At 41.1% G+C, this 144,179-nt stretch overlaps 1 protein-coding gene across 2 annotated transcripts; it reads right to left on the bottom strand.

Annotated features, from left to right (window-relative positions):
• Positions 1 to 29,633: 29,633 nt before the first annotated feature.
• On the bottom strand, positions 29,634 to 99,733 carry LOC126248577 (uncharacterized). Of its 2 annotated transcripts, none has more exons than XM_049949682.1 (4): positions 99,544 to 99,733; positions 85,357 to 85,469; positions 49,608 to 49,749; positions 29,634 to 30,381 (listed from the first exon to the last, which is right to left on the bottom strand). In XM_049949682.1, the coding sequence occupies exons 1-4, from the start codon at positions 99,672 to 99,674 to the stop codon at positions 29,925 to 29,927; spliced, it is 843 nt and encodes a 280-aa protein (XP_049805639.1). In that variant the 5' UTR covers positions 99,675 to 99,733; the 3' UTR covers positions 29,634 to 29,924. The 2 variants fall into 2 exon arrangements, with proteins under 2 accessions (XP_049805639.1, XP_049805640.1); XM_049949683.1 differs by lacking the exon at positions 29,634 to 30,381 and adding an exon at positions 37,037 to 37,198.
• Between the last annotated feature and the right edge of the window lie 44,446 nt (positions 99,734 to 144,179).

Below are 144,179 nucleotides of genomic sequence, written 5' to 3'. Positions count from 1 at the left end.
TTTTGTAGAATTTTGTTGTTTTGTACATAGTTAAGTACAGTTTAGGGCAATAACAAAATAGTGTGTAAGCTTTCGCAACTCTCCATTTTGAACTTTTGTGTAATTGGGAGTTTTCATGCTTTTCCATTTTTTCAGACAAATGTACAAGATCCCAAACAGATGTATTAGTTCGCGAATACATTTCCAGGCTGAAAATCAGATAGTCTTATGCTGCTACCGCACAACAACTTGTGCTAACTCTACACTTCCTTGTCAAATGTTTGCTTGTAGTCACACTTATTTGATTTTGTCAGTCTCTCAATCAAAGGATCTGTTCTCAAAGGCCATAGATCCTTTGTGGCTAACTTCTCCTAGTAATTTGCTTTTCTGTTCCCAGAATGAGATTTTCACTATGCAGTAGAGTGTGTGCTGATATGAAACTTCCTAGCAGATTAAAGCTGTGTGCCAGATTGAGACTCAAACTCAGGACCTTTGCCTTTCACAGGCATGTGCTCTACTTACTGAGCTACCCAAGTATGACTCACGACCTGTTCTCACAGCTTTACTTTTCTGTTAGCACTTAAAATATATTCAACATGGTTCGTGTTTACAGTGTACATGAAAGCCGATTCCCACACAGTAAACAACTCCAAACATAAAGTGCCATATGTGGAAATGATTAAACTCAGTAGTAGTGCCTACCAACATGGTCACTTGACTAGAATACAAATGAGGCACTGAGATCTGTAAGGGCATAAAGCACACTCCTGCCGAACCCACATATAAGTGATTATCAGAGTAACCATTGATACAGCTTTTTGTGGATTTTTATGTGTACAATATGGGCCTATAACACAGATAAACCTGACACTCTATACGATCAACAGATTTCAGAAGCATGAATAAATGCTACAATCTCACAATCAACAGTGATGACACTACTTAACCTAAATTATCCTAAGGACAAATACACACACCCACGCCCAAGGGAGGACTCGAACCTACGGCGGGACCAGCCGCACAGTCCATGACTGCAGTGCCTTAGACCGCTCGGATAATCCCGTGCTGCGAGATGGACAGAAGAGGGGCAGAAAGGGATGGATAAAGAGAGAAGGCGGAAGGAGGGGAGGAACACAGAGGGGACAACAGGAGATGGACATAGAGAGAAGGGAGACAAGGGGATGAACAGACAGAGGGGGGAGGAGATGGTTATAGAGAGGAGTGGGAAGGAGATGAACAGGTAATGAGTTAGGATGACATGGACAGGGAGAGAAGATGTCGCCATGGAGAGTAGGTGGAGGAGAAGGACAAAGAAGGTGGAAGGAGGGCATGAAAAGACAGACGGAGTCAGGCGGAGGAGATGGACAGATAGAGGTGGGAGGATGATGATGTGCACTGGGAGACAGGGTAGAAAGAGGTGGGCACAGTGAGGGGGGAGGAGGAGATGGGTGCAGAATATGTGTTGAATGCATCCACATGCGAATCCACAGGGAAAAGGAAAATATATAAATAGAGCAGCATGTATCTACACTCCTGGAAATTGAAATAAGAACACCGTGAATTCATTGTCCCAGGAAGGGGAAACTTTATTGACACATTCCTGGGGTCAGATACATCACATGATCACACTGACAGAACCACAGGCACATAGACACAGGCAACAGAGCATGCACAATGTCGGCACTAGTACAGTGTATATCCACCTTTCGCAGCAATGCAGGCTGCTATTCTCCCATGGAGACGATCGTAGAGATGCTGGATGTAGTCCTGTGGAACGGCTTGCCATGCCATTTCCACCTGGCGCCTCAGTTGGACCAGCGTTCGTGCTGGACGTGCAGACCGCGTGAGACGACGCTTCATCCAGTCCCAAACATGCTCAATGGGGGACAGATCCGGAGATCTTGCTGGCCAGGGTAGTTGACTTACACCTTCTAGAGCACGTTGGGTGGCACGGGATACATGCGGACGTGCATTGTCCTGTTGGAACAGCAAGTTCCCTTGCCGGTCTAGGAGTGGTAGAACGATGGGTTCGATGACGGTTTGGATGTACCGTGCACTATTCAGTGTCCCCTCGACGATCACCAGTGGTGTACGGCCAGTGTAGGAGATCGCTCCCCACACCATGATGCCGGGTGTTGGCCCTGTGTGCCTCGGTCGTATGCAGTCCTGATTGTGGCGCTCACCTGCAAGGCAGAAGCGACTCTCATCGCTGAAGACGACACGTCTCCATTCGTCCCTCCATTCACGCCTGTCGCGACACCACTGGAGGCGGGCTGCACGATGTTGGGGCGTGAGCGGAAGACGGCCTAACGGTGTGCGGGACCGTAGCCCAGCTTCATGGAGACGGTTGCGAATGGTCCTCGCCGATACCCCAGGAGCAACAGTGTCCCTAATTTGCTGGGAAGTGGCGGTGCGGTCCCCTACGGCACTGCGTAGGATCCTACGGTCTTGGCGTGCATCCGTGCGTCGCTGCGGTCCGGTCCCAGGTCGACGGGCACGTGCACCTTCCGCCGACCACTGGCGACAACATCGATGTACTGTGGAGACCTCACGCCCCACGTGTTGAGCAATTCGGCGGTACGTCCACCCGGCCTCCCGCATGCCCACTATACGCCCTCGCTCAAAGTCCGTCAACTGCACATACGGTTCACGTCCACGCTGTCGCGGCATGCTACCAGTGTTAAAGACTGCGATGGAGCTCCGTATGCCACGGCAAACTGGCTGACACTGACGGCGGCGGTGCACAAATGCTGCGCAGCTAGCGCCATTCGACGGCCAACACCGCGGTTCCTGGTGTGTCCGCTGTGCCGTGCGTGTGATCATTGCTTGTACAGCCCTCTCGCAGTGTCCGGAGCAAGTATGGTGGGTCTGACACGCCGGTGTCAATGTGTTCTTTTTTCCATTTCCAGGAGTGTATGTTAGTATGTTAGTATCTCTGGGATTTCCTCCCAAACCTATGGCCCAACCAAATTTGGCACACAAACAGCAAATTTAATTAATACCAGCACTGGGGTTTATAGCCTCATAGTTCCAACAGGAGTACAGGTATGGACAAAAAACAGTTTTCTCAGTTGCTGCTTATAAAGCTGTCCTGCACAACAAGTGTTTTGTGAGGGAATAGTATTAGCCCACCTTATCGACCTGCTTTGCAGGGGAGCTTATGTGGCAGGGGCTTACAAAACATGCATGTCTGTACTTCAGTGACCAATAATTGAGGATGGGGTATATTACCAAATTATACGTTTAGCTCCAACAGGAGTACAGGTATGGACAAAGAATGGTTTTCTCAGCTGCTGATTATAAAGCTGTCCTGCACAACAGGCATTTTGGGAGGGGATAGTATCAGCCCACCTTACCGACTTGCTTTGCAGGGAAGCTTACGTGGCAGGGGCTTACAAAATACGCATGTCTGTACTCCAATGAGCAATAATTGAGGATGGGGTATGTTACCAAATTATACCTTTATCTGTCACAAATTTAGTACACAACAAAACATCATTACATCCTCATTCATTTACATAAGAAGAGCTGAAACGTATGATAGGCAGTGAAAACAAAGTGGATCAATAATTCAGCCTGTCATTCTGGGTGCTTTTCGTTGGATTTAGAGAGGTTCAGTAATGTGTTCGCCCTTGGTAAGCATCTGTTACCACCTGACACCTACGTGGCAAGCACCACGTACGTCTGTGGGAGTCAGCCTGTGGTATCTGTTCCCATTCTTCAAAGGGAGTGCAGCAGGGTTCTTGGGAAGTGTAGTGAAACAGGGCGCCTATGAACACATCCATCAAGCATGTTCCACACACGCTCAGTGTGGTGTAGCTTAGAGCTGCCCATTTCATTACTTCAATGTCCTGGTGTCACAAGACATCCCTAGTGTCACCAGCCACATGGGACCTGGCATTATCATGCAGGAGAGGGAATTCGGGGCCTCCACTGGATGCAGCAATCACCACAAGGTCCAACAGGATCTGTTCATTGTACTGCATGGCAGTAAGGCGACCTTGGACAATGACTAGATCCCTTCGACTGTCAACACTCATGCCTCCCTACACCTTCACAGAACATTGGCTGAATCTGTCAATTTCCCGGGAAATATTTGGCATCTGCACACCCGAACACAGCTATCACCTTGAATCAGAGGGAATCTGGAGTCATCTGTGAGTAACATGTTTCGCCAGTGACAAAGCTGCCACTTGACATAGGAATGGCGGAAGTCAAGGCAAACTGTGAGATGATGTCATATCAAGCAGGGTACTTGAACAGCATGTCTGGTCCATAAAGTCCTCTCCTGTATCATGCTCCTTCCAGTCTAATTGGATGCAACGGCTCCGGTGGCCCTTCTGACATCGTCCTGTAGTGCTCTGGTGGTAGCCGTACAATGCCACAATGCATAAATGGCCAGATATCTATCTTCACATGGGACTGTAATTTGTAGTGACCTTGTCCAACTTGTCCTTGTGTACTGACCTTTCTCCCTGTAGCACGTCCACAACTTATCATTGACAGACGGAGAGACATTGGCATCTGCAGCAACATGATGGAAATTCCATCCTTCTTGAATTAGACTGCTCTTGCAATTTGCACTGCAGTAGGAGCTCTTGCAATTTGCACTGCACTAGGATGTTGCATTGCATGTACTTGGTTGAATAGAACTTCCACATATGACAACGACAACTGTCATCTGTGTACCTCACTAGTGAACTTTGGGACCCAAGTAATCCCTTCCATCTGAGGGTCAGCTGATGCTGTAGTGTATAACACTGCTTTTTTTTTCCAGTCTACTGACTGGTTTGATGCACTTGCAACCTACGTCCTCAATTATTTGCTTGACGTATTCCAATCTCTGTCTTCCTCTACAGTTTTTGCCTTCTACAGCTCCCTCTAGTAGCATGGAAGTCATTCCCTCATGTCTTAGCAGATGTCCTATCATCCTGTCCCTTCTCCTTATCAGTGTTTTCCACATATTCCTTTCCTCTCCGATTCTGCGTAGAACCTCCTCATTCCTTACCTTATCAGTCCACCTAATTTTCAACATTCGTCTATAGCACCACATCTCAAATGCTTCGATTCTCTTCTGTTCCGGTTTTCCCACAGTCCATGTTTCACTACCATACAATGCTGTACTCCAGACGTACATCCTCAGAAATTTCTTCCTCAAATTAAAGCCGGTATTTGATATTAGTAGACTTCTCTTGGCCAGAAATGCCTTTTTCGCCATAGCGAGTCTGCTTTTGATGTCCTCCTTGCTCCGTCCATCATTGGTTATTTTACTGCCTAGTTATCAGAATTCCTTAACTTCATTGACTTCATGACCATCAATTCTGATGTTAAGTTTCTCGCTGTTCTCATTTCTACTACTTCTCATTACCTTCGTCTTTCTCCGATTTACTCTCAAACCATACTGTGTACTCATTAGACTGTTCATTCCGTTCAGCAGATCATTTAATTCTTCTTCACTTTCACTCAGGATAGCAATGTCATCAGCGAATCATATCATTGATATCCTTTCACCTTTTATTTTAATTCCACTCCTGAACCTTTCTTTTAATTCAATCATTGCTTCCTCGATGTACAGATTGAAGAGTAGGGGCGAAAGGCTACAGCCTTGTCTTACACCCTTCTTAATACGAGCACTTCGTTCTTGATCATCCACTCTTATTATTCCCTCTTGGTTGTTGTACATATTGTATATGACCCTTCTCTCCCTATAGCTTACCCCTACTTTTTTCAGAATCTCGAACAGCTTGCACCATTTTATATTGTCGAACGCTTTTTCCAGGTCGACAAATCGTATGAAAGTGTCTTGATTTTTCTTTAGCCTTGCTTCCATTATTAGCCGTAACGTCAGAATTGCCTCTCTCGTCCCTTTACTTTTCCTAAAGCCAAACTGATCGTCACCTAGTGCATCCTCAATTTTCTTTTCCATTCTTCTGTATATTATTCTTGTAAGCAGCTTCGATGCATGACCTGTTAAGCTGATTGTGCGATAATTCTCGCACTTGTCAGCTCTTGCCGTCTTCGGAATTGTGTGGATGATGCTTTTCCGAAAGTCAGATGGTATGTCGCCAGACTCATATATTCTACACACCAACGTGAATAGTCGTTTTGTTGCCACTTCCCCCAATGATTTTAGAAATTCTGATGGAATGTTATCTATCCCTTCTGCCTTATTTGACCGTAAGTCCTCCAAAGCTCTTTTAAATTCCGATTCTAATACTGGATCCCCTATCTCTTCTAAACCGACTCCTGTTTCTTCTTCTATCACATCAGACAAATCTTCACCCTCATAGAGGCTTTCAATGTATTCTTTCCACCTATCTGCTCCCTCCTCTGCATTTAACAGTGGAATTCCCGTTGCACTCTTAATGTTACCACCGTTGCTTTTAATGTCACCAAAGGTTGTTATGACTTTCCTGTATGCTGAGTCTGTCCTTCCGACAATCATATCTTTTTCGATGTCTTCACATTTTTCCTGTGGCCATTTCGTCTTAGCTTCCCTGCACTTCCTATTTATTTCATTCCTCAGCGAATTGTATTTCTGTATTCCTGATTTTCCCGGAACATGTTTGTACTTCCTCCTTTCATCAATCAACTGAAGTATTTCTTCTGTTACCCATGGTTTCTTCGCAGCTACCTTCTTTGTACCTATGTTTTCCTCCCCAACTTCTGTGATGGCCCTTTTTAGAGATGTCCATTCCTCTTCAACTGTACTGCCTACTTCGCTATTCCTTATTGCTGTATCTATAGCGTTAGAGAACTTCAAACGTATTTCGTCACTCCTTAGTACTTCCGTATCCCACTTCTTTGCATATTGATTCTTCCTGACTAATGTCTTGAACTTCAGCCTACTCTTCATCACTACTATATTGTGATCTGAGTCTATATCTGCTACTGGGTACGCCTTACAGTCCAGTATCTGATTTCGGAATCTCTGTCTGACCATGATGTAATCTAATTGAAATCGTCCCGTATCTCCCGGCCTTTTCCAAGTATACCTCCTCCACTTGCGATTCTTGAAGAGGGTATTCGCTATTACTAGCTGAAACTTGTTACAGAACTCAATTAGTCTTTCTCCTCTTTCATTCCTTGTCCCAAGCCCATATTCTCCTGTAACCTTTTCTTCTACTCCTTCCCCTACAACTGCATTCCAGTCGCCCATGACTATTACCCTTTCAATATCCTCATACACTTTCTCTATCTGTTCATCTTCAGCTTGCGACGTCGGCATGTATACCTGAACTATTGTTGTCGGTGTTGGTCTACTGTCGATTCTGATTAGAACAACCCGGTCACTGAACTGTTCACAGTAACACACTCTCTGCCCTACCTTCCAATTCATAACGAATCCTACACCTGTTATACCATTTTCTGCTGCTGTTGATATTACCCGATACTCATCTGACCAGAAATCCTTGTCTTCCTTCCACTTCACTTCACTGACCCCTACTATATCTAGATTGAGCCTTTGCATTTCCCTTTTCAGATTTTCTAGTTTCCCTACCACGTTCAAGCTTCTGGCATTCCACGCCCCGACTCGTAGAACGTTATCCTTTCGTTGATCATTCAATCTTTTTCTCATGGTAACCTCCCCCTTGGCAGTCCCCTCCCGGAGATCCGAATGGGGGACTATTCCGGAATCTTTTGCCAATGGAGAGATCATTATGACACTTCTTGATTTACAGGCCACATGTCCTGTGGATACACGTTACATGTCTTTAATGCAGCGGTTTTCATTGCCTTCTGCATCCTCATGTCGTTGATCATTGCTGATTCTTCCGCCTTTAGGGGAAATTTCCCACCCCTAGGACAAGAGAGTGCCCTGAACCTCTATCCGCTCCTCCGCTCTCTTTGACAAGGCCATTGGCAGAATGAGGCTGACTTCTTATGCCGGAAGTCTTCGGCCGCCAGTGCTGATTATTTATCAAAATTTAGGCAGTGGCGGAGATCGAACCCGGGACCGAAGACGTTTTGATTATGAATCAAAGACGCTACCCCTAGACCACGGGTAGATATGACTTACAGATGCCAAATGACTTTAGTTGTAGCATACATTGAAACTGAAGATCTCAGGCAATGCATCAAGACAACAGATACCATGTGTACGACAACATATGTAACATACCGGACATTAATACACATGTTCCCCTAATTCTTTCGAGCAGAGTATCAAATCCTGCATCAATGTGGAATGTCAAATATTGACCAAACATGAGATATGGTGCAGAACCACTATGATGAATAACATTGTTGTAAACACTTACATAAACCTGATAAATCTGCAGTAGAAGCACACCACACTGCATGGTAGTCAAGAAGACAATTTATCTGCAGTGTCATCGTTCTGGGACCTCATTGTGCAGAACGTGATACGTATTTGTATAACAGACAAACTTATGAGTAAGGATTCAGAATTCCAACTCTGTACAGCTTGAAAATTGTGCTTTCTTCCATCAGACTGCGAAGAGCAAGACAGGAATTCCTGACAATAGACCTGCCACAGCATAGTGGTAGACTGATATAGCAAAAGATTTTGATTTAGCTTCCAGCCACAGCAACATACACCAGCATCAGTCACTCCGCTTATGTGCAGAAGGCCACATCTCAGTTTCTCAAGTGGCTCATAACATGATGCCATTATCTATCTGGAAGTAACTCAGTCATGCATAACTTCTAAATGTGGACTCCATTCTAACAGAAAATGCTAATCTATGTGGCAAACAAACTATACCACAATACAGTGTGACAGTCCATTTGCCCTCTTCATCAAATGAGCATCTCCTCCACTTTCTCATACACTCCTATGACAGAACAGGAACTATCTGTTTGGAACATGCTAATCAGTAATTCCACATCTACTGGCTGTCTCCTCCATTTGCCCCAACTCATTGCCTCCTGCAGTACTACAGGGACAACCAGTTGGAGTTCTCTAGTCAGAAACATAGCCTTGACTTAACCAGATGCACAGACTAGGTGTAACTCCATAAGAAGATCACCACAGTGTCAATAGAAGTTGCTTCTTAACAACAGTAACCACCTCAAGATGTTGAGCAGTGGTTTCAGTTAAACATTCTGGAATGTAAACAACATGATTTGACAGTAGAGCCAAGAACCATATGTTCCATACAGCAGCTATCTGCTGCTATTGCAAGTAGTATTCTAATTGCTGAGTTATCTCATTGTACCTCGTAAGTGGACATAAAGCTTCAATATGTCACTCCCTCGCTCTTCTTATGCTGCTAGCAGTAAAATACTTGAGAGAAATGACACACTGAAATATGACTGCCTGCAGCCTATTACGTGTAGCACAATTTCTCCCCTTGCAATGAAGTCAGCAATAAAATGAATCCCATCAACAGGATAAAGCTACTAGGCTGAGACTCAAACCAAAAACTACACCTTTGCTGGCAGTGTCTTATGAACTTTTCATTGCATTTGCACAATACCTCAAGTGATGTTGGGATGCCTATACTGAACATATATGCAGGATACATGCTTCGTCGAGGCGTGATTAGTTGCTCACTTACTCACCTGTGTTGCTTGGGACATAATTTTGTTGAGATATCTGACCTATACTGTTACACATCTACAAGCTGAATGGTGGATGGGTAATGTCAGATGACTGAAAAATATTCATGTACGCTATTTAATAAGTCCTGTCAAAATGTTACACTATTCTAAAGAGTCACTGTAATGACCATGTTGCAGAAAACATTCACCTGAACTAGACTCATATTTGTCTCTTTTTCCTTCAATGTGTTCCTCTTTCAACCTTGCACCTCTCTTCCCTTCACTCTTTCCATCCCATCACATCTTTGATGATCACTCCATCTCCTCTGCTCCACACAAAACAACCAATCACCCAAGCAAAGCCGCCACTGTGCCAGGTGTGTGTGTGTGTGTGTGTGTGTGTGTGTGTGTGTGTGTGGGTGTGTGTGGGCGCATGTGCATGCATGCATGCACACATACATGCGTGTGAAAAGGAAGGTAGGCTAGTGTTCAAAAAAACATTTGCAGACTGACATGGCAAATTGGGCATATAATAAGGATTAGAAATCGCATAGGAACTGGGGGGTTGCAAAGGCCAACTGGGGCTTCTAAATGGCAGTTCAGTTGTTTAGTCACATGCTACAAATGGACCCTCACTACAGGGGTGCTCTAAATTTTGTCCACATGCATCCACACACACTTGACATCAATGCAATGCTGCATTGAACGGCACACCCTCTCAAAGCTACTTAGTGTATCTTGAAGACATCCTGCTGCCACAACAATACTCCACATTAGGCCCTCTAGTGATTTAACAGGCCCTTCAGATACCCTCACAGGAAAAAAATCAATTGGGGACAGATTTCTTGATCAAGGTTGTCACACAACTGGCCCACAGCAACCAAGCCAGTCACCGGTAAAGGTTGTCTTTGGATGTGCCCTAACTTGTTTGCTGAAATGTATGAGGGCTCCGTCATGCTGAAATGAAATGCAGCAAAAAATAGGCATGCGAACATCATCAGCATGCCCAGCAGAACCTCTCACAGGAATATGAGATACATGCAACCATAAAGTTGGTTTGGGAGAATGTACAGCCCAATTAAACAGTCTCCAATGATGCCAGCCCACACAATAAGGGTAAATTTGCATTGTGAGGTATGCATATATGTAGCATATGGGTTCACACCTGCCCTCGACTGCAGGTTGTGAACATTCGTCACGCCCTCGAGTGAGAATGCAGCCTCATCGCTGAAGAGGACAGTGTGAAGCTTCAGTCTGCAGTAGATTGCTGTAGAAACTACCAATCAAATCCAATGTACTTGTTGTGGTCCCCCAGTTGAAATGCCTGGCCACATTAGAAATGAAACGTATACAGTCCTTCATCACGTACAATGCACCAGATGGAGGGTTGAGGGATATCAGTGGTGAAGACTATATCTCGTGGCACCTTGATGGCATACACTGCACCCTTTTGAAAATGCTTTCTTCTGCTGGAGCTATCTATGTCTTTCGACGGTGATCAGCATCTGGCTTGTGCACAAGGAATAAGCTGGTTTCACACAATTGGTGATGCAGGGTGGCAAATAATGTGTGGCATGGCACCTTCCTATTGGGATACTTTTCACAATACAATCACACAGCTTCTTGTACACTGCAGTTGGCTGCTCTGTAAATAAAATGCATCTCAACCATTTCACAGTATGTGCAGCTAGCCATGTTACTCCCAAAGCTACCATAATTTGAATGGCGATGGTCTCTGTGTGCTCTTCCCAAGTTTGTACAGCAACGGCCTCTCGTGCTGGTAGTGCCTTCTCAAGGCATTTGTGAAGCCCGATTCCTATGTGATTATTGATTCTTGTTGTATGCCTGATTTGCCATGTCAGTTTGTAAACATTATTTTGCATCACCCTGTATAAGCATCTGCACCTTAATCATATGGACATCACCTCATTTTTCAACTTTAACTGTAGAAGTCGTCACTCAAAACAATTTTTGCTGTTTTAAGAGCAATGACAAAACAGACTGAATTGTGAATAATGTTTTATTCATCTCATGACGTACATTTGCAATCCACTTGGTTTGCATGCAGGAGACATGTCAAAAATCCATAAAACAATTACAATGATTTTTACATTAATAAATAATAGCACTGTAATAAATAACATTACTATAAGGATATTTCTTGGAACGTGTAACACATTGTACCCAGCCCAAACTTCCAGTTTGTCCCGCATGAATTCATCCACAGAGTAATAACACTTCAGTGTGAGTACCTCATATAGCTTTCTTTTAAGTGAACCTAAATTCATCTGCATCAACTTGTTGCCTTTTAATTTATTACAAATTTTCATTCCCATGTGTTGAGGTCCCTGGGCATTCAGTCTGAGGCAGTGGGTGGGGAGAATAAAATTTTCCATCATGTGAATGGACAAAATGGTTTCCCTCAAATAATTCATGTCTGGTGTACAAAAGTATAATAATCTCATATATGTATAAGGGTGGCAGAGTTAATATTTTAAGTTTTCTAAATAATGGTTGACATGATTCTTTGTTGTGATTCTTGAGTTTCTCCCGGCGTATTTGATATTCAAAATATCCACGGGTGTGCTGCCGGTCTATAGTGTCCAACGGGCACAATATTTCGGCGATCAAACATGTCGCCATCATCAGGTGAACTGACGGACTGAGCTCCTGTGAACGTGCCGGCACGGAGATCCGTACGCTATGGCTGCTCAGAGGGAACTGGGTTCGGTCGCGGCGGCGGCAGATTTAAATACCCTCCGCCCGCGGCGCGCTCCCTCCGCCGTCCGCGCCCCGCGCCACGGTCGCGCGGTGGAACAGATTGCGACGGCGTCTGAGATGACGTCGGTGTGATGGCTCTGTCCGCCGTGGTCGTCACAACTATACGTTTGCTCGATTTACTTTTGATTAACCCAATCGCTGGGTTCCCAAGCCTTGCTAAGATTATAGCCACAGTCACGGTTTATGAGGTCGTCATTGGTGCGAATTTCGATGGCCTCTCTAACAACGCTGTCCCAGTATCTCGACGTCTGTACCAGAATCCTCGTGCGGTCATACTCCATGGCGTGATTTTCCGACAAACAATGTTCAGCGACCGCCGACTTGCTCGGATACATCAGTCGAGTGTGCCTCTGGTGTTCACGGCATCGATCCTCGACGGTACGCATCGTCTGACCAATATACGACTTGCCACATTGACACGGAATCTGGTACACGCCGGCCTTCCTCAAACCGAGGTCATCTTTGGCGCTCCCCACCAGTGCACGAGTTTTATTTGGAGGACAAAACACAGTTCCGACCCGGTGTTTCTTCAGAATGCGGGCGATTTTCCCCGAGAGTGCGCCTGTGTATGGAACAAATGCAGTGCCTACCTCCTCCCTCGTGACTTCATCCATCTCAATTGCGGAACGGTTGCACATCTATCAGGTTGAACGATTCTCTTCAGTCGTCACTGGTTACGTTCTTGCAGGATCTTTTTCCGGTCGCAGCGATGTCGGAGATTTGATTTTTTACCGGGTGCCTAATCTTCACGGTACACTGGTGAAATGGTCGAACGGGAAAATCATCACTTCAGCGTCACCTCGGAGATAACAGGTTGTGCTGCAGTGGTTGGGCGGAGAGCACGTTGAATCTGCCACTCTGAGTACCCATTTTTTCGAAATACAGTTCTCAGATGTTCCAATTCCTGGGGTAGACTCTCTGCGTCAAAGATAGTGCGCGCCCTATATACTAGAGTTTTAAGTACCCCATTCCTCTGTGAAGGGTGGTGGCAGCTGTCTGCGTGCAAATACAGATCAGTGTGCGTTGTCTTCCGATACACCCAATGACCTAGGGTGCCGTCAGCCCTTCTCTTGACCAAGACGTCAAGGAAAGGTAATTTACCCTCCGTTTCAGTCTCCATAGTGAATTTGATGTTGGGGAGTATGGAGTTTAGAGGGGTAAGGAAGTCAAGGAGTTTATCCATACCATGTGGCCAGATGACGACCGTGTCGTCCACGTAACGGAAAAAGCAAGTAGGTTTCCATACGGATGACGACAGGGCTTCCTCCTCGAAGTTCTCCATGTACAAATTCGCTACCACCGGTGAGAGTGGGCTGCCCATGGCGACTCCCTCCGTTTGTTCGTAGTATTCTCCATTAAAAAGAAAATACGTGGAAGTCAAGACATGCCTAAGAAGTTCAGTGGTCTTGACTTCCACGTATTTTCTTTTTAATGGAGAATACTACGAACAAACGGAGGGAATCGCCATGGGCAGCCCACTCTCACTGGTGGTAGCGAATTTGTACATGGAGAACTTCGAGGAGGAAGCCCTGTCGTCATCCGTATGGAAACCTACTTGCTTTTTCCGTTACGTGGACGACGCGTTCGTCATCTGGCCACATGGTATGGATAAACTCCTTGACTTCCTTACCCATCTAAACTCCATACACCCCAACATCAAATTCACTATGGAGACTGAAACGGAGGGTAAATTACCTTTCCTTGACGTCTTGGTCAAGAGAAGGGCTGACGGCACCCTAGGTCATTGGGTGTATCGGAAGACAACGCACACTGATCTGTATTTGCACGCAGACAGCTGCCACCACCCTTCACAGAGGAATGGGGTACTTCAAAACTCTAGTACATAGGGCGCGCACTATCACTGACGCAGAGAGTCTACCCCAGGAATTGGAACATCTGAGAACTGTATTTCGAAAAAAATGGGTACTCAGAGTGGCAGATTCAACGTGCTCTCCGCCCAACCACTGCAGCACAACCTGTTGAGATGGATGAAGTCACGAGGGAGGAGGTAGACACTGCATTTATTCCATACACAGGCGCACTCTCGGGGAAAATCGCCCGCATTCTGAAGAAACACCGGGTCGGAACTGTGTTTTGTCCTCCAAATAAAACTCGTGCACTGGTGGGGAGCGCCAAAGATGACCTCGGTTTGAGGAAGGCCGGCGTGTACCAGATTCCGTGTCAATGTGGCAAGTCGTATATTGGTCAGACGATGCGTACCGTCGAGGATCGATGCCGTGAACACCAGAGGCACACTCGACTGATGTATCCGAGCAAGTCGGCGGTCGCTGAACATTGTTTGTCGGAAAATCACGCTATGGAGTATGAACGCACGAGGATTCTGGTACAGACGTCGAGATACTGGGACAGCGTTGTTAGAGAGGCCATCGAAATTCGCACCAATGACGACCTCATAAACCGTGACTGTGGCTATAATCTTAGCAAGGCTTGGGAAACAGCGAATGGGTTAATCAAAAGTAAATCGAGCAAACGTATAGTTGTGACGACCACGGCGGACAGAGCCATCACACCGACGTCATCTCAGACGCCGTCGCAATCTGTTCCACCGCGCGACCGTGGCGCGGGGGGCGGACGGCGGAGGGAGCGCGCCGCGGGCGGAGGGTATTTAAATCTGCCGCCGCCGCGACCGAACCCAGTTCCCTCTGAGCAGCCATAGCGTACGGATCTCCGTGCCGGCACGTTCACAGGAGCTCAGTCCGTCAGTTCACCTGATGATGGCGACATGTATGATCGCCGAAATATTGTGCCCGTTGGACACTATAGACCGGCAGCACACCCGTGGATATTTTGATGATTCTTTGTGATTCGCAGTGCACATATTTCGTATGATTTTTTTCTGTATTTTTAGTATCTGCACTATGTTTGTCGAGTTACCCCAAAAAACAATACCATACCCAATAATGGATTCGAAGTAGCTTGTATATGCTACTTTTCATGTGTCCATGTCAGTTGCAGTTGATAATATTTGCATTGCAAATGTAAAGCTGCTCAGTTTGTTTGCCAGGTATTCAATGTGTGCCTGCCAGCTCAAATTTTTATCTAAATTTAAACCTAAGAATTTGACTGAGTCAACTTCTTCTATACCTTGATTGTTGTGTGCAATCTTAATCACCTCACATTTTGACTGTTTGGTTTTGAACTGCATCACGTGAGTCTTAGATATGTCTAGATTCAACCCATTTAGCTGAAACCAAGTTTCTAAGGTACTGAGGGTAGCGATCAGAGATTTGGGATTTTTTTCCAAGTCCTGATCTTCGACTAACACAGAATTATCATCTGCGAACAGAACTGATGGGGAGCTGATATTTAATGGTAAGTCATTAACATAAAAGAGAAATAGGACTGGGCCTAATATGGAGTTTTGTAGAACACCCTGAGATATTTTTCTCCAGTCAGAAAAATAATATGTGCCATTTGAAGAAATGATAACTCTTTGCTTTCTGTTGGATTAGTAGGATTTAAGCTATTGTAGGGCACTGCCGCTAATGGCATACTTTTCAAGTTTGTAAACAAGCAATGCATGGTTTACGGAATCAAATGCCTTTGTGAGGTCACAGAAAATTCCTGCCACCTTATTTCTCTTGTCTAATGATGTACTTAATTTCTCAATGAAACTGTTTACTGCATCGATGGTGTTTTTCCCCTGCTGAAAACCAAATTGATTGTTTAGAAGAACAGAATATTTTGCAATGAAGTTTTGGATTTGTGCAACAGCAAGTTTTTCAAATATTTTAGATAGGACTGGGAGAATTGAGATAGGATGATAATTTCCCATGATCTCTCTTGATCCCTTATTGAAGATTGTACCTCTGGGAAACAGCCCTTACCATGTTGATTTATTACCTGAGCTAGTGGGTTTGCAATTCTATTGTGTACCACTTTAATAACTTTGGTGGGTATTCCATCCAAACCTACAGATTTTTTGTTTCTTAATGTTAGAATAGCATTTTCTACATCCTCCACAGAAACTTTTGAGAATTTTGTAAAGTTTTCAGAGCTTTTGCCCAGGCCAAAGGGATTCACCTAAGGACATCACACACATCCATGCCCAAGGCAGGATTCGAACCTGTGACTGCAGCAGCCTGTGTCCTCAGTAAACCAGTGTTCATTTAAACAAACAACTTTAATATTTGCACAGTCTGACAGAATGATTTCCAATTCATCATTTTGGAGCTTTTATTGTTAGAAGCATCAGTGTTTAAGCCATTTATATTCCAGTGGATAACATACCTACTTTGACTATCACTTGCAGGCTTTAGCACATTTCTTGCCAGATGATGGGTTGGTTCTGTCTTCTTTAATGCTACACAAGTTTTTTCATCCCCATCACTACTTATAAGTTTCCCTTTTTTTTATGATCTGGCAAGTATCTATGAACATCCCAAGTGGCCTCATTTAAAATTTATTTTTGTATTCTTTCAACTAATGATGTGCAATATCCTAAAGGAAAATACCAGTGGTTTGATGGAAAGCCCTGTTTGCCAAGTGTCTACAACAAACAATAACACAATGTGATATTTAAGACTTTCCCAGTGTGGTAAACAGCACTGAGAACTCTAGCATTTCTTTGCATGCTGCTGCTAAAAATTTGAAATATTTTAGCACATTGAATGCTAATGATCTTCAGGTGATAATGTTGACTATCAAGATGAGGCCCTGAGGACAAGAAGCAGGTGTCCTATCTAAATATTACAAAATTACAGTGACACCATAAAATGCAGTGCCCAAAAACCTCAATAATGATGTGGTTTATGAATGGACACAACTGTTAGCCACTGATTACAGTGGTCATGACTGAGGAATATGAATTATTTGTATTTATTTAAATTACCTGTCTAGTTATCAGTGTTTCATTTCCTTTTACTCCAGTCCATGTTGTATCAAATAGCATGGAATGAGACACATTTCTGCAAAGAATATAAGAATTTTACAGAAAAAAGAATGGAGTCAAGTTGCCTGTATATCATACTTTTTCATTGTCACACTTCCAGAGTATGCTATTTTTAAGAGTCATAACATAACAGAGAAAACGCCCAATATGTGTCAAGAATATCTCCCAAGAAAATAACATCACACATTGCTGACTGCACAAGAAAGCAATTTTGTATGTGGTATACCACACAAATCTTCAGATAACCCATTGTTTTCAGTTCAAGGTTCATCTCAAGAATCTGTTCATGACATGCAACCAACAGATTGTTATCAACTTACCATGTTGGCCCCAATTTTGTGTGTGTGTGGGGGAGGAGAGGATAAGGGAGGGGAGGGGAGGGAGGAAGGCAGGGAGGGAGTATACCTGATACCCTGATACATGCGGTGAACCATTTCTTATAATAGAGGAAAAGAAATTGGAATTGTTTCCCATCATTGCTACTGTGGAGGAGGACAGTGATACAGTGATTTCTGGTTTTCATTATGCCTCATACTTTCTTGTTTTACTAATGCACTTCACCAATGAAAACTTTCCAACAGTAATAAACTGTGATAAAGTCTTGTTGATGATCAATGAACTACATCTTCCCATGATCCTCAGGAAGAGAATGATCTGCTTTCTCATCACTGAAAAGGAGTATATTTTGTTAAACAGAACCCAAAAACTATATCAAAATCGTATTAAAAAATAATCAATTAAAAATTGATAAATGTCCACTTCATTGATAGAAATGAAATGGCCCCCATGAAGACTATTGTGATCTGTCTTAAATTTCACAGACAACAGCAGTACAACTTCTCAAACAAAATATTTTCTTCTGTATTCTGTCTATAATCTCTGGATTGCTATATGTTTTTATGAAGCTATCGTAACATTACTTTCAAAACATTATTCTGAAACTACATATCGTTCAATCTTTTTTGTGTCCATTAAATATTTTGTAGCCAGCCATGTGTGGAATCCACCTCAAAGTTGATGCAACAGGCCCCTCGGGTGATATTGCTTCCCTAGTTTGGGATTTTATGCTGAATTGTTGTAAGAATATATTAAAATCCATAGTTAAGCTTGCACTCAGCATAAAAATGTGCACTTTTTTTAAACTTCCAAGCAGATTAAAACTGTGTGCTGGGCTGTGACTAAAATGGTACGCGTAAGGCCCATGAAAGGCATGGTTTCATGTTTGAGAGTTACAATCATACACACATTTTTAACCTGCCAGGAAGTTTCATTTGCTGAAATGTCACCATGATCATCCAGCAGAAATCAAAAAAATTTCCCTTGTCCTCCTCAATTTCTTCACATTAAGTCATGTAATTCTCCTATTCTGCATTGTTTGGTTAGTACAGAACTAAGCTAATATTCCCTTAACTTTTGCTCAACTCTTTGCCCAGTGAAGTATGGATTTTCTAGAAAGTAAAACACTGTCCATTGTACAATGATGTAATTCACCTGTATTAGCACTGACTGGCACTTGGCTGTGTATTTTGTGTTGTTCGGTTGCTGTAGATATAGTTTAGTGACTGGCTGTAGTCATCAACCAATCAGTTGGATGGATATGGTTCCAGTGGATGGACAGATATAATGTGTTGATGTGAGATAAAAACATAATTTCATCGTACAAAAGCTACTGTGCTTTTATCCTGCTGATTGACTTCCATACGTGTGTGGTGAACACAAGAACACTTGTGATCACATTTTTATTCTCTTTGATTTTTCACTGAGCCTTTGCCTTCACTAACCAAAAAGTTATTAGGTTCTCACATGATGATCTGGACTTGAATCTATACTATTTGTTCAACAGATCTTTATCAATTTCAAGAAATGGCGTTTCCATCATTCAGAGCAACTATTGATTCAAAACCAGGCCATACAGGTAAAAAACACTTAGATATTGAAATTGTATTTCCCTCAGATTACTCAAAGACAAAATCACAAAATGAAAGGCAACATTCCACAACAACGACACTATGAGTCCTACAATGTCACCACATTCTTTGCTCTTAACTTCTGGTAAGACCCGCAACTCACACACAGATTGAGTGAACACTTCCAACCACTGCTGATTCTGCCCTAAAAACCAGAAATAAAGGAACAGTGAATAATTCTAGTTGTCCACCTATACCTGATTACAGGTCATCATTTGTGATTCCATTGTGTTACAGACTCCTCTTATGTTGTCCTGAAATCCTTTGGATGCATGTATCGTCAGCAGTGGATGACCTTTGTCAAGTGACTAACATGCTTTCGAACACTACCAAGTATCAATAACTAGCTGTGCAATGTGCAGTTCATTACACAGAACACTCATTTTGATGACATCCATTTTGAGACTATTCTCTCTGGTAGTTGTAACAAGATTGGGAAATAGTTGTTTGAATGGAGACTGGTAATAACTTTTCATGTAGGGAAGGTAAGCAAAAGAAAATGTCTGTGGTAATCTATGACCCTGTTATTAAGCTGAAATGCATCACTTTGTCTTGGTTCAAAATGCACATGTAATCCAACAGAATGAAGCACTTGCCCTCAAAACCTCCTGAGCAGATGATGGAAGATTACAGAGTGTGGTAAGCATTCAAATCCTACAGAATAAATTGCCTAAAGGTATCTCAGTTAACATTAAGATAACTCTCTATCAAGTGAAGCATTTGATGAGCGATACTCTGAGCATGCAGTGACCTTTTGGATACCTGTGGCAACTGCTTGTAGGTTGGAGGTGAGAGTGATGGTGTGGGAGTGTTATGCTTCATTGATGAGTGCAACATACTTACATCCCAGACAGTTAAGTGAAGCTCCTCACTCTACACAATACATCATATTTTATTGTTGCACAAAATTGCAGTTTCTGAAGCACGTCCACAGCTTTTGGTTATAGAAGCCTAGCACCACTGATGATTTCCTGATTCTTTAGTTTCACCATACTTCAACTTTGCTGTTATTAACTGTGTTTGCTGCGTAAAAAGATGTGACTGACACTACTGAAGTCATGTTTGGTGGTGGTTTCAGATTCCCCAGCCTGTGTCTTGCAGTATGGCCTGGCCAGTTCATGGGACAGCCTGGCCCAGTCATCAAGCTACACAGTCTAGTGCAGCCTGCGGGACCAGCCCAGTCAGACTGATGCGTCCTGCCGGATTTCGCTTGCCTGACCACCTAGGTCGGTCACTTATCATGCCAGCCTGTCGCCTCTGATGCATTACACTCTACTTCTGTCTGGAATGTTCTGTGTTTAACCCTCTTCTATTATTATTTTGATTAAATATACAGGGACAGCTTGTCAGTGTTTCAATTAATGCCTTATTATGGAGCCAGTTTCTACTTTTTATCTCCACGCCGTTACGGAACCTACATACATATTTTTTATGATTATAAGAGTGTATGTGACAACAAAAACAATTAAAGAATTTTTACTCCAGATACATTCTTAATTTCCAAATAGTGCAAATCGAACATATGTTGACAGAAATAAGGGCATTGCATTCTTGTTAAGTGCAGTCGTTGACAATCACAACATAAGACTCCACTGACATCCAGTAGGAATCAAGTAATACATAGTGTCAAAGCCATATTTTCTCCTCACGAGTTTTAGGAAGTTGCAGACAATGCAATGCATGCTGCACTATAGTAGACTGGCTGAAATGTTAGATACTGTGAGCAGAGCACTGATGAGCCAGTGGATGGGTTGACTGGGTGCCACTGTCTGCGACACTGCAGGCTGCATTCACTTCACCATCCTGGCGGACCAGTCTGCGGTCCACATGGGCCAGTGAACACCACATGGGCTGCGCGAGATGTAACCAGCACCGTGCCCGACTCTAGCCACTACCCTTCGAGTGACCGACACTATACACTCTTCGATTGATGTGCTCCGGCATATTTTGGAAGCTGTCCTCAGGTCTGAACACACTGAATTAACTATGTAGGACTTAGTCATACTTTCTGAGCACCCATTTTGATATCCACGATTGCTTTATCCTTCAATTTAGCGTGAGAACTGTTTGCTGGAGTGGAAGTTTTTAGCAATTTCCCATTGAGTGAAATGGATTGAGTGGGAGAACAAAATAACATGCGAGTGGCAGAGAATAATTTAATCAGAATGCTGAAGCATAAAAAAAAGAAAAGTGTAAGAAAGGAAGGATGATCATGATTCAACTTAAGCTTAATCTTCTGTCAATGACGACATTTTCAGATGTGGTTTTAAAATAATTCAAGGTGGAGAACTAATCTGGGGATTCAGTGAAAGAGGTTCTTGAGAATCTCACTGTCTTCATGGTCATGAAGTGACACAAATAAAAAATTACACTCTTCATTAATGACAATAAATCACATAACATAAGCTGCTTCTAAGTTAGTGGTGGTAGATATATGAGTGATAGGCCTTATGGAAGAACAATCTGACACCACCATGTCTTCTCACTGCCATGATCATCTTTATAAGTGCCACAGCTCTATAATAAAGAAGCGCCTGTATGCCTAAAACTTGATACCAATAGACGTATAAAGATGTGTCTGCTCAGTGCCAGAGTATTTTTGTTTAAAGATTAGATTTAATGTCCTCTTGACACTGAGGTCATCAGCTCCACAGTACAAGTTGAGATTGGGTTAGAAAAATGGCTGTGTTCTCTTTGAAGGGACAATCTCAGCATTTGCCTCAAGCAATTTAAGGAAACCATAGCATCATCCTCACTTTGAAATGTAGGGATTTTCCCTTCATTTACAATGTGATAAGGTCAAGATCCCTGCTTATTAATATGCACATCTTCCGCTACATTTGATGCTGACCAATGAAGCAGCCACAGATTTTATTGCACTTAAGACACACAGTTGTGGCAAGCAATCAAGTCAAGGTGCTTAGTTCTGTAGAGTTTTTATGTCACCACTGGTGACTTGGTTCCTTACTATTAGTGTGACTAAGTCACATTCTCATGAACAAAAGGCAAATTATGTCCCTGGGAAACTACATCAAAGATCTAGAAAACCCCTGCACAAATTATAATCAGTGATAAAATCTAATTCATACCGAGAAGAAATTAGTAAATAGGCTTTTGGCTTAAGTTGTGAAATTAGTGTGCCTTGAAACAATAACATCACAGGGTCAACAGATTTTAATTAAAGCCACATCACTGTCAGGAGAAAAAGCTAAACATTTTGAATCAAAGAAATGAAACACATGATTTAAATTATACAGAGCATCTCAACAAGTTATGAAACCTATGAGTAAGACAACTGAAATAAAATTTTTGAAAATTAAAGCCTGTCAATGTTAGTTAATAAACACATTACTTGTACCCCTGACTGGACAATACATAAATAAGACAGATTTAAAAAAATAAAAATGCAAATTGGATTATTAATTAAATCAAATTAGAGCACTTTTTACACAAAAGAGTACAGAGATATGTGGTTGAGCTGCATCTAAGCTACATAACATGATGCAATTCTGCACCAGAAGGCATGAAACAAATACAATCTTCTTGCAACACATATTACAACTTAAACTTAAAAGGGAAGGTGGAGAGGTAATCAAAGGTGTGCTGAAGCATATTTGTGGATGAGAGAGAACATGAGGAGACAGATGCACGGAAAAGATGAAAAGCAGTCTGCAAAGAAACTCTGTTGTTGTAGTCGTCAGTGTGGAAATTGATTTAATGCAGTTCTCCAAGCTAGTCTATCCTGTGCAAACCTCTTCATCTCTGCCTAACTATAGCCTACATCTATTTGAACCTCCGTCTAGAGTTTTTAAACTCCATGCTTACCTCCATTACGAAACTGACAATACCTTAATACATTACCAAACTGACAATACCTTGAAGCCTCAGGATATGCCTTATGGACTGATCCATTCTTTTGTCAAGTTGTGGCATAAATTTCTTTTACCTCAATTCAATTTAGTACCTCCTCATTAATAATCTTTTTCAGATATGCTTTCCTTGCTATTCAGTCTGCATTGTATTTTCTCTCTACTTCTGCCATCATCAGTTATTTTACTGTTCGAAGAGTAAAACTCATCTACTACTTTAGCGGCTGATTGTATAAATGTTGCCAACTGGAGGTCAATTTTGATTTTAGTTCATAAAATGAATTCACTTCACGAATTCACTATGTTGTATGACACTAAACTTTGATCAACTACACTCATGCTCATAAATTAAGGATAATGCTGATACATGGTGAAAAAATGCTCTGGTGGGCGGTTTGCGAGTTTAACTCACCTCGGGGTATGACCACGCGGTGCACTTGACCTGTGGTCGTCACACGGTGGTGCAGGCAGCAGTCCACATACGCAGAGGTGTGTTGGTGCATGTCATAGTACGGTGCAGCGAGTAAGTGTGCAGACATTTTCAGGGGTGCTAATGGGTACGTGTGTTGAAAATGGCTGAAAGAACACATATTGATGACGTTATGAGGGGTAGAATACTAGGGCAACTGGAGGCTGGTCAAACACAGCAGGTCGTAGCACAGGTCCTCTGTGCGCCACAAAGTGTGATCTCAAGATTATGGCAACGATCCCAGCAGACAGGAAAAGTGTCCAGGCGCCACAGTATGGGATGTCCACAGTGTAAAACACCACAAGAAGACTGATATCTCACCATCATTGTCCGCAGACGGCCATGGAGTCCTGCAGATAGCCGTGCTCGGGACCTTACCGCAGCCACTGGAACAGTTGTTTCCAGACACACAGTCTACAGACGACTGAACGGACATGGTTGATTCGCCCGGAGACCTGCAAGGTGCATTCCACACACCCCTGGTCACAGGAGAGCCGTAAAGCCTGGTGTCAAGAACACAGTACATGGTCATTGGAACAGTGGTCCAGGTTATGTTCACAGATGAGTCCAGGTATAGTCTGAACAGTAATTCTCGCTGGGTTTCCATCTAGCATGAACCAGGAACCAGATACCAACCCCTTAATGTCCTTGAAAGGGACCTGTATGGAGGTTGTGGTTTGATGGCGTAGGGTGGGATTATGATTGGTGCACGTACATCCCTGCATGTCTTTGACAGAGGAACTGTAACAGGTCAGGTGTATCGGGATGTCAGTTTGCACCAGTACGTCCATCTTTTCAGGGGTGCAGTAGGTCCCACCTTCCTTCTGATGGATGATAACACACGGCCCTACCGAGCTGCCATCATGGAGGAGTATCTCGAAACAGAAGATATCAGGCAAATGGAGTGGCCCACCTGTTCTCCAGACCTAAACCCCATCAAGCATGTCTGGGACGCTCTCAGTCGACGTATAGCTGCACGTCTTCAAACCCCTACGACACTTCAGGAGCTCCGACAGGCACTGGTGCAAGAATGGGAGGCTATACCCCAGCAGCTACTCAACCACCTGATCCAGAGCACGCCAACTCGTTGTGCAGCCTGTGTACATGTCCATGGTGATTATATCCCATATTGATGTCAAGGTACATGCGCAGGAAACAGTGACGTTTTGTAGCACATGTTTTGGGGCGGTTTTCTCAACTTATCACCAATGCCGTGGACTTACAGATCTGTGTCATGTGTGTTCCCTATGTGCCTATGCTATTAGCTCCAGCTTCGTGTAGTGCCACGTTGTGTGGCACCACATTCTGCAATTATCCTTAATTTATGAGCATGAGTGTAAATGAGATTCGCTGTTGACCTAAATTAGTATGAGACTTGCTTGGTAACACTGCTGAATCAATAATGTGAAATTTTAGTTTCTCCTGCAGTATAAAATGTTCAAATAATTTACCCAAATGGAGCTGGGTGATGTCTTTGTCAATCACCAATATGTCAACAGGCGTACACCTTGTCATTTTCAAGGCACAGATGCAATGAGAGAATGCTGAGCAAGGAAATTTAAAACCTCAGAATGCAGAGTGTTGATTATCACGCTCCAAACACATATATTAGTCACACATTGTACATACATAGTATTTATTGTTAAAAGTTTTGTACTGTAATGATGGAGGAAAATAATCTGAAGAAACTTCTCAATCTTCTTCAAGAAACTTCTCTGCAACAATAAAAAATCTAAATAGTTAGATCTCTGTTAAGCAGACAAAATGACACAGAATAATTCTCAGCACTTAAGGCTCTATAACAAAGAATGCTGCCTATCACAGTGGCCCATAATGCTACGAAATAGCAAGAGCCATATTCACAGGAGATGTGGTTTCAAAACATGGTGTTATCATAATTATCTTTACAATGAATACTGCAGACATGTACACAATACAACATTCAGCAGCTGAAAATTCATGACTACTAGATGTTAGCCATTATGTGGTGTGGCAAATTTGACTATGAGCACAAACTGTATGCATCACATCATGCTTTCAGCTGTTTGCTGAGCACAATGTGGAAATAGATATTACAGATCATTGGCCATGAATTTAGGTGGCTTTTTGAGTGAATGAAAGTTTCAATAGTTTGCAGGTTTTAAAACATTTGTTATTCAGCTCTAAATAAATTACTGACACAGAGAGCAGCAAAGGTATACATATGTTTAGGTATAGCTGTTGTCATCAACCTTATGGTTGGTTTGCCAAGGACAGTGGCATACTGGGCATGTTTCTTTTGAAGGTAGTATGCCCTTACCTTCCCTAGGTCCGGATATATGGGAACCTACAGTTTAACATGGACTCTCAATCATGATGCACCTGGCTGATTTCATTTAAAATCACCCAAAATGAAGAAATCTCATTGCCATCATGTCACAGATATTTGTGAAAATTCGGTGTAAGAAACTGCATAAATAGAAAGTGATAAAATAATTTTTTTCAGTTTTTTTAGATCAAAACTGTAATCAGGGGGCCATTTTGAAATGTCTAACATTTTCACCATCTGGCATCAGTACAAAAGGTAGGTTGAAAGTTTTTAACTACTATAACTCCCTTATTTATAAATCAATTTTATTCAATTTGGTGTCATTAGAAAGATAAAAGGACCAACTATATCACTAAACTATAAAAATGCTGCAACTGTGCACACAAATATGTGCAAATATGTAATTAAAGTCATTTTTCAAAATTTTTTTTTTTTACAAACTTCATGAATTCGCCTCGTCAAAATCACAAGTTTCACCATTTTAAATTTTGTCTCAAAGAATTCCTATTGTCATACATTTCAACATTAAAAAAACCAGAAGGGTGATTGTTCTGTTTAATCATTTAAAACAGAAAGAACATAAATAATAACATACACATTTCATCTTGTGACTCTTACCTAGTTGTCACAAATGATGATCAGTTCTCATAAAACATATTCATAAAATTCTAAAAAGCATTCATTCTTTCAAACAAGTTTTCAATGGACAATATTATGTCTGATTCGAAAGTATATTAATGACCAGTACTTGTGCTTGCACTAGGAGCAGGCGAAGTCATTAAAATGTTTTCATAAGGTATCCAGCAAACATCAGTGTGAAGTGGCCATGAATAACTCGAGGAAGAGCCACTTGGACTCATGAACTTGACTTTTGCATCTCTGTGTTCTTCACTTATCTCTAGAATTTTTCCAAGCCACCACTGGTCAAATGTTTCTTCTTTAATTGTGTTAGAGGCAGTGTTTTGAATTCCAAGAGGAACTTGAATGAATTTAGTAGATGATGAAACACGCTTTATCAGCAACTTGTTTTCATTCCGTGGTTTGACAAAATGATTCACTCTTGTCCCAGGAATGGTATAACCAGTCTCATATTGTTTTTGTAACATGTTTGTGAACTTTGTTATCTCCTCTGTTGTAACATAAAAGATTTCTATTCCTGGGACATGAGTTTTGGCAAATGTAAACAGATCTTTTTTACTCAAAATGCAACTGTCATATGGACACTGTAAACTTGCTCTTGTTGCTGAACATTTAATAGTACCACCAACTCCATCACATGCATTTTTGCCATGTCTAGTGGCAAAAAATTCCAATCTGCAGTTACTCCAAGATCTTGCTTGTGATGGCACAAATTTAAAAAGTTCTTAAAGTTTTTTATATTGTGCAGAACTGCCATCACTGAAGTACATAACATGCTGGATGTGTGGTAATTGTTCCAATACATAAGTGAGAGCAGTTTTCTGGAAAACATAGAATGTGTTTGTATCATGCTGCAAACAATCACTTATACAACACAATGACATTGACTTAATGCAATCATCTGTTTTAAAGTACACCACAAAAAAAGATGAAGGGTGACTTGAATGTTCTGCCAGTGAAATCCTTGTGCAGCATCCTGAAGCAAACAGGTATAGTTCTCTGTAAAATCCACTATGATGATTCATGTAGTATCAGGGAGGGTTTCTTTGCTTGATTTGAAGTAGTGACTGTGAGACTTTGATACATAATGATGTTGTGTTAAGTTTTGAAGTTTTTGCATGAGATACCCAACAAATTCATCAGTCATCTTCATTAATGTCTCCAGTGTAGGTCGATCAGTTTGCATCCATTGTTTGAATACAACATTTTCACAATCTTGTAGGGACTCCAGCTCCATTAAAAAATTGCGTAGTTCATATTCGTCAGGACACACAGAACAAAATGGTTCTGAGCACTATGTGACTTAACTTCTGAGGTCATCAGTCACCTAGAACTTAGAACTACTTAAACCTAACTAAGCTAAGGACATCACACACATCCATGCCCGAAGCAGGATTCGAACCTGCGACCGTAGCGGTCGCTCGGTTCCAGACTGTAGCGCCTAGAACCGCACAGCCACTCCGGCCGGCTCACAGAGAACAGTGATGCAACATGCACTCCTCGTTTTCCAGACTGCACACAAGTTTCTGTAGAAGTTCAGTGTACTGTTCTTTAACATGTGCAGCATGCATTAACAGTTTTACGTTTTGGTGATACGTGCATACACATATGTTATGCATTCCCTGACTGTTTACAGTAACACATTCTTTTGACCCAAGTTAACAAAATTTAGTAAACCCAATTTTATCTTCAGGATATTTTTTCTCTGAAAGCTAAGTATACATCTTTCAGATTATGTAAAATTAGTCTTTTTGTCTTATACACTCTTTTGCCATTTTCTGAAGGGACTGACAGACAGTCTTTTTTTATTAGCAGAAATGCGACTTATATCATCTTCACAGTAAAAATTATGGACACGTTTTTCCACATCCTTACCTATTCTGTTTCCCACTTTATAACTCCCTTTTGACAAAATACCATCTTCTTTTAGCAATACCCTCGATTTCTTTACCATGAATTCGGTAGTGTTAAAAAAATTTGGATTTTTTTCTTTACTCCATGAAGCTGGTACTAAGGTAAGTATTTGTAGTTTTTCTTTAATAGAACTTCTGTTGAATTTCTCTTTAAGTTTTTGCATTAAAATATTACAGTTTGTACATTCAGCACTGCCAGTTTCTTCAGACACATTTTTCACTGGAAAATGTAGCACTTCTGATGCTGTTTGCTGTAATTTTAAAGCTAAGCGACGAGACTGGGATCGAATGTATTCTGGGCGTCTGTCTTGTGCTCTCTTGGTAACCTTAAATAGTGAAATTTCAAGTAATTCACAATTTTCATTAAGTTTTTGAAGAGCTGTAGATGGATGTGGTGTATATTCTTGATCTTTAACTTCACATTCATCCATCCCTGAAAGGTTATCCCCCATAGGAGATAAAATGTCCTTACGGCATGTTATGCACAGCTTGGTACCTAGGATAAGTCCAAGGGTTTTATATTTCTTTGCCATGGTTAAAGAAATAGGTTTCAAAGATTTCTTAGCAGTCTTTTTACTATGTTTCTTAAAAGGGTCACAGCAAATTCTTTGTCTGTCTTCAAATGTTCCCAAACAGAGCCTTTTGTGAGGAGAACAAACACTCTCAATATTTTCACAGGTGCTTCTTAGTTTCAATAATTCAATATCAGCTTGATTCATGCTTGACGTATCTATTAAATCTATCTCTTCACTGCTACTACTTTTCTTCTGACACACAACTGCTGACACAAAACCTAAAAAACACATTTGTTTTCCATTGGTTTGAAGCTTTTTCTTGTTCTCTAATTACCAGACAGAATGGCTGCTTACGTAAGAAACACAAAATCAAGACAAAAAAGTCATTCAGATATATAAAGTGCACAGACACACAAAAACCTAACACATACAGCCTGTGTTGCATATGAGTGTTGCTGCTAGACTGAATTTTTCATTGTTGTTTCATGTATTGTTGATCAGCTATTTGAAGCAATTAATTATTACAGCATTATTGAAAAAGTATAAGATCTAACAATAGGGGACAAACACCCTTTCGATTTTTTTATGTTGAAAAGTGTGTGTGCACCTGCATGTGGAGTAAATTAATTGTATTCAGTGCACAATACATCTTAAAAACAGAATGACTTTTTAGTAACATTAAAATAAATGCACACTAACACAACTATTAATATCTTCTTTCTGAAACCATAAGGTTCATAAGGATGAAAAGAACAGTAACAAGAAACAGAGGTGTTTAATATCTCAAGTAGTTATTTTATTTTGAAATCTTCATAAAAAATCTTTTATATCACAGATATCAGAAACTTTGATTTCATCATTGATTACACTATGTGATGCATGTGCAGAAAAGAGTAAGAAATTAAATATTTACACTTATTACAAAAATTATTTTACAGTGGCACTTGCCTCTTGATTAAAAACTTTAAAACTGGTGTGAATTTCATTGCCCCATCAGTTTTTTTGGAGCCCACATTGAGGGTGTACCTCTGCACAGCAGTGGTTGAGTCTTATTTTATCCAATTTTTAAAACTGGAGTGGGAGGGGTTTTACCCGTCTCTGTTTTGGAATCGGCATTGGGAACGTTTGTATCCGAGAATGTTGAGGTACCCCCCTATCTCTCCACATCATTGCTATCAAAATGTACAGACCACCAACACACTTACTTAAGAAATCCATAATTCCTAAGAAGTAAGGAGTCAGTACTTGCAAAAGAATTGTCAGCTGATGCAGGAATTTCAAAGAAAAAAATCCCAGTAGCTTCACTAAATGCAGAAGCCCTGCTAGTACAGTAATTAAAAGCACTGTTATAAAACAAACTGTTTTACTAACATTTTCTGTCGTCAACTCTGAAGTTATTCTATTTACTAGATTTTTGGCAGTTCCATAACTGAAAAAGTCAACAAGAATTGACGAGACTGATCTCAATGAGTTGTCCTCTTCCAGTTCATCTTTAGTTTCATTACCACTATGTTTGTCCTTTCTGTAAAAGAAAACAAGTTTTTATTTAAAATATCTCACTGAAATTGAAAGATCAGTTTATATTGATAGATACACTTTTTTCTGGTTCCAAGAAAATACATGATAAATATTAAAAAGTCGACCATGCAAAAGAAGTGAATATATCACAAAGCCCCTTTCCTTGCCTATGTATCACATTCTGATGTTACAGTGATAGCAATAAATTAACTGATGCTTCACCAAGTTTCACAGCGTTTATATGCAAGTTGTTGTTGCCATTTCTGTATTTGATTTCTGACATAAACTGTTTTGTGGAGCCTGCACTGAGGGTGTACCTCTGCACAGCAGTCGTTGAGTCTTATTTTGTCCAATTTTTAACACTGGAGTGAAAGGGGTTTCTGGTTGAATACGTTCTAATGAATTTTTTTAACAAATGAGAATAACAATGTCCTGCCCTAACCATTCAAAAAAAAAAATTCATGAGAGAACTTGACTCACTTTCCCTTTCTTTATAATCATCTGCAAAATGTGCTAGTCTACATACTCCTTAAGAAACATATTATATAAAAGTAAGACGCCAAAGACTCTTCATCCAAAAGAAAATGCAGCTCTTAAGTTTATGGGACAAGGAAAAGTCACAGAAGCATGTATACAGTAATCACCAAAGGCTGATGTGTCATCTCACCAAAGTAAAATTTCATGGTCTGTGGACAGTGTCTTATTTGGCTTGATACAGGTACCCCACAGCTACACTGCTGGTTTCACATTCTAATGCCTATTGTTCCAGAAACTTCTGAGCAATTTAAAATTGTCACCTTAACCAAGTCTGAAACCCAATACCTTGTCTTTCACAGGCAATCCTTTTACTGACTGAGCTATCTGGGTATGACCCACAATCTGCTCTCACAGCTTAATTTCCAACAGTACCTCTCTCCTAGTTTCCAAACTTCATGGAAGTTCTAAATACATTGCTGGACCAGCACTTCTACAAGAAAGCCTGCTGTGAAGAAATCACTTGGGGGAGAGTTTTATCTTTGATCAAACATTGCATTCCTTGCAGATTTTACAAGATACATGAAACAGAACACACACAGAATCCCTCATGCCTGAATAGGCCGAACACATTTAGGTGAGCAGTTCTCCATGATGCTGACTGATAACAAAAGTTTTACATATTTTTAACTATTTTTGCCATTTGGAGTTTCAGGTGGTTAAGATACGATCTCTGTGGTTGCTGGAGTGCACAGAGAATTTATGCTAACAGAAAACTAGAAACACTGACCAGCTCACAGGTCAGGAAACCTGGGTTCCACAATTCTGTATACGTCCATATATCACTGAGTTGCTTTAGATAATCTGCAGTGTTGTCACTGTGTGATAAAAGAAGACTTCAATATTCATAAGTCAATGATGTGGGGCAGGCAGTTTGTCACATATTCAGCAGTCAATAGGTACTGAGTAACCAGCTGAATGGTGGTCAGAACAAGGTGGTCATTTCTCCTTTCCTTAGTGTTATATGTGCAAGTTTTCCACCATTAAGTGACCTCTCTGCTTCCTAGTGCTCTAACAGTAAATGCAGCATGAGATATGCACATTGCTCAGTGAAGTCTAAATGTTCATTCTGCATTCTTCTTGCTGCAACTGATCCAATATTTAGGGTCCTCTCAACCACTACAAATGTTGAAACTTCCTGCCAGATTAAAACTTAGGCTTTATACACGAACAAGGAAAAAAAAATTCCCAGATTTTTCCTGGTTAAAGATACACTTCCTCCCGGGTAAAAATACACTTTTTTGTGTTATGTGACAGTATACTTTCTGTCAGGACTGTAAAACTTATCAATTCTTTGAATGCTCATGGTTTTATGCCGCAGTGTAGAATTTCCCAGCACTATAGAAAACAAAACTCATGGTAAAAAACACGATTTGGGAAGATCTTTGATGTACAGTAACATGTACACTGCACATTTTCGTATTATTTAAATCTGAATTCCACTAAACACCGCACGTTACTTTCCGAAGCATCGAAATCCAGATAATGATGTTCCTTTGTAAGCCAGTCATAGCTCATCTCACGTGATCTTGCCAGACGATGATAGCGGATACAGTTCCAGACTGAAGCGCCTAGAACTGCTCAGCCACAATGGCTGGCAAATGAGAGTCAAATGCTCTGTGATTTAAGAAATTTATAATACATTCTTGCAGATAGTTCGTCTTGCGTAAAAGGAAATTTACTTTGATAGTAACGCTTTTCAAACCACCATTCGCAATATTTTCCCCGCGACCTGTTAGAAACAGGTTTGTTCCAGCAGTTGCCAGAGTGCCAGATAGGTGTCACTGGGCTTGCGCAGCCTAATTCATTGGGAATCTGGACATACGAATGTGCAGTTTAAGCCAGATCATGCATTTTAGTTTGGTTCACAAAATTCTGATGCTTTTGGAGTAGCCTCTGATGTCTTATTTCTTTTATGACATAATCGAAGATCTTTTAATGTTTTACACATACGAACGAACATACGGGCTTCCTACGTCATCGTAGCTGCGCAAGCCCGTATGTTCGTTCATATGTGTAAAACATTAAAAGATCTTAGATTATGTCATAAAAGAAATAAGACATCAGAGGCTACTCCAAAAGCATCAGAATTTTGTGAACCAAACTAAAATGCATGATCTGGCTTAAACTGCACATTCGTATGTCCAGATTCCCAATGAATTAGGCCTCGACAATATAGCAGGCTTTTCAGTGTGCTTTCCGGGATGTAAATTTTCTTGGAGCACCGGTATTGTATTATCTCATGTTTGGTTCTTTATTATGGCATAACGCCATACGTACTAGAAGCTGAAAACGTACACTTGAAATACTGCGAACAGTTGAATCTAGCCAATAGTGTCGAATTAAACACTTCGTTTCAAATAAATTGACTGCCTCAGCGGAAATGATTAATAAAAGCAAAATTTCTGTAGCAAACCGACAAAAAAACTTCACTGTACAGCAAGGTGATTAATGCTAACAAAACATATTAGCCTTCAGTAATTATGTGAATGTATTTTAATTCACTTGATAGCTACTGGCCACAGAAATCCGTTCTGTTTTTATTTGGCTTCAGAGCAGTAAACAAAGAGGAAACAGCAACATTACTTAATGTAAACATGGGTCAGGTAAAGACTACCCACCTCCCCACTACAACTCAGATTGCTCTGCGCAAAAGCCCCGGATTTACGATATTTCCGAACCGGAGCAATACTACACAGTGCCCCCAGCCCCTCCCGCGAGCGTTTGAGATAGGACTTTTCAAAAATATGTTCATTTTGCAGCACACATCTTTCTGAAGTGTCTGATACATAAAACATACATGTTCGAGGACATGTTACTTTGTCTTAGGTGTGCAAAAGTGCAGCGCCGAGCCCCTTCTATTGCATCTCACTGAATTTCGTTCCGTGGAATTCAAACGTGTATATTTTGTAATGGATGCCATCAAACTATATTCAGGACAGGTTTTACATCCTACCCCTCTTTTTTAAAAAAAAAAAAACTCACAATTAATAAATTAATACTGGATGAGATGATTTGTAACCAGGAGAACAATAATTTCCACTCTTTAATCATCTAGTGGTGCAGTTCTTCTTGTTTCCGTGCATGCAACGAAAATGGGATGAGAAGTTTCGCCTAATGCAAGCCACCTTCCTTTTTTCTGTTTTATTTCACCCATACATGTTTCAGCACATTTGTGATATCGTCAGTGGGTTTAATTTTTATTTTTAACTTACATGATGTTATTGTCCATTTATTTTAGTAACTATTCTGCTACACAATATACAACTTGTAATAGTTTTGAAGTTGTGGTGCGTTCTCCTGTGTCGTTGGCGAAGTAAATAGACTTACTTCGTGACATATGGTTGCTTAGCACTGCACTTTTTCGATTTCTCAAAACATAAGCAGAGTTTTCGCTGCCATTACGACGTGTGGTCACTTGGCACTGGACAAATCGAAAAAGTGCAGTGCCAAGCGACCACAGGTCACGAAGTAAGCCTATCTACAGCAATGTATTTAGAAGAACTACCAAGAAGTTTGGAAACTAGGAGAGAGGTACTGTTGGTAATTAAGCTGTCAGAGCAGATCTTGGGTCATGCCCAGATAGCTCACTCAGTAAAAGGATTGCCTGTGAAAGACAAGGTATTGGGTTTCAGACTTGGTTCAGGTGACAATTTTAAATTGCTCAGAAGTTTCTGGAACAATAGGCATTAGAATGTGAAACCAGCGGTGTAGCTGTGGGGTACCTGTATCAAGCCAAATAAGACGCTGTCCACAGACCGTGAAATTTTACTTTGGTGAGATGACACATCAGCCTTTGGTGTTTACTGTACACGCGCTTCTGTGACTTTTTCTTGTCCCATCAACTTAAGAGCTGCATTTTATTTTGGATGAACAGTCTTTGGCATCTTACTTTTATATAATATGTTTCTTAAGAAGTGTGTAGACTAGCACATTTTGCAGATGATTATAAAGAAAGGGAAAGTGAATCAAGTTCTCTCATGAAGTTTTTTTGAATGGTTAGGGCAGGAGATTGTTATTCTCATTTGTTAAAACAAATTCATTAGAACTTATTCAAACAGAAACCCCTCCCACTCCAGTGTAGAGTAACAAAATGCAAAAGCTTCTGCGAGTGTATTTATCAACTGTCATTTTCGTATTTGCAGTCATGTATTGGATTTTGCATATTTGAAACTTATGGTTATTGTGTAAGTATTATGCAGTAGAGTCACAAGTAGCAAAAAGTCTAACATTTACGACACTGTGTGCACTGTTGTGGCTGATTTCTCCAACTGTCTCAGTCAGCAATACTATTTACGTTTGATTATCCTGGTATTGATGGATCATCCAACATAGACTTTGCCTCATGTACATGGTACACAGTATATTCCCGACATTGCAAGTGGGTTCCTTTTGTCCTTCGCCGGGTCTAAGACACTTTTTGATCTCTTTTGTCCATTTCTAAATAGCTTTTACAGCATGTCTCCACAACGTACAGCTAATTCTGTATGTCACCCTTGGGATGTAAGGCAAAAAGGCCATACCAGACAATAATTCTTCTGATGTCTCACTTTGCTGAGTGTTAGGTCTGTGACATTTTTTATGCAACTGGTACAACATCCATTGCACCTCCGAACATCTTCCAGTCGTTGCATATCATGTTTGAGGTGCTGCACCTCACCTCGCCTTGTGAGCAGTACTAGCATTTTAATCATTCCCCTTTCTGGCTTGGGTGATGATTTAAGAGTTTGAGAAGCTATCGGTTTGTGTGTGTAGGATTCTGATACATGCTGTAACTCAGTTGCTGGTTACAAGACATGGTGAGAACCTGGAGGGACCTGTAAACCATGTAATTAGCTTACTGAGATTTTTAATTCTGTAAGTAGTTATGTCTTATAAAATTTGCTCCACCACTGCTCAAAACATTAGTGAACACACACACAGTAGGAGTCAAGAAAGAAAGTGATTCACTTCAACATACGTCATGCGCTTTTCTGAAAATCTCTCTACATATTACTCAAATTAGTGGCAGGACTACTGGTCTTGTGGGTACACAGCTATAGATACCAAATCAACAGTAAAGTGAATGCATTATTGTAGTAAAGATACATACAGAGCCCATACCATCACTAAGCCTAAGTTTGTATGCTTGTGTCCATAGATGGAGATGATATTAAAATACCCTATTACGAAATGAAAGTACTATTTCTGATAGTTAATAGACAGGAAAATTTAATTCTGATGGGGGATTGGAATTCGATGGTAGGAAAAGGAAGAGTACAAAAAATAGTAGGAGAATGGGAACTGGTGGAAAGGGATGAAATGATATGCAGCCTGGGAGAATTTTGCACAGAAAACAATTTAATCACTGCAAATACTTGCTTCAAGAAAGAGAAAAACAACTAGAGACACTAGAAGTTTTCAGATAGCTTATATAATGATAAGACAGAAATTTTAAAACAGATTTTAAAATGTAAAACATTTCTGAGGCCACATATGGACTCTGACAATAATTTGTTAGTTGTGGGCTGCAGATTAAAACTGAAGAAGTTGTAGACTAGTCGGAAACTGAGGAAATGGGACCTGGATAAAGTAGAGGAAGTTGAGAGTTTCGAAAAGAACATTACACAACAATTAACTGTAAGAGGAAAAAAGAACACAACACAATATGAATGGGTTGCTTTGAGATGTGAAATAGTGAAGGCAGCAGAGGATAAAATAAGCAAAAACATCAGCCCCCAGCTGAAATTCTTGGAGAACATTCACTATATTGAATTTAGTACAGAAAGTTCTAGCAGAATGTAAATAATTTAGGAGTAGAGGTAACAAATCACCGAATAATAGAGGCACCAAGTTGTTGACAGGCACACAATAAGATGAAAACTTTGCTGGGTTTCAGAATAATCCTTTTTTGAGCTAGAGTGAACACACACACACACACACACACACACACACAAAATCTGGACCCACAGCCAAGACATCATATGCTTACTCTTCCGCACAGCCTCAACATCATCTCTTCCATTTGTTTCACATGGTCCTTCCTAGATGTTGACCTTAACATATCTGATGGCTCCATCTACACTTCTGCCTATATCATGCTCTCCACACAAAAAAATTAAAAAAAAAATATCACTCACAAATAGTTGGGTCACGTGTAGATGGTGCTTCTGCAGTGACGAGAACTTCCTTGCCGCATGCCGAAGGGCTTCACAGACAGGCACTGGTCCCCAACCATAGTCAACAAACAGATTTCCTGCTTCTTATCTTCACACACTCCTAATCCTCCCACCGCACCCAAGCACCAGCTGCAAAGGAGCATCCCCTTCATCAGCCAATATTATCCCTGGATTGGAACAACTGGACCGTATCTTTCACCAAGCCTTCGATTATCTATCATAGTGCCCAGAAACGAGGGGCATCCTACCTACCTCTCCTAAAATGGTATGGTATTTTGCTGCCCACCCAACCTATACAATGCTCTGGTCCATCCCTATGTCACATCCACTCTCAAACCCTTGCCAAGACCCTGGTGGAAGCCCTATTGAATTCACCCAACCAGCACAGCCTACTCCAGTCCCATCACTGGCTTATCCTAACCCATCAGAGGCAGAGCCACCTGTGAAAGCAGCCATGTCTCTCCCAACTCTTCTGCACAACATTTTATGTGGGCATGACCACCATCCAACTGTCCACTCAAATGAATGGTCACAATCAAAATATGGCCAACAGCAAAGTTTTCCACCCAGTCCTGGAACATGCTGCTGAGCACAGCATGTTCATTTTCAGTGACTACTTCACAAGCTGTGCCACACCATCTGCCCCCCCCCCCCCCCCCCTACAGTGCCAGCATTTCTGAATTATGTGGATCCTTCATTCCCATTATCCTCCTAGCCTCAATCTCTGGTAACCCTCAGTACCCACACTATCTTCCCCACAGCCTCTCCCTCTGTTCTGTTACCCCCTCCCAATGGATGGGGAAAAAAGGAAAGTTAAAGAGACCTCTAGTGGAAAGAGAAGCAACTGTGTGAATATCAAGAGCATGAAGGCAAGCCAGTACTAAACAAGAAAGAGAAGTTTGAAATGTGGAAGGAATAATAGGGGATCTATACAAGGGAGACAAAAATGAAGACTACATTACAGAAATAGAAGAGGAAGTAGCTGAAGTTGACTTTGGAGATAAAATAATGTCAGAAGAATTTGACAGAGCACCAAAAGACCTCAGTTGAAACAAGGCCCCTGGACTACATGATAATACCTCAGAATTATTGAGGTCCTTGGGAGGGCCAGCCATTACAAAACTATTCCATCTGGTAAGCAAGATATATGAGTTACAAAATACCCTCAGACTTCAACAAGAATGTAATACTTCATATTACAAAGAAGGCAGGTACTGAGACATTTTTTGCTGTGATTACTTGGAGTATAATATGTCTGTGTTGTGTGGGGTGCAGAGGTGTTGATGCCATTCCACCATTGTTGAGGAATTCTTTCACAGGCAGAAATTAAGTCTGGGCTATGATCTAATGTAGTGGTAGTCTGACATTATGAATCAGCGGGGTATGAATAGTCTCTGCAAATTCTAGAACTGTCTGCCCATCCTTGCCATTGCATTCCAACTCGAGACTTTTCATATGAATATTGTGGTAGCCTAGAGGCATCGTCCATATTACAACGTCAGGGGTTAAATTAACAACACCCTATGCAAATGCTGCATAGAATCTCAGTACGACACTCAGTTTGGTGAACTTGTTGTCATTTTTGGTTCTCCCTGTCTTAAGCATGCTGCACATTAAAAACATCTTCGAGATAGATTAGATTAGATTCAGTTTTTGTTTCACAGACCCAAAAAATGAGATCACTTATTGTGACTGTTCTGACCAAGTGCTGTCAAATCTGAAATCTAATAGACATTTTTACTTAAGCTGGCTTAACAGTCTCTGTTAAGATATTCATCAATAGAGTAGGAGGAGTTGCCTATCAAAAAGTCTTTTGAACTCTGTTTAAACCATGCTTTAGCTGAAAACAAGTTTTTAATGGTTGCTGGCAATTTATTGAAAATGCATGTTCCTCAATATTGGACCCCTTTTTGGACAAATGTAAGTGATTTTAGGTCGTTATGTAGATTGTTCTTATTGCTAGTATTGATACTATATATTGAGCTATTGGTTGCAAATAGAGATTTCTTATTTGCAATAAATTTCATTCAGGAATAAATATACTGAGAAGCTGTGGTTAGAATACAAAGTTCCTTGAACAGGTTCCTACATGATGTTGTTGAATTTGCATGCTAAATACTTTTGCTTGGTTTGATGAGTTACCCCAGAATATGATCCCGTATGACATAATAGAATGAAAGTAAGTTTTTTTTATATATTTATATCTTCTATATCTGACATCATTCTCACTGCAAATACAGACTTGTTTATGCACTTAAGCAATTCTGTGGTATGCCTGAATTTAATATCGAGTTTTAATCCCAGAAATTTAACTCCGTCAACCTCTTCGATATGCATGTCTTCATATGTTATACCCATGCTGGAAGGAAATCTCTTACAGGTTCTGAACTGCATATAGTGGGTCTTCTCATAGTTTAATGACAGTGAATTAGCTTTAAACCGTTTATTAATGTCGGTGAAAATTTGATTAGCAGCTATTTCTAATCTGTACTTGACTTGCTACTTATTGCAATGTTTGTATCATCTGCAAACAAAACAAACTTAGCATCTGGCAGTGTAACAATAGAGACGTAATTAATGTACACAAGAAGGAGCAATGGGCTCAAGATGGAACCTTAAGGAACACCACATTTAATTAATTCCCAATCAGATGAAGACTGACTGCTTACTGCACAGGTATTTCGCAATGACACCCTTTGTTTCCTGTTACATAGATAAGACTCGAACCATTTCGCATCATTGCCGGTGACACCATAATATTCTAATTTACTTAAGAGAATGCTGTGGTTCACACAGTCAAAGGCTTTTGACAGGTCACAGAAAATGTCAATAGCCTCTAATTTATCAGCTAATGAATTAAGTACATTCTCACTGTAAGTGTAAATAGCTTTCTCTATTTCAGAACCCTTAAGAAATCCAAACTGTGAGTTGGACAATATATTATTTCCAGTCAGATGCTTAAGGAGTAGTTTGAACACAACCTTTTCAAATATTTTGTTCACTGATAGAGCTTTTCAATAAATCCACATTAAAATCACCAGCAACCACTATTTCCTTGTTTTTTTTTTTACTGAGAGATGAGACAACAGGGCTTCCAGATTTTTTTATGAAGAGGTTAAAATTTCCTGAATGTGATCTGTATATACCTACTATTATAAAGGACTTATTATGAATACTACATCTGTTGCATTAGCTTCTAAGTGCCGCTCTGAGCAAAATTTATTAATATAAATATTCTTGAAATCAAAACAGTTTCTGTCTGCCAAATGTGGCAAATCCTCCTTCCTCTGTATTTTCTCTACAGAAGTAAGAAGCTAACTTGGATTCTGTAACATTTAACATATCTATACCAGTGGTCACATGATGTTCAGAGAGTCAGATTAATATCAACTGGTTTGCTCAACTCTAATTCTTCAACACATATAAGCAACTCATTAAGCTTAAGCCTTCATCCTCGAATATTCTGATGCAATAAGGATAACTGATTTTGTGCACTGGCTGAATTACAACTCAATGAACATAATTTTCCTGTCATGTTTTGAGAATCTCTAATTTCCATCAGGGGCTGTCTGCATGAATTGTATACATTAAAATTTGCTTTCTGGCTGCCTGTTTCATCAATGTGAATATCATTTTCAGCCTGTCTCTGAACATCATTTGTTTCTGTCCTCCCTAACCTAAGAAAACTGCCCTTCTGTCATTTGTAACCACTGGTACTTTACCTCTTGTGACAGTTTTTCCTTCCCTTTCCTCTTGAGGTGAGGGCCATGCATAGTATAGTCCCACATGCTGACAGAGTCAACAGGAACCACAATGATATGAGACCCCATACCTGATCCAAGCAGCTGTTCCACCTCTAAATTAACTCTCCTAACAGGAGAGTTTAAATAAGGCTGGTCATGGTGCCTTAGAACAGACATGAGCTCAACATCAGTATGTCTCACTGCTGAAGCTATCTTTACCAGGTCACTCTCAATTGAATAATTAGGGTTCCTATCTATGCTGTTGCCCGCCCCACCCACTATTACCAAGTTGTCTTCCTTTTCAAAGTCTTTGCAAAGTGAACCTACATCTTCTATCATCTGACCCAGACTTGCACTAGGTTTAAAAAAACTTGTGACCTGGTAACCTGACCCTAGATCAGCCTGCAACAGTTGGCCCACACCTCTACCATGTGAACTACCTAACAACAAAACTTACTTTCTTCTTCTTCTTCTTCTTCTTCTTCTTCTTCTTCTTCACAACTTTTTCTGATTTCTCACTTTTCAAACACTTTTTGAAAGTTTGTTGTATCCTGTCTACCCCCACATCTATTGGTGGCACAACAGTTTCCAACAGTGACAACAGATCAAACCCATTTTCCACATTCACAACAACACTGTCTGAGAAAGTCCTATTCCTTGTTACTTCCTATGTCTCTTTTCCCTTCTCCCCCTTAACCTTTCCAGATCTTGTTTCACTTTATCTAGTTCTGCCTGAAGGGCAGAAATCTTTTCCTCCTGTTCCACTACCTTCCTATCTCTACAGCATATCCTACACAACCCACATGAAAGAAACTGCAACAACCCTAACACCAAACCCTGGAACTAACAATCCTACGGCACATCATACACTTCTCACTCATGGCAAAGAAATTTTAGCTTTAGTCTAAGTTAAAACAAGAATAACTTCCTAGGCTACTCAATTAATATATTAAATTTCTTAGCAAGTTTAGGCTGAAAGTTGGGATACTAATTCAAAACTTCTGGAGAAGGATATGAAAGGAAAGCAGTCACTAAGAAGGGAGTGAGACATGGTTGAAGATTATCCCCCATGTGATTCAATGTTTATTTTAAGCAAGATGTGATGAAAGCCAATAACAAATTTGGAAAGGTTAAAGTTGGAGGACAAGAAATAAAAACTCTGAGGTATTCCAATGACACTGTAACTCGGTCAGTAGTGGAAAAAGACTTGGAAGATCAACTAAACGTAATGGACAATGCCTCAAAAAGAGGTTGAAAGAAGAACACAAGCAAAAAATAACAAGGGTAATGGAATGTACTCAAATTAAAGCAGGGAATTAGATTACAAAATGAGACACTAGAAGAAATAGATGTATTTTGCTATCTAGGCAACAAAATAAGTGACAATGGCCAAAGTAGAGAGGATATAAAATGCAAACTGGCAATAGCAAACAATCAGTTTCTGTAAAAGAGAAATTTGTTAACATCAAAGTAAAAATTCGAATGCTAGGAAGTCTTTACTGAAGATATTTTTCTGGATCCCTTGTATGGAAGTGAAACATGGAAAATACACAGTTCAGACAAGAAAAGACTAGAAGCTTTGGAAATATGGTGCTACAGAAGAATGCAGAAGATAAGAATGGTGTATTAGATGACTAACAAGGAGGTACTGGATCGAATTTGGGGGAAAAGAAATTTATGGCACAAATTCCATTTACTTATCTTGGTTCATGGATGACATATTTTACTGCGTACATGAAATGTATTTACAGTTTTGAATATGGACAACAATGAAAATTTGTGTTGGACTGGGACTCTAAGGCTTATCGTGAGTGGTCGCCTTACCATTTGGCTATCTGAGCATGACTCATAGCCAGACCCAAATTTCAATATGTCATCAACAATGTATTTACAACCTGCATTCCTACATCCATTATGCATATTCCCATACAGGGGAGGCATTTTACTTGAAAGTCATTTGCCCGGTGTCAGCACATAAATATGATATTGCATCATAAATTGGAATAACACAGGTACTACAATATCATATTTTACTGTGATCTGGCTTCAATATCACTATGTTCCAGTCAGCACACAAGACAAAAATTGGCCACCTGAAGATGGAGTGGCAAGTGATGCAATGACATACAGAGGAAAGATGTAGTAATTCAGAGGGATGGGGGAGGTTTGTAGCACTGTAGTAGTTGATGTATGTGACATTGCTTAGTATGGCCCATAGCTGCTTCAAGTGTTGTTAAGATAATTAAACCAATGCAGAGCTTCACAAACCCTTAAAATCCAGGTCTTTCTGACCCCCACCCCCTTCCCCTCTTCCATCATATAAATGCATGTTAAGTGCCAGCAGCAACACATTCATATTTTGAACTGTGAGCCACTCATTTTCCAACAGCACATTGTTTTTCTCCTAAGCAGTTTGGCAACAATGTGCACGGTAGAGGAGGGGAATAGGATGGGATGGCAACATATCAGGCCATATTATCTCTGTAAGATTTGGAGTCAGCATGCTCATTTAAGTTAATTTGCGACACATCCCTGCAGAGCATACCAAACAATAATATCATTTTATTCCATCACCTTTCTGGCATGCATGCAGGACAGAAGTATGTCTTCTGATATTTTGGTTGTTAATTGTACAGCCATCTTCAAGGTGAGTGCTCAAGCGTGTCTATTTACATGCTGAAATGCTAGAACCTCTCAATACAATGACATACTGTGCAGTAAAATGCACACTGTCACAGATAAAACTATGCATGGGTCACAGATAAGACCATTGGAACAACACATACAGTTTAGTAAGCACCTAGTCAATAAATCCACAGTGCTTACAAATTATATGATTAATTATTAAATTGGTGTCAGGTGCCAAACGTCACGCAGTGAAGATTCAGAACAATAATTCTTCTGATGTTGTGAACATGGAGTGAGTGATCCTCCTCATGTCAAACTAATACATCCAAAAATGGTAGACAGCCATTCCTCTCCCATTCCACAATAAACTTTATTTTTCATCAGCTGAATAAATACACTCAAGAGTCCCCATAAATTTATCCTCATTTTGAGGTCCAAACTAGGACATGTGTCATCACCATACCTCTGGCACACAGCCCTTTTAAAAACTATAGATAAGTGCTTTTTCTTCAAAATCCTCCATAAATAAATCAACCATCAGGTGTGAGAGAGTATGGTGACAATGATCACATGTACCCATAAAAGGTCTCAACAATAGGGCTAACTATTTAGCCATTCAATAAGCAGGTGCTCCTGTCTTACCCACTATCGGACTCAAAGTCAATACTTTTAGAATCTGCTACAAGTGTGGTTTATGATTTCCAGTTTCCTCTGAATCAGTGTTTTGTTTCTGTGTAACTTTGTGGACCTTGGGAAGGCCATATAATCCAGGAGGTACTGAGCTGTGCCCCTTCAGTATGTTGGTAGCCTCCTTGGGTACAAAGCTGCAGTTCAGGAGCAAAGCAGTTTTTCTTTGAACATGGGCAGTGTTGTCCTTGTTGATATTATGATATGTTGACTCATCGAGTAGGTTGTCCACTTTCTCTTTGTAAACACCAAAGCCACATCATTACCTTTATCTGCAGGAAGATCCACCATCTGAGAATAATTTCAGAGATTACAGAGTGTAGCTCTCTCAGACAAGGATATGTTGCTTTTTTGCGGCTGGGATCTTATTAGTGCTTGGCATGCATCATGGTGCATTTCCTCAGCAGCATCACCAGCAGTTTTTTGACAGATTCTTTCATTCTCTGATAAAATATGTCAATGGTGTGTGTTTCAGTGTAGGAGGAAAATTCAAACACTTCCTAAAACAACTTCCATCACATTGTCTGGATTGTTATTTGTTAAATTAAAAACAGAACATTTAAAAGAAGTTTGTTGATGTGGCAGAATAACGAAGTAGTATGCCATCAGCCCACTCCCAGGAATTAGGAGGGAGACTAGTTGCTTATCTTGAGATGTAAGTGATGCAACTCTCCTGTGATCAAATCCAACTTTTAATGAGTATACCCAGTTCCCTCTTTAAACAGTGTCTAGCTTGCTTTATGAGTAATCTTATTCGCAGAAGCAGTCACCATGAAATGTACCATTTTACCAAATTCAAAATAGTTGTTTCACTGATTGTTCCACAGTGGCACGAAATTATGGTGACTGAGGTCAGGCAAGACCTGTTGCAATTATTACACCATGAGCCAACTGTACAAACATCTCTGACTGGAAATCAATTGCCGGCCGCGGTGGTCTAGCGGTTCTGGCGCTGCAGTCCGGAACCGCGGGACTGCTACGGTCGCAGGTTCGAATCCTGCCTCGGGCATGGGTGTGTGTGATGTCCTTAGGTTAGTTAGGTTTAAGTAGTTCTAAGTTCTAGGGGACTTATGACCTAAGATGTTGAGTCCCATAGTGCTCAGAGCCATTTGAACCATTTTGAAATCAATTTTGACCTCATTTCAGAACATGAACCCAGTTAACAAATTCATTATGTTGTGTAACATCGAACTAGGAAAAACTGAATTAAGTACACTGCTGACCTGAAACAGCACAAGACATGCTTGGCAATACCCTTGAATACCTATCAACATGATTATAATGCTTCAACTGCAGTTGTAAATCATGCATTGTAGAAATACATTATTCATTATGATTTTGTGTTGTAACGATGAAGGAAAATGAGTGGAAGAAATTTCTCAAACTGCTTCAAGAAACTTCTTCAAGACCAAAATCATTGAAATTGCCGGATATCTGTAAATTAAACAAAACAAAATAATAATAATTTTCAGCACTTAATGCTCTTGAACAGAGAATGCTGTTCACCACAATGGCCCAGAACGTTAGGAAAACAGCATATGGTGTATTCAGGTGGTGCGGTTTCAAAACACAGTGCAGTCATAATTATCTTTATAATTAACATCATCAAAAATACATCATTCTGCAGCTGATAATTACATCCACCTGGCATTGGCCTGTAGGTGCCACAGCTAATTTGACTGCGAATGCAAATGGTAAAAGGCAGTTGTTTTGCATCATGGTTTAAGAAGTTTGCTGAACACAATAAAAACAAACATAGTACACATCAAAACTTCCTGGATTAAACCTGTGTGTGGAACTGGGACATGAACCTGGGAGCTTTGCCTTTCATAGGCAAGTGCTCCACCAACTGAACTACCCCAGTAGGACTTATGACTTGTCCTCACAGCTTTACTTTATTTATTTACACGTCAAGTTCTGTAGGACCAAATAAAGGAGCAATTTTAAAGGTCATGGAATGTGTCAGTACATGAAATTACAACAAAAAGTAATAATAGATAAAAATAAAATGTTTATGTACCCAAAAAAGTCACTCCATATGTTTCCAGAATGAAATTTTCACTCTGCAGCGGAGTGCTGCAGAGTGAAAATTTCATTCTGGAAACATCCCCCAGGCTGTGGCTAAGCCATGTCTCCGCAATATCCTTTCTTTCAGGAGTGCTAGTTCTGCAAGGTTCGCAGGAGAGCTTCTGTAAAATTTGGAAGGTAGTAGACGAGATACTGGCAGAAGTAAAGCTGTGAGTACTGGGCGTGAGTCGTGCTTCGGTAGCTCTGATGGTAGAGCACTTGCCCGCGAAAGGCAAAGGTCCCGAGTTCGAATCTCGGTCGGGCACACAGTTTTAATCTGCCAGGAAGTTTCACTCCATATGGTTAAATAAATGAAATCAACAATATAACAAACATCAGCTTAATTTTTCAAGGAATTACTCAACAGAATAGAAGGAATGGCCCATGAAGAAACTCTTAAGTTTCAATTTGAAAGTGCGTGGATTACTGCTAAGATTTTTGAATTCTTGTGGTAGCTTATTGAAAATGGATGCAGCAGTTTCCTTTCTGCACAAGAGTTAAGGAAGTCTGATCCAAATGCAGGTTGGATTTCTGCCGAGTATTAACTGAGTGAAAGCTGCTTATTCTTGCGAATAAGCTGATATTATTAACAGAATTGACAGTAAAGAATATATATATTGAGAGGAAAAATTTGCACCCGTGGTCTAGGGGAAGCATCTTTGATTCATAATCAAAAATCTTTGGTTATGGGTTCGAATCCCGCCAATGCTTAAATTTTGATTAATAATCAGCACTGGCGGCCAAAGACTTCCAGCGTAAAAAGTCACATTCATTCTGCCAACAGCCTTGTCAAAGAGGGTGCAAGAGTGGACAGAGGTTCAGGGCACTGTCTTGTCCTAGGCATGGGGAACTGCCCCTAAAGGTGGAAGAATCAGCAATGATCAATGGCATGAGGATGCAGAAGGCAATAGAAACCACTGCATTAAAGACATGTAACGTGTATCCACAGGACATGTGGCCTGTAAATCAAGAAGTATCATCATGATCTCTCCATTGGCAAAAGATTCTGGAATAGTCCCCAGTGTGTGAAGGGGAATGAAAATCTAATAGTCATGGGGGACTGGAATGCAGCTGTAAGGAGAGGAGTAGAAGAAAAGGTTACGGGAGAATATGGGCTTGGGACAAGGAATGAGAGAGGAGAAAGACTAATTGAGTTCTGCAACAAGTTTCAGCTAGTAATAGCAAATGTTCTGTTCAAGAATCACAAGAGGAGGAGATATACTTGGAAAAGACTGGGTGATACGGGAAGATTTCAGTTAGATTACATCATGGTCAGACAGAGATTCTGAAATCATATACTGGAAAGGGACTGCCATAGGGGGAGGTTACCACGAGAAAAAGATTGAATAATCAACAAAAGGATAACATTCTATAAGTCGGGGCATGGAATGTCAGAAGCTTAAATGTTGTAGGGAAACTAGAAAATCTGAAAAGGGAAATGCAAAGGCTCAAGATGAGTATAGGGTAATATCAACAGCAGCAGAACATGGTATAACGGGAGTAGGATTCATTATGAATAGGAACGTAGAGCAGAGAGTGTGTTACTGTGAACAGTTCAGTGACAGGGTTGTTCTTATCAGAGTCGACAGCAAACCAACACCAACAACAATAGTTGAGGTATACATGCCGACATCGCAAGCTGAAGATGAAGAGATAGAGAAAGTGTATGAGGATATTCAAAGGGTAATACAGTGTGTGAAGGGGAATGAAAATCTAATAGTCATGGGGGACTGGAATGCAGCTGTAAGGAGAGGAGTAGAAGAAAAGGTTACAGGAGAATATGGGCTTGGGACAAGGAATGAGAGAGGAGAAAGACTAATTGAGTTCTGCAACAAGTTTCAGCTAGTAATAGCAAATGTTCTGTTCAAAAATCACAAGAGGAGAAGGTATACTTGGAAAAGACTGGGTGATACGGGAAGATTTCAGTTAGATTACATCATGGTCAGACAGAGATTCCGAAATCATATACTGGATTGTAAGGTATACCCAGAAGCAGTTATAGACTCAGATCACAATATAGTAGTGATGAAGAGTAGGCTGAAGTTCAGACATTAGTCAGGAAGAATCAATACACAAAGAAGTGGGATACGGAAGTACTAAGGAATGACGAGATATAGCTGAAGTTCTCTAAGGCTATAGATACAGCAATAAGGAATAGCTCAGTAGGCAGTACAGTTAAAGAGGAATGGACATTTCTAAAAAGGGCCATCACAGAAGCTGGGAAGGAAAACATAGGTACAAAAAAGGTACCTGCGAAGAAACCAAGGGTAACAGAAGAAATACTTCAATTGGCTGATGAAAGGAGGAAGTACAAATATGTTCTGGGAAACTCAGGAATACAGAAATACTAGTCGCTGATGAATGAAATAAATAGCAAGTGCAGGGAAGTTAAGATGAAATGCTCACAGGAAAAATATGAAGACATCAAAAAAGAAATGATTGTCGGAAGGACAGACTGAGCATACAGGAAAGTCAAAACAACCTTCGGTGACATTAAAAGAAAGGGCGATAACATTAAGAGTGCAATGAGAATTCCACTGTTAAATGCAGAGGAGAGAGTGGATAGGTGGAAAGAATACATTGAAAGCCTCTATGAGGGGGAAAATTTATTTGATGTGATCAAAGAGGAAACAGGAGTTGATTTAGAAAAGATACGGGATCCAGTATTAGAATCAGAATTTAAAAGAGCTTTGGAGGACTTAAGATCAAATAAGACAGAAGGGATAGATAACATTCCATCAGAATTTCTAAAATCATTGGGGGAAGTGGCAACAAAACGACTATTCACACTGGTGTGTAGAATATATGAGTCTGGCAACATACCATCTGACTTTCGGAAAAGCATTATCCACACAATTCCGAAGACGGCAAGAGCTGACAAGTGTGAGAATTATCACACAATCAGCTTCACAGCTCATTCATCCAAGTTGCTTACAAGAATAATATACAAAAGAAGGGAAAAGAAAGTTGAGGATGCACTAGATGACGATCAGTTTGGCATTAGGAAAGGTAAAGGCGCAAGAGAGGCAATTCTGACGTTGCGATTAAGCAATTCTGACGTTGCGATTAATAATAATGGAAGCAAGACTAAACAAAAATCAAGACATGTTCATAGGATCTGTCGACCTGGAAAATTAAAGGAACAATTTCCCTACCTATCTGGATGTTGAAATCAAAAGATGCCCAGCCACAGTTACTAAGTTAGTTGTTACAAGTTAAGCTGACATTGTTAGACATCGCATGAACCTTAAAGATTAAAAACACGACTTTTTTCATTATCTTACAGGGTCATTCAGAGAGAGCTGGTCAAATACTTTATATTAAGCTCTGATAAATTATATTAACATTAAAAATATAAATATAAAATTCAGTATTTCTTAAATTAATGAGAGAAGTTCAAATAACAATCTTACCTGACACGTTTCAAGCTAATAACAACTTCACAACTCTGGGAGATTTTGATATTCTTTATCTGGAACCAGTACTTTCCAAATGGCATTTCATGTAGTTTCACCCACACAGCATAACCATTTGGTGCACCAATCACATCTGGGCCTTTACACAATGAAAACAGGATCACTAACTAACAATCTTATGATTACAGATGCAAAATATTGAGATATTACATAATACCTACATTCCTACTATGAAACCCCCCCCACAACTCCTCACTGACCAATCCCTTTAAATTTAAACAGTAAGTTTCAAAAGGAGGAAAGAAGATTAAGGTTTATTATTCCACTGATGACAATGTCACTAGATATACAATCTGATGTTTTCCTGGTATATTTTTAACTTGTAGAATTCTTGGGTGTCTGCCCAGGTCACAATGTCAGTTCTCCACAATATTTTGGCAAATCACACCACCTGAACACTACTACTAGGTTCAGTAAAGGATAATCTAGGCCTTCACAAACCAGGGTCTATCAAACCCCTACTAATGTGGCAAAGTGTACATTGGGGAAACCGTGCAGACAGTAGAAGAGAGGTGCTGTGAACATAGGCACCATTCTGAATTACAGCAGACCACCATATCAGCGATGGATGACCATCGTATAGAAACTGTCCATACTATAGATTACAACAAAACAAAGATATTTAGGCAATACTCCTCTTACTGGGATTGCATGATTAGAGAGGCCACTAAAATTAGGGTCCAAGGTGGTCTAATTAACAGAGACAGTGGCCTACAATGAAATCAAGCACAGAACGCTGCACTGAGCTGAGAAAACCAAAAGTGTTCCCATACAGTGACGTTTGCATCAGCTGATGATAGCACAGTTTGGAGACCAAAGTTTGCTGCCAGGCGTCACCACTGCCACAAGCACCATCACACCAGATGCAGGAACTGCGATGGGAGCATAGTGATGGAGGAGTAACAGTCAACATATATAGGACACTGACAAGAGCTGAGAATCTGTCATCAGGAACCACCTGCAGATGACAAGAGACTGTTTGCTGAAATATCATGGAGAACTTGCGACATTACCCATGCAGACATTTGAGAATTATACAATCTCACTAGTGATGGAGCACAGGTACGAATAAGACAAAGATGTGGAAAGAAATTGGTTCTGTGTGTGTGTGTGTGTGTGTGTGTGTGTGTGGTTTTTTTCCACAGGGGGAACCAACCGGGAATTCAGATTAATTTATTTAGAAAAGCCACAGTAATTAAATCTGAATGGCCACATGAAGTTTTGAATGATTCTACATCTACATCGAACCACCTTCACAATTCTCTATTATTCCTATCTCGTATATTGCGCGGAAAGAATGAACACCTATATCTTTCCGTACGAGCTCAGATTTCCCTTATTTTATCGTGGTGGTCATTCTGCCCTATGTAGGTCGGTGTCAACAAAATATTCTCGCATTTGGAGGAGAAAGTTGGTGATTGAAATTTCGTGAGAAGATTCCGTCGCAACAAAATACGCCTTTCTTTTAATGATTTCCAGCCCAAATCCTGTATCATTTCTGTGACACTCTCTCCCATATTTCGCAATAATACAAAACGTGCTGCCTTTCTTTGAACTTTTTTGATGTACTCCGTCAGTCCTACCTAGTAAGGACCCCACACCGCGCAGCAGTATTCTAAAAGAGGACAGGTCTCCTTAGTAGGTCTGTTACATTTTCTAAGTGTTCTGCCAATAAAATGCAGCCTTTGGTTAGCCTTCCCCACAGCATTTTCTGTGTGTTCTTTCCAATTTAAGTTGTTCATAACTGTAATACCTAGGTATTTTGTTGAATTTACGGCTTTTAGATTAGACTGATTTATCGTGTAACCAAAGTTTAACGAGTTCCTTTTAGTACTCATGTGGATGACCTCACACTTTTCGTTATTTAGGGTCAACTGCCACTTTTTGCACCATTCAGATATTTTTTCTAAATCGGTTTGCAGTTTGTTTTGATCTTCTGATGACTTTATTAGTCGATAAACGACAGCGTCATCTGCAAACAACCGAAGGCGGCTGCTCAGATTGTCTCCCAAATCGATTATATAGATAAGGAACAGCAAAGGGCCTATAATACTACCTTGGGGAACACCTGAAATCACTTCTGTTTTACTCGATGACTCTCCGTCAATTACTAGGACCTGCGACCTCTCTGACAGGAAATCGCAAATCCAGTCACATAACTGAGACAATATTCCATAAGCACGCAATTTTACTACAAGCCGCTTGTGTGGTACAGTGTCAAAAGCCTTCCAGAAATCCAGGAATACAGAATTGATCTGAAATCCCTTTCAATAGCACTCAGCACTTCATGTGAATAAAGAGCTAGTTGTGTTTCACAGGAATGATGTTTTCTAAACCCATGTTGACTGTGTGTCAATAGACCATTTCCTTCGAGGTAATTCATAATGTTCGAACACAATATATGTTCTAAAATCCTGCTGCATATCGACGTTAACGATATGGGCCTGTAATTTAGTGGATTACTCCTACTACCTTTCTTGAATATTAGTGTGACCTGTGCAACTTTCCAGTCTTTTGGTACGGATCTTTCGTCGAGTGAAGGGTTGTGTATGATTGTTAAGTATGGAGCTAATTCATCAGCATACTCCGAAAGGAACCTAACTGGTATACAGTATGGACTTTTATTAAGTGATTTACGTTGCTTCACTACTCCGAGGATATTTACTTCTATGTTACTCATGTTGGCAGCTGTTCTCGATTCGAATTCTGGAATATTTACTTCGTCGTCTTTTCTGAAGTCATTTCAGAAGGCTGTGTTTAGTAAATCTGCTTTGGCAGCACTGTCTTCGATAGTATCTCCATGGTTATCATGCAGAGAAGGCATGATTGTTTCATGCCGCTAACATACTTCACATACGACCAGAATCTCTTTGGATTTTCTGACAGGTTTTGAGACAAAGTTTCATTGTGGAAACTGTTATAGGCATCTAGCATTGAACTCCGCACTAAGTTTTGAACTTCTGTTAAGGATCACCAATCTTGGGGATTTTGCGTCTGTTTAAATTTGGCATGTTTGTTTCGTCGTTTCTGCAACAGTGTTCTAACACATTTTGTGTACCAAGGAGGATAAGCTCCATCGTTTGTTAGCTTATTTGGTATAAACCTCTCAATTGCTGATGATACTATTTCTTTGAATTTAAGCCACATCTGGTCTACACTTATATTATTAATTTGGAATGAGTGGAGACTGTCTCTCAGAAAGGCGTCAAGTGAATTTTTATTTGCTTTTTTGAATAGGTATATTTTTCACTTATTTTTTGAGGATTTGGGGATTACAATATTCAATCTCGCTACAACAACCCTGTGTTCAGTAATCCTTATATCGGTTTTGATGCTGGTTATTAACTCAGGATTATTTGTTGCTAAGAGGTCAAGTGTGTTTTCACAATTGTTTACTATTCGCGTGCGCTCATGAACTGAACTAACTGCTCGAGATAATTTTCAGAGAATGTGTTTAGCACAACTTCGGATGATATTTTATGCGTACCTCTGGAATTAAACATGTATTTTCACCAACATATCAAGGGTAAATTAAAGTCACCACCAACTATTATCGTATGAGTCGGGTACGTGTTTGAAATCAAACTCAAGTTTTCTTTAAACCTTTCAGCAACTGTATCATCTGAACTGGGAGGTTGGTAAAAGGATCCTATTATTATTTCACTCTGGTTGCCGACAATGACCTCTGCCCATACTAACTCACAGGAAGTATCTAATTCAATTTCGCGACCAGTTAAACTACTTCTAACAGCAACAAACACGCAACTGCCAACCGTGTTTAGCCTATCTTTCTGGAACACCGGTAGGTTCTTCGCAATAATTTCGGCTGAGCTTATATCCGGCTTTAGCCAGCTTTCAGTGCCTATAACGATTTGAGCATCAGTGCTTTCTATTAGCGCTTGGAGCTCTGGTACTTTCCCAACACAGCTATGACAATTTACAACTGTTATACCAGTGGTTCCTGTATCTATGTTCTTCCTGTGTTCAGCCTGCACCCTTTGTGACTGAAGCCCATCTTGTGTTTTCCCGAGACCCTCTAACCTAAAAAACTGCCCAGTCCAAGCCACACAGCCCCTGCTACCCGTGTAGCTGCCTCCTGCATATAGTGGACACCTGACCTATCCAGCAGAACTCGAAACCCAACTACCCTTTGGCGCAAGTCGAGGAATCTGCAGCCTACACGGTCGCAGAACTGTCTGAGCCTCTGATTCAGACCCTCCACTTGGCTCTGTACCAGAGGCCCGCAATCAATCCTGTCGACTATGCTGCAAATGGTCAGCTCTGCTTTCATCTTGCAAGCAAGACTGGCAGCCTTTACCACTTCTGTTAGCTGCTCGAAACCATAGAGAATCTATTCTGATCCAAAGCGACACACATCATTGGTACCGATGTGGGCAACCACCTGCAGTTGGCTGCACCCTGTGCTCTTCATGGCATCCAGGAGGACCCTTTCCACATCTCTAATGACTCCACCTGGTATGCACATGGAGTGCACATTGGTTTTCTTACCCCCCTTGTCAGCCAAGTCCCTAAGGTGCCCCATAACGTGCCTAACGTTGGAGCTCCCAACTACCAATAGTCCCACTCTCTGTGATTGCCCAAATCTTGCAGGCTGAGTGTTTTCCTCTGAAACAGGACAGGTGACGGCATCCGGCTCAGCGACCGTGTCAGCCACAGACAGCACCTGGAACCTGTTTGTCAGACAAACCGGGGAGGACTTATGTGCGGCCGCCTGGGAAGTCTTTTGCCGCCTGCTTCGCCCTGGGGCAACCTCACACTCGACCACAGGTGAGGGGTCAGCCTCAGCGTGAGCAGTAACTGGGTTGGCCACCGGTGAGGACCGATCGGAGGACTCTGACGCACTGGACATCTGTTGGATCCCCACGGGTGGCCCACAACAGTGGTGCCCATCCACTGAAGCCTCAAGCTGTGTAACCAAAGCCACCGAAGCCATCGCAGCCTGAAGCTGAGAGCGAAGTGTCACCAATTTGGCTCACATCTGCACACAACAATCGCAGTCCCTGTCCACACCAAAGACCGTGGAAAACTAAACTATGCAGATAAACGGACTATTGGCACGTGCTGCGCAACTCTAATGTAGACCCTGACGAAAACACACAAACTGTGTCTAGTAATACGCAGATATTCAAGAACCTAAGTACCAAAGCACTCAGATGAAAATAAATAATGTGCCCCTGATAAGGAACTTGTAATATATCACAAAATCAGTTTACTTTCTGATGCAAACGAAAACGTGACTGTGGCTATTAGATTTTAAATTTACACACAGAAACTCAAGAAACTAAACTATTAAAGCACACAGATGATATAATAAAATTTGCTCCTGGTTAGGAACTCATAAATGTCACAAAAGCGATTTACTTATCTGTTGCTGCGTCTGTCGCGGTCGGCTACTACTGCCTGACTGACTGAATGCTGAATGCAAGTTCAACAGCTTAACCACAGTGTGCTCTTGCTATGTCACTATACTCCCTCTGCGCCATAATAAGGAGAAAAAAAAAAAAAAAACACACACACACACACACACACACACACACACACAAAATTTTTGTAAGTGAAACATGCATACGAACAAATCTGAGGAATGAGTAGTTAAATACACATTTGTCTAGTAGTTAGCTGTAAAGGAAAGTGGAAGGATTTGTCGGATTTCAATACGGTGCATTATGTGGATGCAAGTACAGCTGGCACCTTCCTCTGATAAAGATCTGTAAGTAACTCTGTTAAAAGTGGAAACTGTCAAAACATGCTGTTTTAGTGGTGTAAACTGGAGCTACGGTGTTCATCTTGGGCGCACTAGTATAAAGCGTGTCACCATGTCCAGTCATGGGAAGCAGACAAAACAGGATTGATATCAGTAAATTGTAAGTAGTTGTGGTAGCAAGAGATGGGAAAGGTCACCTTGTGCACGACTCAAGACCTCATTCAGCACCCCCTACTCTACACCTGCATCCACACCCACACTCCACAAGCCACCATACAGTGCATGCTAGAGGGAACCTTCTACCACTGCTAGTCATACCACTTGCAAATGGAGTGAGGAAAAAATGACTCTCTATATCAGGGTTGGTCACGGCGTGCAAAACTTCACATGTGCACAATGTGTTGAACGTGTGTGGCTCGAGGCCTGGACTGTCTTGGCACATCTCGGCTTTGCTCAGTCCTTCTCAGAACTACTCGGTGCAGTGCAAAATTTCATTTAGCAGCGTGATCCGACATTGTTTCTGTGGTGTCACTGCCAGACACCACACTTGCTAGGTGGTAGCTTAAATCGGCCGCGGTCCATTAGTACATGTCGGACCCGCGTGTCGCCACTGTGTGATCGCAGACCGAGCGCCACCACACGGCAGGTCTCGAGAGACGTACGAGAACTCGCCCCAGTTGTACGACGACGTTGCTAGTGACTATACGGACGAAGCCATTTCTCTCATTTGCCGAGAGACAGTTAGAATAGCCTTCAGCTAAGTTAATGGCTACGACTTAGCAAGGCGCCATTAGCCTTAAATAGCTTGTATATAAAGAGTCACTTGTATCGCCACAATCTCCAGATGTCTCATCAAGAACGATGTATACAAGGATGTATTAAAAGTTAAGTATATTCCAAAGATACGTATTTTCTTTATCACATTCATTAAGTCTCCTGTTTCAGACCTCACTCCATCCTTCGTGAGTTAGCGCGTGCATCTTGGCCGCTTCTTTCAATTAGTGTGCGTAGTGTTGGCAAGTCTGCCGACACTACAATTTTGGCGACGAGCGTAAAAACGGTCTTCGTTCTTCTTGCTTTGCTTACATTACTTGTGTCATGGCTTCGCCAGATGTACTGTCCGAATTTTATCGCTTGCAGAATCAGCAGATGCAGGCGTTATTGGATGCCCTTGGACAGCTCGTCCAGGGTCAACGTGCGCTGCAACACGATGCGGCCGCTGCCGCTTCATCGCTACCGCAGCCACAACACGCCGTTGCACCATCCTTGCGTAATTTTGATTCAACGCAAGAAACGTGGCCAGAATGGTCACGCCAGTTTGGATTCCACCTAGCCGCCTACAGAATTCAAGGTAATGAGCGGCAGCCGTTTTTGCTTTCTTGTGTCGGTGTGTCCACCTACCGTGTGATAGTGAAATTGTTTCCCCGACGCGACATAGCAACTCTGTCCTACGACGAAATTTTGTCTGCTTTAGATGCCTATTTCAAAGAAACAGTTAATGTAGTTGCCAAAAGGTATACGTTCTTTCGTATCAAACGTACGGCCGGTCAGACTAATAGGGAGTGGGTTGCAACATTGCAAGGACTTACTAGGGATTGTGATTTTGCATGTGAATGTGGACTTCCGTATTCAGATACTATGGTGCATGATGCAATTGCACAGAACGTTTCTGATGTTCGCATACGGGAACAGATTTTGAAACTAGTAAATCCCTCCCTTCAACAAGTGATAGACATATTGGATAGGCAAGACACACTTGACTTTGCTCAGGAATCATTTGAAACTTCGCCAGCAGTGTGTCGCATTGACCGGCCCGCCGGGCGCGCAGCACGGGACGTTAAACGGCCCTAGCGCACGTCCGAGCAGCTGCAGCCTAGCTCGCAAACACGTGTGCCACGTAAGCAGGGCAATGCCGTGCTCAAATCATGCCCGCGGTGTGCAACTAGACATTCGCGTGACAATTGCCCGTCACGCCAAGCTATTTGCTTTTACTGTCATAAGAAAGGACATGTTCAAAGTGTTTGCCAGAAAAAGCTAAGATCAGACAATCAAAACCATTCCAGGCCCTTTGCTTCGCGCCGGACTCGAACCAGGGACAATCAGGCTCGTGGACCTTCGCCCAGGGACATTCATGTCATTAATTCCACCCCGTCCAGTGCCACTTTATCTAACAGTGACTGTGTTCGTCCCCCAAAAAGTGTGCGTCGACGTCGCCGGAACTCCCGTAAAGTCGCAAGTGCTTCTGTACCTGTATCAGTTCAAATTGCACGTGAAAGTCGCTCTTGTCGTCAGCAGGACAATAAACTTTTTGTAGACTTAGACTTTGGAGGCAAAGTCATACCATTCCAGCTCGATACCGGAGCTGCAGTTTCATTGCTCAATCAAGACACGTACAAACAGCTGGGCAAGCCTCCGTTGCGTGCCGCAAATGTTCAGCTCAATAGTTATAGGACAGCAGATACCTGTGTTAGGACAGTGCAGCCTTCTTGCCACATACAAGGGACAAACAAAACTTGTGTCATTTTACGTTCTTCGTTCTTCTACTGCAGTGAACTTGTTTGGTTTAGATTTATTTCAGTTGTTTAACTTGTCTATAATCAATCAGGTCCTATCAGTGAATCAGACTGTGCCTTCCGCCAGTGTTTCTCGTCTTTGTGAAGAATTTGCAGACATTTTTGCACCGGGCCTTGGTTGCGCTAAGAACTATGAAGCACATTTGGAACTCAAAGTGGATGCGCAACCGAAATTTTTCAGAGCGCGCAATGTTCCCCACGCATTGCGTGATGAGGTCGCAAGAACATTGCACGATTTAGAATCTCAAGGTGAAATTGAACGTGTGCAGGCTTCTCTCTGGGCCTCACCCTTAGTAATTTTGCCAAAACCTTCCGGAAAATTGAGACTTTGCGTGGACTTCAAGGCAACTGTGAATCCACAACTTGTGACTGCAACTTTTCCTTTGCCCCGCCGGGAAGATCTTTTTGATAAACTGTGCCCGGGTAAATACTTTTCGAAATTGGACCTAGCAGATGCGTACTTGCAAATACCAGTGGACGACGAATCCCAGCGCGTCTTGGTGGTTAACACGCATCTTGGATTGTACCGATTCAAAAGACTGCCATTCGGGTGTGCATCCGCCCCTGCATTGTTTCAGCAATATTTACAAACTGTTTGTGCATCGGTACCTACTGCTGCGAACTATCTGGACGATATTGTGATCTCCGGAAAGACAGAAGCCGAACATTTAGCCAACCTACGAACGTTATTTCAGGTCTTGCGACAAAATGGTCTTCGCTTGAGGAAGGACAAATGTGTGTTTTTTGCTCGTGACTTACCATATCTGGGCCATGTCATAAATGCACAAGGCATACATCCGAGTCCAGAGCACCTCCGTGCCATACAGGAGTTACCTTCGCCACGGAACTTGAAACAGCTCCAGAGTGTGTTGGGAAAAATTAACTACTATGCCAGGTTTGTGCCACGCGCTTCTTCCATTTCAGCTCCGCTTCATCGCTTACGCCGTAAAGGTGTTCCGTTCGTCTGGACGACGGAATGCAAACGCGCCTTTCGCCGGTTGAAATCAGCGTTGCTTTCAAATACTTGCCTTACGCCCTTCGATCCCCAGAAACCCCTTTTGTTGATGGTCGATGCATCGGAATTCGGGATCGGTGCTGTGCTTGCGCACAAAGATGGATCGCATGATCGTCCTATTGCCTTTGCTTCAAAATTGCTCTCGTCTGCGCAACGCAATTATTCCCAGATAGAGAAAGAAGCTTTAGCTCTTGTGTTTGGTACTAAGTTCCATGATTTCTTGTATGGTCGTCACTTTACCATCATCACAGACCACGAACCTTTGACATCGCTTTTTCATCCGAACAAGCCTGTACCTCCACGTACAGCGCAGAAATTCATTCGCTGGTCTCTTTTCCTCTCGCAGTACCGCTACGATATCTTGTATCGGTCCACTGCTAAGCACGGAAATGCTGATGCGTTGTCCCGTTTGCCTGTTGCTGAGGATAAAGCATTCGATTCTTCCGAACTTGCTTGCATGTTCATTGATTCGGAAACCGATGACGTGGTCGAATCGTTTCCGATTGATTTTCGTCGTGTCGCTACAGCCACAGTTGCTGACCCTGTCCTTCCTACTGTTTTGCGTTTTGTTGCTACGCAATGGCCCTTGTCAAAGTCACGGATCGAGGATCCGCTGGTTCGCCGATTTTTTGCTCACAAGGAGAGGCTTTTTGTACGACGTGGTGTTTTGTTGTTGCGTTCTGATAATGATCAATCCAGAGTCGTGGTCCCACGTTCGTTACAGTCCTCTGTCTTACGGCTTCTTCACCAAGGACATTGGGGTATAGTGCGTACAAAACAACTTGCTCGTCAGCACTGTACTTGGTTCGGAATCGATGCTGCGATTGCGAATATGTGCTCTTCTTGCGTGGCGTGTGCCGAACAACAATCCGCCCCGCCGCGGAAATTCTTTGCATGGCCGACAGCCACTTCCCCTTGGCAACGCTTGCACATCGATTTTGCTGGTCCATTCTGGAATGCTCAATGGTTGGTTGTGGTGGATTCCTTCAGTAATTTTCCTTTTGTTGTCCGGATGTCTTCCACGACGTCATCTGCCACCATCCAAGCGTTGTCCGCTATTTTTTGCATTGAAGGTCTTCCCCAGACTATTGTTTCCGACAATGGCCCACAATTCATGTCCGCAGAATTTCAGTCATTCTGCAAGGCCAATGGTATTCAACATCTGACATCCGCGCCGTTTTCGCCTCAGTCAAACGGTGCCGCTGAACGGTTGGTCCGGACTTTCAAGTCACAGATGTTGAAGTTGAAAGGGTCGCATTCTAGGGAGGACGCATTGTTGCTCTTTTTGTCTTCGTATCACTCTCAGCCCCGCGATGGTCGCTCGCTGGGTGAGTTGCTCCATGGTCGTCCTCATCGAACCTTGATGTCTTTGCTGCATCCGCCGCATCAGGTTCCAGTGCAGCGGCAGACTACTGCTTTTGCTCCTGGCGTCGTTGTTTTCTATCGCAACTATCGCGGTTCACGGCGTTGGCTCGCAGGGCGCATTCTTCGCTTTCTCGGCCGCGCGATGTATTTGGTTTTGGGACCTGTGGTGAGGTGCGTCGGCATCTCAATCAGCTGCGCCACTGTCGTCGCCTGGGTTCTGCCGCTCCCCGTCTGCTTTCAGCGACGGTGCCGTCCGGTCAGCGCCCTGGGGACCCATCTACTGGCTCGCCTCATCCCCAGGTGTTACCGATGCTGCCTTCCATTTTGCCTCATGGCGACGCGCCGCCGCCGCCGCCGCCGCCGCCGCCGCCGCCTGTGCTCCCGCCGGCGCCGCCCGCAGTGGACGCGTCGCTGCAGCCACCTGGCGCCTCCCTGGGTCACGCGCCGCCGCTCGCTTCCCGTGACCGGCTGTCCTCCACCATGGAACTCTTGCCCGCTCCGGACCAGATGTCGTCTTCGCCCGTCGGGTGCCCCGACCACATGGAGGTCGACCCTTCGGCCCCTCCTGTCTCTCTACGGGCGCATACACCGCACGTTGACGTGCACCCTGGACTAGGTTTTCAGGCGTTTCCTAGCTCCCCTCGGACCGAATGGCCGGGTGCGGGTGGCACAGCCTCGCCTGTTGTTAGGCTCCCCACCTCATCGCATACGTCAACATGGGGTCCTCCCCACGGCGGGCGGAAGCCTTATCACACGACCGTTCGCCGATTTGCGGGGGAGGAATGTGGTGTCACTGCCAGACACCACATTTGCTAGGTGGTAGCTTAAATCGGCCGCGGTCCATTAGTACATGTCGGACCCGCGTGTCGCCACTGTGTGATCGCAGACCGAGCGCCACCACACGGCAGGTCTCGAGAGACGTACGAGAACTCGCCCCAGTTGTACGACGACGTTGCTAGCGACTATACGGATGAAGCCATTTCTCTCATTTGCCGAGAGACAGTTAGAATAGCCTTCAGCTAAGTTAATGGCTACGACTTAGCAAGGCGCCATTAGCCTTAAATAGCTTGTATATAAAGAGTCACTTGTATCGCCACAATCTCCAGATGTCTCATCAAGAACGATGTATACAAGGATGTATTAAAAGTTAAGTATATTCCAAAGATACGTATTTTCTTTATTACATTCATTAAGTCTCCTGTTTCAGACCTCACTCCATCCTTCGTGAGTTAGCGCGTGCATCTTGGCCGCCTCTTTCAATTAGTGTGCGTAGTGTTGGCAAGTCTGCCGACACTACAGTTTCTTCTTTCATTTACTTTCGTGGTGTCTACACTGTACATCCTTCACTATTTATTGGTGATATATGGGAAGTCCACAGCTTCAGTGGTTGTTTGCACAAAAAAAGAGGCAGTCTAGTAATTTGTTGTCCAACTTTTAAAAAATGAGTGGGAATCACAGAACAGAAGGATGAGAATTACACAGTCACATAATCAAACGATACCTCAAATTTGCTATGGAATGGCATTACAACACCATGCAGAAATAATTTAAGAATCTAGCTGATGACGAACTAGCAAAAATTAGAACAATTGACAGACCATTCGTACAGGATTCATTTTTTTGTACATCAAAAAGCGCTTTGTGCTAAATTAGTAGCCATTGAGCACCTAACAAAAATGCTGGTATGAATAGTAAGTTTTCTGAAGTCACGCGCATTATTACATTGGCAGTTGCAACAATTTTTTATGGAACTGGACGAAGACTATGTAGACAGTATGCATTGGTGCAAAGAATATTGGTTAAGAAAGAGTACATACTTCGAATGCATTTCTGATTTAAGGCCTACCATTGTTGAGTTTCCAAAGGGCAAAAGGAAACCAGGAACAAAAATTGGAACATCCAAAATGGATTGCAGACCTCTCACTGTAAATAGATTTGACTGCAGTCTACCCACAGTAAGACGTCACAAAGTGAGAAACGACTTATTTCTGATTTGGTGGAGATGCATTTAAAAAGAAAACTGTATTATGAAAGGGGCAAATTCTAACCAAAAAAATCATCCAAATCCCCATGCTCACTGCCTTTAAAGAAAACATGAAGATCAAAGAATTCATCACAGCATTCAGCTGACTTTTCCATCGATCTGCCGAGATCTTGAGGTGGTGTCAGGTAATGTGCCGGATATATCACCATCATTCTTGCATGATATTTCGACAACATGCCTCATTACCCTCAGCATGTGCTACCTGAGACTGCTCATTGAATAAAATGTAAAATGTTGCCAGTTTTGTTTTATTACAGTATACAGATAATGCTTTGTCTTTGCAGAGTCCAAAAAATGATACTTTGGCCTGAATTTCACAATCTGAAAATATTCTGTCATGGACTGAAAAAGGTTTCAAAACCCAGGGATGCCACCCTTCTCACTTGAACGAATTATTTTTTGAGCTTCTCATTTGTGCCTAAAATGTCCAGTAAAGATTTTTTCTACTTGTGGTTTCCAATAAAGCTGTGATTTCAGTCTCTAGATTCCGACCTACAACCTGATGATATTTTTCATCCTTGGCATGCCACATACTCTTTCTTCCTTTTTTCTTTGACTAAACTTATCAGTTCCTCATGGTTCATGTTTGATGCACAAGAATGTTAGCCGATTCCACTGAACAAAACAAACTGATCTGAATTTCATCAATTGTTCTCAGACATATGTATGTCTGGGTAACAAGATAAGCTACATTGTCACAATACACCTACTGGCATACTGATTTGAAAACATCAGCTGTCTTCAGCCGATGTCAGTCATCGGCCGAATCCACTGATGAGAGAGCCACTGTGATTGCAGCCGAGAGAGAGAGAGAGAGAGAGAAACTATGGAGCTAAATTGATTCAAATGACTTCAGACCTCCGTCAGCCTCTCAGATAACACATGTTGCTATATACCATGTGATGTGATCTTCAAAGATTTAAAATCTAAGTTCGAGTGTACAATTCCAAATGTCTAATCACCAACAAAAATGTGTTAGTACAGAGTGAACACTGATAACCCACGCACAAGGCAGAGGTGAGTTGGCAACAGTTCCTCTCCATATAAGAGCTTGAAAAATCCTGCTAGTGACAGTAGTGGGACGCATCTGAAATTGAAGCCACAACAGTCAGAGCTAGTACATTGACAAGAAAATGTTGCAGGTGTGATAAATATGTAAGGTGGAGCTGCAGAGCTTGCTGTTATGATGATGCTGAGGTTAAGACAAGAGTTATCAAATGAGCTGCTGGAGACAGACCTTACTTTTCCATCAAAATATGATGTCAACACCAGCAGTTCTACCAAGGTTTTCCTTAGCTGTATGGTGGATGTCCGAGCAGTCCCCCAAATTCTGCTAAACTTAGAGATACAGCCCCCTCCTTTCTGCCATCCTCATTTTGCATCACAGTTGCAGAGAAAAAATATAGTTGCAAACAGCTTAACTATACACCTGAAAGTGCAGTTGGAGAAGCCCTGAAGTGGGTTATTCTCCTCCTGCAACAAGTAAATGAGTAAGTATGAGGGACATTCAGTAATTAACCCTTTAACTGCTCTGGACGTGTTAACGCACGTGCATTTGTACCTGTCCCTGTGTGCTCTGAATGTGTTTACGCATGCCACTAGTCCTTCTACCTGGTACTCTGAACGTGTCCATCTGTAGACACGTTCAGAGTACCAGGTAGAAGGACTGGTGGCGTGCATAAACACGCTCAGAGCACACCAGAACAGGTACAAAGGCACACATGTTAACACATCCAGAGAAGTTAATGGGTTAGAGAGACAAATTTATTTAGGAAAAACCCATGTATTTTTACAAAATGAGTCATTTACACTTCAAACATAATCCCCATCAATATTAATATACTTGTCTGAACAATGGACTAGTTTTTTTAACCATGATGCAAGGAAATCTTTGCTTTGTTGTTTGAGCCACTTTCTCACAAATTCTTTGACCACCTTCTTGTTGCAGAACATTTTTCCACATAATGTCTCCTTGAGTGCACACACAAAAAAAATTGAAAATCTGACAGAGACGAATCTGAACTGTATGGAGGACAAGATAATGTCTCCCAACCTACTTTTTGAATGGTTTCCTGGATCAGTTAGGTGGTGTGAGGGTGAGCATTGTCACATAACTATATCATGCTATTTCTTTGAGATCCGTGACATTTTTCTCTTATTGCTGGCTTTACTTTGTTGATCACCATGTCTGATTAGTTCACACTATTTATTGTACACTAATCTTCCAAATAATCACAAAAGATGACACTTTGGGCTTCCCAAAAGATGGCCAACAAGATTTTTCCTGTTGATGCTTCCCTTCTGAATTTCATTCAGATAGTTGAGCTGGTGTGCTTCTATTTCATGCTTTGTCTTTTGGACTCTGGTTCAAAATGGTGAACCCAAGTTTCATCACAGGTTAAAATTTGTTTAGAAAAGGGGTCATCTTTCCTTTCATAGCTTTCTTTCAAATTAGCACATACTATGAGTCTTGTTTCTTGTGTTGTTGCATTAACTCTTTCACGATCCACCTTGCATTTCTTTTTCTGTACACTAATTAGCCGGAACATTATGACCACCTACCTAGTACCCAGTTTGTCCATCTCTGGCATGGATAACAGTGGTGACGCATCATAGCATGGAAGCAATGAGGCATTGGTAAGTCGCTGGAAGGAGTTGGCACCACATCTGCGCGCGCGTCCACACACACACACACACACACACACACACACACACACACACACACGTCACCTGATTCATGAAAATTACGGGGAGGGCAGTGAAGAGCTCTGACGCCACGTTCGATCACATCTCGGCAAGCACGTCAACTGGAACTCACCACTGTGTTCCTCAAACCACTCCCTCACACTCCTGGCCTTGTGACATGGCACATTATCTTGCTGAAAAATGTCACTGCTGTTGGGAAACATGATTGTCACAGAGGGGTGTACATGGTCTGCAGTGTACGATACTCCTTGGCCTTTGAAATTGTTTCATTTCTACATCAATTTTTCTCTTCAATTACTGAATTTCCCTAATAAATAAAAATAAGACGATGTTGTCTTTTTACATATCACTTCATTTTTTACTGTTCTCCCTTTGAAAAGTTCCTGTAATCTGTCTCTTTTATGATACAAAAATTATAAAAAATTCTTCCAGAAACACTCAACAAAATGTACACTTCAGTATGTAACAAATCACTGTTGTCCAGTAGTCTGAAGCTGTCCCAGTGGCATATCAAGCATGCTATTTTGGTGTTTTAAGACTTTCATAGTGCAGCTGATAGTAATATTAGAGAGCAAATAAATGAATTTTTTTTTCAGAGAGAGGAAAGAATATTCACAAAATGAAGACACTCTCATTTTCAACATCATTAAAGTCTTGTAAAAGGAATTTAAAGGAGAAAAATAGTTTCATCTTCAGAAAATCCAGGACAAAACACATACATGCACTGACAGACCTTTAATCTCCCATAGCTTTGAAACAACTAAAACCTCATTAATTGTGTGTTGTCTGGGATGCAGTTAGTACAACACAAGTTCCCTACAGTTAAACCACGTATTGTGTATGGCGGCAGAAGTCAAGCAGATGAACTACAGTCACAAAATTAATCAACCAAAAAGCTGGGTTAAACAGAAGACTAACCTTCCTGCTACTTACTTGGTAAGATATGGTACTGAATCACAAAATATCTTCACTGCACATTACAATGGTTAGTTGCTTCATCCTGCTACTTCCTCTCGTCTGGCATTAAATGGGAACATAAGATACAGTTCTTTAAATTAGTACTGAAACCCAATCTACATACACAGTTTTGTGCATAACTGTGAGGAGTTTGATTTATAGTGAATTTAACATTTGTTGTTATCACACCATCACCTGCCACAAAGGTGTTTGATTAATGATAAAAAATAAAGATAGCCTTGGTTATATTTTACATTTTAAACTTTTTATTTTGCTTTGAACACTGACATGTTTAATGTCATCAACAACTTTTATATCTATATACTGCTTCTATGTAAATAATGCACCACAACTATGGCATAATATATGGTTCTCTTTTCTAATTTTTTTGTATTTTGGCAACCTTTTTAAAAATATGTATTTATTTAAATGGGATAGCTTGTACAATGATTCAGCTGAAAATTATAGATTAATTATGTATGTGTATAAGAATGTGAGAGAAAATGAGTGAGAATTGGTCAAACAACTGAAATGTTCAGTACAGATTTTAGCATAACACAGAAAAACCTTATATCATTTCAGGTACATTCATCTCAAAACATTCTAGTACAGACACAGGTAATCACACCATTGACTGATACTTCTCTACTACTGATTACTGTAGGACTATGTTGTGCTACGTAAGTATGTAACACACACGCACACACACACACACACACACACACACACACACACACACACACACATACACAGTCAGCAACATGGTCCACAAAGACATTGAAATTTGCTGGGTTGCAAATGAAACTAGGATTTTCTAAATGATATGTGACCAAGTCTTACTTTGTTGGAGAACCACGTATGTACCATCTCAAATATAAAACCTGGCTGCTGGTTTGCTGCCGCAGAGTCTGATTCATTCACTTAAGGTGGCCAATAAAACTTGCCTCCCCTCAGAATTTGAAGCTCAGCCATGAACTATGTGGCAATATCGTAAGGTGAGGAAGTGTTTGGACAAAGTAATTCCTTCTTCTCAAGCTGCTACAGCGCTGTAACAGGTCATTGTCTAGAGGTAAATGTCGCGCAATGTATACACAATGTTGCGAGTTCAAGTCCTCAATTCCCATATTTTTAAACCGCATTTTGGTTGTGTGCTTAAGTAATTTGTCTGATGGAACTTCAAAGATAATTCACTTCACTTTATAACCCTCCAATAATAGTAAAAACTTCCAGAAATGAGTCCACGAAAGAGCTCGGGGCTGTGTCGAGATTGGAACGGTTTACACTTGAGAGTTTCCTCGTCCTACTGTGGCCACTGGTTACCAGATACAGATAACAGGCCAGCTGATGTCACACATCACATGCTGTGTGACTAAGCAAATGTGATGCATTTATCAACTGTCACTTCCTTGTTTGAAGTTCTGGTATTTATCTTACAGTTCTATATTGGATTTTGCATACTTCAAACTTTTAAACATTGTTTAAGTGTTGTAAAATAGAGACACAAGTGGAAATAGGTATAACATTTGTGTCATATTGTAAGGTTCGGGTTTAACAGAGGGGTGAAAGCAGTGAAGGGAGTTCAAAACCGCAGTATTGCGGGTGGGATGAGAGATTTTGGGAAAACAAGTTGGAAAAGGAGTTTTCTTGTTTCCAGAAAGATAGTTCCAGCATGAATGATTTTCCACATTCAGGAAGTCTCAGTAACTGACATACATGCGATAAACTGTGATCATTGAACCATAATGTGACATTTACATTCAATAGGCAAGGTTCAGAAGTTAGGTGTAGGAGTATCGCATGCTCTTATTCAAAGTAAAAGGGGGCGGGGAATGAAGGGATGAGTATTAATGTATTTTTGCCTGATCATCATCAGTTAGGTCACTGAGCATTCCTATGCAATTTTGTTACTGGTGATGAGTTGTAATGCCTTTATGATAACTTCTAAAGAAGAACTTAATGCCTGACAAAAAAAAGAGAGACATATACTGAATCAGATGGCAGTGTCAACATATATTTTCCATCTGGTGCCTCAAAAAAGGTGCTGTGCACTACGAACATCTCCCTATCATTGTGTTCTATCACAGCTGGTATTTGTTGCTGACAACTGTGACACATTTCGGTTGTAGTGTAAGAAAAATGATCAACGAAACTGCATCACATATTGCTACTACATGAAAGTGCACTCTGCTGATTTCAAAAATGAAACTATCCAGGAGTTAGTTTGGGAAGTCTCACCCCTCATGCACTTATTCCTCTTATGTTATACCCTCAAATATTTACCTTGTTCAAACAATCATCAAGAAAATTCCTTTCAGGACAAAATTGCATTTCATGCTTGTGCTGATGACATCTTTTAACTCAAAACTAGCAGGTTTCTACAGGTGTGGAATTGGCATACTGCCTCCATATTGTCAGACTGTTTTAGAAAATGTGAGACAATATACTGTTGATGATTAATTTCACTCTGATACTCATTGTTGTGTTCAATAAACTAATGGAAAACACTATTAAAATGTGTACCATACTAGTACAAATGAAATACAACTTACCACAATAAACTTGCAAAGAAAGTCTATTCTAATTAAACATAACAAGAGTGTGCCTATATCAGCATGAATTAGTAAGGTATTATTCACTTTGATCTCTGAAACAGTCTGCATTTACTTACTGTCCTGTGGCACTCTCCTGGAGTATAGCATCATAGCATTTCATAAACAAAGAAGCGGAAAGAGGTATTATCACTTGTGCAACATCGTAATTTTAAACCATTATGTTATGAGCTACTAGAAGTAGCAAGATGACTTTTGATGAAGGCGTATTCTTAAGATTTCCTTACTAATTTTTGATCTGGTTGCTTGTAACTCTGTCACAGAGTGGCTAAAAATCTGGTCTTCAGAAAGATCAGAACCATGAGCCAAAGTAGCCTTCACTTTACAGGCGACCACTCTACCTCACAGATAGCAATATGCCGTGCCAGTCATATCTCCGTTATTGCCCCAGTGGTGGCTAGGACAGGTAAATCACAACGTAAAAGATGAGATTAGTTGCAGTTTCCAGGCGGAACAACTTTCTTGGACCTTGATTCTCAAAGATGGGACTGCCAAAGGCTGGAATGTTCAAAATACATGTCAATGAGTCTTATTTGCATTTAGGTTACTAGCTCTAGAGCCTATTGCATAATTACTAATAATGTTCACATGCACTGACTGCAAATCAAACATCATAAATCAATAATTGTCATTATTATTTGAGTTTTTCTGTCTTAAGCATAGTGAAAACTAAAAAGCTCATTCACCATACACAATTTACAATTTTGGAGCATCTCCAGTGATTATGCTGTAAACATTATGAGTAGGTAACACTTCTTTTGTGTAGTTATAAATTTAGAAAATTTTTTCTTCAATGTAATTGGTATTTGTGCCAAAAGAGATGCACAAAAAAGAACACACAGTACAGAATTAATTTGAGAATAATAATATCCACAGGCAGGCTTCATAAGCTACAAATAACATTAAGTTCCAAATCGAGAAAGGCTATTGTGCAGAAAACCTACACAATGACAGAAAATAAAACCAGCAAATGTGTGTAGTTCTAGTTTGATTATAGCTTCTGACAACACAAAAAGAGAAGAAGACGTTTCAGCGTATCGAACAAAGAACTCACAACTATGGCAGTAATGTGTAGAATAAACCATCCTTAAGAAAAACTGTTATCCAGTCTATAAATACTGAAAGAATGAGAAGTGAAAAGCATCTAACTGCAAATAACATATTTTCCAAGTCACAGTTTGGATTTCTTAAGGGTTCTGATATAGAGAAAGCTATTTACACTTACAGTGAGAATGTACTTAATTCATTGGCTAATAAATTAGAGGCTATTGACATTTTCTGTGACCTGTCAAAAGCCTTTGACTGTGTGAACCACAAAATTCTTTTAAGTAAATTAGAATATTATGGTGTCACTGGCAATGTTGTGAAATGGTTTGAGTCTTATCTATGTAACAGGAAACAAAGGGTGTCATTGCGAAATACCTGTGCAGTAAGCAGTCAGTCTTCATCTGATTGGGAATTAATTAAATGTGGTGTTCCTTAAGGTTCCATCTTGAGTCTATTGCTCCTTCTTGTGTAAGTTAATTATGTCTCTACTGTTACACTGCCAGATGCTAAGTTTGTTTTGTTTGCAGATGATACAAACATTGCAATAAGTAGCAAGTCAAGTACAGATTTAGAAATAGCTGCTAATCAAATTTTCACCGACATTAATAAACGGTTTAAAGCTAATTCACTGTCATTAAACTTTGAGAAGACCCACTATATGCAGTTCAGAACCTGTAAGAGATTTCCTTCCAGCATGGGTATAACATATGAAGACATGCATATTGAAGAGGTTGACGGAGTTAAATTTCTGGGATTAAAACTCGATATTAAACTCAGGCATACCACAGAATTGCTTAAGTGCATAAACAAGTCTGTATTTGCAGTGAGAATGATGTCAGATATAGAAGATATAAATATATATAAAAAAAACTTGGATACTTTGCTTACTTTCATTCTATTATGTCATATGGGATCATCATCTGGAGTAACTCATCAAACCAAGCAAAAGTATTTAGCATGCAAATTCAACAACATCATGTAGGAACCTGTTCAAGGAACTTTGTATTCTAACCACAGCTTCTCAGTATATTTATTCCTGAATGAAATTTATTGCAAATAAGAAATCTCTATTTGCAACCAATAGCTCAATATATAGTATCAATACTAGCAATAAGAACAATCTACATAACGACCTAAAATCACTTACATTTGTCCAAAAAGGGGTCCAATATTGAGGAACATGCATTTTCAATAAATTGCCAGCAACCATTAAAAACTTGTTTTCAGCTAAAGCATGGTTTAAACAGAGTTTAAAAGAATTTTTGATAGGCAACTCCTCTTACTCTATAGATGAATATCTTAACAGAGACTGCTAAGCCAGCTTAAGTATAAATGTCTATTAGATTTCAGATTTGACAGCACTTGGTCACAACAGTCAGGATTAGGTATTTTGTGTATGATAAAGTTATTAATAGTGCATAACATTGTTTCATTCTGACAGTGTGTTAATTCTGTAAGTATTACCTGTTCCAGTTTACCGCATTGTATTCACCTGTTTCGACAATCTCCAGACAAATGATCCGGGTAGTAAGTATTATATCCAAATGTTTTATGTTCTTATGTTATACTTTCTGACATGTTCCATACCAACGAGAATCATCTCATGTTTTGGGTCTATGGAACAAAAACTGAAACTAATCTATCTTGAAGACGTGCAGTATGCTTAAGATAGGGAGAACCAAAAATGACAACAGGTTCACCAAACTGAGTGTCGTGCTGATATTCTATGCAGCATTTGCACAGAGTGTTGTTAATTTAACCCCTGACGTTGTAATATGGACAATGCCTCTAGGCTACCACAATATTCATATGAAAAGTCTCGAGTTGGAATGTAATGGCAAGGATGGGCAGACAGTTCTAGAATTTGCAGGGACTATTCATACCCCGCTGATTCATAATGTCAGACTGCCACTGCATTAGATCATAGCCCAGACTTAATTTCTGTCTGTGAAAGAATTCCTCAACAATGGTTGAATGGCATCAACACCCCTGCTCCCCACACAACACAGACCTATTATACTCCAAGTAATCACAGCAAAAAATGCCCTTTGCTTCCATCTTTCTGCCAACGACTTAATTTCTTTCACAGCAGACTGTCATTCCATTGTGGTGGCAATAAACAAAGTGGTACAGTCTAGCATGCCATCATTCAACCCACTCTCTCACCCCATCCCCAAAGCCACTGTCAATGTCTCAAACTATGACAACGAACACAGATTTACATCTACACTAGCCTCTTGGCAGTGGCTTTGCCCGCATGCTCATTACACACATACTGAAAACATTTCCTGCTTTCACCTCTCTCTGTCCATCTCCCTGTCTCTGTACATCTACTCCTACCCCCTACCTATGTCCATCTCCTCCTTCCCACTTTCTCTGACCATCACTTCCTCCCTTTCGCTGACCACTTCCCCCTCCTTATCTTGTATCTGTCCACTTCCTCCTCCTGTCTCCTCTCTCTGTCCTTCTCCTCTCTGATCTCCTCCTACTCCCCCTCCTCCCACCCCCTGACTCTGATCACCTCCCCCTTCTCAATCTCTCAGACCACCTCCTCCTCCTCAGTATCTCAGACCACCTCCCCCCCCCTCCCCCAATTAATAATTCTTTTCACCTGTGTCACTGCTCCTATGGCAGCTATAAGGTTCTAATCCATCACAGTGCTGATTCCAGATAGCAAGTGTACCAAATGTGGCTGAAATCAATCCAGTGGTTCTGGAGGAGATGCTGGACACGCATGCACACACAGAGGTGTTCAACAAATTTACAGCACACATTTCCTCCTTTGCCCCTCTCTATGTCCACCTCTTCCTCTCCCCTGCTCTTTGTGTAGGAAATGTGGTATGTACATTTATTCCAAACTGTAATTGTTAATGATTTGTGTATGATGATGATTATACCTGGGCATACAGTATTGTGTACAATACGCACAGCTGTGAGGAATGAAAGACATTTGGACCGGAATGCTATGTTGGGAGAAATAAGCGACAATTATCTATTCGTTATTACCTTGGACATTATCCAATTGTTATCACATCACAACATCAGGTGAGACGAATTTGTGAACATCTCTATGGAAATGCCTTAGTGTTGGTGATGCTATGACACAGATATCATTTTGATTTTGCAGTCAACAGCATTTCCCAGTTGAAAGCTGTATGAAGCGTTTCTAATTATGAGTAGATCTCCTTACACTGTGTCAACTATTGGGGTGCATTTTTGCCACAGTATATGTATCCATGGTACACTTAATATTTGTAGCATGTGCCTGTCCATCTCCTCCACCCCTGTCTGTCTACCCATTTCCCCCTCCATCCTCTCTCTCTCTCTCTCTCTCTCTCTCTCTCTCTCTCTCTCTCTCTCTCTCTCTCTCTCTCTCTGTCTGCACGCTCCCCCACTTATCTTTTCATGTCCTCCAACCCACTCTCTATATCCAACTCCTCCTCCATCCATCTCAGACCACCACCACCACCACCCTGTCCTTTCAAACTCATCCTTCCTTTCTTTCTGTCCTTCCTCTCCTCCCCCTTCTGTCAGCCATGCCCAGTCGCTTGCATAGGCCCTGCCATACATGCTGATACTACCCGCACATCATGTCTGTGGGGCATGGCGGCCTAGATGTCAGTGGCCTTTTCACTGGTATCTTCGTTCCTACAGGAGCTACGAGGTCTAGCCCCTTCACGTCTCCATCACATTAGTCTTGCAGGCCCACTCTCCCTCTCCCATCTCTCTCTGTGCATTTCCTTTTCCCACTCTTTCTATGTTCATCTCCTTCTCCTCACTCTCTCTGTCCATCTCATCCTCCCTGCTCTCTAGTTGTCCATACTGTCCTCCTCCCTCTCTCTCTGTCCAGCACCTCCTCCCCCTTTTTCTGTCCACCTCTTCCTCCCATCTCTCTCACTATCCACCTCCTCCCTCCACTCTTTGCCCAGCTACGCCCATCTGCACATATACCCCTGCAAGACATGCTTATACTACCAGCACAACATGCCTGTCACACAGGGCAGCCTACATGTCAAGGGTTGAAAAATGCTTTATTGCCCGCATCTCTGCTCCTATGGGAGCTAGGAGGCTCTAACTGCACAGGGATGATTCTCATGTAGCAAGCGGCAAGTGTACCAAATTTTTTAGAGTCTACAAATTCTGTAGCCGTCTGCCCATCTCTGCCATAGCATTATAATCCAATAATCCTCATATGAACATTGTGGTAGCCTAGACGCATTGTTCATATGAAAAATTCAGGACCTAAATTAACAACACACTGCACAGGTGCTGCATAGAATCTCAGCACGACACTCAGCTTGGGGAACCTGTTGTTATTTTGGGTTCTCGCTGTTTTAAGTGTACTACACATTGAAAACATCTTCAACATAGGCCCTTTTTGCTTTTACTGACAATGCATCAACAGCGGGTATCTTGCAACCAGAGCGAGTACAGTATACTTGACATTCTTTCAGTATTCATAGACTGGATGACAGTTTTGCTTAAGCATGACTTATTCTGCACATTACTGTCATTGTTTTGTGTTCCTTGTTCGAAGTTCTGATAACAACTGCTACTGCTTTTGTGTTAACGGAAGCTGGAACTGAACTTTTTCAGTAATTGTTTAGGTTCTCTGCACAGCAACCTTTCTTGATTTGGAACTTAATGTTATTCGTATCTTATGAAGCCTGCCTGTGGATACTCACTTTTACAATAAATACTGTGTTGTTCTTCTGTTCATCTGTGTGCATCTCTTTTGACGATAATGCCAATGGCAGCGAAGAAAAATATTTTCTACATCTATAACTATAAAGAAAGATGCATTGTCTACTTCTAACATTCACAGTACAACTACTGGAAAAGCTCCAAAAATGTAAATTGCCTCTGGTGAGTCAGCTTTTTAGTTTTCAGTATACTTAAGACAGAAAAACTCTAATTATTGTGACTTACTGATTTATGATGTTTAGTTTGCAGTTGATGCATAAGATTATTACTAGTAACAATGCTCTAATCCCTAAAACTAGTTACAGAAATGTGAATAAGTCTTACTGACAACCTTTGGATATTCTGGCCCTTGGCAGTCTCATCTTTGAATTGTAAGCTGCAGTCACTTTCTAGCCCATTGAACGAATACATTGACTGGTATTCTTCCTGGTGGTAGTATAACAAAATCTAGGCCACAATGTTGAATTACCCTGTTAAATTTACTTGATTCTTTGTGTAATTTCCACTGTACAATACAAGTGATTTTTACTTAAGGTGTGACCCAAGGTTATCAATTTATGGTTCTGAGTTCAAGAAACTTGTTTTTCAAGGACACTGCACCTAATCTCATCTTTTATGTTGTGATTTATCTGTCATAGCCACCACTGTGGCAATGAGGGAGATAACGACTGCCGTAGCTCTTTGCTAGCTCTTCAAAAATCAATAAGGAAATCTTAAGAAAATTTCTACATCAAAAGTCATCGAAGTCCCTTGCATATAGATGAAAAACTTATGACACTGCACAACTGATAATGCCTCTTTCTGCATTTGCCAATATAACTTCATGTATGAAATGCTATTGCACTTTTATACTAATTGAGTATGACACAGGACAGCAAGTAAATATAAGCTGTTTTCTAAGACTAAAGTAAGTAATATATTACAAACTCATGCTGATTACAGATACATCACATTTTATTACAACAGACTTTCACCACAAGGCTATCATGGTTTTATTTCATTTGTATTAGAACAGTGCATATTTTAATGTGTGTTATCCATTAGTTTATTGAACACAACAGTAAATATCAGAGAAAAATTGTTCATTAACAGATGTAGAAACCTATTGGGTCTGAGTTAAAGATGTCATCAAACCAGGTTTGAAATGCATTTTCATCTGGAAAAGAATTTTCTTGATGGTTGTTCAAAAAGGAATGGGAAAGTTTTGAGGGTATAACATAAGTAGAATAACTGCATAAGTGATAACTTCCCAAGCAAACTCCTGGATAGTTATGTTTGTGAAATCAGCAGAGTGCATTATCCCATAGCAGTGTCGTCGATCAATTTTCTTGTAGTGCAACCAAGAAGTGACTCAGCTGTCGGCAACAAATACCGCTGCAATGGACACACCCTTGGGTATGAATTCATAGTTCACAGCATTTTTTGAGCCACCAGATGCAAAATAATATGTTCATACTGCCCTTTGCTCAAATATATGTCTTCTGTTAGGGTTCAACCTGTACTTTCTTCTTAAGAGGTTAAAAATAAGACATATTAGCTCATCATATATATTGGATAGGAAAGTTCCAATAGCTAACTGATGGCATTCAAGTAAAAATGCAATAGTACTCACCACTTTGATTTTTGTTGCTTTGAATTAGAGCACACAACACTCCTACACCAGATTTCTGAACCTTGAATATTGAATACAAATGTCACAGTTCATCACACAAGAGTTATAGAGATTTCCTGAATGTGGAAAATCACTCATGCCAGAATGACCTTCCTCAAAACAAGAAAATCTATTTTCGATGTGCTCTGCCCAAGGGCACTTGCACTTGCCCCACACACAATGGAAAGGTTTCAAGCTGTGGTCTCTTCACTGTGTTCGCCATTCTATTAAATTCAAAGTTAACACTATGTCACAAATGTTAGTCATCTTTCCCCTTGTGACTATTTTGCAACACTTAAACAATTTTCATAAGTTTCAAATATGAAAAATCCAATACGTAACTACAATTACGAAAATGAGAACTGATCAATACACTCATAGCTACCTATGCTTATTGTGTTACTGCTCAGTGCTCGATCAGTTTATTGAACTTAATCCAGACAGAAAGTCAAACTAAAATAATAAACAATTTTATGCTTACCAGTGCTAGAGCAAAGACATGTCCAAAGTGTGCTGCACCATGTTCACCGTGTCGGATGACACCTGATGTTGGGTGGTCAGTGGCAGATGGCAGTTTGCTGCTGTAGAGGGAGAAAATGTTTCTGGAAGGTTTTGCTATTACTGGTTGGTTATAAAGTGAAGCAAATTATCCTTGAGGTTCCATCAGACTGACAACTTCAGCGATGATCAAGACGCAGTTTTAAAAATTGAGGAAGGAGTGGATTCAAACTTGTGACTGTGTCTACAATGTGTGTGACATTTCCTACTAGACCACGAGCTGATACAGCACTGCAACAGATTGAGAAGGAGAAAACACTTTGTTCAGATACTTATGCTTCCTATAGTTTTGCCAGATTGTGCATACAGACGGACTTCGAATTCTGTCTTAGGTGAACGATTGAGATTTAGTCTCTGTGCCAGGTGTCTGCTAGCCAGATTTCGTGTCTAAGACTGTACACAAGATGATGATGAGGTCCCTTACTCCGAGGAGCGTAGGGAATGATGCAGAAGATCTGCACCGCCGAAGGATGTGAATTCAGCCTCTATGTCTATCAGTGAGTTACTGTTACAGTATCAAAAGTAGTTTTAGTCAACATTCCCAATAGCCTTCAAACACTTAATTCAATGGTAAAATTTTAAAATTTACCATTCCAATATCATCCATAACATCCCCCATCATAGTCATAACTCAATCAATACAACATTTCAAAACATGTGAAGTACACTGCCTGACAAAATGAGTGAAGCATGCAGAAAATAGGGGTGGGGGTGACCAAATGAAACTGTCTGGTTGAAAGGGGTCTGTCATGTTATATCAGTGATTACAAATTTGAGTCAAATTTTTGAAGAACTCGTGACATGTCACCTCCTATTGCCTGGATATATGTACTATGGCTGGAAAGGGCATCAGAAAGCTATTGTATCCTCTCCTGAGGCAAGCTGGTCCGCAACTGTTGTAACTGGTCTTTGATATCCTGGATACTGGCACCAGGACAGAGTTGACATCCACGCTGGTCCCGCACATTTTCTATCAGGGACATATCTGTGAACCTTGCTGACCATGGGACCACCTCAACATCACACAGACATTTCATAGAGAGACATGTCATGTTGCTGGGTCTTGTCCTGTTGAAAAATGACACCACAATACTGTTTCGAGAGGTAACACATAAGGATGCAGGATGTCCATGATGTACCGTCGAGCCATTAGAGTTCCCTCAATCACTACCAGCCATTGCCCAATGGCTCCCAACATCACGATACCAAGAGTAACGCTACCATACCCCTCCAAAATACTGAAAGGATAAGACCTCTCCCCAAGTTGCAGTCACACTCATCAACAGTGATCACTCAGGATAGCACAGAACCACAATTCATCACTGAACACAATGTGACACCATTCGTCAACAGTCCATGCTTGCCAGTCACAGTACCACTCTAGATGAAGTCGTCTGTGTTGTTGTGTTAACAGCAGCCTACACATGGGACAATAAGTTCCTAGTCCACCTGCTGTTAGTTTCTGAATGATGGTGCAGGCAGACACAGAATGTTGCAGGGAGTCCATTACTTGTTCTCGGGTGGGTCACCAAGATGTGAAGGGGTTATGATGTGCTTGGTGCACAATATGGCGGTCCTCCCTCGTAGTGGTCAGATGTGGTTGACCATTACCTTGACAATGAGAATTCCTGCCCTCACGTTCCCACACAGTCCAACAGCAGACCACTATCATGTATGAATGCTACACAAAAATAGATACTGCATGATTCGACCAGATGGCCAGATGGATGCCCACAGTGAGGCCCCTTCAAACTTTCACAAATGCTGATAATGCTGTCTCATGAGTCCATGGCATCTCCATGTCCTTCATGGTGACCACTCAATATCTGATGCTGTTCATGCCCCTTATACACACAACAAGGCCTGGAAACAACACTAAACATGAACAAAATTATTGTGCTCTTGTGACCATTGTACCCATCACATGGAATTGCAACTCTATAAACACTTACATGCCCAATGATGGTGTCTACATCTAACTGACCATGTCTTCTGTGTGCTTTAATTTCTTTTGTCACACACTGTAACATGACACTCAGCATAGTATCACCTTCTGCCTGCAAAATCCACAAAATAATCCAAGGAGGCCTTATCTGAAACCTGATATGATGCCAATCTGCATGAACTGTGTGTTTCATGCATCTGTTGTGAGGTGACACAGTTACAGTAAATGGTGAAGGTAGCCCTTCACAAATGAATGTCCATATGCAATTCTTTGTATAGATGCTGTCAGTACACACCAAGCTCCCAGCACTACACCAATGTGAGAATGTTCAAGAAGGAGCTGCATATTCACTACAGGCCTGCGACTCAGATGTGTGTCGTATTACTGTGCCATCACATTTTCGGGTTCACTACCTGATTTAAAACTGATTTAGATTTCCCAAGTCCCGTGTTACCACACTGCACCACAGTCATGACAATACGGTCCACACAAGTAAGAATGTATATATCAATATAAAAATAATAATTCATTGAGGCGGACTGTTTGCTTCATTTACATCGTGGATTTTATTGGGTAAAAGTCTAGATTAGGGCCAGTGGTGTACTTACGTATTTTGTGCAGGAATGCTGTCAGCACTTGCCGTGAGGTATGATGGGAACAAAAGAAGGTGTGTCACCTGTTTGTGTTATGCAGCCAATGAGAGAGCAGCAGGCAGACGATGTGTTTCAAACTTCAAAGTAATACCAGAATGAGAAACATCCCCCAGGCTGTGGCTATGCCATGTCTCCACAATATCCTTTCTTTCAGGAGTGCTAGTTCCGCAAGGTTTGCAGGAGAGCTTCTGTAAAGTTTGGAAGGTAGGAGACGAGGTACTGGCGGAAGTAAAGCTGTGAGGACGGGGCGTGAGTCGTGCTTGGGTAGCTCACTTGGTAGAGCACTTGCCCACGAAAGGCAAAGGTCCCGAGTTCAAGTCTCGGTCTGGCACACAGTTTTAATCTGCCAGGAAGTTTCAAAGTAATACATTCGGAAGAAAGTGTGAAACATTGTTGTAAACCAGGATTATAAATTTAATTGCTCCTTGTTTGAGTTAAGGCTACTTAAACTGTGCTAGTATTTGCAAACCAAGGACAGAGTCAAAATCGATGGCATATTAAAAAAAACTGTGAAATACTTCTTTGCTCTGTGTTGTTAAGCAATCGATCTATGCGAGCGCACTGAGTAAATGGATCAATGTTTTTAATTAAATCATGGGAGAAGGTAGATGGATCAATGTTTTTTAATTAAATCATGGGAAAAGGCAGGTGTTGAATGTGCAACTCTATTATTAATAAAAACTCATCCACCTTCCTTATTTCATGACTGAATTAAAAAACATTGACCCATTTACTTAAACTGGCTGCTCTTGTTGCACTTACAGATGGTTCCATGCTCACAAACCTTTGACTCTTAAAGAGTCATTTCATCAACATTTAATATAGTTTCATGTCTCTGCAACTAACCCATAAAACACGTACCAACAGGCAACATCGTCATGCAGAACTAAATCACTTAAATCAGTCCACTTTATAGCACTCACTAGCACAATCACAAAATCTCTCTCTCGAAACTCAATAATACTTTGAAAAACAGCAAGACAATGAATTCAATTTCAGCACTAGAAGCACATTGCCTCTCATTGGTTATGTTCGCTACACAAAACTGACATGTTGCTAACCTATGAGCAGTAGATAAGCACTGCCGAGACTACTGTTGGCCCTGACCTAGACTTTAGCCAGTTTTACTGTAGACTTCTACTAATGTTGGTAATACATTCTGTCTCCATATGTTTGATTCACAGCTTTCCAATAATATACAATCATTTATTAAATAATTAATAACTGTTAAATTGATACAGTAGTCATGGTGGTCATATTCAGTGCACAGAGCTACTCAAAATAGGTAGTACATTTTACTCCTGAACTGACTTCTTTTTATAAGCTTCATGTAACCACATTGACAGTATTGTAATGTCTAGATATACACATTTTTCCCTAGATTTTTACTCAACTTCTTCTCCCATTCTGCTTATAATTTCCTTTAAATTTAATCTCTAGTAATTTCTCTATGGAGCTGTAATTTTATGAAATAGCATTATTTACCTATATTCTCACCACAATATTGCCTAGTTCTTCTGAATAGTAGTATTACACTGTCTTCAAAACCTGCATGCTATGACTGTTAGCAATTGGTCTGCATTTAGAACATCACAGTAAGAACTTGTTTGTAGTGCTACAGTCATAACTCTTGTTAGATAGGTACTAGTGTTCAGCTGATCCGAGGATATTAGCAAGCATATTACATAATGACAAGTATTAATCCTGATGACAATGACCTGTGTATTTTTTCATTTTATTTTATATGTCACGTTCCATAGGATCAAATTGAGGAGCAAGTCTCCATGGTAATGGACCGAGTCAGTACACGAAATTACACTGAAGAACCAAAGAAACTGATACACCTGCTTGATATCATGTAGGGCACACGAGAATGCACAAGATGTGGCATGATCTCGACTAATGTCTGAAGTAGTGCTGGATGGAACTGACACCATGAATCCTGCAGGGCTGTCCATAAATCCGTAAGAGTACGAGAGGGTGGAGATCTTTTCTGAGCAGCATGTTGCAAGGCATCCTAGATAAGCTCAATAATATTCGTGTCTGGGGAGTTTGGTGGCCAACGGAAGTGTTTAAACTCAGAAGAGTGTTCCTGGAGCCACTCTGCAGCAATTCTGGACAAGTGGAGTGTCACTATATCCTGCTTTAATTGCCCAAGGCTGTCGGAATGCACAATGGACAGGAATGGATGCAGGTGATCAGACAGGATGCTTACGTACGTGTCACCTGTCAGAGTCATATCTAGATGTGTCAAGGGTCCCATATCACTCCAACTGCACGTACTCCACACCATTACTGAGCATCCACCAGCTTGAACAGTACCCTGCTGACATGCAGGGTACATGGATTCATGAGGTTGGCTCCATACCCGTACACATCCATCCACTCGATACAATTTCAAATGAGACTTGTCCAACCAGGGAACATGTTTCAAGTCATCAACAGTCCAGTGTTGGTGCTGACGGGGTGAGATGAGGCATAAAGCTTTGTGCTGTGCAGTCATCAAGGGTACACGAGTGGGCCTTTGGTTCTGAAAGCCCATATCAATGATGTTTCATTGAATGGTTTGCACGTTGACACTTGTTGATGGCCCAGCATTGATATCTGCAGGAATCTGTGGAAGGGTTGCACTTCTGTCATGCTCAACAATTCTCTTCAGCCGTCGTTGGTCCCGCTCTTGCAGGATCTTTTTCTGGCTGCAGCAATGTTGGAGATTTGATGTTTTAACGGATTTCTGATATTCACAGTACATTCATGAAATGGTCATACGGGAAAATCCGCATTTCGTTGCTAGCTTGGGGATGCTGTGGCCCATCACTCGTGCGCTGACTGTAACACCACATTCAAACTCACTTAAATCTTGATAACCTGCCACTGTACCAGCAGTAACCAATCTAACGACTGTGCCAGACACTTGTCTTATATAGCACTGCCGACTGCAGGGCCGTATTCCGCCTGAATACACATTCCTATACCAGTTTCTTTGGTGCTTCAGTGTATAATAGAAGAGTAATAATAGATAAAATGAAATGTATATGAATCCTATGTAGACGACAAGACATAATTTTAAATCATCATAATCAATGATGTAACACAGGAATTAGCTTGATTTTTTACTTTTTCCATGAGTTCCTTGACAGAATAAAAAGACTGAACCATGAGGAAACTTCATTTTAGACCTGAAAGAGCGTGGGTTACTGCTAAGATATTTTGTGGCAGCTCACTGAAAGGGGATGCAGCAGAATAGTACACAACCTTAAGCACAGGAGTCAAGGAGGTGCATTCTGAATGCAGATTGGATTTCTACCTACCTACTATAAACTGAATGACAGCTTCTAACTCTTGGGAATAAGGTGATATTGTTAACAACAAATGACATTAAGGAAAATATGTATTTAGAGACCAATTTCAGAATTCCCAGACAACTGAACAAGGGTCGACAAGAGGTTTGCAAATTTACCCCACATATTGCTTGAACCACCTGTTTCAGGGCCAAAAATACCCCTTTTTGAATCAGAAGAGTCATCCTAAAAATAATACCATATGTCATAAGCAAATGAAAATAAGCAAAGTAGACTACTTTTTTTGTTGTACTATTACTTATTTTAAAGTACTGATCTAATGGTAAATAAAGCAGTGTTTAGTTTTTGAACGAGATCCTGAACATGGACTTTCCACTAATCATATGCCCATTCTGTGTAATCAGAATGTTAGTTTTTGTTGAATTTCATGTTAGAAACTGTAAAAATTGAGTAGTACTGTGATTTACCATCTGTTTATTTTCTACAAGCCATGAACTTGCAGAGAAAAGTGAATATAGCATTTTCAGTTGTTAAACCAAACTCTACATTTGACAGCAAATTATGTGAATTGAAATGGTCAATTACCCTTGTATATACACCCTTTTTAATGACTTTATCAAACACTGATGGCATACAAATAGGTCTAAAATTGTCTATATCATCCTTTCCCTTTTTTTGTAAAGTAGCCTCACAATTGTGTACTTTAATTGGTTAGGAAGCTGACCATTCCAAAAGGAAAAGTTATAGATATGGCGAAGTACTGGGCTAACATATGCAGAACAGTACTTAAGTACTCTGTTAGATACCCCATCATAACCATGAGAGTCCTTAGTGTTTAGCGATTTAATTATTGACTTAATCTTCCTCTTGTCAGTATCATGTAGGACTATTTCACATAAGTCTTGAAAATCTATGATAGTTATAAGATTCCCTGTAGCAACTAAGCTTCTATTTAGTTCATCTGCTATATTCAGAAAGTCATTATTAAATATTGTACATATATCCAACTTATCAATACCTGGAACATTCGTACTATGTACTGACTCCATGTTCTCAACCTGGTGTTGACGACCAACACATCCTTCACGACTGATCATATGGTTAGGATTTTATCTTGAGAATTAGCTACTCTATTTGCATACCACATACATTTTGCCTTCCTAATAACATTTTTAATCACCTTACAATACTGTTTGTAATGGACTGCTGCAGCTTGATTGTGACTCCCTCTAACAGTTAGAAATAGTATTAAGAAATATCACAAAATCATGTTTTATATTTTCAGTCATTATGTCAACATATATCTTTGGTACAGTCACTTTCAAATTCTTAATTTGTCCTGATTCCAAACCAGACTAGTGCCCAAAGAATAGAACAAACATGTGGGAGTACATATGCTGTTCCATAGTCACACATACCTATATGACATTTTCTGTGTGTTGCAGGGCCTCTATGCCCATATTACTATGCCTTAGCTTCTCACATTTAAAATATTACAAGAGCACTGGAATGTATGGTATTGTTTTAATATTGACTATGCCACTGGTAATACAACTGAATAACACTAAATCAAAAATTCAATGGAAATGTAGCCTTTTCATCCATCAGTTTTCTGTAGGATAAACCAACATTTGCCTGGCAAGATTTGGGTAAACCACAAAAATCAAAATCAGGGTGGCTGGTTAGGAATTTGAAGCACGGCTTTCCTGAAAGTGAGTCCAATTCTTTAACCCCTGAACTACTACACTTGGTCTCTCTAGCTTCTGAGGATTTGTTGCTCTCTGTGATACTAATTTTCAACTATAACAGTCTCACTATGAAGTTGCCTGCCTGATTTCAGAGTTTTGCCCGTTCTCTCAGTATATTCTAGATATACCAAATTTATTCAAACATTCCCCTCTTTCTTGCTATCACCACGAGTGTGTCAATAATGATGGTTTTGTTGACTGTCTATTTGTTAGTACAGCCCAAATTGCCATCTGAACTGCCACTGGAGATAAGCTGTCTTTGCAAAAGTGTCACCTTAATCTCAGAAACTACCTCTACACAGAGCACATAGTGGCAGTAAGAAAACGTAAACAACCAGGTCTGGTGGATGAGTGAATGGTAACAGTTGAAATTGTCTCTTCTCAACAACACAAATTACTCATTACAGGGGTGATCGATCCAATTCTATTAATTCAAGCGGTTGAGGGTGTACCATTCCACTGATTCAGGTACCTATTACAGGCAACAACCAAATGCTCTTTCCATGCCTTGTCCTAACATTGCAATCAATGACAATCCCTAAATAGAGCTCATATTTCACAATACTAATCTAATGGCAAAACTGAGCAGTCACACACTCTGGGTCCTCAATTTGCAAACTTGTCAGTATGAACATGAAGACCTGCTAGTTTGTACCATCAGGGAAGCACAGCAGGATATAGACCAAAGGAATGCTATGGGGAGAAAAAAATAAAAACTACAATAAATTATAAATTAAGACTGAGAATCATCCTCATAACAATAATATCAGCAATGGAACATCATGTCTAAACCTGAATAAAAATGAGATGATTCTATAAATTCACTTTGCAGGCTTTTCTGCTCATTCTGCAAATATCCCCATCGATTAATGTGGTGTTTCCTTCCATCCCTTCATGTTACCAGTCAATCTTCAAGTATTGTTCTCTACCATGTACAAACAGATCATGACACGAAGAGCAGCTTTAACCAGGGTAGGTATGCATATTCAGATTTTCAGTTTCCTTGTTGTTTGTCAGTATTTCACTGCCACTCTGCTGCCCCCTACCCTCCCAGAGAAAAGGAAGAAAAGTACTGTTTGCATACCTGTTATACCAATCCACGAAATACTGGTGCCACAGTATATTGCCATATGTTGTTTCACAATGTCCAGCTGTGACTTTAAATCACTTTCACCTTCGTCGATAAGAACAACATCTCTGAAGTTACAAAACAAGAAAAACGAAATTGTTAAATTAACATAGTAAATATGAAGATTAATTACTTTATAACTAATTAAGGTTAATAAATAGCTAAATAAACTTTCACAAGCCAAACTCATGCTTCTTCGTGAAGCAACTGTGATCACATGAGTCCCATTTCCGTTAAGTGTTCAGTTATTATTACACGCATTTACAAGAACAGAACCAATACATTAGTCTATCTCTCACATTGACTGGCATTTCAAGAAGACCAATCATCTAAGGCTGACAGTTATTTTAAAATAAAGCAAGTAGTATTTTGATTAGCCCATCCCAAACTAGCTGTCTACTATTCTGGAGTGTGAAAATTTTGCAATATCATTCCGATTATAGTAACAGTCAAAACTTTATTTCTTGGTCTACAGTGCAAAGTGTGTCAATTAGCACAAATACTATACACGTGAAAGTCTGATAATTCCATTATTTTGGCAGTAGCATGTAATGTAGTATTTTTAGGTATGGACTGCAACTTAGTACTTTCCTATCATTGCATAAGCTACACCTACACAATAATGCTAGAGACATAGCCAAAGTAATATGTGCACATCAAACCATTTATTCCTGTGCATAGGAAAATGAGCAACACATGTTTAGGGTCAGTCGCGAGGTGCAGCTTTGCTGGTTCCTGCAGCCCAGAATACTTCATACCTTTCTGACCTAAATTCAGGTTTCACAGACACACTATTAACATAGGGATGTGGCTTTTTTCACTATTCATAATGATTTAGAATACTAATAACTCAGTTGAGAAGTGTACACTATTTTAAGTCTACTATGGTAGAGAGTGGGGTACTGGGAATTGGTTTCAATACAGCAATTAACACACAGCTTATCCACCACAGATCAGACAGGAGGATGTCAGAATGTTTTCACTGTCACCTCAAATAAATCAAACTGTGAAACCTTTCTTCTAAGTGTATTATAATATGAGCATTATAGGTTATTCATGACATGCAGAGTTGTTTATTGCTTTTTCACTTTTCCTATAATCAGGATCACTGAGATAATGATTTAGACTTTAATCATTTTTCTCTAGCTTTTTGTCTTCACTACCCAGTCACTTTGTATTATCACACTATATTAGATACAAGTACATGCTACAAGTGTTGAAAGGCATTTGTAATTGTATTTCCATGCAACAGTTGAATACTGATGTTCCTCTCTTACTTCTTTATTGAATGTGTCACACAGAAGTGGATACCTGGTATACAGTAATACTGTAACATGATTTTAATTGTGTGTATATTTGTGTAAGGATGCAGTCTTCACTTATGTAAAGCAGAAAAGGTATTGCCGACAACTTAGTACAATTTATACTGCATATGCCTGATTATTCTGTGTTCCCATTAATTATCCAAAACCTTGGATTTTATGTAAGGCTCAACAGATTTAAAAAAAAAAAAATTTTACCTGACTTGGAATCCTCAACAGAAAATGCTAAAACTAGTTGAGTGGTACAGTCGGCTATCATAATTCTCATTCTAATTGTATCGTCACCAAGGAATGGCAATACTTTAGTTTCCCCCCTTGATATATTGGTAAATAACTCATTGGTAAATCATTTTGACTTTTACACGCTCTCTTAGACTTCATTCTCTGGTCTTTCTATTGCTCATGTGCCACATTGCAATGTTATATATCAGTAACAGGGGATACCTTTCCCTGATTAGTTGGTTTATGCTGGCTATAAGATTATACATTCCCTTTGTTTTTAACTAAGACTATTACTTCTGTACAATGATTTTATTAATGTAATTAGTGATAATATTCCTCATGAACTAATATGTCCGAAGGTGTGTGTCTTTCACAAGAGTTCTTAGAAATAAATTAAAATTACATCTCCTCCCACACAAAGTTTTATTCACTGGTCATACAAAATTCAAGAAATAAAAAGAGGGAAAAAGTGTCTTGACACATTCAACATTGTAACAAATTATCATGCATATGATCCATGGACCAAGGAAAAAAGTAACTGACTAGTCAATAAGTAGGTAGTCGTATGGTCGGCTGAGACACTGAAAAATATAATCTGGGCATCAATTTCCCTTTCTGAATCAACTTTGGTTTTCTTTTATAAATGGTTTTATAACTGACATGTCTTTTAAATAAAATTTCAGCACATATAATTTGCAACATGAATTCATCAAGGTTATGCTCCTACAAGTCATAAAAGGACTTTTGTCACATTTATTGTGATTTGGGAATGAACTGCTTCAATTCATTTGTTGGGATCATAACAATGAAATCAGAACATATTTATAAAGCTTAACAGCGTATTGATGCAAGCTTGTAAAGAGGACTTAATGAATTCTATATCTATATTATCAATTTTGGTGTCTTCTTATTTTTAGTTTTAATAACATGTGATAGTTATTTTTGTTGCTGTTGGAGTAACAATAATGGTTTCCTTTTCACTACTCATCCATAAATTTTGAAAACAACCTAACTGTGCAGATAACAAAGGTGTATTACGTGCAGAAAATCTATTGTCTCTTTCATAACTTTTTACAAATAAATAACCAATGTAAACATATTTGATGAAACAGGGAGATATTGTTTCGCCACATTCCCATACTGTTAGAACAAAATTATCAAATCAGAATTATGGTGAAATGCAAGTCATTTGCAGAAACAAAATCCTGTCCTATAACACAGAATCCACCTAGAAGAATATGTTTCATTCTTTTGAATAGTATTTAAGACTCTGTGGAATTTATTGTTAATTTAACTGTTCTCACTACATCACGCAGAAATTTGACCAAATTTCAGTGTTAGATTCAAGCCAAAAGGTAATTTTCATTCAGTAACAATTTGTGAGTTTTTATTATTGCTATTTATAGCTCGCTTGGCAGGCATAAATATTCCACTTGCTTGAGCATATCCATATGCCTCACTTTATACTATATTTTGGAGTATTCAACAGATCACATAACTGATTTGTACAACAGTACTAACATACCACCACACTCACTGGCTCCAAAAGGAATTCACTAGCCTAAAAGGTGGGTACATATACAGAATGTTGCAGACAGCCTTTAGAAACTACCTCTAGCACTTTTCAGGTATGTGCTAACATTCTACAACCTTACACTTGCAGTAATTGACACAGTTGTAATAAGGAAATATTAGAACACACAAAACTGTGCAGTTGTGGCAACATAGAGGGCTATTTATTAACCCTCTTGGACATGCAAACAGAAGACATGAATGTATCAACATGCATAAAATTGCCAACTTGTGGCAATGGTGCCTGTGGTGGGGTAGACACCAATACCACAGGCTCGTTACAAGAAATTACATAGTGGGCTAATATAAGGTGACACAGCAGCTGGCTGTATCCTAAGACATCAAATATATGTACTGACATTGTATAATTTTTGGAAACTCAACAACTTACTAAAATCATTCCAAAATATTGTGAACATTATAGAGGAACAAGAATAAAAAGTAAACTACTATACTTACAACATTAAATGTGAATCTATCATCTCTATTCTTTAGCTGTATGCTCAGGATAATGAAGGGGGGAAAGAAATAGTTAAAAAAAGAAATTAAGATATTGTTAGAGGGTAAAGACATAAATTCGAATCTGCAATAACAGAACGAGCAATTTATTAATGACAAATGTCACAACAATAAATTAAAGAAAAGAATAAAAAAGGTACATACATACAGACACTGTAATCAATACGGTTAACTTGCTTTACTGCTAGCTGTTCTCCTCCCAAAAATTTTTCATTCTTCCTGACCTAGTTGCTCTTTCTTCATCAGTTATGGTGTCTTCTTTTTGTGTGAATGATTTTGACTTACGCTTTGTGTGTTCTTCAGAATCTTCCTTTCTTTTGTTTTCAATTGGCTGAACTGTTATATTTTACTCTTCTAAATAGAACTGGACCTCTTTCATCCAGTCAGCATGGATTTAATTTTTCCAAAAGTAACTGAATAGTTGCTCCATTAGCTTGGTTTCTAAAAATCCTAATAAATGGTATACAAAGGCAACTCTCCTTTTTCGCATGTATCTCTCACTGACTCACTTTCATTGGGTTGTGTTGGGGGAGGAGACCAAACAGTGAGGTCATCAGTCTCATCGGATTAGGGAAGGATGTCGGCCGAGCCCTTTTCAAAGGAACCATCCCAGTATTTGCCTGAAGAGATTTAGGGAAATCACGGAAAACCTAAATAGGATGGCCAGATGCGGGATTGAACCGTCGTCCTCCCAAATGCGAGTCCAGTGTGCTAACCACTGCACCACGTCGCTCGGTACCTCATTTCCATGATACACCACTTCATTATACAGCAGTTTCCATTGCCCGTCTATTTGTCATTTTTTTGTTGATGACTGTTCTGTCTGCCTTCAGTAGTTTTTCTGTTGTTGATTTGGTGTCCAACTTAAATAGTGTTTTACATGCATGTGTTGGTTCAGATTTAACAATAGAGCGACAATGTTTGAATTTCATGATCACTGAGAGATTTTCTTCTAGGAGGTTGGCCAGGTGCTTTACTGTGGTTGTTTCAATTTAATTGTTCTGCTTTATATTGAGGCTTTCTTATTTGAGTTCCAAGTTATTATTTCACCAAAATATTTGAACTTCTTTACAATCTTCATTTGTTTGTTATTGTTCAGCTGCACAGCTGATGTTCCAACCTAGAAGGTTAGCATCATTTCTGCTTTTTCAAATGAAATTTGCAATCCAACTTTTATTACCATTTTTCAAGTATTTTAGTCTTAAGTTTAGTCTCTTCCACATTATCTGCAAGTAATACAAGATCATCTATAAATGCTACGCAATCAAGTTTCACATAGTTGTCAATCTTGATGTTTGGTTGGCACTTATTATTCCATTCCTGCACAACTTTCTCCAATGCAAAGTCAAACAGTAATTGTGACAGTCCATCCCCACATCAAAGACGAGTTCAGATTTTGAATGATTCTGATAATTTACCTCTAAATTAAACTTCTGATCTGGTATTCATAAGGGTGATTCTGACGAGGTTTAGGAGTTTTTGGTGTTGTTCGAATTCCTTAAGGATGTCGAGTAACAACTCGAGATGGATACTGTCATACGATTTTTTTGAAGTAAGTGAGGACTAACTCTTGTTTCAAACTCGTATGCTGTTTTATGATCCACATAAGACTGATAATCTGACTGGGACAACTTCTTCCTGGTCAAAATTCTCCCCGATATTCTCCAAATTCTCAGTCACGTTGTTCCTGAATTTTGTATATTTAATCCAAGATAAATTCTTATGGCATCAAGTAGAGGTGTACCCTGATAATTACTTGGATCTGATCACTCACCTTTTTTGAATAATGAATGGATTATTGCTGTGTACCACTTCAGGCATTTTCTCAATATTCCATGTTTCTATAATAATTTAAGTTTCGAAGGGTTTTTTTCATATGCATTCTTCCACATTTCTGCAACCAGTTGATTCTCTCCTACTGCTTTGTAGTTTTTGAGTGAACCAATTTCTCTGATCACTTTGTTGTAATCTGGTAGTACAATCTCCTCTCGCTGAGTTTTATTTTTTGGATGAGAATTAAATTCTAGGTATTCTTTTGGTTCCCCAAAGTTGAATAAGTCTTTGACAAGTAGACAACTAGAATTGTTTTGATTATTGTGTGTTATTTTCCCATTTTTATTTTTCATCATATACATGGGCGATGTTCATTTCGATTTACACTGCTTAAATGTTTCATAATTGTCCTGTTTTATGTTGATTGAATACTTGATCTATGGTTTTCAGTGGGCTAATTGTTCGAATTTATTTGGCCATTTGTCTTCTAGTATTGGTTAGTCCTACTTGTGACCTTTCAGTTTTCTTTTGTTGGTTGTTTAACAATGCCCTGTGGTTTTTTTTAGCTGCTTTGTCACAATTCCACCCGGTATGTTTCTTTCTCCTTACACTGAGAACAGTTTCAACTATTGCTTTCAGTTTATTAATCAGTATTCTCAGTCTGTCACATAGTGGTATGCTCAGTCTCTCCAAATAAGCTGTATTATTTATTAAGTAACTGGGGTGATAATTCCTGCTCCTATTGGATTGGAACAGTCTGTGTTTCATTTTTTATGTTAATTCAATTTTTATGTTGATGACACAATGATCTGGGTCAAAGTCTACCAAACAGTGGACTCTGACATTTTAAATTTCTCTGTGGTAATTTTTTCCTATGGCTACATGACCAATCTGGAAACCCTTTTATTTTATGTCAGGGCATTTTCTGATCAGTAGTTTGTGTGGTCACCCCTTAAATCTTGTGTTTTTGAAACAGTCCATGGTCAACACATAGTTAAATTATTGTCTAATGTAATTCCAAATTTTTTATAAAGGTAGCCTCACATCTTGGGTCACCTATAAATACACCTACGTGATAGTTCTTTTGTTACATTACAACACAAACATTATCTCATTTAGATTTATAATTCAGACACACTCTATGAGTCACTGCGCAACTATTCATTGAGGTAAATATGTTCTTTCAGGCATTTCCACATTACCTTCTTCACTGACTAAAGTTATATCATCAACATAGGATATTTTTTGTTTCTTCTCACTGACTTCTATATTGTTTATAATGAGACAGAATAACAGTGGACAAAGTACCTGATTGTTGAGGTACTCCACATTTAATGTCCCTGCTTTCAGATCTGTATCCATCTTTATAGTCTCATGCTGCTTTCTGTTGTAAACATTGCACCTTGAAATCTCCAAGTAAGAAAGCGAAATAATTTAAAACAAATTCTGCATTAAACATAATGCAAATTAGCAATAGCAATGTTAATCATATACTCAAGCTAAAGAGGAATTACGCGACACCATATTTTGGGGAGACTTAACTTGAAGCACGTAGATGTGGATGACAGACTCTGAAGTTTTATGGCTACTGACTGGAGTGTAGTACATACAGTATTTGTTAGCAACTAATTCTACTGAGAAAAAATTAAGTCAATGAATATTTAAGTACCATGAGAAAAAAGAACGTTCTGGGGGCAAAAAGGGCAGCTTACTCCATCACATTCTACAGTACACATACTGGATGATTCGTACACATAATGGATGATTCAATTTCTGGAGAAGATGAAGCAAATATGAATGCACAGTCTACTACTGAGATTGTTTGCTAACAAAAGACAGAACTGTGGAAATGGAAGGCCACTGACAAGGACTTGAAAGAATGGTGACTTACTAGGAAAGTAGTATTGGCAATTCTTGCAGAACATATCACTCCCTCAGAAGATTAGAAATTTTTTGCTTTGAAAAAGTTGTGGTTAAAGATTTGCAAAGAATTATTTGATTTTTATTGGCCCCACTAATCATAGTGTGATTTGTTACACATAGAGATGGGACAAGTGAAAGGAGAGCTATATACATTAAAGTTACAAACACAAATTCTTTTTTGAATTAGTTAGCAACCTAAGACACACATTGTTAAAAGTACATCATTGCTCTTATAGCATAAAAGGGCAAGCTGGAAAGTAATGCCTCTGAATTTTTTATGTGAATACTCTTAGAGGTTTTACATAAAACAGATGTTATTAACATTCTACATCTTTATTCTTCATGTCCGCATATTTAAAGCCCTCTGCTGATAGAGGGTTCCGAACTGTAGATTGCCGGTGCACGAGAAACAGTGCGCTGCAATTGAGTTTACAATTAATAGAGTACATTCATACATGGGGCACCTTCTATTTCAGTATGCCAACAACGGTCCACACATGAGCGCTGCAGCAATCTCACATCTTGGGTTTACTATCACTGATCATCCAGTTTTCATCTGTTTCCAAAACTTAAAAGAACACCTTCGAGGGCTTCACTTTGATAGGGATAAAGTGGTGCAAGCCGAGGTGGGGTTGCGGCTCTGTCAAAGTCAAACATTCTACAGTGACAGTGTCAACAAACTGGTCTCTTGGGAGAAATGCGTTCATCACCTAGGTGAATACATTGAGATATAATTATGTAGAATGTTAATAATGTTTGCTTCATTTAAGAAACTAAGAGTTTTCACATAAATTCAATGACAATACTTTTGAGAACTCTCTCATACATAAATATCGTGACTAAAGCATGTTGGCAGGATATTGAGTTTCTTAAAGAGGTGTCTGCAAGTAGAACAGAGGGACACTTGTTTCATTGTCTTAAATATTCAGTTCTGCGTAATAAACATATTTTTGTGAGAGATGCCTCAAGACATAATACAATAAGCAACAGTCGAGAAAGTACAAGACTAGAATACCCACATTTTAGTGTTCCTGTATCACAGACTTTATTGAGAATCTAAAAGTGTAGCACAAACTGCTCTGTCTGTTTATGTACCAATGGAAATACGGAAGCGTCCGATCCCGCCCGTCTGCTTTGAGCCATGACGTCACAAATATGGCGGAAACGACCATAAACCACGAGTCCAATATGGCGCATATAAAGTCGTTACGTACACATTATCAGGACGAAAATACATCGAAAAACAAACACACTTTCCACAAAAAGCCTGATGACACTAACGGGACAAGCGCGGGAAATGGGGTGTTTTTGGTTGGGGGCAAACTAAATAGAAACAAATTTAGACACCCACCCCCATACAAAATCACACAAACGCCGAAAAAACCGACATCACAAAACTCCCCGAATATCACTAAACACTACATCATCTGGAATCGGACACTTCCCTTGACCTATATAGCTGAACAGCAGCTCCCGATCCCATAAATTAGGATCAAACACTTCCCTTGGCCTGTATAGCTCAAAAACATCACCCGACACCAATACCAACATACACAGCCACACATTGGGATCGAACACTTCCCTTGACCTGCGCACTGTTAATTTTATCCGTCATATCAATTCCTGAACAAAAACAACAACCGATCACTTTTACTAAAATTACCACATGACGTACAGCGAACAACACTAAATCAACCTTCACACAAAATCGTTACCTCACTGAAACGATTTCTACAACAAACACAGCCGACACTCTAACAATTCTCGATAATGAGCAAAACAAGACTGAGCCCAATACACCACACAAACGAAAACCCTGAACATACCACCAGAGAGCACAACAAACCACAACACGACGACATCTACAAACACGCCACTCTCACAAACCAAATTCCGCGCCGTCATGACGTCACACGACAACACCCTTGCGTCACGGGGCAAAGCTGACGCGTGGGATCGGACGCTTCTGTTGACCCGTACCAATATAACACACTCCAGAGTATTGTCTATCCATAACCCAAGGTTTTGTGGTTACTGCTTGATGTATGAGCTCATTTTCAAACATGATATAATCACAATACTTCTTGTGATAGGAGGAAACTTCTGTACACAGTTTTGTCTTTGGGTAATTCCATTTCAATTCCATTTATCACTCAACATGACCCATTCAGATTTCTTTCAGGTTTGGTGCATCCAACAATCCAGAGATGAGATGGAAAACTGCCAACTTGCAGAGATTATGACAATTGTGAAGAATGTTACAGATCTGCGAAGTCTGGAAATTCTGTGACATTTACTTGTGCTTGTCTCATCATAAATGACTATAATTCTTATTGTAATCCAGATACAGCAAAGCATCACTCATAAGCTACTGAGTGGAGCTTTACTTAAATATGTAACATGGAGGGTTCCTAAGAATTTTCACATACAAGATCATTGATCTTTATGTTTGACCTTGATAAGAAATATGCTGCTATAGACATGATAAATATCAGGACCGTACAGCAAAGGCATCATGACCAAAAATTTATTTCACCTACATCACTAGGCTAACAAAAAGCAGTAAGTAGCTATGTATCTGGGTGTTCTCCAGAACAGTAGAAAATAGCAGTTACTATTATTCTGACAAATTGGTGAAAATTTCTTGCTGCGGACAGCCAATCAGGAAGCCTTTTATTCCAACCAATCACCATTAGCTTGTTTACTCAAACTACAGTGTATACGTGCTGTGAAGTAGTATTCTGCAGTAGTTTGTGAAAAATGGATTTCGATTCAAAATTGTAATCCATCTAAAGGATGTCATGCAAGAGTATAGAAGAATTTGAAGACCAGTTAATGATAAACAAGTGTCCTAGTCTGTTGCTAGGTGGAAAAATTTGTGGTAAATGTACAAAGCAAATATCACAAAATCCGTCAATAGCTGCACGTGTTGCCTCAGCTGTGCTAGGTACTTCCAGAGAATAAGTAAGTGAAGACGAAATAGCATCAGACACGGCAGCCGATACTTTAAACACCAGCCTTCAGTTTTTAGGTGGTGAATCTCCCATGGAAAAAAGGCTTCAGTGCAAGAAAAGTATGCAAAGCAAAAAATTTAAAAATGTTGCCTCACTGTTGGAGCATACTTATGTGGCACAACTGGATTAAAAAAAAGAAAAAAAAAAGAAAAAGAAAACTGAGAAACAGAACTCATAGCACAGCTGAAAGATACATTTCACAACACAGAATGTATGAGTGAGAAAATCCAAATTTTGACAGCACTTCCAAAGAGCTGGAGTGTAAGGAAAATCATGAAAGAATTTTCCACTTCAGATTAGATGGTACGAGGAGCAAAACAGTTAGCAGAACATGGTATATTAGTGACACAAAATCCAAAGCCAAGTAAGACATGTTGTGAAAACACAGTTCAATGTGTGCATGATTTTTACTGTGACCATAATGTGCTGCCAGGAAGAAATGACTGTGTGTCTGTGAAATCAAATGGAATTAGCATACATATGCAAAAGTGTCTAGGGTTGCACCATCTTAAGGAATAGTATGCCAAATGAAACTACTGGATTCTCAAAATTTTGTGAGTTGCTGCCAAAAGCACTGTGTTCTTGCCTATGCCAATGGGACTCACACTGTTTGTTTGTGTGTCTCACACCATAATTGTAACTTAATGGTAGGATAGTGTAAACTGAAAGAACTAACAAAGTCTGAAGAACACTCATTACCATCATATAAGAACTGTGTAGCATTGGTTACATGCAGTCCTGCACTCCCAGCATGTTTCTTAGGTGCATGCCCCTACTGTAAAAGTTTGACAAGACTAACTGATTATCTGTTTGAACTGTTCAGTATGAACTGCACTGGCAAGATTACATGCATGTGATGGTTATTTCATTGAGGTGTCTGCATTGAGTTTATAACAGCTCCTACCACACTCATATACCATCCAGCAGTAGTCACAGATTTTTAAAAGCACCAAAGAACAACTCAAAGTACATGAATATCTTGTTGTTTGTGATTTTGTAGAGACTTATTCCTTCAACACTCAGGATGAAGTACAGGGATAGCTCTGGAATAATTCACAGGTTACAATTCACCAGTTTGTAGCTTATTATAGAGATGCAAATGCTACTGAAATACACCATGTGTGATTGCAGAAATTTCTGATTGCCTTCAGCATGATGCACTGTGTCTGTATTCTCTCCAGGATAATTTCACCAATTTCTTAAAATGTCGCTTTCCAATTACAAAGTACATTTTCCATGTTTTGGATGGATGTGCTGCCCAATACAAAAACAGAATGAATTTCATGAATCTGTCCTACCATCAGGAAGATTTTGAACTGCATTATTTTGCTACAGCACACTGTAAAGGACCTTGCAGTGTTGTTGCAGAGGCTGTAAAGAAATAGCCTCACTTGCCAAATTCAAGCAACCTCATGAAAACCATATTTTGACCCCAATGTAGGTGTTTCAGTGGTGTAAAGAAAATATTCCTTCATATTCCTTCATGTATCTTTGACTTAACATAAGGTTCCCATCATGATTAAGATATGGCTGAGCTGAAGCAACATTTCAATAGTACAATTCCAGGCATCCATAAGCTTCACTGTGCAACTCCAGTTAACAAAGATATAGTAAAAACAGAGATGTATTCTGCATCTTTAGTGAGAAGTGAAGAGTCAACAACTGCTATGTGGAAAGAAATGCTGTTAACATACATAGATATGTTGACTGTATGTATAACAGCATTGGTGGGTTGCATATATTGAGTCAACGGAAGCATCCGGCTCCACCCTTCTGCTTTGACCTGTGACATAATTGTGGTGTTTTGTGTGACGCTACTATGGTGTGGAGTTTCTGAGATGGTTGTCCTTGTAGATGTCGTGTTGTTATATTTGCTGGTGCGATCATGTGGTGGATGTGCAGAGTTTAACATGGGATATTGGCTTCAGTTGAGTTTTGGTTGTCATCGTACTAATGTGGTTTTGAGTTTATGTAGTTGGCGCAGTAACATGAGTTGTGGAATTGTTTTCAGTGAATTATTAATGTTTCTCATTTTTTATTTATGTGGTTGGCATTTTTGTTAGGTCTGATTAGTTTGGTGTTTTTTGTGTGGAAATAAGTCTAATTTTTTTTTTCAATTTCTTATTTGTTAGGTATGGACATGACAGTGAAGTTCATGAATTTATCATTACATTCTGTGGTGGGTGATGATATGATGTCTGTCATACAGTTTCTGCAGATGTTTGGTCTTATTGCTGAATATGTTAGGTGTCACGTTTGTGGCAATAACATGAGGTTGACCAGAGTTCTAGCAGCTAAGACCAGGGATATGTATATGAATGTGTGTGTGTGTGTGTGTGTGTGTGTGTGTGTGTGTGTGTGTGTGTGTGTCACCAGCCTAGGTGGTATTGCTGGAGGCTTTTGTTGGTAAGTAATTTTGTTCTGATTTTATTCTTTAGTAACAATTGTGATGTTCTGTGTGTTGTATATTTATGGTAGTTCAGTTGTGTTTTAACTGACATAGTGAATATGGGGTATTTGGGTTTTGAGATTTTGACAGTACTCAAGAATGGCTCGCACCAACATTCAATACATTGTCTCCTTTATGGATAAGTACTCTTTTCCAAAATACTCCCAATAAAGTGGAGTCAAGCATTCACCTTCCCTACTACCAACCAGATGTGCTCGTTCCATTTCATATCAGTCTGCAACATTATGCCTAGATATTTAATTGATTGACAATGTTAAGCTGCACCCTACTAATGCTGTATTTGAATGTTACAGGGCAGTTTTTCCTACTCATCCTCATTAGCTTACATTTTTCTCGAATTAGGATTCCATCCAGACATCGTGACATAGTTGTTTTCAACTCCTTCAGTTGCTTCTCAGTGCCTATTTCTACGTCCTTCACGCAGAGAGTTAAACAATGGTGTATCTGTACGATCATCGAGCATGAATGATTCATTAAAAACATACTTGAACTTTCCTTTCGCTATCTTGTATTGTCACACCAGATTGTTCAGTGAGTGACAACAGGAGCTACGAACCGCCTGGTGATTTTGCGTAGGATCAGCATCTTCTCGTGGAGATCTCTCGCTGAAGCATAACGATGGAAATTGTTGTAGACTTCGTGCATTAATCTTTACATAGACCCAAGAATTTCTACTAATTTTTGGCTTACAGCATTTCTGCATTCTTTTTGGAACCGACAGTGCAACAATTCTGTTTCCTCAGTATTTTGCAAATTTTGGTTTACATTGCGGTGTATCTTTTCTGTCTTTAAGCCATTTAATCGTTAGCTATTTCTCGAGAGCGTCATTTACAATTAGTTTGAAGTATGACATAATTCCTCTACGACCATAAAACGAGACCTCAATGATTTCCATTCATTGTCTACGTAGGATACTAACAACTGCTTATCTACTCTTTCCAGCGTGAAAACTCTCCTATACTTCTTGACGGCTTTATTTATCCTGTGAATATCGTCGCTATAATGACATCATGATCACCATTCTCCGTCAATAAGAGCAGACCTGCTTGTAGCACGTCTAAAATATCTCCACTGGCTGTCCATACCACCTACAATGAACATCACAGTCAACTCAACAACGATGGAGACTTAACACGCAATCAGTTTCCGGGAAGATAAGAAAACTGTCATATACTCCTGTGTTTGATATCAACACAATTTCAGTAGCTCACATGCGTATTGTCGGTTAAAGACAACTGTCAATTAAAAAAACTGTTTCTGAATCGGTAGTATGAGCGATGGTGGGAAATGTCATAACACAGAGTCGTCGGCTCGAATACATTCTCACCTGTACGACTTTAATGAATCCACATATCTTCTTTCTTGATAATGTCCCAAAAACACTTTATTGCACAAAAGTTTTTTTGCAAATATGAGAGCCTGCTCAGGTTCTAGAACTGCAGAATCTTTACGAACCATTTTTTGTCTACTGCACTATCATAACAATTCCAACATATCAAGCCGACAATGACATATCAAATATAAACACAGCAAAGAACTTGAATCTATATATATACAGATCATCTGCATCAACCAAGGACGTTAGGATCTCTTTTGAAAGAGGTTCCCTCGCTTCTTCTCCTTGAGTTTAAGATTGTGTGGTGAAAACTAGTTTTAATGCGGCCGATTACCCTTGAAGATCAGAAAAATTTAAAATATTGAAACTGAGGTTATGTATTTCCAAGCAAATTCTTTCATTTCTTACAACCTGAAGATGGCACCGATATACGTTGCTCCTCTCGTTGTCCGTACCTTTTGTGGCACAGCTAAAAGTGGCGTCACTCAAGCGGAGCCACAAGACTGGCTGTTTCCACAGTAACCTTTCGCGATGCCACACGAGTGGCAACAAGGTCGCCCTTATTTTATTTTTTACATTTATTAGCTTCCAGCATACATACTTTGCAACCATCACAAATTAAGTACATCGCAGTTTTATGCTGCAAACTTGCTTATCCACCAAAATAAGATGCCGATGGTGAAGGTAAAACCATTGCTTATATTTCTGAGCGAAATAGTGTGATATCACGTGGCACCTCAATTGCTGGATAATTCCGAGATTTCACCTTGAGTGTCCTACAGGGCCAGTTATCCAAAATGGAGGAAAAAGGTTCTGTTAAGGCACTCTGCTGTGTAAGCCACCTCCACATCCACTCACATGATTTTGACCCACTGAATGTGGGTCATCCAGGATCCCTCTTCCAAAGGATATAGCCATTAAAAAGACCATTATTAATGTCCAAATTCGTAAAGACGATTTTCGCTGTGTGCTCAGTCCTGGCTTGTGAAAGAAATTACAAGGAAGATGCACAATGTTCAAGTAGACACCATGTTGGTGATACTATTTTTGAATTTTATGGTACTGTTTCCCCACTAAATTTTGATACTTACCTAAATTTGAGAAGCAGAATCCCTATATGTCAGTCCACGATTACAGCCGCAAGGAAAGCAAGTCAGATGATGTTTTTAATACACATAAAATTATTGGATCCCTTCATTTTTCTAATTTCGCTAGTGAGGATGAGAAACACATAGATTTGTTGATATTTTATCAGGGTGAGAAACATCACTATATCTGACTGAAGAACATGGCTCACCTAATTTCCTCCCAACTGTCAAAACATTATGGTATATATCATATCTGACCTAGGTGCCTGACACTATTTACTTTGTGCAAGCGATTAGCAGTGCATTTGTTGGATTGCTCTACACACGAACAGGTACATGTGGAAATACCCACAGAGCAAAATAAACTTTTAAAATTTGAGATTATCTACCACTAGTTGTGAGGGAACAGATATTTTTTTCTTCTGGGGGTTTCAGTTCTGTTTAAGTACAGGATGCTCATTCATATAAGGGCTGCAAAGTATCTGGAGCTGAACTGTCTTAAACTGTTTCAACATTTAGAACTGGAACACAGGTTGTCTCTACTGAAAATTCTGGTACTATGGTGGGAGTTAGGTTTGGTGGCCCTGGGTTTAGAGGTACAACAACAATCAGGGAAATATCTTTATTAATCTCATAAAATCTTAACTGACAAATCTAAATCAAGAGACCTCCCAGTTTACCATACTATACAGTACAGAGCTTATAGGGGCCTCAACATCTGAAAAAATACATAGAAGAGAATTACACAGAAATCTATCAAATTGAATTCTCACAGTAGCCAGTTGTCGATTCCACATATAAATATCAAACAATCTCAAATGTATGGCGCTATTTACCACTAAACAACGCACATTATTATTTCAAATCCAGTTAAATGCTTAAAAGAAATAGTGATCACCAGAAACTTAAAGAAACACAGTATAATCAAAATTTTCCCACAAAAAAAACTCAATACTCAGAACATTAGGAATGAAGATGGCTAATAATTATCACAGATGAGGAAAAACCACAACTTTTGCCATTCAAATGGTAACAAAAGTTAATGTGGAACTGTCATAGTGTCAGTGACGAAGAGAAAACGTTTGTAGAAATAAACAATACAATCACCTTTATACCAGTAACATGCAAAGTCTATCAGACACCCATAACTGAGTGCTCCTGACACCCAATTAGTTTCTAGCAAGCCAAAAATAAAATGCACTTGAGCTCCATTTCATACAAACCAAACTGTGCCAACACCAACCCAAGGTAATATGCCAGTGGTAAATCACATTGGTAAGTGGAACTAGATGGCAGGTCAAGGCGCATGAGCTATTCCATTCCAGATCTACTGAAAAATGAGGTAATTGATCTCATATATTTTTTAAATCATTAGTAATAACTTCTACACGCTTCAGGTACTGTGAAAAAACTTTCATAAAGTTAGCTCTTAGATGTTCACTAGTTTTCAGATGAAAATTGGTAAGGTTTGCATTATTTTCGAATGAGACAATTTGTGTGCCATGTAACTCAAAAACCTTACATTAGATTTTAGTGGACTATCATTCATTACCCCCACCCCCTCCAATCTGTCTGTGGGGTGGCTTGTGTGTCTCAGTGATATGCATAGCCGCACCATAGGTACAACCACAATGGAGGGGTATCTGTTGAGAGGCCAGCAAACACATGGTTCCTGAGGAGGAGCAGCTGCCTTTTCAATAGTTGCAGGGGCAACAGTATGGATGACTGACTTATCTGGCCTTGTAACATCAACCAAAACTGTCTTGCTGTTCTGGTACTGCAAACGGCTGAATGTAGGGGGAAACTACAGCTGTAATTTTTCCCAGGGACCTGCAGCTCTACTGGATGATGGCGTCCTCTTGGGTAAAATATTCCAGAGATAAAATAGTCTCCCATTCAGATCCCCAAGTGGAGGCTACTCAGGAAACAAAACCAGGATTCTATGGATTGGAGCATGGAATGTTGGATCCCTTCATCAGGCAGGTAGGTTAGAAATTTACATATAGTGGCAGGAGGAATAGGACTTCTGATCAGGTGACTACAAGGTTATAAATGCAAAGTCAAATAGGGGTAATGCTGGAGTGGGTTTAATAATGTATAAAAAAATAGGAATGCAGCTAAGCTATTATGAACATAGTAGTGAACACGTTATCATAGCCAAGATAGACATGAAGCCCATGGCTTCCACAGCAGTACTAGTTACACAGCAACTGGCTCCGCAGATGATGAAATGATCGAAGAAATGTATGATGGGAGAAATTAAATTGTTCACATAGTTACAGGAGACGGAAATATAATTCTGATTGGGGACTGCAATTCGATAGTATGAAAAGGAAGCAAAGGAAAATAATATGTGAATATGGACTCGGGGAAGGGAATGAAAAAGGAAGCTGCCTGATAGAGTTTTGCACAGAGTATAATTTAATCACCGCTGACATTTGGTTAAAGAATCATAAGAGAAGGTTATATACCTGCAAGAGACCGGAGACCCCGAAAAGTTTCAGATTGATTTTATTATAATAGGTAGACAGTGATTTAGGAACAAGATTTTAAATTTTAAGACATTTCCACGGGTAGATGTGGACTCTGACTACAATTTATTGGTCATGAACTGTAGATTAAAACTGAATAAATTGGAAAAAGGTAAGAAATCTAGGAGATCGGACCTGGATAAATTGAAAGAACCAGAGGTTGCTGGGAGCTTCAGAGGGAGCATCAGCAAATGGTTGACTATAACAGGGGAAAGGAATACAGGAGAGGACGAATGGGTATTGAATTTAACTGATGAAAGGAGAAAACTGGAAATAAAGAAGCAGGTGAAAGGGAATACAAATGTCTAAAAATGAGATTGACAAGATGTGCAAAATGGCTAAACAGGAATGGCTAGAGGACAACTTTAAGGATTTAGAAACATATTTCACAAAGGGGAAGAAAAGTACCATCCATAGGAAAATTGAAGAGACCTTTGGTGGAAAGAGAAGCATCTGTATGAATATTAAGTGCTCAGCTAGCCTATGCAAAGGAGATAAACTTGAAAGCAATATTATAGAAAAGGGAAGTGGATGTAGATGAAGATGACATGGGAGATATGATACTGTGAGAAGAATTTGACAAAGCTCTGAAACACCTAAGTCAAAACAAGGCCCCAGAGTAGAAGACATTCCATCACAACTGTTGATAGCCTTGGCAGAGCATGCCATGACAGAACTCTACATTATAGTGTGCAAGATGTATGAGACAGGCAAAATACCCTGAGAGTTGATGAAGAATGTGGTAATTCCAATTTCAAATAAATGATTTGCTAACAGGTGTGAAAATTATCACTTTAATAAGTCATGGCTGCAAGATACTAACAGGAATTTCTTAAGGAAGAATGGAAAAACTAGTAGGAGGTTACCTCAAGGAAAATCATTTCGGATTCTGGCATTTGCAGACTTAGAGAAAGTTTTTGACATGTTGACTGGAGTACTCTATTTGAAATTATGAAGGCAACAGGAGTAAAATACAGAGAGCGACCTGTACAGAAACTAGATGGCAGTAATAAGAGTTGAGAGACATGAAAGGGCAGCAGTGGTTCAGAACGGAGTGAGGCAGGTTTGTAGCGTATCACCAATATTATTCAGTCTGTACATTGAACAAGCAGTAAAGGAAACCACAGAAAAATTTGGAGTAGGAATTAAAATTCAGGGAGAATGCCGATGACAATGTAGTTCTGCCAGAGACAGCATATTACTTGGAAGAGCAGCTGAACGGAATGCACTGTGTTTTGAAAGGAGGATATAAGATGAACATCAACAAAACAAAACAAGGATAATGGAATGTATTCAAATTAAATCAGGTGATGCTACAGGAATTAGATTAGGAAATGAGACATTTAAAGTAGTAGATGAGTTTTGGTATTTAGACAGCAAAATAATTGATGATGGCTGAAGTAGAGAGGATATAAACTGTTGTCTGGCAATGACAAGAAAAGCATTTCTGAAGAAGAGAAATCTGTTAACATCGAATGTAGATTTAAATGTTAGGAAGTCTTTTCTGAAAATACTTGTCTGTAGTGTAGCCATGTTTGGAAGTGAAATATGGATGACCTATAGTTTAGATAAAAAGAGAATAGAAGCTTTCGAAATGTGGCGCTACAGAAGAATTCAGAAGATTAGATGCGTCGATCATGCAAGTAATGAGAAAGTACACAATAGAACTGTAGAGCCAAGAAATTTGTGATACAACTTAACCAAAAGAAGGGATCGGCTGATAGGAGACATTATGAGACATCAAGGGATCACCAATTTAGTATTTGAGGGAAGTGGAGGAAGGGGGGGGGGGTGAAATTGGTAGAGGGAGACCAAGAGATGAATACGGTAAGCAAATTCAGAAAGATGTAGGTTGTAGTACTTATTCCGAGATGAAGAGGCTTGCACAGGATAGAGTTGCCTGGAGAGCTGCATCAAACTAGTATTCAGACCAAAGACTGCCACAACAACAACAACAACAACAGGATTCATTTTAAAGTTGAATGTTTGCTGTTGATGGAAATAATTATCAATAACATCATCATAATTGATACAGTTGTCCAAAACCTTCATATCATACACTCCTGGAAATGGAAAAAAGAACACATTGACACCGGTGTGTCAGACCCACCATACTTGCTCCGGACACTGCGAGAGGGCTGTACAAGCAATGATCACACGCACGGCACAGCGGACACACCAGGAACCGCGGTGTTGGCCGTCGAATGGCGCTAGCTGCGCAGCATTTGTGCACCGCCGCCGTCAGTGTCAGCCAGTTTGCCGTGGCATACGGAGCTCCATCGCAGTCTTTAACACTGGTAGCATGCCGCGACAGCGTGGACGTGAACCGTATGTGCAGTTGACGGACTTTGAGCGAGGGCGTATAGTGGGCACGCGGGAGGCCGGGTGGACGTACCGCCGAATTGCTCAACACGTGGGGCGTGAGGTCTCCACAGTACATCGATGTTGTCGCCAGTGGTCGGCGGAAGGTGCACGTGCCCGTCGACCTGGGACCGGACCGCAGCGACGCACGGATGCACGCCAAGACCGTAGGATCCTACGCAGTGCCGTAGGGGACCGCACCGCCACTTCCCAGCAAATTAGGGACACTGTTGCTCCTGGGGTATCGGCGAGGACCATTCGCAACCGTCTCCATGAAGCTGGGCTACGGTCCCGCACACCGTTAGGCCGTCTTCCGCTCACGCCCCAACATCGTGCAGCCCGCCTCCAGTGGTGTCGCGACAGGCGTGAATGGAGGGACGAATGGAGACGTGTCGTCTTCAGCGATGAGAGTCGCTTCTGCCTTGGTGCCAATGATGGTCGTATGCGTGTTTGGCGCCGTGCAGGTGAGCGCCACAATCAGGACTGCATACGACCGAGGCACACAGGGCCAACACCCGGCATCATGGTGTGGGGAGCGATCTCCTACACTGGCCGTACACCACTGGTGATCGTCGAGGGGACACTGAATAGTGCACGGTACATCCAAACCGTCATCGAACCCATCGTTCTACCATTCCTAGACCGGCAAGAGAACTTGCTGTTCCAACAGGACAATGCACGTCCGCGTGTATCCCGTACCACCCAACGTGCTCTAGAAGGTGTAAGTCAACTACCCTGGCCAGCAAGATCTCCGGATCTGTCCCCCATTGAGCATGTTTGGGACTGGATGAAGCGTCGTCTCACGCGGTCTGCACGTCCAGCACGAACGCTGGTCCAACTGAGGCGCCAGGTGGAAATGGCATGGCAAGCCGTTCCACAGGACTACATCCAGCATCTCTACGATCGTCTCCATGGGAGAATAGCAGCCTGCATTGCTGCGAAAGGTGGATATACACTGTACTAGTGCCGACATTGTGCATGCTCTGTTGCCTGTGTCTATGTGCCTGTGGTTCTGTCAGTGTGATCATGTGATGTATCTGACCCCAGGAATGTGTCAATAAAGTTTCCCCTTCCTGGGACAATGAATTCACGGTGTTCTTATTTCAATTTCCAGGAGTGTATATTAAGCATAAACACAGTTTTCATAAAGACAATCTTTACAGTCTTCAATCTCTTTTTATTGCACACGACTTCAGTTTTAAGTTTTACGGAGCCTCTTGTATGAAATGTGGAAAAAAAATAATTAAACTGTAAATATTTACACTTGTGCTGTAGTTGGGTTGCAATAGGCTCCCATGTGCCACTAATAGTCTTTTCCTTTCCTGTCCCTCTTGCAAATGGCGGATGGAAAAACGACTATCTGTATGCCCTAATTTCTCTTATCTTACCTCCGTGTTCCCTCAGTGGCGGCAATAGAATCGTTCTGCAGTCACCTTCAAATGCCTGTTCTCTAAATTTTCTATTCAGCATCCCTCGAACAGAACGTTGCCTTCCGTCCAGGAATTCCCATTACAGTTTCAAAAGGATCTCTGTATTAGGCCTACTTCTGTGTTGTTCGAACCTACCAGTAAAAAATCTGGCAGCCGCCTCAGAATTGTTGCGACGTCCCCCTTCAGTTCGACCAGGTGTGGATTCCAAACACTGGAGCTGTACTCAAGAATAAGTCGTATTGGCGTCCTGTACGTGGTCTCCTTTACAGACCAACCACACTTTCCTAAAATTCTCCCAAAAAACCGAAGTCGTCCATTCACCTTCCCTACCACATGCTTGTTTCAATTCATATCCCTTTGCACCCATAGAGGATGACGGGAAAAAATCGCAACACTAAGAAGGAGTTGTGCGACATTAACGAAAGTTGGTAGGTTTGTTTCTACATCTGAAATATGCTGTATATTCAAATTTCGTGTCAGTCGCATAAGAATGGCGCTATTAACGCCACTATGAGGATCCAAATTAGGTTTGCTTCAAATGCACGCTGTAACTGTTGTAAACGTTAATTACCTTTGAGATTAGACGTGGTGAGTTGATGTTGAACAAGAATGACATTAAGGCGACAAAGACATCATTATCAATACCTCACTGAGTTTGAACGAGATCGTGTAATTGGTTTACGATAAACTGGATGTTCCTTGTGTGATATTGTTGAAAGACTTCGCAGGAATGTAGCCGCTGTACATGACTACTGTCAGATGGCATGAAACTCTCTCCCAAAAACTGGCATCCGGCACTTGTACACTACAATGCATGCACGTTTGCATGCAACATTCTGGCGGTTACACCGGTTATTAATGTACCAGCATCTAACATTTGCAATGGCTTATCTTGCGCTTACATTAACCTATTATCTTGCAATGTTAATCGCTTAAATACGTTATCTAGACAAATGTGTTCCCGAAATTTCATTACTCTACATTAATTATTTGTTGGTGCTGTGATTTTTTCCGTCAGTGTATTTAAACTATGTGACTGTGGCAAGCGTGACACTACTAATGCTGTGTTCCAACATTACAGGTTTGTTCTTCCTACTCATCCGCATTAAGTTTCGTTTTTCTACATTTAGAGCCAGCTGCCATACATTCACCAACTAGAAATTTTGTCTAAGTCATCTTGTACCTTCCTACAATTACTTAACTTCGACACTTTCCCAGCAGAATTCTGCCTACCTGTCTGCCAGATCATTTATGTGTATAGAAAATAATTGCGGTCCCATCACACTTCCCTAGGGCATTCCTGACGATGCCCTTGTCACTGATGAACACTCGTCGTCGAGGATAACGTACTGGGTCCTATTACATAAGAAGTTTTCGAGCCACTCACGTATCTGTGAACCTACTCCATATGATCTGCAGTGGGGCTCCGTGTCAAACGCTTTTTGGAAATCTAGGAATATGGAATCTGCTTGTTGCATTTCATTCATAGTTCGCTGTATATAATGTGAGAGAAGGCAAGCTGAGTTTCACACGAGCGATGCTTTCTAAAACCTTGCTGCTCCATGGACACAAGCGTTTTGGTCTCATGGAAATTTATATATTCGAACTCAAAGTGTGTTCAAGAATTCTGCCGCAACCCGATGTGAAGGACATTGGTCGGTAATTTTGCAGGTCAGTTCTTTTACCCTTCTTATATATAGGAGTCATCTGCACCTTTTTCCCAGTCGCTTGAGACTTTGCGCTGAGCAAGAGATACGCGATAAATGCAAACTAAGTAAGCAGCCAGTACCGTAGAGTACTCTTCATAAAACCGAACTGAGATTCCATCCGAACCTGGTGACTTATTTGTTTTCAACTCTTTCAGTTGTTTCTCTATGCCGGGTATGCTAATTACTATGTCGTCCATACAGGAGTCTGTCCAATGGTCAAATGACGGTATGTTTGTACGATTTAAAACTTTGGTTTTCGTTTTGCTATATTCAACTGCCAAACCAGACACGCCAACAAAGGACTGAATGGAAGCCTTACAAAGGGAAGGCCTCAGACATGGGCAACCGAATCGGCTCAGATTTGGCAGGTCGCTTGTGTACAACCTAAAACGAAGGACGCTAAGAGATATTTTGGCTCAACACACCCTTCCCCCCCCCCCCTCCCTGCAACACCTTCTTTGTGAAAATTACCGCTAAAGGTTATGATGAGCAATCGACTGAAAACTGGCGTGATCGATAGATAATTGTAAATAGAGCATATTTTATCATCAGGTATGGGGTTCGCAAACGCACACTTTTGCAGAAATCGAGGAAAGAAACTTTTACTACTGCCATTTATGTACCCACACGGTAAACGCTTTTCGGCGAGAGCGCTGATAACGCCGGAACGGTAAGCTCAGCGTGTTCGCTCAGAGAGCTGACTGGTCTCTGTAATAAAAAACTGAGTGAAGGGATCAATAACGAACTTCAGCGGATGTCATGTGGCGTCCGCGAACAACAACGAACAAAATGAAAAAAAAAAGAGCGCAACGGCCAAAGTAACTGGCTGGGAAGCAGAGAACCCACGTTGGAATCTCGAGGGAACTGTATGGTTTTCATTTTCTTAAATTGTAGTTTTTCGTATTATAATTCGTAGGGATAGGAGGGTTAATAAAGTACGCAACTCGACACAGAATAATAATAGCAATAAGGTAGGAAAACTAATTTCCCAAACGACGTGAATCAGTAAAGACTTAAACTTTTAAGTCGGCCGGAGTGGCCGTGCGGTTCTAAGCGCTACAGTCTGGAGCCGAGTGACCGCTACGGTCGCAGGTTCGAATCCTGCCTCGGGCATGGATGTGTGTGATATCCTTAGGTTAGTTAGGTTTAATTAGTTCTAAGTTCTAGGCGACTGATGGCCTCAGAAGTTAAGTCGCATAGTGCTCGGAGACATTTTTTTAAACTTTTAAGCCTTGTCACACGAAAACAACTCCGAATAAGGGTGCTGCGAATTCCTTACAAGGGACCACAGATAGTCAAGCGTGCGACGCTTGTTTATAGCGAGGCACGAGACAGAATGCACGCAGGGAGAGTTATGTTGTCCCGGTTGCCTGTTCGTCATATCATAGTTGTGAACCTCGAAGAGTGAGGGTGTCCAGCACCAACCTTGTAGAAGTCAATCGGAAAGAGTTGTTTTCCGTCATTACGCTGCCGCGGAACTCGAGGATACATGTAATGATCCATCATCGTAAAACCGCCGAATAAAATGTTTTGTAAAAGAATACAGAGATATTCCGTAAGTAACATATGACTTGTACTGTATGTAGTTTGTAGTAATTAGCTTTTCTGTTTGTGGCATAGTAACTAGTTATCGTTTGTTGGGTCATATCTTTCAGTTGCATAATCTGAATAATGGAAGATGTGCACCCTTCCACCAGCGCTGAAATATATACACACATTAAAGAAAGGTTTGAATCATCTCGGTTCCGAGAGTTCCGGAACCTCTACAGAAAATTGGGATAGAGATCAACATAAACATCATTTCCGCACTTTTTATTGCTCATGAAAACCACTCATTGCATGTTGTACCACCATACAGCGAGAATGTCAGAGTCGGTGGTACAGATTGCTGTACACACCGGTACCTCTCCACTATTTCATCAAGGCAGTGTTGGTTCAGATTGTCCCACTCCTCAACGCGATTCGGAGTAGATCCCTCAGAGTGATTGGTGAGTCACGTTGTCCGTAAACAGCCCTTCCAATCCATCCCAGGCATGTTCGATAGGGTTCATGTCTGGAGAACATGCTGGCCACTTTAGTCGAGCGATGTCGTTATCTTGAAGGAAGTCATTCACAAGATGTGCACGATGGGGACGCGAATTGTCGTCCATGAAGACGAATGCCTCGCAAATATGTTGCCGATATGGTTACACTGTCGGTCAGAGGATGGCATTCACGTATCGTACAGCCGTTACGACGCCTACCATGACCACCAGCGGCGTACGTCGGCTCCGCATAATGCCACCCCAAACAGCAGGGAACCTGCACCTTGTTGCACTCTCTGGACAGTGTGTCTAAGGCGTTCAGCCTGACCGGGTTGCCTCCAAACACGTCACCGACGAATGTCTGGTTGAAGGCATATGCGATACTCATAGGTGAAAATAACGTGATGCCAATCCTGAGCGGTCCATTCGGCATGTTTTTGCGCCCATCTGTACCGCGCTGCATGATATCGTGGTTACAAAGATGGACCTCGCCATGGACATCGGGAGTGAAGTTGCGCCTCATGCAGCCTGTTGCACACAGTTTGAGTCGTAACACGACGTCCAGTGGATGCACAGAAATCATTATTCAACATGGTTGCGTTGCTGTAATCCCTAGGTAGCGTTCACCCACTGCAGTAGTAGCCCTTTGGCGGCCTGAGCGAGGCATGTCATCGACAATTCCTGTCTCTCTGTATCTCCTCCATGTGCGAACAACATCGCTTTGGTTCACTCCGACACGGCTGGACCCTTCCCTTGTTGAGAGCCCTTCCTGGCGCAAAGTAACAATGCGGAAGTGATCGAACCGCGGTATTGGCCGTCCAGGCATGGTTGAACTACAGGCAACACGAGCCGTGTACCTCCTTCCTGGTGGAATCACTGGAACTGATCGGCTGTCGGACCACCTCCATCTAATAGGTGCTGCTCATGCATGGTTGTTTACATCTTTGGGTGGGTTTAGTGACATCTCTGAACAGTCAAAGGGACTTTGTCTGTGTTACACAATATCCACAGCCAACATCTATCTTCAGGAATTCTGGGAACCGACGTGATGCAAAACTTTTCTTGGTGTATGTAGTTGGGAGACTGTCATAGACGACGGCAAGCGGGAAGTTACCGACGCTGTGTTTTGGTTTGTAAAAGTGTTGCAAGACATGTATTATCAATGCACTACTGGAAGCAGGCAGTTCTGTTTCTCGGGTTCCAGATTGATAGGAGTGGCTATCGTCGAGCAATTTTTGGAGCTGACGAACGAAATGACTTTTGTTGATACTGAACATCTATATCATGAAGGCGAAGCAGAAGGTGATTCAGTGGAAGATATCACAACTAGTGAATCGCAAAATGAGCATAACAGTTTGGAAATGTCCACGCCGCAGGCAATCTGTGCTTCATCTCTTCCCTGTGAGTGTTACGAACTGGTTACTAAACAACTGAACTACGGCGCTATACCCCTTGAAGTAAAAGTAAAGGCTTTAGCGCTAGCCAAAAATCATCTAAATTGGAAACTAAAAACACTGCAAAAGAATGGGGCAACAACAGCCCTGAAAAGCAAGAAAGACCGAAAATCGTGGGAAAATGATATCGTTAAAGGAGGGACGAGATACAACAAATACCAGGCGATAAATAAGTGGACATGACCGATTTGTCGATTCTCGTCGTCGTAACGAGAATGTAACAACGAGAATACTCCAGGAGTGGGCTGCAGGTGCAGCGCTTCAATATACGACCAACAAGGATTTTACGTTTGCTGCATCGTTATCTTGGGCAAGCAATTTCAAATCGGAATGTAAAATTCGTGAACGGCACGTCACTAAATACGTCTCCCAAAAGGAAGTAGAAAATATAGAAGATACGCAGAAAGTGGCGGCTCTTTTCAGCACGCAAACGCCGTCACTTATGGCCGGTTTTACTCGTGATTACGTGATCAACACTGATGAAACAGGATGCGAGTATCGGCTGGGCTGAACATTCGACGCACGTTATCGCATAAAAAATAAAAAAAACGAACCCTTGGCGCAGTTGGTAGTAAAAATAAAAAAAATAAAATACTAACGCATTCGTAGACGGCACAATATGCCATCACAGGCTCTGGAAAAGTGTTGCCTAAGGTTTTCCTGTGTTTACAAGAAACGAATGTTACATTTGGTCCTCGGGTTATAGAGGTCAATGGCTTAACCGACTCGTCGGAAAATGTTTGCATTACTTGCTCCAAATCCGGGAAATTCAGAAATGCGATTTACAGAACATTCCTTCAGAATGTTTTAAAACCATGCGTTGCTGATAAGAAGTTTTTGTCTAATACTGGATTTCTGGGGCGGACAAACTAATACTCTAATGTGACACCATGTTTATAGATGACGAGTGTCAGCCGACGTCCACTTTAAAAGTAATACCGCCAATCTGCACACACGTGTGCCAGCCGTGTTATGTTTATTTCTATCACAGGTTAAAAACTTTATTTCGAGGCTTCAGAATTGCAGTGTGCTTCTGGAAACCCAGCCAGAATTGCACAACTGCACGGATGCAATAACTATTCACATCTTAATTCATAACCAACTTTCAGCGCCGATTTTTCAGGAAATGATATCGTATGCGTGGTAAGCATCAAAATTAATTTCCGAAAAAGACATTTTAAAATGTAAACCAAGTTTGTTTTCCCCCAACTCTTCGGAAGGAACAGTGTAGCTGTCGAAAGACTGCATTCATTAGATGTTCTTGGTGCCGCCGGCATATTTGTTTCGAATGTTTATATGACAAGTACCATCCACCTAGTTGTTTGAAGAAAAGTGAGGACACGTGACAGTGACTGGGAGAGCCATTGTAAAGTGACCAGGAGTAACATTTTAGTTGTTTACTATCCCAAGAGGTTTGAGAAATTTATTTGCCTATCTTTTTATCATTCATTATGGATTTACTTAACTTATTAACCCTCCTATCCCTATCAATTGAGATACGGAAAAATACAAACGAGAAGAATAACATCCGCTAGGTTTCCTCGAGATTCGAACCCGGGTTCCGCGCTTCCCAGGCAGTTATCATAGCCGGTGCGTTTCTTTTTTTTTTTTTTTGTTAAAAAAAACCTCATTTTGTTCTTTATTGTTCGTTCTATTTGTTCGGAGCGGACGTCCCTTGATACTTGTTCAAGTTCATCGTAACTGAGTTCTTTTTATTACAGAGGGCAGCTAATCCCTCTGACTGAACACGCTGAGCTACCGTGCCGGCAACACTATCGGTGCTCTCGACGAAAAGCGTTTACCATGTGGGTACATAAGCGGCAGCTGTAAAAGTTTCTTTCCACGATTTCTGGAAACGTTTACATTTGTGGACCCCATACCTGATGACGAAAAATGCTCTATTTACAATTATCTATCGATCCCGCCAATTTTGTGTCGATTGCTCGTCATAACCTTTAGCGGTGATTTTCTCAAAAACAGGAGGGTGTTGAGCCAAAATGTCTCAGAGTCCTTCGTTTTAGATTGTACACAAGCGACCTGCCAAATCTGAGCCGAATCGGTTGGCTGTGTCTGGGGCATTCCCCTTGTTAGATCCGCTTAGCGATTTTATATAGGATCAGAATTTCTCGGGTTCTCAGCAAGATCTTTTGCTAAGGTATGACGGTGGTATAATGTGCACAGATTACCGTAGCCGGTAGATGCGCAGACGGCAGGCCCCGCATAGGGAGACCGTAGTGGTGGGGGTTACGAGCAGGCGTTGTAGGGGGAATACCGAGTGCTGGGAATTACCGTTCCAAACTGAAGTTTATGCTCACATTTTGTGTAAATATTAAATGGGCGCCCTTCACATCCACACTTTCATGGTGGCCATTCAAAAAGATCTACTGTCACCTCTGATTTGATTAGTATCTAAAAAGAATTTCGCCAGAAATGCAGTGATTTATTTTCGCCTGGCTTGTTAACAAACAAACTTTCAGAGAAGCGTTATGAGTGGCGAATTTTGAGCAAAACCTACACATTTCCCTGGTTGCCATTTTAAAATTTGCTTCTTTTGCCAAAACACAGCGGATTTTACACAGTCTCGTCTCATTGACATGTTGTGCAGTTGCAGTTGCAAAAGAATTCTTAAAAAGTGGTTTATTAACTTTATTAACTGAGGAACTGAGGAAACGTAAGGACAATAGATTGTGAAGAAGCACATTCTCAGTGCAAAATAAACGTGTAATGTCCTTACATATGTTGTTCTAAAACCCACAGCATTTTTCGTTTCACAAGCTATCGATGGCCCTTAAAAATTGTATTCTATCATCGAAAAAGTCTGCAGTTTGTGGAATAAGACGGTAGATATTGAAGTTTTGCATAATAACCATATGGCAAAATAATTTCCTGTTTGCGTGCTATCATTTACCAAAATCTCATTTCGATATGTCAAACTGTTTATGAAGTATGAGGGATATTGTGGATTTTTCACTCTGGCTTTATCGCTGGCGCGTCGCGATCGCAAATAAATGTGTTACATAAGATCAATTTTATCAAAAAATGGTTCAAATGGCTCTGAGCACTATGGGACTTAACAGCTGAGGTCATCAGTCCCATAGAACTTAGAACTACTTAAAACTAACTAACCTAAGGACATCACACACATCCATGCCCCAGGCAGGATTCGAACCTGCGACCGTAGCGTCAATTTTATCGAGATTGGTGACAGATAGAGACCTCCACCCAACTATAGAGGAAAATTCAATATGTTAGCTAAATTTCATATGCTGCAACATATTATGTAATATGCACCAAACACAAAATCACAGCGAACTGTACTTTTCATTGCAAACTTTTTCGAATTTCGCGCAGTATCTTACTTCCATGTAAATATCACAATAGCTATGAACATTAACGAAATGATGAACATGTCATCATGAACCTGACATAGAAATCTATAAGTAGAGCAAAAATTCTTTTTCTTTTTTTTACCAAATACACTACTGGCCATTAAAATTGCTACACCAAGAAGAAATGCAGATGATAAATGGGTATTCATTGGACAAATATATTATACTAGAACTGACATGTGATTACATTTTCATGCAATTTGGGTGCATAGACCCTGAGAAATCAGTACCCAGAACAACCACCTCTGGCCGTAATGACGGCCTTAATACGCCTGGGCATTGAGTCAAACAGAGCTTGGATGGCGTGAACAGGTACAGCTGCCCATGCAGCTTCAACATGATACCACAGTTCACCAAGAATAGTGACTGGCGTATTGAGACGAACCAGTTGCTCGGCCACCATTGACCAGACCTTTTCAACTGGTGAGAGATCTGGAGAATGTGCTGGCCAGGGTAGCAGTCGAACATTTTCTGTATCCAGAAAGGCCCGTACAGGACCTGCAACATGCGGTCGTGCATTATCCTGCTGAAATGTAGGGTTCCGCAGGGATCGAATGAAGGGTAGAGCCACGGGTCGTAACACATCTGAAATGTAACGTCCACTGTTCAAAGTGCCACCAATGCGAACAAGAGGTGACCGAGAAGTGTAACCAATGGCACCCCATACCATCACGCCCGATGATACGCCATTATGGGATGACGAATACACGCTTCCAATGTGCGTTCACCGCGATGTTGCCAAACACGGATGCGACCATCATGATGCTGTAAGCAGAACCTGGATTCATCCGAAAAAATGACGTTTTGCCATTCGTGCACCCAGGTTCGTCGTTGCGTACACCATTGCAGGCGTTCCTGTCTGTGATGCAGCATCAAGGGTAACCGCAGCCATGGTCTCCGATCTGATAGTCCATGCTGCTGCAAACGTCACCGAACTGTTCGTGCACATGGTTGTTGTCTTGCAAACGTCCTCATCTGTTGACTCAGGGATCGAGACGTGGCTGCACGATCCGTTACAGCCATGCGGATAAGATGCCTGTCATCTCGACTGCTAGTGATACGAGGCCGTTGGGATCCAGCACGGTGTTCCGTATTACCCTCCTGAACCCACCGATTCCATTCTGCTAACAGTCATTGGATCTCGACCAACGCGAGCAGCAATGTCGCGATACGATAAACCGCAATCGCGATAGGCTACAATCCGACCTCTATCAAAGTCGGAAACATGATGGTACGCATTTCTCCTCCTTATGTGAGGCATCACAACAACATTTCACGAGGCAACGCCGGTCAACTGCTGTTTGTGTATGAGAAATCGGTTGGAAACTTTCCTCATGTCAGCACGTTGTAGGTGTCGCCACCGGCGCCAACCTTGTGTGAATGCTCTGAAAAGTTACTCATTTGCATATCACAGCATCTTCTTCCTGTCGGTTAAATTTCGCGTCTGTAGCACGCCATCTTCGTGGTGTAGCAATTTTAATGGCCAGGGTGTAATTTCTGTGAAATCGTTGAAGAAAGACTGAAGGGCGTGCTCCCCGATTCTGTCATCGCCGACCAGCCGAAGGGTTTCAAACGCTGTCGGCCTCCCCTTCCGAACAAATGAATGAACTTTCCCAGCGCTTTGGACGAAAATTGGTCACTGCACATCGGCCAACGTATCCTGAAAACGTTATAGTCCTATGCTTCGTGCATATGCCTACTAACGTTCATCTGTCGTTTGTACGTTCTCTTTTGAACCGAAAGTGTGACAGCCTTTGCTTTCTCGGCATTTTCCGAATTTCGTTGTTAAACTATGGTGGTTCTTTTCTGTCCCTAATCCACTTACAAGGCACATATTTCTCCGCAGCAAACTTTGTTCATAATTCCTCTACGTCCATCATAGTGGAACTAAATGATGTGACATCTCTGTAAGTACGTCTTTATACTGTATAGTTGCGGGACATTGCTGTTCAGTATAAAACGTCAAATCAAAACCTTTTTAGCTGTCTCAATTTTGACAGCTAAGGGTGTTTTGATTTCACATTTTAAATGACGTCAATTAATTGGTTCAAATGGCTCTGAGCACTATGGGACTCAACTGCTGAGGTCATTAGTCCCCTAGAACTTAGAACTAGTTAAACCTAACTAACCTAAGGACATCACAAACATCCATGCCCGAGGCAGGATTCGAACCTGCGACCGGAGCGGTCTTGCGGTTCCAGACTGCAGCGCCTTTAACCGCACGGCCACTTCGGCCGGCAATTAATTGACTAAATGAGATATTAACAACACTGTCGATTAGGTCGGGCCTGTTTGTGGCTTCAAAGTTTAAAACACTTCCATTGCGTGTAGGATCCCGAATTAGCTACTCAGAACAGTTTTCGGAAAACGTGTTCAAAGGTACTTCGCAAGACTATCTGTACCCCCTGCAATTAATTTATAGACGTCCCAATCTATACTCGGTAGGTTAAAGTCGCCTCCTACTAGTACTGCGTGATATGAGTATTAACGCGCCACTAACTGTTAACTTCCTTCGAATGACTCTAAAACTGTTACACTGGAAACAGGTGACTGATAAAAACATCCAACAATTAATCTGATTTCAGCTATCCCTGTTATAGTCGACCAGATAACTTCACTGTTACACTCAATTTCAGCCTCAATAGAGGCTATATTTTTGTCAACTGTAGTGAACATTCCGCCTCCCATGACGACCAGTCCGTCTTTCCGATATAAATTCCACAAATCGCTAAATATCTCACAACTTTCTCTGGCTGCTCTTGGTCACAAGAATAATTTAAGCGCGAGAAGTTTCCTGGAGGACAGTGAATTCGGGAACTTTGTTAAGAATTCTTCGACAGTTTACTGATAAACTTTTGACAGTTTAAGTGTCTTTATTCTGAAGGTGGTCTCATTTCGCTACCTTCGTATCGTCTGCCGAGTATTCATGAGAGTACCTCAAACTGCCGCCTAACCTAAAGAAACCCTCCATGAGCAAACCACAAGTACTCTGCTACCCGAGTAGTTGCTCCCGTTGTGCAGCGCATCACTGGCCCCACTGTCCTGCAATTCCCCAACCGACAACGCAGGCCCCATTCATTTCTGTTTCCTCTTGGTGGGTGGCGTATTCCCCAGTTCTGGTTATTTGGTGGTGGAAAATTTGTCTGTACACAATGTACTGGTGCTCTCTCTTCTCCACTCCTGTCGTATCCTAATTCACACAGTAGCTGCTGCAGTCCTTTAACGTCCTGAGTATTTCTGGCAGCGATCCTTATATCTCTTTGAATCTGACGTGGGAACTTCGCAGGCAATGTTGTATTATTTCCGATGGTTCATACAGCACGTCTATAAATCGGTTCCTCTTTACCATGTCTTTGAAAAATTGCGCGGGATCCTGCCACCTCGTTATAGCATAGTTCTATGTCATCCTAATTCCTAGTTTTATTTGTTCTTGTTTTCCGTTACACGAGTATTCTTTCAAAAACGCACGCATAACTTCGTCGTACGTCCTGCATTACCTAAGATCTCTCTCATTTTCTTCGCTGCCGCCTCCCTGAAGTGGGCACATACAAATCTAATTTTCAAAACAGGCGGATAAAATTTTTGTAACGTATCACGGAATTCTTCGATCCATAACGTAGGGTGTAGACCCTGGTCGTCCATCGTTTTTGCTCAGGAGCCAATACTGACATTGTGGGGCTGCACTTCGGGCTGCATATGTTACTGTCTTATTAGTGACTGATTGGTAACCGACACAAATTAATGTTCTATGAGTCCTCAATAAACTTGTTGCATTAAGGGCGCGACAAGTTGGCCACCAGTCCCAGGGTATTGATCACTAAAAGTCGGCACCATTGAGAACACTTCGTGTCGACTGTTCTCTGTTTCAGTTTGCTTCCACCTTCACCGACTCCAAAGTTGTGACACTCTACTTGCCTGATGAAGTGTTGCTGTGCTGTCTTGTAAGCAGACGGTTTATTCGTTAATGACAGTAGCATTACTTACATTTAAATGCATTACACAATATGAGACACGATCACAGACGTTTACTAAATGTTTTGAAAGTCATTTTTCTTCTACTTATAGCATTGTATTACTACTGCCTTAATTTGATTTCTTATCCCTTGCTACAAATACGTACCGAATTTGAAGATGATCGTCTCTACAATGCGCATTCTTGAATGCAAGTTACTTCCGTGCAAAATTTATACTACAGCAGTTGATTGATAGGAGCTGGGCACATCCACGAGTTGTCAGTACTGGAAGACGAACAATAAGACACCCCCTGTCACACCTTCTAACGCCGCAGTGGCCACGCTACTTGCCCCTCTGCTCCTGAGTTAAGAGGCCGACTTGTTCACGGTCGAATCCATCCACTTCAATTAAGATGTAGCGCGTCTTTAAATATTACTCTCTTTGCAAGTATTTTTGTTTGTTACTGAGCAGGAAAACTACACTCTTAAGAACCTCTCAACGTCAGTTGACGTTTTGGATTAGGCTGTTAGTTGCTACACGCATATACAGGACTATTCAAAAAGAAGGAACAGATTTCAAACATTTATTGCTTCCAAGCTACAAAAGATAGAAACACAACTCCAACGTTCCTGGAAAGAGAAAAGTTCAAATTTTTTATGCATTCAATGTGAGCACGCACCATGTGTTACACGACAAATATCAAAACGGTGGCTCGTTTCCTGCCACACACGAAGCAGCTAGTCTCTCGTTATCGAATTCACAGCTTCAAAAATGCGATATCGTGGACTTTCAAGAGTGTCAGGCAAAGGTCTTTTACGTAAACCCACAGATAAAAGTCACATGATGTGAGGTCCAGAGACCTGGGAAGAGCAGAAGATGAACTTCAGTGGTGCAGACAGTTTGCGGTATCCGTAAACCGTGAAATTTTTTTACTGACACGAACTACTTCCTAATCTCCTCTTCCTCCAAGTCGCAAGTTATCGCATAGGCAGTCACGGTGGTAATTATTGGCGGATCAGGGCGTGACAGCTCTCCTCTGAAGCGCTGTAATCTTTCAGTCAAATTGAGAATCTTTGTTCTTCTCTGTTATGTTCTGCTTTGCTATGAGTTATTACGTTTTTTCTCCCGCTATTGCTTGTTGAAAATCTACTACCCTCTCTATCTTTGGTGAGTTTGCCCATTATCTCCCTATTCCTGCGAGTTGTGGCTTCTTGCTCATACATAAACTGAACCAAATCTCTTATCTCTGTCTATTCACTAACGTTTGTCGGTACCGTTATGTTTTATTACCATATCATAACAACCCCACGGTTGTGGTCAGTACTTCCACTCTTCCATGGGGCCTGAGGGGGCCCAAGCCCCCTCAAAAATTCTTTTGGGAGGGGGGAGGGGGTGGAGCCCCTCAATAATTTGAGAAAATTATTAGTTATATTATGCTTTGTAAAATCACAAAATTATGTTGGAATTTTTTTATTTTCCTTGTTTGACGATAGTTACCTTTTAACACATTGACTGCCATGGTAAGCCGCCCGCGGTGGCCGTGCGGTTCTGGCGCTGCAGTCCGGAACCGCGGGGCTGCTACGGTCGCAGGTTCGAATCCTGCCTCGGGCATGGGTGTGTGTGATGTACTTAGGTTCGTTAGGTTTAAGTAGTTCTAAGTTCTAGGGGACTTATGACCTAAGATGTTGAGTCCCATAGTGCTCAGAGCCATTTGCACCATTTGAACCTGCCATGGTATAGTTGGGTTACCGACCCCTTGGGGCCATTTACTTTTTTTCAATATCCTGCTTTAGTTTGCTCCAAGTAAACTTGTTAAGTGCAAATAAAGTGAAAATATGGCATTTTAGTAACTTTTTTAAATTTTTTTTGTATGAGTTACATATGATTCACACGGCCCCAGAGTATCCCACTAATAATTTTAGGTTTGTACTCCTGTCAGTTTTTCATTCCATGGCATTATTTGTGTACAGTTCCATTATTGCTTTCCTGCATTGTTGCTACAGTCTCTATTCAGTGTTGTTTGCTCCGTAACAAAGTGATATTGTGGGAGAAGAAAATGTCTCGTAGAAATTATGAACATGAACAAAGGCATGTAAAGCAGCTTTTAGATGAAGTTATGGACATAAGTGATGAAGATTCTGCGTCTTTATTTTCTGATAGATCAGCTGAATTTTTACCAGAGGAGACCGTAAGCGAAACCGGAAGTTGTGATGATGGAATCACATCAGTGAAGGTAGGAAGAAGAGTTTTATGTCCACATTCAGTCAAAGAACGAGACTTCACAGCTGTAAAAACCAGACAACAAAGCACCTCTAACCGTGTTAGTGCCATAACTACTGCAGTTGATTCAGGTTCAGTTGAAGTAAGTGTAATATCAGAAAGTTCTGAAGATGAAGGTGACACACTAAGAACAAATTCTACTGAGATTGTCTGGGGGCCAGTTACGGGTAAAAATATGAAAAACTTTACATTTATTCATTCCAGTTCTGGTGTAAATGCTTCTGTTGCACTAACTCTCAAAGCAAAGACACCATACGATTTCTTCAAATATTTTGTAACTTATGAAATTTCAGAATATGTGACTCAACAAACTAATTTGTACGACCGCTACGGTCGCAGGTTCGAATCCTGCCTCGGGCATGGATGTGTGTGATGTCCTTAGGTTAGATAGGTTTAAGTAGTTCTAAGTTCTAGGGGACTGATGACCTCAGAAGTTAAGTCCCATAGTGCTCAGAGCCATTTGAACCATTTGAACCAAACTAATTTGTACGCAAAACAAGTCTTAGAAAGTCATTCAGTAACTGTTAATTCACGTGCACTGATGTTAGCAAAACTGAAATTGAAGAATTTTTAGGATTTTTGTTATGGATGTCACTAACTATAAAACCGAGGATTCCAAATTATTGGTCAAGAAATATGCTCTATCACAACAATGTAAAAGATGTTATGCCACGCAATCGTTTTGAACTGCTTTTACGTATGTGGCATTTTCCGATAACAACCAGTGCCCACCGGGAAACCGCTTATTCAAAATTCAACCTCTTATTGATAAATTACTGCAGAGATTTCAAAGTGCAGTGGTTCAAAAAAATGGTTCAAATGGCTCTGAGCACTATGGGACTCAACTGCTGTGGTCATAAGTCCCCTAGAACTTAGAACTACTTAAACCTAACTAACCTAAGGACAGCACACAACACCCAGCCATCACGAGGCAGAGAAAATCCCTGACCCCGCCGGGAATCGAACCCGGGAACCCGGGCGTGGGAAGCGAGAACGCTACCGCACGACCACGAGATGCGGGCTAAAGTGCAGTGGTACCTGAGAAAGAAGTTTGCATTGACGAAACACTTGTGCCATTTCGAGAAAGACTAAATTTCATTCAGTATATAAAGAATAAGCTCCATAAATTCGGAATTAAATTGTTCACACTTTGTCTAAAGGGTAGCTACACCTGGAATATGAAAGTTTACTGTGGGAAGAAAGCGAATCCTGGTGCTCCTCTTGCCACTTCTGTTGTTATGAGCCTTATGAGTGGATTACTAAATGAGGGCAGAATCTTATATACAGACAATTTTTACACTAGTGTTCATCTAGCACACCAGCTTTTCGAACAATCACCACATATAGTTGGTATTCTAAGATCAAACAGAAAACTGAATCCTCAAGATGTTGTACAGGCAAAACTGAAGAAGGGGGAACACAAAGCAAAGGAAAGTACCACAGGTGTAGTAGTACTGAAATAGAAATAGAAAGGTAAGGGGGATGTTCTGATGCTGAGTACTGTTCATGGAGAAGAAGCAGAAATTCAAACCAGGAAGGGCACAAACAAAAAACCAGGAATGGTAATTGATTATAATCAGTCAAAGTCTTTTATAGATCTTTCTGACCAAATGAAGTCGTACTTGCATTGTGTAAGGCGGGGTGTGAAATGGTACAGGAAGCTTGCAATTGAATTGTTGACTGGGTCAGCATTGGTAAATGCTCAGGTGATTTACCGATTCATTAACGACAAGAAGATCTCAATCACAGAATTCAAAGAGGAAGTGACTTTGAGACTACTCCATGCAGAAGATGCCGATGAGCCTGAGACACCTCTCACCAAAGCCACCGCATTACCTGCAGATTGTGCACTTGTGAACATGAGAGCAGCCAGACGTAGGTGTACAGTGCGCTACGAAAAAATGAAGAATGAATTTGGACGAGAGCAAGCTGTCAAGAAATGCAAACAAACTGCATGGAAATGTAAGACTTGTGACTCATATTTCTGCGTAGAGTGTTTTTTCATAAAGAACAGTGCATTCAGGTGTTACAGAAACAAAGTGGAATGACCCAAATTTTTCAGTTTCATTGTTATTGGAATTAGAGTTGAAGAATGTAAATAAAACTGTATGTGATTTGCAATTTACTGTGTAAGTAATATGTCAAACTAAATAATCAATAAATAATAAATGAAGAAAAGTCCAATACGACTGAGCCATGTTAGTTATACGTTTTGGAATGCAGTGTGTCATACACTCCTGGAAATGGAAAAAAGAACACATTGACACCGGTGTGTCAGACCCACCATACTTGCTCCGGACACTGCGAGAGGGCTGTACAAGCAATGATCACACGCACGGCACAGCGGACACACCAGGAACCGCGGTGTTGGCCGTCGAATGGCGCTAGCTGCGCAGCATTTGTGCACCGCCGCCGTCAGTGTCAGCCAGTTTGCCGTGGCATACGGAGCTCCATCGCAGTCTTTAACACTGGTAGCATGCCGCGACAGCGTGGACGTGAACCGTATGTGCAGTTGACGGACTTTGAGCGAGGGCGTATAGTGGGCATGCGGGAGGCCGGGTGGACGTACCGCCGAATTGCTCAACACGTGGGGCGTGAGGTCTCCACAGTACATCGATGTTGTCGCCAGTGGTCGGCGGAGGGTGCACGTGCCCGTCGACCTGGGACCGGACCGCAGCGACGCACGGATGCACGCCAAGACCGTAGGATCCTACGCAGTGCCGTAGGGGACCGCACCGCCACTTCCCAGCAAATTAGGGACACTGTTGCTCCTGGGGTATCGGCGAGGACCATTCGCAACCGTCTCCATGAAGCTGGGCTACGGTCCCGCACACCGTTAGGCCGTCTTCCGCTCACGCCCCAACATCGTGCAGCCCGCCTCCAGTGGTGTCGCGACAGGCGTGAATGGAGGGACGAATGGAGACGTGTCGTCTTCAGCGGTGAGAGTCGCTTCTGCCTTGGTGCCAATGATGGTCGTATGCGTGTTTGGCGCCGTGCAGGTGAGCGCCACAATCAGGACTGCATACGACCGAGGCACACAGGGCCAACACCCGGCATCATGGTGTGGGGAGCGATCTCCTACACTGGCCGTACACCACTGGTGATCGTCGAGGGGACACTGAATAGTGCACGGTACATCCAAACCGTCATCGAACCCATCGTTCTACCATTCCTAGACCGGCAAGGGAACTTGCTGTTCCAACAGGACAATGCACGTCCGCATGTATCCCGTGCCACCCAACGTGCTCTAGAAGGTGTAAGTCAACTACCCTGGCCAGCAAGATCTCCGGATCTGTCCCCCATTGAGCATGTTTGGGACTGGATGAAGCGTCGTCTCACGCGGTCTGCACGTCCAGCACGAACGCTGGTCCAACTGAGGCGCCAGGTGGAAATGGCATGGCAAGCCGTTCCACAGGACTACATCCAGCATCTCTACGATCGTCTCCATGGGAGAATAGCAGCCTGCATTGCTGCGAAAGGTGGATATACACTGTACTAGTGCCGACATTGTGCATGCTCTGTTGCCTGTGTCTATGTGCCTGTGGTTCTGTCAGTGTGATCATGTGATGTATCTGACCCCAGGAATGTGTCAATAAAGTTTCCCCTTCCTGGGACAATGAATTCACGGTGTTCTTATTTCAATTTCCAGGAGTGTATTTAAGGATTATATTGTACGCTTAATAATAATATCCATGCAATAAATGTGGCAATAATGAATAATTCATCAGATAGAGCACAATTTTCGACGCATGTAACACAAATTTTATGGGTACACAGTCAATACTTGTGTAAATGTGATAAATGTTATATGTCTATATTTTTGCCGGCCGAAGTGGCCGTGCGGTTAAAGGCGCTGCAGTCTGGAACCGCAAGACCGCTACGGTCGCAGGTTCGAATCCTGCCTCGGGCATGGATGTTTGTGATGTCCTTAGGTTAGTTAGGTTTAACTAGTTCTAAGTTCTAGGGGACTAATGACCTCAGCAGTTGAGTCCCATAGTGCTCAGAGCCATTTTTTTTTTTGTCTATATTTTCAGTCCGAATGTGCTGTTCCTCATAATTATTTGTCAAAGTCTAAGTTGAATTTTCTAATGGAAAAGCAAATTATGACAAATTATTGCCAAACAATGGCAGCTTAACTACCAGCAGCAACATTTTTGACAGGTATGGACACGCTGGGTGTATAAATTTTTGGGAAAGTTTAGAACACGTTACCCTATGGAAGAAACTGACTTTCTGCAAAATCAAACTCACTACAAGCTGCCAAATTCCGTTAATCAATCTTAGAAATTTTGCCAACTTAACTGCAACACGTTTCACTGGGCACTACTGGGAACTTGAAGTGACGAAGTGCAGGGTTTGAGAGGTGACGCTGACTCAGTTCAGATCAGATGTCCACTGAAACATGTAGCCGAATAACGTATGTAAAATAATAACGTCTACATCTTTCATGTTTGTAAGAGGATCTTAGTATTAAACCAAAGACTTTTTAATTTAAATGTTTGTTGTGCGAGCCCCTAACTGCAGCCCAAGCAGGCGTGCGTAGATGCGGTCCTAATGGAATTAACAAGGTCGTTCATCTGGCGCAGTGGTCGTGGCTGGGATCGGTATGCCACTGCCGTCCAACACCAGGACGATGAAAAAGTTCACTGTTTTTATATCACTGGCAACAACTCTTATACGTAGCTGATGCTCAAAACCTGTTACGCTCTCACTGAAATTCATTGGCATGAATCGTCAGTTCCGGCCTGGCGAGCATATAATATTTACTGAATCAGTAGTATGCTCGAATCGCCAGACTATTCTTTCCGTTAGTTAAATACAGTTGTTAGAAATTCAACGATTTTATGCATTGCATGTAATTTCTGCATCGTGCATTGCAGATAAATGGCTTCATTGCAATTTATGTCCCTTGAAAATATAGCATTAGTAAGTCACAGGTTTAGAGATGATACTTTTCATTTTAAACTATTGTCGTATTATTGTCCTTTCTCTACATAAATACAACTTTTGTCCCATTTGACTACTTTATCTTTTTCGCTGACCAAATGGCAGTGTGCGTTTTGATGTGTAGTATAGTTCTGAATACTGTCTATTTCTATGTGAGAGTCACACTTTCCTAATATCTTCACATAAAAAAAACTAAAAATAAATAACATATTAATGTAAGCTCACCCCTTAAAAGAACACCCTGGTTGCCTGGAGCACCGCGTACGTTGTATAGCTGATGATCGGTGGTCACGTGACACTAAACCGTTGAAATGAGTCACGGCAGTGAAGTGCCATTCGGCTCCTTGGAACCAGCGTTGTAAGATGGGTCGACGTGGATAAGTGACGGAATGGCACAAAGGGGCTACCGTATTTGGGCGTGCCCATGATTACACACTTAATGATAATGATCGATTTGTTGCTATATCAACGCGGACAAGTCAACGTGTCTACAAGGAATGGTGTACCACTCACAGCCACGTAACACAGCGTAAGAACAGTGGCTCTGAAAACATCCTTACTGACCGGGAACGGAGAAGGGTGTCATGCCTTGACAAAGACATCCGAACTCAAACCTGACAGGAATTGCTGACGTTACTGAATGCACGTCCGCCTCAACAAGTTTCTGAGTGAACATTGCGAACAGAACTCAATGCGGTCCCACAAGTCGCGAATTTTCTCTTTTCAAATAAAGCGAGGCGATAAATGCACCGACGGCCCACTGAGTCGTTTAATCCGCAGTACGTGGAGAGTGCAGTTCAATCCACAGGTGGTTCTGTTATGTTTTGGAGTCGTTTTTCGTACCATGACTTGGGTGCACTCATTTAGTGTACCGTGAACACGACACAAGGATGTTTATTTCAACATTCTCTGTGGTCAGGTTACCGATTCCTCTACGTTTTCATGTGGAATATGTTGACTCAAAACACAGTTACGAGACTACAATATTCTGAGGAGTAAGTATGCAGTTTCTAATCCTGGTAACAGTTTTATGGATTTTAATGGTGTTTTTCAATTGCAAACATTCGTTTATTGATATAATTAGCTCTCGTTATTTATCTTGTACTCCGCGAAGCCTGTATCCCAAATACTTTCTGTCCCTCTCTGAGGGTCTATTTTTCCAGCTTGGTTTTTTGTGTGAAATAGCTGGTAGGGGATGCTTGTCACAAAAATATCACATGTGACATCTTATCCCGGCAGTCTAATTAATAGTTTTTCACTTGTTTTAGATATATATTTTGAGGAACCATAAAAAAACAAACGAGGAGAAGTTTCTCGAGACATAACGCTTGCAGCAATGTGGAAAGTAAGAAAGGAGGGATCATCGATTCGTACAGCTGCACCTGATTATTAAATAGGCTATAGGACTTTAACAAGATATAGTAAGAAAATTCCCCACAGTGAAATTTTTCGACTTTCCACCACCATTGGTTTTTCAAATAGAGGCAATGTTTTTATGATGACGACTAGAAGGAATTAAAGCAATATGTTCTTCAATACCCGATGTTTACTGCGGGTTAATGCCAAAAGAAGTCAAAAATTCTGGGCTATAGTATTTTCGAGGCAGATTCTACACTCCTGGAAATTGAAATAAGAACACCGTGAATTCATTGTCCCAGGAAGGGGAAACTTTATTGACACATTCCTGGGGTCAGATACATCACATGATCACATTGACAGAACCACAGGCACATAGACACAGGCAACAGAGCATGCACAATGTCGGCACTAGTACAGTGTATATCCACCTTTCGCAGCAATGCAGGCTGCTATTCTCCCTTGGAGACAATCGTAGAGATGCTGGATGTAGTCCTGTGGAACGGCTTGCCATGCCATTTCCACCTGGCGCCTCAGTTGGACCAGCGTTCGTGCTGGACGTGCAGACCGCGTGAGACGACGCTTCATCCAGTCCCAAACATGCTCAATGGGGGACAGATCCGGAGATCTTGCTGGCCAGGGTAGTTGACTTACACCTTCTAGAGCACGTTGGGTGGCACGGGATACATGCGGACGTGCATTGTCCTGTTGGAACAGCAAGTTCCCTTGCCGGTCTAGGAATGGTAGAACGATGGGTTCGATGACGGTTTGGATGTACCGTGCACTATTCAGTGTCCCCTCGACGATCACCAGTGGTGTACGGCCAGTGTAGGAGATCGCTCCCCACACCATGATGCCGGGTGTTGGCCCTGTGTGCCTCGGTCGTATGCAGTCCTGATTGTGGCGCTCACCTGCACGGCGCCAAACACGCGTACGACCATCATTGGCACCAAGGCAGAAGCGACTCTCACCGCTGAAGACGACACGTCTCCATTCGTCCCTCCATTCACGCCTGTCGCGACACCACTGGAGGCGGGCTGCACGATGTTGGGGCGTGAGCGGAAGACGGCCTAACGGTGTGTGGGACCGTAGCCCAGCTTCATGGAGACGGTTGCGAATGGTCCTCGCCGATACCCCAGGAGCAACAGTGTCCCTAATTTGCTGGGAAGTGGCGGTGCGGTCCCCTACGGCACTGCGTAGGATCCTACGGTCTTGGCGTGCATCCGTGCGTCGCTGCGGTCCGGTCCCAGGTCGACGGGCACGTGCACCTTCCGCCGACCACTGGCGACAACATCGATGTACTGTGGAGACCTCACGCCCCACGTGTTGAGCAATTCGGCGGTACGTCCACCCGGCCTCCCGCATGCCCACTATACGCCCTCGCTCAAAGTCCGTCAACTGCACATACGGTTCACGTCCACGCTGTCGCGGCATGCTACCAGTGTTAAAGACTGCGATGGAGCTCCGTATGCCACGGCAAACTGGCTGACACTGACGGCGGCGGTGCACAAATGCTGCGCAGCTAGCGCCATTCGACGGCCAACACCGCGGTTCCTGGTGTGTCCGCTGTGCCGTGCGTGTGATCATTGCTTGTACAGCCCTCTCGCAGTGTCCGGAGCAAGTATGGTGGGTCTGACACACCGGTGTCAATGTGTTCTTTTTTCCATTTCCAGGAGTGTATTAAATGTTGTTGACAGGATAATGGTGTCCTGGAGATGAGTGGTTGGCTGATTTTTATGAAGAGACGCAAAAATCTTTCATCACGAAAACCCGTGACGACGAGGTCTGCACGAGCTCCTAACTTCGACCGAACAAACATGAATATTTTTTAATAATTGGAAAATAGATCTGACGATATGTTTTCCAATCTCGTGGACTCTGGGACATGTCTAAAACGGGAATTAGTACTGTGCAGAATTGTTGCTTACAGTAAAACTGTAGAAAAACGGATCCAGCGTACAGAATTAAGAAGTGGCTTTCGAATAATGCACCCCTGGGAAAATGCGAATGATATACATGTGAAAATTGTGAAACTGCACTCGAATGTGCTTAGTCTAATAAGGGATAGTTTCTTACATACTTAATTACTATTTGATAACTATTTGGTACTAAATAATATCTATGATACCCAACCCGAAGTCGGGGCAGGAGGTCACAAAAATTCCCTCTGAAAGAGCTTTTTTTCTGAAAAGTCAAATGCTGCTATGGCCTCAAATTTGACGGATAATATTGCCAAGAAATTCAGTAAAATGATGTCTTAATCACAAAATAGTTTATCCACAGTAACGGATTTCAGAGGTTGAAGATCATCTTCAGAGCGCAAGAATGTGCCTTCTGGGATATGTTTTTTGTTCCGCTCTTCGACTCCGCAGATCACTAAAGGAGACACTTAATGGTCTGACGATGATCCTGAAAGAGTGAAACAAGTTACCATGAACAAACTATTTTGCGATCAAGACTTATTACTTTATTAAAACTGAATTTAGATAGCTGATTTCCAACCACGATTTCAAAAGTTATAATCAAGAACACATATTACGCAATATGCTAATTGTAGAAAGGGAAATTGTAAACACTGTCTCTTATAAAATTAAAAATCTCGAATTACAGCCTACCCCAGTCTCCCCTAAATTTCTTTGGCGTAACTCTCAAGATATTGCAATTCATAAAAAAATGTAGCCTTTGAAACGCATACGCCGAAAAATTTGAGAATTACGGGTTTTACGCATTTAATTTAAGATGTATAATAGCATCAACGTCTCATCACTTCGACAACGTCATAATTTATTGAATATACAATTTAAGTGTGCACTTCCAATTACCAGTTTTGGCCAAACATTACGATTATGAACACTGTTCTGTAAACTATGGCTGTACAAGCGTGTAAATGAAGGGAACGCAGTTTCATTCAGTCGTTTCCGGCTACCTCTGGGAAATCAATTTTTTCCGAGGTTTTTCCCCTTTCGGTCTTGCATTACCGTACTCGATTTCCTGCGGTTTGCCGTTTCTATCTGTGTACTCATTTTTTCGAAACTTGGTTTTCATGGTACGTCTTTCTCTGAAAGTTAGGTGTGAAATTTGAAATGTTATTCACAAGGCGCTTAGGAAAATAACTAGAATTTCGTGTGTTTTTATTAGTTTGGTTGGTTCAAATGGCTCTGAGCACTATGGGACTTAACTTCTGAGGTCATCAGTCCCCTAGAACTTAGAACTACTTAAACCTAACTAATCTAAGGACATCACACAAATCCATGCCCGTGGCAGGATTCGAACCTGCGACAGCAGCGGTTGCGCGGTTGCGCGGTTCCAGACTGTAGCGCCTAGAACCGCTCGGTCACCCAGGCCGGCATATTAGTTTGTCTCGCGCGATTTTCTCGTTACTGTGCTGATAAACATACAGGGTATTTAGTCGATTGTCATCTGTCGAAAAGGTTTCGTCTGTTTTGGCAGTGGCAGCGATTCTTTATTTTGTACAAAATGAATAAGAGAAATTGTATTAAAATTTACTGTTAAGTACAGATTAAAGTGTAGCAAAGTTTAGAAACGTAAGTAAAACAAGAGCTTACAAGTAGGTATAAGCGTTTCGAAGAAGACTCTAGAAATGTTAAAGACGACGAGCCCCCTGTGTTTCCCAGTGCATCATCAGCCGATGAAGTATTGAAACCATGCGATAAAAACGAATACAAACGGTCGCCGAATCACAGTCAGAGATGTCGCTGAAGATGTTGGCATTATCAGTTCGCTCGTCCCGGGACATATTTTCGAATTTTCTGGATATGAAACGTTTTATAGCTAAATTTGTTCCAAAATTGTTCAATTTCGAAGAAAACAGCGTTGAATGCAAGTAGCTCAGAAGTCGCTAGATGAAGTCAACAATGATGCACAGCTACTAGAACGTGTCGAAACCGAGGCTCGATCGCACCAATAGAAGGGTTAGGGATAGCCAAACTGGAAAAGGAGCGACAACCACGGCCAAACATGCAGGTTAAGCTGAGTGTATTCTTCCCGACAGCTCGTGGTTCTGTGGTTTGCGTCGCTGATTCTCGATTACCGGGCCCCGGGTTCTGATCCCGGCCGCGTCGGGGACTTCCTCCGCTCAGGACTGGGTGAAAGTGTTGTCCTCGCCATCATTTCATCATCATCGACGAGCAAGTCGCCGACGCAGTGTCAAATTAAAAGACTTGCAGCAGGCGGCCGAACTACCAAAAGGGGGCTACGGCCAAAAAATGCCATACGCACATTTTTCACTGTGTTCTTCGGTGTTAACGGCGAATTGCACCATGAGTTCTTACCATAATGTCGAATTATCAATAATGAGTATTACTTACTGTGTGAAGCAGTTCGAAAGAAATACCCCGAATTGTGGCGGAACAAACTGCTTGTTAGTAATTTTTTGACGTAAACAGTAGTGTAATAATGTGCCAGCATCCAAAGTTGCCAGAAATAGCCCCGTGTGACTTTTTTCTGTTCCCAAAAATAAAGGAAACATTAATTGGCCTTCGTTTTGCAAACATAGATGAGATTAAAAACACATCGCTGAGACAGCTGAAAGCTATGGCAGTGATCGAGTTCCCGAAGTGGCTTGGGGATTGGAAAAAGCGCTGGGATACGTGTGTAAACTCTAATGGGGCCTACTTTGAAGGGGATAACATTTATCTGGAAGAATAAATAGAATTCTTTGCAAAGAAACAAAAAAATTGCCGTTAATTTTTACGCATATCGTAAGTAAATATATAAATGCTTCAATACAAAAAAATCATCAATGAGTCGCCTCAGCTGCAAGTAGCACACATCAAGAATCTTATAGATTCTCTTCCTCGCCGAATTGAGGATATTTTCAAGGATAGAAGTGGAATTATACGATACTGCAGTGACGTCCCCTGGGGATGATTAATTTTTTGTTGGGTACGTTTATGTGAAGTATTTCTATAACAAGTTGTTTCAAATCGCCAGAAAAAGTTATTTTTCTTTTTATCATGTTCTATCAAGGATCAATAAAGAATTCAATCGATGTTAAAAGCTGATTAGAATCACCTGCTTACGAAATTCGGTTAGCTATAATTTATAGCGATAAACTCAGTTACGCAGCGGGAAAGCGAGTCAGTGCATCCGGCAGCTCGTGCTCACCTGGTATTGACTTTTCTGCGTGGACCCGGGCGCAGCCAATTCCTAGAAGTGGACCCCGGGAAGCGGACGAGTCTATCGTGCACGTTGGTGGGGGAGGCGGCTCGTATAGTTACCTAGGGTGCTCCAACTCTGGGAGAGAAAAAGCATGGGCAACTGCCTGCCTGCCAGTCCTTGTGTAAATGTCAACTGTTCCATCTCGCTAAACAATATACTAACGAAACTTCAGTTACATTTGTTAATGATAAACATAGCTGTTTTGGTAATAAGGTTTTTCGCTATTAAAAGTTTCACGCACGTTCAACACTGTCAATACATGACAAAGTGCATTTTTTTTTTACTTTTCCTGTTACTTTGTTATTATTCAGTGCATAAAACTTTTCAGGGATAAGGAGAAACATTAGTTCAATCCAGTGAGTGACAAATAAAGGAAAGAGACGTATTCCTTTTCCATAAGGGAGGAAATCACTAGATCGACAGTGCATAAAATTTACTGTCCCAAGGAAAATACATTTTTATTGAAAGGTTCTAACTTCGCGATTTGAAATTTTTACTCAGCAGATGTCATTTTAGGCAATGTTACTCTTAATTATCCGATTACAAACATGAGCAGTGAGGTTTGGCCACAGATCACGTACCTGACTCAATTTTAAGAGTAAACGTACAGCAAAGAATGATCTGGCAGCAATAGAAAGTTTAACACGTGCTCTGACCGAGTAGGAAGCGGCGTCAGTTGAACTGTGACAGTTTGATTAGCTGTACTTAATAACGGTCTTATCAGAAACATTGTTTCAAAAACAACTTGCGGGACTGATGATGCAGTAGTTAAGTCCCTTTAAACACATAATCGTCATCACCAAAACCAACTTGAAAAAAATAGTCTTCAACGTGACCAATCTACTAAATACTGTACATCTTTGCAGTACACTATTTAATCCAATCGGCTACATCACGTGGTGCTATTTACAAGTTAATTAAATTTTTTCTAATAATTAATCTAAATGTTACAAATCCTTGAACTAAAATTTTTTGTGCTGTATAAATATTGCATGCAGTATTTTTGGTTGCATATTTTTAATACTGGTCTGTTGCCAACTTGCAACAAGTATAGTAGCAACATTCTGTTTTACGTCAGCTGCAGCACATCCTTTCTAAATGTTTCCCACCGTTTTCATTCGTGTAGTCCTGGGTTGTTGTCTGTCGAAAAGACGGAAAACATCCGTTCAGTTCAATTAATCCATTCGTAAATTCTTAGGCACCCTGGCCGGAGTACCAACACGCCACACACAGCACAAACTATCTTCGCCAGCTAAGCAGGACATTTTAATTTCATCCAAACTTTGTAGCTGTGAACGAGACTGCATTTAATACACAGTAAGTTTGAATAAAAACGCCTTCAGTCACAATTTTTTAGTGTTTTATCATATTACACGGTGCATTTCTGACCCTCGTTCCATCTTCAACTGCAAATTTTCTAATACATAATTTACGTTTGTTCTTGAGTGGGATGAAATGCTTTTTCCTTTTATGAAAACCTAACATCTAACTTTCTCGTAACAGGAAAACGCATTTCACCTCACTCAAGACCAAACTTAATTTACGAATTAGACGATTTCCACGTGAAGATGGACCTACAGCGTCCGAAATTTAATAAAACACAAAAAATTGTGACTGGAGGCGTTTTTATTCAAACTTCCTGTAAACAGGGCATATTTCTCTCTGTTACTCGAGACCCTGTGATCCGGACAACGGGATAGACAAATGTGGCACGTTTTTTCGTTATTACGAATCGTTTGATACCTCGCCCATGATATTTTCTGGCTAAACAGCACACTAACTGACATATTTATCTGCTGATACTGATTTTACCAGCGGAAAATTTGTCATGTTATCCAATAAATCGTATAGTAGATAAGTCCCTATTGTTACATGCGCCGAGCGATAGTGCGCACAGCGTTAGAAGGTGAATGTGTGAATCGTTCGTCGCATGGGTGTAAGTACAGTGGTGGGTGCCCCGGTTAACTACATCAACTGAGAAGCCCTCCACTTCTGCGTGCATACCAACCATCTCATCCAACTGAACGAAACGTGTCCCACACATCATTTCTCACAGTTAGCCGCCCCTCACTACCCATATGGACACACACTGCGTTAAAACATGCCTCAGACGCTCTCCTCCCAATTGCATCAAAAAGTAAAATAAGATAAACTTAAAGAAGCAGACCATTTTAATTTAGTGAACAGAAATACAATTTTAAAAGTTTTTCCTCGATTTGTCCGTACATGAAACAACTAGTCTTTCTTTTAACATTGCAGATAGCGAATACTGCACACTACCCAAGGTACATTTCAGTACGCATACAAAATCAACCTGTTCCTTGTGAGAATCGTTTTTTAACTTGCTAGACAATCTTATTACCGTCAGAATATAAACAAAAAAGATAATTAATTATAAAAACTGAATAATGTCACAAAAATTGAAATAATATCTCATACTGAAAAAATGGTTCAAATGGCTCTGAGCACTATGGGACTCAACTGCTGTGGTTATCAGTCCCCTAGAACTTAGAACTACTTAAACCTAACTAACCTAAGGACATCACACACATCCATGCCCGAGGCAGGATTCGAACCTGCGACCGTAGCAGTCGCACGGTTCCGGACTGCGCGCCTAGAACCGCGAGACCACCGCGGCCGGCTATCTCATACTGAATTTCAAGACAAAACGCGTACCTAAAGATAATTTGAAAGAAATGCGTTTCTGGTTTTCTGTGAGAGGTCCATGCAACATCTCATCTTCTCTCACTATTCATCTCATTTACTTGCGACAGTAATATTTTCTTAACACATGACTCATATTCTATAACCAATGTATAATATGACAGTTGCCAAGAATACAGAAAGAGAACATGCGCGTCAGTGACCGGACGGAAAGATCCACATGGCAGAATCTCCCAGTTGTGTGGGTTGTAATAAAGTAGACACTGACGAGCACCGCCTCAGCTGTGGAGAGGCGGAGCTGGTTTGGCACCTAGTGCGGCAGATGCTGGCTTATCTCTTGCGAGTTACGCCAGAGCATATATCTGCACGCACGTTATTGTTTCCAGGTGAGACATTTTACCCCAAGACTCACACCAACTCCGACACCTGGATACGTGGACATGCGGTCCATTACCTCTATCGTGACGGACGCAAGAATTTACTTGACTTCTGTCTCTATTTGCAAGAAAGACATCATGCTATTCCCGGGCATACCAGATATCGACGATGCTTCGGAAACTACCTATGGGGTGCCTTTCACAGTCCGCCATATAGTTGGAATGTTCCAGGCAGTGGTAGATGAGGTCAGAACGAAGTGGAAACGATCATACATTGAACTATCTTTATCAGTGGGCGCAGTTGCTGGGAAGCCCGACTACGAAGTGGTAGCTTTATTTCCATGTTATTTATGTTTACTATCTTCGATGGTGTCTTCATTCTGTTTTAGTTTTCCAGGCTTGACTATCCATAACCGTTCGCACATTGATATCTACAGGGTGTTTCAAAAATGACCGGTATATTTGAAACGGCAATAAAAACTAAACGAGCAGCGATAGAAATACACCGTTTGTTGCAATATGCTTGGGACAACAGTACATTTGCAGGCGGACAAACTTTCGAAATTACAGTAGTTACAATTTTCAACAACAGATGGCGCTGCAAGTGATGTGAAAGATATAGAAGACAACGCAGTCTGTGGGTGCGCCTTTCTGTACGTCGTCTTTCTGCTGTAAGCGTGTGCTGTTCACAACGTGCAAGTGTGCTGTGGACACCATGGTTTATTCCTTAGAACAGAGGATTTTTCTGGTGTTGGAATTCCACCGCCTAGAACACAGTGTTGTTGCAACAAGACGAAGTTTTCAACGGAGGTTTAATGTAACCAAAGGACCGAAAAGCGATACAATAAAGGATCGGTTTGCAAAATTTCAACGGACTGGGAACGTGACGGATGAACGTGCTGGAAAGGTAGGGCGACTGCGTACGGCAACCACAGAGGGCAACACGCAGCTAGTGCAGCAGGTGATCCAACAGCGGCCTCGGGTTTCCGTTCGCCGTGTTGCAGCTGCGGTCCAAATGACGCCAACGTCCACGTATCGTCTCATGCGCCAGAGTTTACACCTCTATCCATACAAAATTCAAACGCGGTAACCCCTCAGCGCCGCTACCATTGCTGCACGAGAGACATTCGCTAACGATATAGTGCACAGGATTGATGACGGCGATATGCATGTGGGCAGCATTTGGTTTACTGACGAAGCTTATTTTTACCTGGACGGCTTCGTCAATAAACAGAACTGGCGCATATGGGGAACCGAAAAGCCCCATGTTGCAGTCCCATCGTCCCTGCATCCTCAAAAAGTACTGGTCTGGGCCGCCATTTCTTCCAAAGGAATCATTGGCCCATTTTTCAGATCCGAAACGATTACTGCATCTCGCTATCTGGACATTCTTCGTGAATTTGTGGCGGTACAAACTGCCTTAGACGACACTGCGGACACCTCGTGGTTTATGCAAGATGGTGCCCGGCCACATCGCACGGCCGACGTCTTTAATTTCCTGAATGAATGTTTCGATGATCGTGTGATTGCTTTGGGCTATCCGAAACATACAGGAGGCGGCGTGGATTGGCCTCCCTATTCGCCAGACATGAACCCCTGTGACTTCTTTCTGTGGGGACACTTGAAAGACCAGGTGTACCGCCAGAATCCAGAAACAATTGAACAGCTGAAGCAGTACATCTCATCTGCATGTGAAGCCATTCCGCCAGACACGTTGTCAAAGGTTTCGGGTAATTTCATTCAGAGACTACGCCATATTATTGCTACGCATGGTGGATATATGGAAAATATCGTACTATAGAGCTTCCCAGACCGCAGCGCCATCTGTTGTTGACAATTGTAACTACTGTAATTTCGAAAGTTTGTCTGCCTGAAAATGTACTGTTGTCCCAAGCATATTGCAACAAACGGTGTATTTCTATCGCTGCTCGTTTACTTTGTATTGCCGTTTCAAATATACCGGTCATTTTTGAAACACCCTGTATATGTCCATACTGTACATAACGAAAAAAAAAAAAAAACCTTCCGCGCCCCGCCCTACTAGAAATACCCTTTCCCCACTTTCTTTCATTGTGTTTTTGTGGGTTGGCGCACACGCGTTAGTCCCATCTAGTATAGTTTCTTCACACTTTAGATGTGGGGGTGGTTACGTATAGTTACGATGACAACGCCTGAAGAGGTAAGAGTTCATTTTTGTTTGGCAGGGACACAAGTGGTGGTGCCCCGTAGGGATGGCTATGATTTTGTTTTATTTATTTTTGTTGCAGGTCGTGGTTGACGTTTCACATGTGGCTGAACACTTCCTGTTTCCTTAAATCACGTAACTATCCGGTGAACGGTCCGGACACTTGGATGATGTCGTCCAGGACACCGAGCAGCATACATAGCACACGCCCGTTGGGCATTTTGATCACAATAGCCATACATCAACACGATATCGACCTTTTCCGCAATTGGTAAACGGTCCATTTTAACACGGGTAATGTATCACGAAGCAAATACCGTCCGCACTGGCGGAATGTTACGTGATCCACGTACTTATGTTTGTGACTATTACAGCGCCATCTATCACAAAGCGAAAAAAGTGGTCCAACTAAAACATTCATATTTCTTTACGTACTACACGAATATGTAATAAAAATGGGGGTTCCTATTAAAAAAAAAAAACACAGTTGATATCCGTTTGACTTATGGCAGCGCCATCTAGCGGGTCAACCATAGCACCATCTGGTTTCCCCCTTCAAGCTAGACAAGTTTCGTTCTTTGTAGTTTTTTCGTTTGACGCTTATTTCGTGAGATATTTGGCCCGATCACGATCAATGGACTACCCTGTATATAACTCATGAATTCAAATGTCAATAACTACTCTTGATCTCTTGAAAACCGTAAGCCACGAATATGATTTGTTACTGGGGCCATAACCTACTATAACACTGAGTCACAGCACGCTCCTGTGAGTTACAACTGCACCACGGGGCTTTAAATGGAAAAATGGCCGTGAGTTGTATTTACTTCACGTGGCCCCAAGAGAACAATTCCTGTGAGTTATATTTAACTCACGTGGCAGTCAATGTGTTGAAATACATTCAGTAATGAGTTAAAACAAATAATTATTACAGTAGTAAGCAGGTTAACTGAAAACGAGTGGTGTGAATCATGATAGCATTACATTGCTGCGGGCACACTTAGAATTTGTCCCGGTGCGTGAACCTTCGGGTAAAGTCTGGCGCCGGCGGGCCAGCGCTGCGGCCGCGGCGACATCAAAAGGACTGGAGCAGAAGCGCCTAGAAGCCTCCGCCACACATCGCCTTGACGCTTCGAGACATTACAACGCCACGGCTATATAAAGCCCACCCTGCTGTCGCAGTCATTCAGAGTGGATAGTTTCGTTCAGTGCATGCTGCAGACGTGTTTAGTGTTCCGACTTTAGTGTCTAGTGGACTATTTTAAATGACTATATTTTATTCGTTTCCTATAGTCTCTTAGTGTATTGTGAATTAAGTTTGCAATGGATAAATCTGTTACCAAAAAGGTACACTTGGAAGTTGATGGTACTGCAAGTCAGCCTCCAACAATTATTGTGTCATCAATTGCTTCGTCGTCTTCAGGCGAGAACTGTTCAGAGGCAAAACCTGGACAGTCCGGTAAGAGAGATCATTTCAGAACTCTTGGTTGATAGAATATACATGGCTAGAATATGAAGCATCTACCGAAAAAGTTTTTCGCAAAACCTGCTAAGAGGCACATGCTAAAAATCTATTACAGTTTTCTTCAAAAAAAAAAATGCATTTACTTCCGTGAGGTTTTCTAACTGGAAAAAGGCTTTGGAAAAATTCCGTCTCCATGAAAATAAAGTAGGTCTTCTGAAACTAAATTCTATCTTAAACCGAAGTATGGCCTCCCAATTGAATAAACAGTTAGATAGTGATATGAAGAAAGGCCGTTTAGCTTACTACCGTGCAATTTCTATGCCGACAAGGACTAACAATTAGGGGATATGAAGATGTAAACTCAAATTTTTTTCAATTGTTGGAACTCCGAAAGAATGACATACCTGAGTTTGAAGATTGGTTAGGGCGTTTGGGGTATAAGTGAACGTCCCACAATATTCAAAACGAGATTATTGATCTACTAGGGAAGTCTGTGTTCAGAAAGGTATTGGCTTCAATCAATAAGACTGCACATTTTTCTATTATTGTTGATGAAACAAGTGATTCTTCGATTCACGAACAAGTGTCATTTTGTATTCATACTGTCGATGATTCCTTAATCATCAACGAAGACTTTATTCGCTTATACGAGACCCCAACACTGAATCACAAACTCTGTTCACTATTTTAAAAAACATTTTTGCTCGCCTTGATTTGTCAATGGTAACTTAAGAGGACAGTGCTATGATGGTGCCCGAATATGAAAGGTAAGTTCAAAGGACTAGAAAAATTAGTTTTGGATGTACAACGCAAAGCACGTTATGTGCACTGCACTGCTCACAGTTTAGACTTGGCAGTTGTGGACAGTCTCCGCCATCTTACATTTGTGAGGGATGTTATGACTTTAGCCAAGGACTTAATAAACACCATAAGGGAATCCAACAAAAGGACGGGACTTTTCAGAAGCATACGCTGTGAGAGCGCCAACAACCAAACTCGTCTACGACCCCTTTACCCAACTCGATGGACTATGCGAGTTTCTAGTATCTTGAGAATACTGAAAAACTTTGAAGATCTTCTAGAGCTTTTTGAAACATTTTCTGCAGAGGACAAAACAGAGGTCGGTTACAAATGTGCAGACTACCATGCGTCAATGTTACAATTCAAGACTTATTTCTTTTTACGTGTTTATTGTCATGCAATGAACCCAGTAGAGGATGTCAATGAAAAAATTCAATGCCCTCATCTAACTGTTGCTGATCTGGAAAAAAGATATATGAGGGCTTGTTTTGTATATTGAATGGAACACTTTTGGGAATTGTGTTTAAAAGAAAAACCTTCACACGTTGATGATCTTTCACTTCCTTGGAATCGAAGTATACCAAAGGAATATGAAAACAACGAAGCCAGCTCACCGCACACATTCAAAACCCCAAAGGAATACTACAAAACTATTTACATTGAAGTTTGTGAAACGGTGCAATCTTGCATTACTGAGCGGTTTGCTCCAACTGTACTCACACAGGTCATTGCATTTGAACACGAGTGCTTGCTTTTAGTAAACAGAGGTGTAACAAATTTGGAAAAATCAACTGAGTTTGTCAAAAATGACCTAGACATTGAGAGACTGTGCTTACACTTGAATATGTTAGCCGATATCGCTAATAAAAAAACAACTGGTCTTATAAAACATGCGTGATGTAAGAAAGTACATCACACAAGAGCCTGTAGTTGTAGAAATGTTATGTGAAGTAGTGAAGTGCATTAAGCTTCTCCAAGTAGTTTCAATTACGACAGCAAGAGCAGAACGGTCATTTAGCGCCCTTAGACGCCTGTAGTCATATCTCCGATCAACAATGGGACAGAAGCGATTGAACAACTTGACTGTTCTTCATGCCCACCGAGATGTTTAGGATGAATTGGGTATCCAACCAGTCAACATCGACTTCATATTCAGTAATCCAGTCACACGGTCGACATACACCTTTCTAAAGACACTCTAGCCCTAATAGTGGCATTTAGAGCAATATTAAAAATCTTTATAAAATAGAGAATTAAATACATGCATAATGTTCAATTTTCAGTTTCGAAATATTAGTATTAGTTTAGTACTGTATTACTGTAGTACTGTATTACTTATTTTCTAATACCTAAATATTTTTAGGGTGTAAGACCCAATTAAAACTCGCTATTTACGTACTTTTTGACTGAAAGTATTAGGCATACTGTATTAACTTTATTAACTGTATTAAAGCATTAACTTTGAGATATTGTTTTTATTTAATGAACACTGAGCCTTATTCAAAGTAAGCTTAAATTAGCTATTTCACTTATTAATCAAAATGCTATTACTGTGCGACATCAATATTTGATGTTTTATTCTTTTAATGATAGTTTATGATTCATGTAAATATAATTTCAGTCTCTTCAGAGCTATATATTCACTCCTCTGTAACAGTTTAGAAGTATGATTATTACTGTAAATTAAACAGCTTTTTACGAAAATACCGTGCGTGTTTATGTTTTGTTTCTTTTTTCAATGTCAAAAAATGTGTCAGCTTGTCGAGTTTCCCGGAGTGTCGAGTTATCGAGAGTCCAGTTTTCTGGCATCTAATGTTGATTATATGACTCTAAATCCATAAAAAAACTTTAAAACTCACTATTTTTCATCCAAAATTTAGAAAATTTCCCTGGGTAAGACCCCCCATATGCCCCCCCCCCCCCCAATATTTTTTATAAGTCGGCGCCCCTGACTATATCCTTCTGTTTTCGCTCCCTGATTTCTCTTTTTCGGGATCCTTGGTATTGGCATTTACATCTTTTCTTAATTCGTCGGTCGTGCTTTAAGTTTCCTGCGTTAATGTTTCCACTCTTGGATTTACATCTTGTGTCTTGTCGTTTATTTTCTTCTTCAAAATTTTTCCTTGTTCATTGCATTTCTTGATGTGATCGTCTGCTTTCTGGTCTACGGCTGCTATCAGTTCATCTAGCTTTTTATTTAAGTCTTTGCCGGCTGGCGTGGCCGTGCGGTTCTAGGCGCTTCAGTCTGGAACCGCGTGACCGCTACGGTCGCAGGTTCGAATCCTGCCTCGGGCATGGATGTGTGTGATGTCTTTAGGTTAGTTAGGTTTAAGTAGTTCTAAGTTCTAGGGGACTGATGACCTCAGATGTTAAGTCCCATAGTGCTCAGAGCCAGCCATTTAAGTCTTTGAACTGTTGCTTATTTTCTTCAAATTGTACATTCCCGGTTTCATCGCTCTTCTTCAATAGATTCTCACTCTTCTCAAGTCGTTCCCCTAGTTGTCTGAATCGTTCGTTATTCTTTTCTTCGTTTTTCTCAAGTAATTGCGTGTTAATTTTAAACTGTTCCTGAATTTCCATAAGTAACTCTTCGCTTTTCATGTATCTCGTGTCATTTCTTTTGTCGCTCTGTTCAAACTGTACCGAGTAGGAAGATCTGCAAGTGAAATGCTGTTGGTTGTGAGCTTGTGCTCAGCAGTATTCTACGCTGCATTTCCATGGCCTATAATTTGAAAGTTTTCCGTCGCATGTGAAGTTTCACGCTCCTCCGCTCTTCTAATTTCTATCTCCGATATTTCGTCACTTACTTCTTCCTGCCTTTCTTCATTAATCATGTTGGTGTCGTCCTGAGATGCTACTTCATATGGTTTGCTATTATCTATTCCCTGAATGTTTTCCTGCGGCACGTCCGTATCTAAATTGTCGTTAAACGTTTGTGAGTTATTTGGAATTTCCCGCTATATCTCTCCCTTTCCCTCTAATACAAAAATTAAATTAAAAACATACCTGGCATTCGAAACAAATCTAATGAATCTAACATAAATTCCTCAATCTTTGTACCCATTCTAAAATCCTTTCCCCTCCTAATATGCGACACACATACACACAAAATAAATAACATCCTCTCCAAAATTTCAATTCTGCTGCTCGACAATATTGACCAACCTCACTGAAAAAATGGCTATGTGCCAGTACTTTAAACTATTTCAAGTTTTGTGAAATGAATTATTTAAAGATAGGAATGTGTATCCACCTGTTAATTTTAAGTTCTTAAAATCTAACTATGACATCAGCAGATCGCAGGTTCTAGGCAGGCGTCGCCAGATATGTAGTGTGACCTGCGTTTAAATGATTCGTAAACCACTGGTGGAAGTAAAGCTGTGACAACGTGTCATGAGACGGATTTGGTTAGCTGAGTATACAGTCGGCTC

This window comes from Schistocerca nitens, chromosome 3 (assembly GCF_023898315.1).
Source record: "Schistocerca nitens isolate TAMUIC-IGC-003100 chromosome 3, iqSchNite1.1, whole genome shotgun sequence".
NCBI lineage: Eukaryota > Metazoa > Arthropoda > Insecta > Orthoptera > Acrididae > Schistocerca > Schistocerca nitens.
Note: the sequence above shows the minus strand (reverse complement) of the source record. Positions and strands in the feature narration are given on the sequence as shown.

Coding starts and splice junctions, on each gene's coding strand:
- LOC126248577 (XM_049949682.1), bottom strand. CDS start 99,674: ATGGTTCGTAAAGATTCTGCAGTTCTAGAACCTGAGCAGGCTCTCATA. Junction 85,470..99,543: donor GATTCATTAAAGTCGTACAG/GTGAGAATGTAT, acceptor TTGTAACTTCAG/AGATGTTGTTCTTATCGACG. Junction 49,750..85,356: donor TTCGTGGATTGGTATAACAG/GTATGCAAACAG, acceptor CATTGTGTAAAG/GCCCAGATGTGATTGGTGCA.